Below are 144,179 nucleotides of genomic sequence, written 5' to 3' on the forward strand. Positions count from 1 at the left end.
AATACATGTAAAAGGATATTTCTGATATCTCTCTCTTTTTGGGGGGGCTATCTGTTGTTCAATGCGTTTCTATGGTCTAATATCAGTAAGGCCATAACATTTTTCATCAAATCTTTTTTGTTATCTTATTTTTTTTATGCATCAAGGGGTCTTACAATTCTCAATCAAACAGCAAAATGTTCCTTGGTTTGACCTTCTTAAAACAATTAAAATTTCTGTTGATTATGTCTACATTAACTGATGCTCCTTACTGACAAATGTGCCTTTTTTGAAGCCTGATAAGTCGAGTCACCTGAAATGGGGCTGACACTGTCCGGTGAAAAACCCACATGGTCATGAGCCAGTTATGTTAAAAGAAAATAGGTGGATAATATCTGATTGCCGGTTGTAGTAAAAAATTTAAAAAGTTACGCTCCCTATACAATTATCTGAAAAAGTTGGGTAAACGGTGTTTACTTCTGTTTACTCACCACTAGGCCTACACCACTGCTGGTAGCCTACCCGCTCAGCCGAGGCAATTTTACACACATGAACACAAGCAGAACCGGTAGCCTACATTCAATATAATACAAGTTGATTCAAAACATGTTTTACACCCTAGTTCATGAGCTGTCCAAAATTCATGAGTTAATATTAGCATGGAGTCTTCACAGGTCATGTGACATAAAACACAACCTTTCCTTCCGAACATTAACGACATTTATGACAGTGTTATTTGTCATTAAGCATTTAACAATTGAATTAGAACATAACTTAAACCCTGTACGAATCATGAATCTTGGAGATCTTGGAAAATGCACTGTAGGCCTAAGTGTAACTAAATCAAATCAAATTTGATTGGTCCGAAACACATATTCAGCAGATGTTATTGCGGGTGTAGCGAAATGTGCAGTAATATCTAACAACACACAACAATCTAAAAAGTGAAATAATGTAATTAAGAAATATAGAAATATTAGGACGAGCAATGTCGAAGTCCGGAGTATAAATATACAGTATATATATATATATACTACACGACCAAAAGTATGTGTTTTTGTATGTCTAGGGTTGCTGTAGGTCTAGGGTTCTTTGTATTTCTATATTGGCCTGACATGGTTCTCAATCAGAGACAGCTGTTTATCGTTGTCTCTGATTGGGGATCATATTTAGGTAGCCATTTTCCCTTTGGTGTTTGTGGGATCTTGTCTATGTGTAGTTGCCTGTCAGCACTCATTTGTATAGCGTTTGTTCAGTGTTCATTCTTTAAATAAATAAGAATGTACGCATACCACGCTGCGCCTTGGTCCGATCCTTATAACGAACGTGTCAATAACAGCCTCCACTCTTCTGGGAAGACTTTCCACTAGATGTTGGAACATTGCTGCGAGGACTTGCTTCCATTCAGCCACAAGAATATTAGTGAGGTTGGGCACTGATGTTGGGCGATTAGGCCTGGCTCGCAGTAGGCGTTCCAATTCATCTGTCCATCTCATTTCTGTATGGACCTCCAGATGGTGAAACATGATTCATCACTCCAGAGAACGCTTGGCATTACGCATGGTGATGTTATGCCATGGTGATGCTCGACCATGGAAACCCATTTCATGCAGCTCCCAACGAACAGTTATTGTGCTGACATTGCTTCCAGAGGCAGTTTGGAACTCGGTAGTGAGTGTTGCAACCGAGGACAGATTATTTTTATGAGCTACGTGCTTCAGCAGGCGTTCATCACAGTGGTCCCGTTCTGTGAGCTTATGTGGCCTACCACTTCGCAGCTGAGCTGTTGTTCCACCTAGACATTTGCACTTCACAATAACAACACTTGCAGGGCAGAAATTTGACTGACTTGTTGGGTATCCTATGATGGTGCCATGTTGAAAGTCACTGAGCTCTTCAGTAAGGCCATTCTACTGCCAATGTTTGGCTATGGAGATTGCATGGCTGTGTGCTCAATTTTATACTCCTGTCAGCAACGGATTTGGCTGAAATAGCCGAATCCACTAATTTGAAGGGGTGCCAGGACCTGCCAATCAGAATGAGTTTTTCCCCACAAAAGGGCTTTATTACAGACAGAAATACTCAATTTCATCAACTGTCAGGGTGGCTGGTCTCAGACGATCCCGAAGCTGAAGAAGCTGGATGTGGAGGTCCTGGGATGGCGTGGTTACATGTTGTCTGGGGTATGTCCCCCCCTGTCCCCAGTGAATGTTGCGCCCCTGTCTGAGGTTGTGAGACGTACTACCAAATTCTCTAAAATGACATTGGAGGCGGCTTATGGTAGAGAAATTAACAGTCAATTCTCTAACAGCTCTGGTGGACATTCCTGCAGTCAACATGCCAATTGCATGCTGCCTCAAACTTAAGACATCTGTGGCATTGTGTTGTGACATAACTACACATTTAGAGTGGCTTTTTATTGTCCCAGGCACAAGGTGCACCTTTGTAATGATCATGCTGTTTAATCAGATTCTTGATATGCCACACCTCTGAGGTGGATGAATTTTCTTGGCAAAGGAGAAATGCTCACTAACAGGTGTGCACAACATTTGGGAGAAAAGCTTTTTGTGTGTATGGAACATTTCTGGAATGTTTTATTTCAGCTCATGAAACATGGGACCAACATTTTACATGTTGCGTTTATATTTTTGTTCTATATGACTGATCTCATTGAATCCTATAAGTATCATTGACAGCTTCAGGCGAGTCTACAGCCACCTCCAGTTCAGTGAATCCATGTGATATGTTTGTAGCGCTCATAGACATGTCATCCTCTTCCCTTGGGGTGAATTCCTGCCATTCCTCTTCCCCCATGACGGACCTGCCTACACCACACACTCTAGGACAGTGGATCCAAACCTTTTTTGGTTACTGTACCACTAACTGAATTTTGTTCTGCCCGGAAGTACCCCTGAGGTACCCCGTCATGTGCCTTTTACCATTAGGCCTATGGTCTCCTGAGTCTTCTCAAGTACACACTAGGCCCCCTGGTACCCCTGGTTAGTTGAGAACCACTGCTCTAGGAGGCATGTCAGAGCAAGCCTGACACAACAAAGCATGTCAGCTTCACTGTGAAATAGCATCACCTCGAGCACCGGTGATGGTGGAGTAGCCTAGCTGCCTAACCACTATAGCCCGTACTGTATTTGTGCAAATAGAGTCCTTTTCACACGAGTGTACACGTGAGATTTGGTTTTGGGTGCCAATATTACTTTGTGGACAAGCCTGAAACAAAGGGACAAACCTGATGAGCACATCCCGACAATATTAATTATCTTACCATGATAAAGATGGCTAAAATCCTATGAATATTAGTTCATCTTGCCAGCATTCCATAATTGCTACATTCCACTGATGTAGATTTACCATTGAGAAATGAGATCTACATCTAAAAAAAACCTACATTCAGCTACAGTGCTTGAAGCATTAAATTGGATGAACACAGGATAGCCTTTTCTCAATTGGATTTGCTCAACTCTTGCTTCCTGTCTCCTCCATCCTCTCTCACCTCCTTTTGAAAAAGGTCAAAAGTAATCGAGAAGAAGCAGCGAGGAGAGGGAACGTGGACGAAATTGCGCTTGAATGAAATTAGGCTCTCCTTCTCCTCCGCATGTCATCAGGCAAATTACGTTTACAGCGGTGGATCCCAAAATAAATGTATAAAGTGATATAAAAAATAATAAGTTAGTTGTGCAAGACATTTTTATCGTATGTACAGTAGCATGTTGTTTTTAAACGCATGCATGCTTTTCTCCTCCGACAAAGCAAAAGCTGATTCAAAAAAGGCTGTGTGCCAAATTTCTAAACTCTTCCAGGAAGGACTCAGGTAGGATACACAAGGTGGCTATCGTGGAGGGGAGGACACTCTTCCCATTCATCAACTAACAAATTGACATCTTCTCTACCACTTATCGGTTTACGGGTCAAGGAGGAGAGAGGACGGAAGAGAAAGAGTGGAGGACTGACTTTTCCCAAATGAGAAAAGGCCAGTCTTTATTCCAGGGGTAACGCTGTTCAGTAACCTCCAGTCCAAACAAAGAATGGCCCAAGGTTTACATCACAGCTACTCTTATTATCCTTAATATCTCTAGTTTATTAGACTAATGGTTATTTTTTAAACATCAATGTGAAATATTTATATCAGTAATCATAAAAGACATTCATAAATTCGACATCACTAATAATCGTTTTACTTAGCCAGCTCCAGGCAGTAGGTTGTTAAGATCTGCACTGACCAGTTTTTCATGGGCTTGCTCTTCAACAATACCTGGAACAATTGCGAATCGGACTGCATACTCTCCAAGTGAAACTCTCGCGACAATAGCTACAAATAATGTAAACATAATTATGATGAACTGTCATTTGAAAACAAAAGTTATTTCTGTAGTCATATCCTGTGAACACCAAAGGGTGGGTTAATCAACAACTACTTGTTTTCCATGATGATACTGAGAAAGCAACAGGCAGAGACAATAAACTAGCCTACACTAACTTCAGCGGTGTTATACTTAGCTGGTATATAGCAGCACACGGTTGTAATTTTTAATAGACTACCCATAATATTCTAGGCCGCACGACAATTTTCTTATAGCATAAATTCAGCTATTTGCTGCGCAAATTAGTGTGCAAGGAGACTGTCCAGTTCCACGTGCACTCCACTAGATGGTAGTGTAAGGCAAGAGGAAGTCCAGGAATATTCATTTCTTTCTACCTGTCTGTCATCTCTGTATACTGAAAACAGATATTTATTTTACCCTTAATTAACTAGGCAAGTGTAAAGAGCAACTTCTTATTTACAATGACGGCCTACGCCGGGCGATTGTGCGCCTCCAATCATGGCCGGTTGTGATACTGCCTGGAGCGACCCCTCTAGACCGCTGCACCACTCGGGAGCCCAGATATGATGAATGCCCTGGGGGGAAAACGTGCATGGGGATATTTGAAGATATCTTAATATTTTAGTTTTATTGTATTTAAAAGTGTGTTTTAATGATAAGCACTTAATCTCTAAATATGATCCGTTTTTGTAAAAAAAAAAAAATATCAGCCACAAAATTGCACTATTCACATATTATGATATATTATGTCACATTGCCTGGTCTAATATGTTGCTCATCATTCATTTCACTTTCATTCATATAAACATTATAAAAAGTGTCAGGTATAAATTCAGGTAAACATAGGGTGCTGATATTATGGCTTTATCTCAAAATAGGATCATAAATCAACATTGGAGTATTTGCAAACCATAATGCATGAATGCAGCACATAGAACCTGAAACAGGAGGTACAGAGAGACACATATTGGAGAAATAAAGGAAACTGCCAAACGAAAAAACCCTCTGCAATATCCCCACATTACACCTCATCATTTTAAATGGGGGATGGGCTGACAAAGCTGAAGGAGAGACTAATGGTGGTGTAATTCAGTATGACCTGGAAAATGAAGAATGAAGGCTGGTGGCTGTATCAGTACAATACCATTGTACAGTCAACCTGTTTTGACTGCTCTGCTGAGTGAGATGGGATGTCTATAGCCCATATAGACACTAGCCCATATGGATTCAACACCCACAATTATTATTGTGTCCTTTGTTTGATATTAGGGATTGTACACAAGTTCACAACACAAAAAAACAGTTGTGGTTTGCAAAGTTAATGAGAGGTGATGTCTGAGCATCAAATACCATATTACCAGTTAACCAATGTCAAGTCTAATGGTAGTGGCAGTCAGAGATAAACTGGCCCGAGGCCTGTAAAAGGAGACAGATTCTTGGAGATGCATGGTGACATGGTGCACACTGACAATGGCCCCAGCAGGGAGATGGGCACAGTGTGTCAATCAGCTCAAGGTCTCTCCGGTCCTGAAGGTTACCCCTCCTTTCCATGTTAACATCTGCTTCATGAGGAACACTGATGGGACATAATCCCTTCTATTCAATATTCATGGTGTGAACCTCCCCTGCCTAAAACAAGAATTACTCCACTTTATCAACATGGTATTTTGAGGTAGACTATTTAAACATTACTTACCGTACATACCATTCATCCAAATGTATTATTTTTTGTATTATTAAACATAATTCTCAAAATCAGTAATTACTTACAATTTTCTTAAAAGATCTGTACATTTCCTCATGGACCTATTCTGAACTACAATAGAACAGTGGCCTATAAATAAATACTTATGTGATGCATTTGGTTGTTCACACCTGAACAAAAACTGTCTTAATCCTCAAACAATATGCAATATGAATTTTAAGGATGTTTGACTATGTAGCCAATACCTTCTTTCTCATATTTAATTAATATTTTTGAGAAGAAAATTGCCATGCCATCTAGATTTATTTTTAATGTATCATTGAAAATGACAGATAAAGGAAGTGTCTGTGGCTGCATTTAGACAGGCAGCCCAATTCTGATCTTTTTCATGAATTGGACTTTTGACCAATCAGATCATCTGTCAAAAAAAAGATCTGATTTGAAAAGATCTGATGGGTTTGCTCAAAATACCAATTAGTTGAAAAAGATCAGAAATGGTCTGCCTGTCTACACAGCCAAAGTGACAAGGCCTTCTGTGGTAATCTCCATGGGACCTGAAGCCAGGCAGAGATTTGGGGGTAGAGATTCTTAGGGCACACATGGCACTGGGGTGAGCCTAATCACTCGCTACCAGAAATCCCCACAAATGGGGGATGGGGGTGGGGCAGTCCCATGGGTGACTCATTTCGGATTTGAAGGAAGCATTTTGCCTCCGTACACACTAGTCAGTTGCCTAGACACAAAGGATAATAATTGGTTTCAAATAATTGGTATGCAAGGGTGAGATTGCTAATGGGTACCACCCACCTTTGGTTTGCATGTTAACGCTTTGACCTGGTTGAGCTACACTATATTTACAAAAGTATGTAGAAACCCCTTCAAATTAGTGGATTTGTCAGTAGAATGGCCTTACTGAAAAGCTCAGTGACTTTCAACGTGGCACCATCATAGGATGCCACCTTTCCAACAAGTCAATTCCTCAAATTTCTATCCTGCTAGAGCTGCCTCAACGAACTGTAAGTGCTGTTATTGTGAAGTAGAAATGTCTAGGAGCAACATTCGCTCAGATGTGAAATGATAGGCCACAAAATCTCACCGTACAGGATCGCCAAGTGTTTAAACGCGTAGTGTGTAAAAAATCTTTTGTCCTCAGTTGCAACATTCACTACTGAGTTCCAAACTGCTTCTGGAAGCAAAGTCAACACAATAACTGTTTGGCGGGGGCTTCATGAAATGGGTTTCCATGGCCGAGATCGGTGTGGTAGAACTTGACTGGCCTGCACAGAGCCCTGACCTCAACCCTATCGAACAACTTCGAGATTAATTGGAACGCCGACTGCGAAACAGGTCTAATCGCCCAGCATCAGTGCCCGACCTCACTAATGCTCTTGTGGCTGAATGGAAGCAAGTCGCCGCAGCAATGTATGTATATTCGTGGAACGCCTTCCCACAAGAGTGGAGGATGTGTAGCAGCAAAGGGGGGGACCAACTCTATATTAATACTCATTATTTTGGAATGAGATGTTCGACAACTAGGTGTCCATATACTTTTAGTCATGTAGTGTACCTTACAGTAAACCTAGTCAGTTTTTTTTTATCCTTTCCATTTCCTAGTCCTGCAGTTTTTGTGGATTTCAGAGATTTTCCATTGTTCACACTCCACAATGATCTGGCACTTCCTTCCTTCCCCTTATAACTTGTTTCACAATTCTGTCAGTTGAAAGATACCCATTTTGCACATTCACATAAATTCTACTGACCAAGTACTCAGTCAATATCTATTTTAGTAATGGGCTTGTTAAAAGCTACTAATTCATAATTTTAAATTCTACCAGCTTACTTTTTCACCTAATAGATAAATCATTGTTCACTGTATGAGAAAAACAATCTCTCTTGGTCTATCTGTGCCCATAAAAGTGGGACATTCTGCAGACAAATTCCAGAAAACTCATTACCCCATTGGTTAGACTATCACTGAGATCAAGATGAATGTATGTGAGAGAGCAGCAGCATCATCTCCACATAACCAGCCATGTGTGAAATCACAGGTCGGGACAGGACTGATATCTTGTCATTATATTCCCCTGAAACCAAAATCCAAATTTATGTGATCTGCAAAGAAAATCTTCTCTTCGATACAAGTGAAAAGGCAGTGTAATTGAATGATGTGCACCTGCAAATATCTTGACATGTAAATGTAGGTTTCACAGGAAAGGACACATTCAGCTCTCTACCATCAACACTTTAAAACGATGGGATAAAACATGTTTCATCAGGTGGGCTTAGTTCTTTTCTGATAACTGATGGATGCAACGTTTGTTCAACGTGTACTAATGTGAATGACCAGCATGATTAATAGATCATTCAATATTTCAACCACTGTAGCTAGCTATAGTGTGTTACATGCAATGCAGAGCAGAGCAGACCAGAGCAGCTTGCAGAGCTTTGTTGATACGGGTGGTTCAGCAGGTGCCACATCGCTTGTGCGTGGAGCGTGCGTTTACGCAATGGAGAGCGCGTTTCTGGCACAGCTAGTGGGAAGTTCGTCTGTTCTGTGAATTGGCTGAAGGTAGGAGGGGAGGAGGCGGGGTGTGGATGGGTGGAACTGTGCGCGATAAGGATATGCACCGGCAGCTTTGCTTCCTGGCTCCAACAGATCAGTTGTCTATAGAGAAAGATCAGCGGTTAATTGTACCTTTATGAGTTTTACTTGGTTACAGCAGAAGAGAAACCCGGTGGAATAATTTGTTTTTATCCGTGCTGGTAAAAACCTTATGTTCATACAAAGAGTCCTGGAGCTCAATTCGATCATAACGGCGACAATAAAGACAAGGTAAGGAACTGCCCAGTTATTGATAATTTAAGCAACGTTTATCGATATCAATACTGATGAGGCTAGCAAACATCGGTAATTTGTGCCAAGCCCAACTTATTTGTGGTATAAGTTATAGTTTCACCTGTTTGTGTAGGCTACACGCGGAGATTTTGTTTTTCTTCAGCAATAAACCAACCTAAGCTGGTACTTGCTCTGTGTTTTCTCCCTCAGTTCTATTCCATTATCCTGTTGCGTTGTGCATTACTTGGCACATGTTATATACTTAAATATTTTAAACAAGCTAGGAACCTACAATATGAATACTTAATAATAATAATAATAATAATAATAATAATAATAATATTACTACTTAGACGTTGTACAAAAATGTCATGTATTGACCCAGCTCATTATCTACCAATTTGAGAAGAGAACATACACATCAGGTGATGACCAAGCCTGGTCTCAGACTCACCACGCTTGCTATGGTTACCTAAGACAGAGAAGGATACTTAAGTTAAAAAATAGAAGAAAAAAAGTAGGGTGGGCGTATAACGCGAACGTCTAACAACTCAAAGGTTGCGAGTTCGAATCTCATCAGGGACAACTTAAGCTAATTAGCAACTTTTCAACTACTTTGTACTTTTTAGCTACTTTGCATGTTAGCTAACCCTTCTCCCAACCTGAACCCTTTTAGCTAACACTTTTTCTAACCCTTTAAACTAATTCATTAACGTAACCCTAGCACCTAGTCCCTAGTCTAGCTAACTTTAGCCAGCTAGCTAACGTTAACCACCTAGCTAGAATTCGTAACATATCATATGTTTAGCAAATTCGTAACAGATAATACAAATTGTAATTTGTCACATTCGAAATGGGTGACAGATATCCACAAATTAATACAAACCATACGAAACGTAACATAATACTAAAATACATTTACGTACAGAATAACACAAAATGCTCCGAGACCAGGTTGCATGACAGACTGATGTACCACACCAAAACATGCTTGTTTTCTTGTAAATATGTTGTAAACATGCACACATGCTGCTTTTCGACTGTAACACCAGTTTTACACTAGTGTATACACCCTAATGTTATACTAGGGAAATCGTGTTTCCATATCTAGGGCTGACAGTGACGACTTGTGAAGAGCAGAATCAATTACATGATCAAAGCAGTTGCTTTGTGAGAAGGTGTTAAAGTTCACAGTTAACCATTGTTATGTAAATTTTATCTGAAAAGTACCAGTGGCCTGACTTTGGCCCCAAGAGAGCAGGTCCACCGAAGCCATGGCCCAGTGAGACACGGGTGCCGGCCTTTTGGGTAAAACACGGGGGTAAATCCTATATGGAAATGCACCAACAAGGTGTTATTTATGAGCACAGCACGAGTCCAGGGGGACAATAAAGACATAACAGACAACGCTCACAGACATGGACAGACACAAACAAACATCCAGCCACAGACTTACAACTTCTGCCTGAGTTTCCTGTTTCCTGGGAAAGACCAACAATGGGAGAGAGAGCATGTGATATCCTGTACGAGTCTTGTGTCACTCTGGACTCAAGTACCAAAATAAGGCCATAACACACATTTGATTGTAATGAAATAAAGTGCAATTGTAGGCTACGCATAGGCTACTCAAAGTAGGAACTTTATAGTACAGTAAAGCCACAACTAACTGTAAACAGCAGTACAAAGTTTGATTCGCAAACCTCAGTTTACCTCAGTAGCTCAGTTCACTCGCTTACCTCAGTTCACTGGTGTCATGCAATGGTCGTTGAAATAGCTATACATGTTAAGCTATACAGTGCTAATGTGCCTGTCGCTACAGTGATATTGAAAAAAAAGCATGAGGTTGGTTTGTAAAGGGGTCAATATTGAATTTGCAGTTCATAAAGTAAGTGTTACACAGGCCCGCAGAGACAGACGCAGAGCTTTGTCTTATTAAACTTGTGAGGACTTTTTGGCAACCAACAATTGATTCCCATTCAAAATCCTATTTTCCGTAACCTTCATTTGAAATCTAACCCTGAACCTAACCCGAAGCCTTTTTACAAGTGAGGTCTGGCAAAATGTCCTCACTTCTCAGAATTGTTGTTGGTTTGCTATTCTTGTAAGGACTTCTGGTACTCACAATTACAGTAAAACGTGTACACACACACATTACAGTAATTACAGTAGAGTACAAAAGCAGGACAGCATTGTGTTAACTTTAGTCTAGGATGTTCAGTTGCTTTTAATGGGCTCAGCGCTTCCAATTCAATAAAGCTATTAACTGTCACAGAAGATTCCATCCATCCAACACATGTAGAAACCTGGTCCTGGGAATAGTGTGATTCCTCACCTTTAGACCAATCCTTTCTTTTGTCTTAAGATTTGGTCGCTAGCATTTTCTGTTTTTCCCACGCACCTATCATTTGAATGTTTTTCATGCACATTGAACAGGAAGATTGGTAGTTATTCGATACTGTGGTCATGCAGGTTTGTACAAATCATGTAATCTGACAGAGTGAGCAGGTCCTGTTGAATAGATTTTCCGAACAGGGCATTCTAGTCTACAGGCAATACTCTGAACCCTTTACTGACTACAGATTACGACAAAAATACAAAATAGGGGAAAAAAGACTAATGCAATAAGTTAATGACCTCTCTCTTCTCAAAGTTATGAACTTTGGAGAATTTCAAATATTTTCTCCAGTTCAGTATGATTGATTTAATGAATAGGCCTACTAGTGTGGCTACTCAACTTGATTATGGTAGTGCCTAATGTAAGTTCATGCCCCAAAGCAGTGCTGGTCAATGCCTGTTTGTGGGTCAACTGTAATCTTTAGGCTTAGCAGTGGAAATCAATTCAAAGCCCCTCCCACTGTAGATGGCAGGGTTGTCCAGAAAGGAAAGCTGAGTTAAGAGTTGCAGTAAATAATTAGAGTTCCAATTGGGAGTTTGGCAGGGTTCATTGTTTGTTTTTATGCCAGAGATCATGCAAGAGACAAGGGGGTGAAATTACTGTGAAATATACATACAATGCAAACAGAAAAACATCAAATGATTTGCACTTAATGCCCTCTGTGCTCCCAGTCTCTCAAGGAAGGGAACTGTCACAAACATGGTTAACACTGTCAACAGGACTCTCTTGTTGGCTCTTATACTGCCTGTGTGGTTGGTTATCTCTGGACCTTTTCCTTGTTTTACGTCTGCTTTTGTCCTTTCACAGGACATCCTGTGTATAACAAATAGTCTAACTTATTTTCATGTACTAAACCATGGACATTCTGAAATGTCCCTTTTAGAGGTCGACCGATTAATCGGAATGGCCGATTAATTAGGGCAGATTTCAAGTTTTCATAACAATCGGTATTTTTGGAGACCGATTTGGCCGATTAAAAAAAAAATATATATATATATTTGACACCTTTTTATTTAATCTTTATTTAACTAGGCAAGTCGGTTAAGAACACTTCTTATTTTCAATGACGGCCTAGGAACGGTGGGTTAACTGCCTCGTTCAGGGGCAGAACGACAGATTTTTACCTTGTCAGCTCGGGGGATTCAATCTTGCAACCGTACAGTTAACTAGTCCAATGCTCTAACCACCTGATTACATTGCACTCCACGAGGAGACTGCCTGTTACGTGAATGCAGTGAGCCAAGGTAAGTTGCTAGCTAGCATTAAACATATCTTATAAAAAAATCAATCAATCAATCATAATCACTAGTTAAACTAGTAATATCATCAACCATGTGTAGTTATCTAGCGTGTCCTGCGTTGCATATAATCGATGCGGTGCAGATCGTTGCTCCAATGTGTACCTAACAATAAACATCAATGCCTTTCTTAAAATCAATACACAGAAGTATATATTTTTAAACCAGCACATTTATCTAAAAGAAATCCAGGTTAGCATGCAATATTAACCAGGTGAAATTGTGTCACTTCTCTTGCATTGCACACAGAGTCAGTGTATATGCAACAGTTTGGGTCACCTAATTTGCCAGAAATGTACGTAGTTATAACATAACATTGAAGGTTGTGCAATGTAACAGCAATATTTAAACTTATGGATGCCACTGGTTAGATAAAATATGGAACGGTTCCGTATTTCACTGAAAGAATAAACGTCTTGTTTTCGAGATAATAGTTTCAGGATTCGACCATATTAATGACCTAAGGCTCGTATTTCTGTGTGTTATCATGTTATAACTAAGTCTGATTTGATAGAGCAGTCTGACTGAGCGATGGTAGGCAGCAGCAGGCTTGTAAGCATTCATTCAAACAGCACTTTCGTGCGTTTGCCAGCAGCTGTTTATGACTTCAAGCCTATCAACTCCCGAGATTAGGCTGGTGTAACTGATGTGAAATGGCTAGCTAGTTAGCGGGGTGCACGCTAATAGCGTTTCAAACATCACTCGCTCTGAGACTTGGAGTGGTTGTTTCCCTTGCTCTGCATGGGTAACGCTGCTTCGAGGGTGGCTGTTGTGTTCCTGGTTCGAGCCCAGGTAGGAGCGAGGAGAGGGACGGAAGCTATACTGTTGCACTGGCAATACTAAAGTGCCTATAAGAACATCCAATAGTCAAAGGTTAATGAAATACAAATGGTAGAGAGAGAAATAGTCCTATAATTCCTATAATAACTACAACCTAAAACTTCTTACCTGTGAATATTGAAGACTCAAGTTAAAAGGAACCACCAGCTTTCATATGCTCTCATGTTCTGAGCAAGGAACTTAAACGTTAGCTTTCTTACATGGCACATATTGCACTTTTACTTTCTTCTCCAACACTTTGATTTTGCATTATTTATTTAAGGGTAAATTGATTTTGTTGATGTATTAAGTTAAAATAAGTGTTCATTCAGTATTGTTGTAATTGTCATTATTACAAATAAAAAAAATATTTTAAAAAATGTCTGATTAATCGGTATTGGCTTTTTTTTGGCCCTCCAATAATCGGTATTGGCGTTGAAAAATCATAATCGGTCGACCTCTAGGCCCTTTGTCAATTTAGGCACAGTCTTTTGAAACACATAAATAAACAGAATGCTTTTGTTTGATTTAGCAGACATTTAGGAAGCAAAATGTGCTTATTTGTCCTGTTCGATTTTTTTCTGTTATGATTTGAGTGACTGTACTCATCCTCTTACGTGAGTGGAAGGTTTGAATCCCCTACTGTGACACATTTCATGCTTTGGTGTTCAGTGCGATGCAGAGTAGAAAGCACAGGGATTCGGCCTGAAAGGGGCTCCTCAGCTGGCATGGAAGTCCTTTGGGAGGCAGGGCCCATATCATTTAGATGAAAGAGAATGCATTAAGCCAACAGGCAATCTATTTAAGGAGGAGAGAGGATTGCCAGTTTGTGGACAAATTCCACCCAAAATTCCCAGAGCACATGCATTTCCTTATACATAATTTAGAGGATGGATATAAGGATGGATTTATAGATTACCCATTTGTGTCAGTGGACATTGACTGAGGCACTTCACATTAAGTGCCCCTGTCTCATGGGAATAATGTGGGTAATGTCACAATTCCAAGCATCCAGATTCCAGACACTCCGTCTTTGGGTATGGCCCCATTCGTACACAAAATGGAAAATAGCTTGTTATTGACCTATCTTTTATATGCCTATTTATAGGGAGCTCTAAGAATGAACTTTGTTGCTTTGAGAAACTATGCTGCGTGTACATTTGGTCACCTTCCACCTCTCAGTGGGTATTGTGTTGTATAGGTAGGCTTTTAACAGGAGTAAGATGGAGCCTGAGCTATAGACCAACCTCTTCCCCAGGGGTACCACTGGCAATGGCTGTGCACTGAGGAAGGCCAGAGGCTATAGGGTAATAATTCCCTTGAGAAGAGCCAACATTAGCCGCACCACAGTGTAGAAAGCACCATCCTTTTGTTATTGTTTGTCTCATTCTCAGTGTTGCAGACCAGCACTCAATTACACTGAGGCTTGGGAACTGAGAATACCAACAAAGCAGACCCCATCCCTGGCCCTTGCTCTGTGTCTGTCTGCGGATGCTTTAGTATCCTGCTGCTTTGCCTGCAAACTGGGGGGAGCTGTCGATGATCCTTCCTGTAATTACCGTGTCTCTGTGTGTGTCTCCCTTTTTTATTACTCTCACTATCTCTCTCTCACACACACACACACGAGAGAGAGAGAGATGAGCTGGAGTGCTCATTTAGGAGGTTTTTGAGGGCCTGAATGATAATGACCACTGAGAGAACTCTGTGCTGATTGGGGGGATGGATATGGATGGAGAGACCCGAGCAGCCATTATTCTCTCACTGTAGCAGCAATAGAGATGTTCACGGAGGCAGATGTGTTCAGGGAGCAGACATACCCCAAAGCCTTGAAACCAGAGTGATCAATACTGCTCAGTGGTTAAATCCCCATGTGAGTGTTTCGCATGGTTACTGCTGGAGGGGTTTGCTTGGTAAAGACATGGCTAGCGAGCTACAGAGCCCTCTGAACCTGTGATATATTGAGTTTTCCTCAATAGCTTGTCTAATGCCTGAAGTGTACTCTTTATTCTTATTGTTTTGTGTTTGAGAGATTGCCTCTCCTTGGACAAGCGTATACTCTGTTTGCTCATATTGGAAGACTGTACTGATCATGAAATGTGTATATGTTGTTGATTTTAGGAGTAATATCTGTGCTGTTTGGCAGATGGAAGACAATGTGTATATCCCACGCTTGGATGAGCCCTGCCTCATTAATGTTGTGTTCTGTGAGACCCCCTCCCTCCCTCAGTAGAGGCCACCTGTCCTTTCCCCCTCCACACTGCTGTCCCTCCCCACTTCTTCACATTCACAGAAGCAAGCTACTAAGCAGGTAGCCAGTAGCAAGCAGTCAGCCACCCTCACTGCTGCAGAGAGGACAGGGGAATACCTGCCCCATGGACCAGCACCCTGCTGATCCATTCAATACAATGAGAGTCCTGATCACTGCTACAGGAAGACAGCTATATGGGAATACGGGCCTGTTACAAAGGGAACACTGAGATTGATATAAAGACACACGAATACATTGTGATAGACAATATAGAGAGTTCTTCAATGGTATACTGTCTTTTGATACTGTTATGGGTGGCTCCACACTGTAGTGTAGGGTTCAAACAGGCTTGGTCACTTCCTAGACAATTCAATGCTACAGACAATGGTGTAAAGTACTTAAGTAAAAATACTTTACTATTTGACAACATTTACTTCACTACATTCCTAAATAGCTTGTCTAATGCCTGAAGTACTAATTTAAAAATGTACTTTTTACTCCATACATTTTCCCTGACACCCAAAAGTACTTGTTACATTTTGAATTCCCAGCAGGACAGAAAATGGTCCAATTTGCACACTTATCAAGAGAACATCCCCTGGTCATCCCTACTGCCTCTGATCTGGAGGACTCACTAAACACAAATACTTTGTTTGTAAATGATGTCTGAGTGTTGTGTGACCCTGGCTATCTGTAAATAAAAAATTAAATTGTGCTGTCTGGTTTACTTAATATAAGGAATTTAATTATTTGTACTTTTGCTTTTTATACTTAAGTATATTTTAGCAACTACATTTACTTTTGATACTTAAGCATATTTAAAACCAAAAACAGCAGCGGTTCAAACTGCAGTACCCAGTTCCTACATTTGAATATAAACATTCATTTTATCAAACAAAACTATGCTACATTTTATCTCTGGGACCCTCAGGATGACAAATCAGAGCAAGATTACTGAATATAAGCACATGATTTACCTTCAAAGGTGAATGTATCAAACCAGTTGCCTTGATAAAAGTTGTTGTTGTGCACTCTCCTCAAACAATAGCATGGTATTCCTTCATGGTAATAGATACTGTAAATTGGACCGTACAGTTAGATTAACAAGAATTTAAGCTTTCTGCACATATAAGACATGCATGCATATGTCCTGGAAAGTTGGCTGTTACGTCATTCTAGTCACATTAGCAAAAACTGTCCCTGTATAGAGACACAGATCCCCTAGAGGTTAACTGACTTGCTTCGTTAAATAAATAATATACAAATAGTAGAAAAGTTGACCTATTCTATTGGTCAGTGTTACTAATCCATTTGGCCCGGCAGTCTAGGGGGGGGGGTAACATAACTCATGCAAGGTGTAATAGTGACAAAGTAACGGTGAGAACGAATATCACAGACAACTAAGTTACCGTCAAACGCTCAGGGTTTATTTCTAAACACACAGTAAAGGGGGGCAGGAAAAGGGGCTGAGCTGGACCCAAGGAAAGAAACAAATGTCCGAAAACACCCCTAAATTAGACTAGCCTACTTCAATAGAGCTAACTAACCAAAAATACAGTGGGTGGTCCGCCCAGTTCTAACTAGTGTTTTAAACAAAGTTTACCTACGGGTAGTGTATGCCCATGGGCGACTTGTCTTAGTACCCCCTTTTCCCACCATCAAACACCATAACAAAAACAATACTCACAGGTGGGGACAAAGTGACATGTAGTAGCGAAAACAAAACCAGAGAACTACGGAGAGATTGACAGAGAGATGGAGCTCCAGAGGAAACAACTGAATGGGTTTTTAAACCAAGGGAAAGGGGATGTGATTGGGGAATGATGATTGCCACCTGTGAGGAGGGGAGAAGGAGAGAAAAGAAATACACACACAGGATACACACAGAATATTTGGATCCTTAACAGTCAGCTTGTGTCGAAATAATTCCAAACAGACTCAGGGACAGTTGTGGGATGATAGATCCCAAATTCATACAACAAGTAGACCTTGCCTACTTGTTGTGAATGTAAACAGATCAGAAAGTTGAGCTTAAAATATTGATAAATTATTAGGCTATTTATTCACATTATAAGCGCAGCAATGCGCACAAGGCAGTATCGGCTACGGGAAAATGTTCGTTCCATAAAGCAATTAGCGGGAAAACACCGTTGCCAAAAGCACACAGCACATGTGAGCTGTTTCATGTGTAAGAGATTAAAATATCTAATACGCAGCAATTTGCATGGTTTGCTAATATGACTAGGATTGTGCTTTTGGTCACTGGACAATGAAAGAAAGTTTATATAAAATAATTACCTCCACGGATGTGGTCTGATTTTGGCTAGGCTACTTTAAACCAAGGTACACATTCAGGTTTCAAACAATTTAAGTACATGTTTTGAAAATGCATAGCCTACTGCCTACAGTTCATTGCAAAGTGGTGTGTGACTCGCTGATGAAGCCTGCCTTCTGTTGTCTATGCATCTGCTGTTTGAGATGCTGTTTGAGATTTCCCGCTCAAAGTCTATCTGTATGCTGTACGCGTGTGATACATAAGATGCATAACTAACATACTGTACACAATCGCAAATTGAATTCCACAAAATGATGCAAATTACCTATAGACCGACAAGCATGGCCAGTCTAATGTATTTCCATCATATGGTATTCCATCAATGAATAGGTTAAAATGCATTATTTTGCAATGGGATTTTTCCTTCTTCTCCCAGACAATTGGCCTGCCTGACTTAGCAGCAGGCGGAAGAGCAATATCCGCCGTTGTAGTAAGGATAAAGCCTGACCTGGAATGTGATGCTAACAGAAGCTGGCTAGCTTTATAAAAGCCTAAGCAGATCTAGCTTGTATACCTTGACTGGACATTGAGAAAACCTGATGCAGTGGGCTTGGCTCTGAAGCTGGATGCGTCGGAATCATGCAGTAGAGACAATCTCACCACCCTCCCATAAGAGGGTGGCAACCAGTGGCATCCACACAATGGTTAAGTAACATTCACCCCTGAGGGAGAATTCAGAGACAGGGGAGGGAGGTTGTGTATAAGGGTGCAGGGTGGTGACCTTGTTTATGTTTGAAAGATATGCTACCCTTCAGGGATAAGTTTGTCAAGATCATTGTTGTAGCCTGCTGTAACAAAGTCAAAACAGACAGGTTTACCCGTTGGCACTTTTGACACTACAAACCACCTATGCTTAACTGTAAGCAGTATGGAATCAAATGTCTTGCTGTATATGTTGTGCTTGTGTGTACATATGAGACGGTGAGTTATAAATCCTTTCCAGGGATTGTAGAGTATCATAAGTAGTCTGCTACTACGCTCAGCACTTATGAACCCCCACACCATAGCACCCTTCCATGCCAAACCGCGATTCTCCAAAAGCTCAGTTCCCCGCCGAAGTGGACTAGACAGACCCTGGGATAAGTGTTCACACTGTGACAGATTGAGAGGTCCTCTGTCACATTGGTGGTTTGCTGCAATGGACCAATGGTGACTAATCCAAATTGACTGCTGTGTATCCGCTAGCATTTTTTCCCATAATACCTCAGGGACTGTTTTGTCTATGAAATCCACACTCTGAGGTTTTCATTGTCACTCTGTCTGTATTCCCAATGCATGTTTTGCTTCCCTATGCATGTTTTGCTGCCCTGATAAAGCTGTGTAATTGATCTGATTATTTAGTTAGAGGATTGTTTGATAGTCTCATTACAATATCTAATAGTTATAGTAGTTATCACCTGGCAAACACTCTCTAATCGATGATATCTTTGTACAAGGACAAGAAAGAGCAGTGTATCAAATAAGTCAGTAAGTGATATGATGGGGTTGAGTTTAACTGGAGAGATGTACGTATTACGTGTGATGGTTATTTAGTTCTTTGAAGCATTGATTTTTAGCATTGACAATACTATATTTCTACTGTGTGTGTCTGCGTACTTGACAGTTGGTTTAGCATAGGGCTGTTACCGTATTACCGCCACACCGGTAGTCACGAGTCATGACCACAGTCAAATTCCATGTGACCGTTTAGTCACGGTAACTAGGCTTCTTCAAGCTCTGATGCTGCTGATGGTCATTAGTAGCCTACCAAACTTGCTAACTACCTGGTATTCAGCACTCTCTTGTCCCTCTAATCACTCTGACATCAATGCAAATGTAATCGAAAATCAAACATTTCATGAGTCCACAAGCTTATGTTGTGCAACATTTCTATAGGCTATACAATTGCGTGAGAAAACAAAGTTTGATGGCCTCTATTAAAAAGAGGAGTATCCCATCAGCTTTCTATAGGCTAGGCCTACTATATTTATTTCTCAACATTCCTAATGTTAAACACATTGCTTCGCTTTACAACAGGAGTATAGCGTACCTGGCTGGCATGAAAATGAACCATGGGAAAAGCGTCCTCCATTCGCTATTTAAGTGCGCAACATGTTCTGAGACACGTTCATGAAAATGGTCCATTCTAAATCAAAAAAAATTCACACACATATCATATGTAAAGACAATATTAAACCAAGAATAGTCTGATGGGTGACAATATTAGCCTTTCACTTGTGAATGATGCCCAGCTTTTATGTAGTAAGGCAAGAAACAGCGCATGCCTTTTTGCGACTTTTTCAGATCATAGTCCCTCAACTGATGTAGCTTAGCCCATAGGCCTATATGTTTTGATAAGGTTTTTATCACAACTAAAGTGGCCAAACAACTTCTTAAAATTAAGCATGTTAATCTGCTTTACAACCGGTGTAGAGCCTAACTGGCATACATAATTGGCAAGTGAGTTTCAAGTTTGGGGAAGATAATTTTCACCATTAAAATGTACCTTTATAATAAAGCATTACATGCATAGTGGAATTTGTGGTCACTTTTGAGAATGGCGTTTTCCTGCTAATTAATTTCATTTTAGAACATTTGCGCATAGCCTACTACCGTGTGTGCATTGCTGCGCTCATAATGTGAAGAAATAGCCTAATAGTTGATCAACATTTTTAAGATAAATGTTCTGATCTGTTGCATCAGCCTCATTGCTTTTAAAACGTTTTAGGATGTGAGTGGTTGCATTAATTTGGGATCTATCACATTCCACAACTGTCCCAGACCTATGTTTGGAATATTGATTTCTCGCAATAGAATACGTTAACTTTTGTATTGTGGTGGATAGTAGATTGACATAGGCTAGTGGTTTTGCTGTTCGTTAAGCCTACTCATCTTGTTGGCTGACGAAAAGTAAATATGGACCGTTCTAACATCTTAAATACGCGCCTTGGAATTCGATAAGAGGATGCGCGCAGTTGCATCCTTGATGGGTCTGTCTTTTACTTCTAGCCTACTTCAAGAGCTGAGATAGATGCCTGTGAGGAGAACCTGATCACGTGTCGGAATTGGCTAATAACAATTACGATATCTGAGAGAGCTATGCGAGTGATAGGTACTTCGGGAACATGCAGCTGGGAGAAGGGAATTATAATTATTATATCAACAACGGCCGCTGTCCACAAAATGTATAGATTTTTTTATGGGGCATTACGGCCACACTAGGGGGATGCCACCGGGAAATTCAAGGCATTATCAAGTGCTTGTCAAATTGTGAATGAGAGACTGATGAAGTGTGTGCAGCCTGTGCAAGAAACAAAGCAGAGCTCATGGCTTTCAACATTCATCATGCAGCCTTAGATTGTATAAAACATCTAAACATATAGCCCAACATTTGTATCACAATTAAATTTGCATAAATAACTAGAAATTGAGAATATGTTTCTTTGTTAACTGCTCAACACAGAATGCGCGCACTCCCTCAGAAATTGTTCTGAGAAAACATCCTATTTTATTCAGCTATGTTAAATTGTATTCTTCATACTATACAATAATGCCACAGACTTCTAAGCAAATCTTGTCTGCTAAATTAACTAGTGCAGCCCACAGCCATATGGCATAGCCAGATCGGGGCCTAACATAAGAACAAGAGTATGCTATTCTGTTCTTCTGAAATATACTACATTTTCTTCATATCATGTTTAAAATAAATTATGAATGTATTGTGTAGGGTATATTAAGTGGATTTATTATACTTGTTAAAATGTAGATGTTCCAAAGGTCTGCATCAGTGGCTTGTAGGCTATGCGTGAAAACCAGGAGATGCTAAATGTGTTTATGTTAATTAATGGTCAATTACCGAGAGACCGGCAGTCATTTGCTTGACAATCACCGGCGGACAAAGCTTCATGACCGCCACAGCCCTAGTTTAGCATTCAGAATAACCTTTTCACTGGGTCCCTACAGACCTTCCTCTGGACACCATTCACATTACTGTGGAAATTGGATGCATGATGGTGGTAATTCATCTATATTTACAGAACAAGGACGATGTCATTGCTGAACATGGCTATAAATAAAAACAGGCATTTTGCTATTGTGTTGAATAAAACGAGACAAGAAAAGCGTATTTTACAACATGACTGAACAGGGATGTTTTGTTGACCAGAAATAGCATGACACTCATGTCATTTTTATAGAATAAAGTTACTTCCTAAACAAATACAGTATGTCAGAGGAGTTAGACAATCAAGTATGAGATGTCAGCATACATGTTATATGAACCATTATCTGTCTTTCTGTCTCTCTCTCTCTCTGTCTCCTCTCTCTCTCTCGCTTCTTTACTCTCTCCCTGTCTTTGTCTGTCTCTTAGGACCCCCACAGAGATCAGCCATTCATGACCTCCATCTCTTGCATATCATATTAAAACCCTGCAACTCCAGTTCATTTTTCCTCTCTCTAACAGCCTCTGCCTTTGCAAATCTCAGCAGCACCCACAATCCCTTGGGGCCGGGGGCTTATTTGATGAGGGCAGACAGTGTGCGGCTGACACCATGGCCTGCGTCCCACCCCCTCAGCCCCCTCAGCTCAGAGGCATCTGGGTTATGCACACAGGGTTTGTCACAGGCCTCCAGTAGGCCTCAGAGCAGTGTCCTGGAAAGCAGAGAACCAGGTCCCAAATCCCTGGTCATAACAGACATCTCAATGGGGCGGTGTTGGCAGTACTGACCCCCTGACCCCTCTCCCTTTCCTCCACCCCTTGCCAGGCTGCACAAAGCAGGGCTTGACTGTACCGCCCCACCACACACAAAAAGCTTTTCTCTCTCTCTCTCATTCACCAACTGGAGCTTAATCACATGACTTTAATGGGGTATTATTGAGTCTTGTGTGTGTATTAAACATATGCACAGAGAACTTTCCTTAAACACATAATGGGGACCTCTCAGTCACAGACATACTGGGAAAGAAAATACAAATCCTTCTCAGAATCTATAGTTTCATCCCTGGTTGATTGAATGCAGAATGTGTGCTTAATAGCAACCATTCTGAATAGAGAGAGCTTATTGGAGCACAGGGGGAGAGTAAGTTATTAGACTTTATTTAATTTGGTAAACACTACAACGTACGAGACATGTAGCATAGTAATCAAGCGATCACTTATGCATAACTGCTAGACTTGATTATTTGAAGTGCTTTAATCCTCTCATATTTGATTTATGACTACAAAATGTTCCCATCGGGATATCATGGTCTGGAACAGATTAGACACCTGCTCTGCTTCTGAACAGAGGCAGCAGTCAGGATACTTTCCATGTATAGCCATGGCACTGTCCCTGTCACTCTGAAGGCATGGCATGGGCGTCATCTCTGAGAGGAAAGGGAATGCCAACGCTGTCCACCATGCTGCCCTTGCCTCAACCGTACTGTACTGTACGTGTTCGTGTCCTAGCCTGCCTGCCTGTCAGCTGTAGCTCTGTATGTGGAATGGGGCTGTGGCCCGTCAGCTGTAGCTGTGTGTCAGCAGCTGTTGCCCTGTGCTGAAGTTGTATGTCTGCTGCTGTGGGAGGCCATCCTCTTTTAGACAATTAACGGAGCGCTTACAGTACGTGGTAATTGCCATCCTAATGAAATTAGCTAGGGGACACAGATGCTTGATGATCACGGCAGCAATGTCATGCCCTCATTGTGTTCCCTATAGACCCAAGCCTATTAATACTGATGAGTTATGGAATTGGACTGAGAGGTATCTAAATTGAAACAGACACCCGCTGCCGCAGTACCAGAGCCAGAGCACGCCTGAGGTGTGTAATCGTCTCCTCAAAGCACTCGCTAGTCAGATGACAACGCTATGTGAATAATTGTCAGGTAACACTCAAGACTATTATGTACTCCTTAAAAGGGAAAAATCATCCACTGATTTGGCCTCGTTTTTTTTGGCTTGCTCCTCCTGAAATGCTGGCGGCCATGACAGAAGCCAAATGTGAGTTGGCTTGGGGGTGTGGTTTGATAAGGGGTGTCAGAACCTTGCCCGCAGCTGTTTCGCCACACTCAATTACAACAAACAAACCTATTGCAGGCTTTGTTCAATAACTACAGGCAGATGCATGGTGAGATGCCAGAGGACGCTTTGAATAGGTTAGTAGCCTCCAGAGTAATATGAGAATGCAATTGCTGAGTTTATGTAGATATTTTAAACTAAGTGTTTTTGATAACTTTAAAATGTAGTACATTTTTTAAATGAACCTTTATTTAACTAGGCAAGTCAGTTACTGCGCCTATTGGCATTTTGTCTGGTGGTAATGGCAAACATTAGCAAACATGTCAGTGGTCATACCTTCCTTTGTGGTGTCCTGTATACAACAGGAGTTCCCTGATCCTAGTGCAGAATACACAGGGTTTCTCCCTCCACATATTGACTGATAGCATTCAATTCAATAATTTAAAAAAGACTCCATCACATCTTGCAGGTCTCCAAGTGCTGGCTCCATAGATGCATTTGTGAACATCAATTACCAATGGCAGTTAGGATAGATGATATCTGACAAGGTCTTAGTGAGGTCTTTGCAAGAGCCCCATTGATGGTCATCGCAGTGTAGATCAGTGAAATAGAATGGTCAACACAGCGATCAGGCTGGTTCCACCAGGCTAGGTTATGAAGGTGAATTGGGAAAAAACTCTAAATGGTTTTGACCTTTGACCAGGTCAAATGTCACCAACCTGATTCAAGTGTCCTCCCTGTTCCTTTTATAGAAATCCTCACAGCTGGTCTTCTCTATGTTGCATGTTCAGCTGCAAACTGGACATCTCTCAAACAACTGCAGCAGGGAGACCTCATAAACAATATACTTCCTCAACTTATGAGGTGGTGTTGACTAGTAGGGCCTGTGACAGGGTGATACAATAGACAGCCAAGTGGTGAATTGCATTTTGTTATCAAGAAAGAACAAAGCTTTTTGATAATGCACTTCACAACCAAAAGGATTCTACTACTTGTATCTGCTTGGCTGGTTAATTAATCTACTAGTTCATCAAACCGGGTAACTTTCAAACAACTTTTCACATAACACACCATTGTTAATGAAGCACTCATAGGTACACTTCAACAAAAATCCAGGAAATCATATTGTATGATTTTTAAGTAATTAAGTATTTGATACATCAGAAAAGCAGAACTTAATATTTGGTACAGAAACCTTTGTTTTCAATTACAGAGATCATACGTTTCCTGTAGTTCTTGACCAGGTTTGCACACACTGCAGCAGGGATTTTGGCCCACTCCTCCATACAGACCTTCTCCAGATCCTTCAGGTTTTGGGGCTGTCGCTGGGCAATAAGGACTTTCAGCTCCCTCCAAAGATTTTCTATTGGGTTCAGGTCTGGAGACTGGCTAGGCCACTCCAGGACCTTGAGATGATTCTTACGGAGCCACTCCTTAGTTGCCCTGGCTGTGTGTTTTGGGTTGTTGTCATGCTGGAAGACCCAGCCACGACCCATCTCCAATGCTCTTACTGAGGGAAGGAGGTTGTTGGCCAAGATCTCGCGATTCTTGGGGTTGTACTCATCTTTCTACTTCCTCCAAACACGGCGAGTGGAGTTTAGACCAAAAAGCCCTATTTTTGTCTCATCAGACCACATGACCTTCTCCCATTCCTCCTCTGGATCATCCAGATGGTCATTGGCAAACTTCAGACGGGCCTGGACATGCGCTGGCTTGAGCAGGGGAACCTTGCGTGTGCTGCAGGATTTTAATCCATGACGGCGTAGTGTGTTACTAATGGTTTTCTTTGAGACTGAGACCCAGCTCTCTTCAGGGCATTGACCAGGTCCTGCCGTGTAGTTCTGGGCTGATCCCTCACCTTCCTCATGATCATTGATGCCCCACAAGGTGAGATCTTGCATGGAGCCCCAGACCGAGGGTGATTGACCGTCATCTTGAACTTCTTCCATTTTCGAATAATTGCGCCAACAGTTGTTGCCTTCTTACCAAGCTGCTTGCCTATTGTCCTGTAGCCCATCCCATTCTTGTGCAGGTCTACAATTTTATCCCTGATGTCCTTACACAGCTCTCTCGTCTTGTCCATTGTGGAGAGGTTGGAGTCTGTTTGATTGTGTGTGTGGACAGGTGTCTTTTATACAGGTAACGAGCTCAAACAGGTGCAGTTAATACAGGTAATGAGTGGAGAACAGGAGGGCTTCTTAAAGAAAAACTAACAGGTCTGTGAGAGACGGAATTCTTACTGGTTGTCACCTCCCTGACCAAGGCCCTTCTCTCCCGATTGCTCAGTTTGGCTGGGCGGCCAGCTCTAGGAAGAGTCTTGGTGGTTCCAAACTTCTTCCATTTAAGAATGATGGAGGCCACTGTGTTCTTGGGGACCTTCAATGCTTCAGAAATGTTTTGGTACCCTTCCCCAGATCTGTGCATCAACACAATCCTGTCTTGGAGCTCTACAGACAATTCCTTCGACCCCATGGCTTGGTTTTTGCCCTGACATGCACTGTTAACTGTGGGAACTTATATATAGACAGGTGTGTGCCTTCACAAATCATGTCCAATCAACTGAATTTACAACCGGTGGACTCCAATCAAGTTGTAGAAACAGCTCAAGGATGATCAATGGAAACATGATGCATCTGAGCTCAATTTAGAGTCTCATAGCAAAGGGTCTGAATACTTACAGTACCAGTCCAAAGTTTGTACACCTACTCATTCAAAAGTTTTTCTTTATTTTTCAATATTTTCTACATTGTAGAATAATAGTGAAGACATTTCAACTATGAAATAACACATATGGAATCATGCAGTAACCAAGAAAGTGTTAAACAAATAAATTATATATTCATCATAGAGCTTGGTGGTTCTTGCGACTGCACTTGAAGACAATTTCAAAGTTCTTGAAATGTCCCGAGTTGACTGACCTTCGTGTCTTAAAGTAATGATGGCCTGTCATTTCACTTTGCTTATTTGAGCTGTTCTTGCCATAATATGGACTTGGTCTTTTACCAAATAGGGCTATCTTCTGTATACCACCCCTACCTTGTCACAACACAACTGATTGGCTCAAACTTATTAACAAGGAAAGAAAAGGAACTGAAATGCATTCCAGGTCATTCCACCTCATGAAGCTGGTTGAGAGAATGCCAAGAGTGTGCTAAGCTATCATCAAGGCAAAGGGTGGCTACTTTGAAGGATCTAAAATCTAAAGTATATTTTCATTGAACACTTTTTTTGGTTACTACATGATTCCATGTGTTTTTTTCATAGTGTTGATGTCTTCTCTGTTATTCTACAATGTATACAATAGTAAAAATAAAGAAAAACCCTTGAATGAGTAGGTGTGTCCAAACTTTTGACTGGTACTGTATGTAAATAAGTTTTTTTAGTTTTTAATACATTTGCAAACATTTCAAAAATCCTGTTTTTGCTTTGTCATTATGGGGGGGGGGGTATTGTGTGTAGATTGCTGATGAAATGGTTTTATTTAATCAATTTTATAACAATATGGAAAAAGTAAAGGGGTCTGAATACTTTCCGAAGGCTGTATGTGTGTGTATATATATTTGTTTCATTGGAAAGCTGTTTTGTTGTCTGCATTGTTTTAATGGAATATTGGCAGTGAATTTGAAAAATGTATAAAATCATTCCTCTAAAACTGTCTGGCTAGCTAGCTAACAAACATATGGTGCAGATAAATTGTTCAAATGTAATTTTTTTACACTATCTTATCCAGTGGTGGTCGGTGCCGTTTAAGAAAAAGAAATGTATGAGCCTTATTTCTATTACAGCATATCGGATGACTGTCATTCATATTCCATTCACCCAGCTCAATGTAACATCCATAGGTTTAGGCTCCTACATTATGCTCCAATTTTCACTGTACCCATCATGAGCTTGCTACAACCTAGCTTTTTAATTAAAGTTTACAATGTAGGTGCAAAGGTCGAGAGAAAAATGAGTAATCAAGGTGACAGTGACACATTCAGTAATGCCTTGCACACTCTTGCCTGCATCTAGCTGATCTAGGGTGTAATCATTAGTCCAACCGTTGCAAACAAGAGATTCTATTGGACAAATTCATGTATGTTTATTCCCGTTTCGTTCTGTTTGCTTCCGTTTTAAGAAACGTTGTTCAACACAATCAGCAGAATATATACGTCCCTGATCACACGCAAACACGATTCACTTTCATAGCAGCCACATACAAGCAGCATCATCCCTTTGCTCATTATATAATTCCTTCTCACATCTACATGCTCCCTTCCTCTAACATTTTCCCTTCGCTTGTGCACTGCAGTGCACAACACATCAGCTGTCTGTGACCAGGCGAAAAAAACATTCAGAGCCAAACATTCATATCACAACTGCTACACACAGCCTAAATCGTTGTTACCATATTAGCTAATGTCATAGTCAACATAGCTACTAGAACTAACACATTAGTTAACCTGCTACAATCATGCAGTACAGTTTAAAGTCAGCAAGCTGTTTAGCAGTTACACTGGCAGGCCCCGGTGGCAATAAATGAATAAAATCAAGAGCCTGAGGCCTGCTGTCATGTTAAGTATGTTACTGTATAGCTACGGTATTCCAATTTAGGCATTTATCGGTGCTGTTTTCAACCCGTAACAGGTATGGGTGTAAAAGGCTACACTAGATCAGGGATCTCCAACGCCTGTTCTGGAGCGCAACAGGATGTGCAGGCTTTTGTTTCAGCCCAGCACTAACACTGTGGGCTAGAACAAAAGGACAAATGTAGACAACTGCCTTACACTTATTCAGTAGTGGAGTCTAGTCTAGTAGTGTGATATTACTCCGTCTACTGGTGATTTCTGGAAACTGCAGTATGTTCAACAAGGCAGCAGTTCCCTGATTCTCCACACAACAATAGATTGTATTCTGGTTGTTAGAAGAGAAAAAACACAATTGGTGGTAAAGCACACTCTTGAAGTCATGAGGACAATAATTAGCACTGAAATAAATTGATTCCTCTGTGGAGCATTTATGACTTGGAGGGGGCTTGTCAGTGATGTGTTTATGAGAGTGACCTCAGAGTGAAGAGCGGGCCAGAGTGTGAGGTCATGCTGCAGTCAGTGGTACCAGCCTCTCCAGTGGGTCTGTCATTATGGAGACATATGGGTGAATGAGCGTGAGAGGGACAGCTGGAGCTGTCCACTCACAGTGCGAGAGGAAAAGATAGATCCATACTTTCTTTCATCAGGGACTATAGGGAAATATGTAAGGTTTCCCAGATCAGTGTGGCAGATAACACGGCTCCTCTGCGTTGTATCAACACCACCATTCTTCAAAAGGCCCAGATGAACTGAAAATGTGGATTTTGTGTGGGGGGTAGTCTCATTCCCTTACAGTGCACTATAAGATTGGCAAAGCGAGTCTAGTGTGAGGGGGAAATGTCAAACTGGACTGAGGCATCCATTTATAGAGCTGAAAAGAATCTCCTCTTAAGACATGGGCATGGATGATTTTAGGAATAGATAGAGAGTGGTTACTCCCAATGAGAGGTATACGGTTCTTACTTTCCTCTGAATTCACAGACAGTTTCTTGTTTTGGTCTCACCCCTACCTCTACCGCAAAGCTGCCGACTGGATAAAAATCACACATGGACATCAGCTGTGAATAGCAGGCACCTGCAGGCATTGTGCATGTGTGTGTTTCTGTGTGTGTGTGTGTTTTGGCCTCTGGCTTGGCTGTTATTTTGTCTCTCTATGGAAGACAGCCCCTGCACAGCCATATGTTTTCTAGGAGCAAACAGACCTTTCCCCTCTCACTGTGGAGGGAATCATCTGGATACTGCCTGGTCCAAGTCTCTGGATAGTATGGGATAGTAGATACAGTTAGACGGAATGACACTTTACTCTGTTTAAAGTAGTATGTCATCTATAGGTCCTGCACTGGTTTTACATTGTATGTTCTTGCTTTATCTAGCGAACACAGGCCACTCTTTTTTATCAAACCCATGTTTTGAATATACAATTTGAAATATTAACCAGAAAGTTTTTTTGTTGTAATTTTGTCGTCGAGATGGAATAATTAAATTCCTCCTGAAGGTATTTTCATAATGGAGCTAGATGTTAAAGCTACACTGCAGTGCCATACACTGTGCTTTTATCTGTAGCAGATGCATTATTACAAAATGGTTAATGTTTTTGCGTATGTGATTGTTTAGTTCAATAAGTATTTGTCTTTACCGCACTAGAAAACTATACTATAACTATAAGAGTAGTCGAAAAGATTTAAAGAATCATCCATGTCCTTCCAGTCAACAATGGGCAGATGGCACAGATGAGATTTTCGATAGATGACCGTTTACACTTCTGAAACTGCGACGTCATCATGCTAGTCACAATCCTTCAGCTGCTAATGTTCTGTGGACAGTGCTGCTTGGGAACATTTGATTAGCCCATTTTTATGATGTAGCCAATGGTTTAGCATTGATTTTTTTTACCCCAACAGTAATCAGGACTGTTATGAGTATTCACTCAACTTTGTTTCGGATGATCACTCGGATGTTGTTCAGAGGGCTTTTGCAACATGTTCTGTTGTACGTTTTGACTGCAGAATCGTTTGTGTTCTAGGAGACTCGGATCACTCAAATAAACAGCAGGATATTGTTTCCAGATGAGACACATCGTCCGACTGAACTATAGACGTATATAATTGGGACTCTATAGCCGAGAGCACATTTTTCTCTCTTTTCACTTGTGTTCTTCAGTTTCTGTCAGAATGGTGTGTGGTTCTTTGGGAAAATATGAAGATCCTTCTTTGCTAAAAGGAATGTAAAAATGCTTATTTTAAATAAATCAAATAATTTTTTATTTTTTTTTTCCCCACTGTATGTCAATTGTCAATGTTTGAAATGAAAAGCAAATCTATGGAAACCACTTTTCCTAAGCTATAGCCATTACATTCGGTTTATTGTCAATTTCCAACATTTGACATTTTTAAAAGGAAGACAGTTTTAGTAATAGTGTTTCTGCTGTACTGCCTCTGCTGGTCCAAATCACACAGGTTATTTTGAGTCTTCCTGTGGAATATGATGGGCGGAGACAGCTGCTCTCTTTAGGAAACTGCACCCGGAGTACTTTACAGAGAAAATGAACGACCTCCAGAAACCATCCTGAATCACTCAAATCTATAACAATATCTAATGTGATGTGAGATATTAATTTAATGTCCCTGATAATAAGTGAACAATTACAGTACACTGTGTGCCTAAAGACTGGGCATCAGAGATTCCCAATCTAAGTTAACGACACAGTAGGAAACCTCAAGAAAAAAAAAACGATCCTGCTAGTCAAAGAAAATAGAATGTTTATGAGGCAGAGATGGAGGGATTGAGCTGTCCGTCAGTCTGTGTGTGTGTGTGTGTGTGCAGTATGTGTGTGTAAAGTGTGTTTATGTGGTAAGCAGACCAAGCTTCTTTAGGCTGGTTCTCTGTGGCTTTGTCCTGCCCTCCCTCTCCTCTTCGTCCTGTGAGTGTGAGGCTATGTCTTGGACCAGGACCCATAGCGGGAGGCTGGGACACTCCACTCCAGCTCTACAACTCCAGCCTCTCTAGCCCAGAGCTGTGACTCACACAGATTACATCAGCAGGGAGACATAGTAAAGCGTGTGTGTAATAGTAGACTACCACTGACGTTCCTCCAGGGTATTGACATTCACAACAGCATCCAGACACCGAGTGAAGTCGGTGTTCAACGCAGCAGCGTACATTCTCTTGGGCCAGGGATCTCTCAAGCATCACAGACGTTCTACAAACTAGGATCAGTAGAGAAAGGCTGTGCTGGGCACCGGGAACCTTGATCTCTAGGAGTGAGTGAGCGGTGACGGGGCAGCTATGGCTGTGAGCTTCGTGTCTAGAGTGGAGGAGCTGCTGGCCTCAAGCAGCCAGGTTGTTTGGAACTTGGCGGAGCAGACCCTCAGAAGGTGGTCCTCTCAGGGGCTCATGCCAGCCCGCCGCTTCCTACAGACATGGTGGCAGCTCGGGGACTTCTATCAGGTATGCTGAAACTGCATTACTAATCAATCCCTTTACTCCAGGGGAAAGGTTGTACTGTACATGCTGCTCAAATCAATGTGGCTTTTATTGACTGCTCTGTTGACAGTTACGGTGCCAGCTGCTAACTGGGAGGTACTGGTGCCTGGAGCGAGATCATGTCTGATCTATTCTAATTTGACTTGTCTTGTTGATATATTGCTTTCTGTAAATGGGCATATCTGTCAGGAGTTGTCTGGGGTCTATAGAATAACCATCACGTTGTGGCGATAACGGAGTATGTCCAAAGGGGAACTACATTTCAATTTCACTTTCAGAATGAAATAATGTTTTTGATAGATTGCCTTGGACTGGTTAGTGTCCAGTTCATGGTGTCTATTGGGTGAAAGTTTGCAGTTTGTACCTGTGAGGACTGAGTCCCAGAGACGGGTTTACAGGGGTCTCATGGCACATGTGGAAGTCATCAGGAAGCAGCATGGCCAGTCTTTTGATCTCCCAGATAGAAGCGAAGCACTTTGAAATGCTGTTTTTTTGCTGGAGCACCTGAATGGGATCTTGCGTGTGCACAAATGACACATCCTCAATAACTCTACGTACATGTCTGTCAAATCTTGAAAATGTTCAAAAATGTCAATAATTCAGATCTGTCAAATTAGGAAAGGTTGGCCTTCATGAAGTATTACTAAACCAAATGGCATGATTCATATTTGTAGATCATTATCAGTGAAGATGGATGGTGACAGGAGATGGAAATGAGTGAGAATATGTGGGGCTTAATGCAGTGAATTACAGGCGGGGGCTAACGCTGCAGGGCTGGAGCTAAGCCCATGTAGGTCAGTGTCTGGAGGTCGTGTGAAGAGGCCATGGCTGGAACGTCCCACCCCAATGACAGGCTGTCAAGGGGATGACCTCTGTGTCATGGCTATTACACATCACATGACCTTCCTTTAATCCTGCGGGTCAACCTCTCTAAAGCCATGGCCTCTAGCCTTCTGCAAGCGTGGGGAGGGGGGGGGGGGGGGGGGGGGGGGGGGCGGTCCATCCTTAGTGATTCTTACAACTTAGTTACTTAAAGTAAAAAAATTGTTAGGATAGATAGTCACCAACAATTCTTATTTTACTGCCATGCTACTAGGAAAAAATAAATGAGTGAAAAAAACATTGTCGATCCACAGCACATTGTACATCTTTATGGTCTAAGGGTATTTTAGGCGTCTGTTTAAATGTTTTATGAGTCTCTCTGTCTTTCTGAAATTGGTTGTGCAGTGAGCTGTAGCGTAATTCTTTGGAGATAGGGTTCAGACTGAGCAGTAGCTCATTAGTTGCTAAGGCAAATTTAAAATAGGTGGTAGTGTGAGGGTAGGTAGACGGGGCTTTAGGGGGCAAGAGAAGGGCACAAGCGAGGAGCAGAAAATCAGGGGGCGTAATTAAATGAGTACTACTGTTATTATACTTTATCCCGTTAAACAATGTTAGAAGACTAACACATTTTAGACCATGAAGATACTGGCCTCTTTGTTTTTATGTTTTGATGTCATTTGTCCGTAACAATGCAACATTGATAAATATAATGTGGTGTGGATCATGCACTGGACAACCACATAATCCCTTAAAGGGTTACTATAGTGACTAATCCCTGCACAGACAATGGAGCTTGTGTAATTAACAGCTACAATAATTCTCTATATTAAGATGGATTACACAGAAAGCACACAATGTTCTATGCAAACCGGCCCTATAGTTTCTTCTGTGTTACAAAAACTCTAAGAATTTGATCGTCATCCAGTAATCCATGATTGTGTTTTTGTTCTTTGCTGTATAGGTGGGCTATTGAACCAATCGGAAAGGGCTTGAATTCTCAAGGGAGATAATGATTCAACTTTGTTTTTGAAATGCCTAAAAACTACACTTTGAGTTTAGAAAAAGGGGAGTTTACATAATTTAGTGTTTGCGTGACAGTAATTAAAACGCTTGGTCCAGACATGTTCACAAGTGAGTACATTTCAATGAGGTTTTATGTATTCAAAAACAAAGTAAAAACGTAGCCTGTATAACAGTTTAAAATCAGCTCTGTTGTGGTGAAGGGAACAATATGTTCTGGTAGACTGTAGTTAACATCAGCCCAGAACGTCTATTCCCACCCTGTGGTCACTGGTCCCTAACGTGACAGTCACTTTCCACCACAGAGGCCAGGCCAGCCAAGCCAGTTGGGAGCCACATGTTTTTCACTCCAACGGGTCACAGAAATAAATGTTGTCGTCTTTGCCACATTCCTGAGTGTCAGGCAGCCTTGAGAGTCAACATTGACACGAATCCTGTGCAGTATCTTTCCCTGGTTTCCCTGCAACTTTCGCAGACCTCTTACATGGCCATTCTTTGTTTGTTTCTCAGGTTTACCTGACCATTCAGTGTTTCTTGTTTCTTACAACTGTGTTGGAAACAAATGTCCTTAATCCTCTACACACTCTCAGAAATAACAGAATAAGGAAAGCACATTATGGGTCTTAAAATATCACCAACAATATCACCAACCGTAGTTTGACTGCCCACTACGTGCCGTTCACGCCAAACACCGCCACACACTCATCTCACCCAAGGACATGGAATAATATACGGCAAGCACACACACACACCTGTAAAATGTGCCGACAGCACCCGAACACTAACATCCATTTGGACAATGGAAAAGGAATCCATTCATCTATTCAACAGCTATACCGTAGATTATTCATTTTCTTGTCTTACATGGGAGGAAAGGCTTGGATCATTAGATTTGGTTCATGTTAATGAGAGTGGTGCAGAGGAAGGTCATGGATGTAGGGTGTACAGCTGCCGTGCCGCTGGTTGGGTCTCAGCAGTGCATGGAGACACCAGGAATTAGATGGTGGTGCTAGAGTGAGGGTGTAGTAGCCGCTGTGCTGGGTGTCGTGAAAGTGTCGCCATGCTGTCTGGGGATCTCATCATGTCTGTTCCCTTCCCACAGATGACGGAGGGCCGGCTATGCCAGGTGCACCTCCTGGACGACAGGAAGCTGGAGCTGCTGGTCCAGGTAGGTACGCACCCTCTACACAAACTCAACCTCTGTGCTTTGAATTGTCGTTATTCTCTAGTGTGGAAACTTCATGCACTTGTGTTCATTTGTACTCTACCTGGTTTCATTTTCCTAGCCAAAGCTCTTGTCCCGGGATTTGTTAGATTTGGTGTCCTCACACTTTAACCTGAAGGAGAAGGAGTATTTTGGACTATTCTTCATCGATGACACGTATGTACAATTCCTAGCTACATTCTAGTTCACTGACATATGTCCAATATGTGGGTGTCAGATATAAAATACTGTACATGGGTGCAAACCAGTCTAGCTCTTTTTCCATGCTGCTGATTGCATCTCCATGACACAAGTTGAAATGATGCAACTTAAGAGAGAACTTTGTATTAGTCTATCAGTTGACAGCACAGTTAAATAGATTGCATCTCTTGTAAGTAACATGAGTTCTAACAGAGTAGTCGTGTTGATGATCACGTATTCTGCCTATAACCCTATAAATCTGCTTGTATCCTTCCCAAGTGGTCAGAGTAACTGGCTCCAGCTGGATCGCAGGGTCCTGGATCATGACTTCACTAAAAAGACTGGTCCAATGGAGCTCAAATTCCTGGTCAGGTGAGGGATCTCTCTCTCTCGCTCGCTTTCTCTCTCTCTCAGCTGGTAGCCTACAGTATGGACCGCCGTACTGTACCAGCCAGCTACCCTATAGTGTACCACATCTATCATCAGGCTTAGGCTTTGACAGTGTGTCTTACATGCTCTTAAATCCATTGACTTACCCTTCCTCTTTGCAAATTAGGCTATATGTGGTTTATTTGAAAATCCATTGAGGAAGAAAAAGTAGGTATCTATAAATGTTGGCCAGGCTCAAAGAGCTGGGCGTCATTGTTCATTCCCCCAGTGTTGATAGGAGGTACTTGTAACCCTGACCACATGTAGCTAGTCATGTCCAGTAGATGGTGCTAATGTAATATTCTGCAATATGAACGACTTCTGAAATTGGGGTGTGCAACCAGGAGCATTACCCTTACACCTAATTCAAGCACTTCATTTAATTACATCATGTCTATTTGTGTTTTGCAGGTTTTATATTGAGAAGATAACATTCTTGAAAGAGAATACAACAGTAGAGCTGTTTTTCCTAAATGCCAAATCGTCAGTCTTTAATGTAAGTGGATGTAGCTACTTTTCTTACATTTGTTACTCAATATGATTTTATTGAGCTTACCACGAGTCAGCCCTCCATAGCCTGTCCTTCAATTTCCATGCCAATGCACATATTGTGCTTACCCTGTTCCACTGCATGCTCAGACATAAACCAATTGGATGACCTGTGATCATTTGAGAAGTGAAAATATAATCCCACAAATGTAATTACAAGCCAAAGGTTCCTGTTGTGGAATTCTAGTTGATAGGATGACTGGCTGCTGGAACTGAAAGTTGGCTCCAGACATCAATATCTTAAAACAACAAGCATGTGGGCCAGAAACACAGTAGGTGGCCAGAGAATTCTTATGTCTACACATTATTTTCAGAAGACAGTAAGGACTAGCTGTTTGACTGGACACTCTCCACTCTCATTACTATCAATTATTTTAAGCTCGTTCAAAAACAGTCTTTATAGCAGTTCTTCTACAGAGTTACTTGAGTTCTTCACTTGACTTGCTGACTTCACAGAGACTTCCCAGCTTTTGTTTTATGTAGGCTACTCTAATGCAACATTCTTCAACACAATGATGGCTTTCAGGCTTTCTCCAAGAGTACCAAATAGTTCCCTAATCCTTCAAAATATCATTTGACTTAGGGCTTTCTATTTGGAAACACTGCACTGTACAAACATGAAAAAGAACAATATCCTGATTCACTGCCTCTTCTCTCTGAGGCCTGTGCATATTTCCCATGCCACACACAGCTCAGCCAGACTAGAAGAAATCAATTTCTGAGCTGTGTTGCTGTAAAACTATTAGATAACCAAGAGGAGGAAATCATTGGATAATGCAGCTGGAGGAACAGGTCTAACATTTCATAATGTACACATACAGACACACATACATCACATGGTCACACACACATGTGAGAATTGTAAAATAAAGTAGTGTTATCTACCAGTGATTGTAAAGGGTTGAGTGCTGCACCCACTGTTGACTTCCCTTATTAGTCTGACATTGGAAAGCTGACCTTTGACCATCAATTGCTTTTTTTTTTTATTATTGCAATTTGATTTTGGCAGATGCATTCGTACTGCCTATTGCATTATCTCCTCCTCCTGTATTATACATATGCTAAAATGTATTACTCAATTCTACTGCCATTTACTTTATGTTCGTATTCGTATCTTTTGTTTTCTTATTGTTGTTGCATTGTCGAAGGTAAGCATTTCGTTGGACGATGTATACCCTGCGTATCCCGTACATACGACTAATACAACTTGAACCTTAACAGAATTACACTGAATGAAAATATAAAAGCAACAATTTCACTGAGTTATATTTCATGTAAGGAAATCAGTAAATTGAAATAAATTCATTAAGCCCCAATCTATTGATTTCACATGACTGGGCAGGGGTGCAGCCTTGGGGTGGCCTGGGAAAGGCAAAGGCACACACACTCGGGAGCCAGGCCTACCCACTGGGGAGCCAGGCCCAGCCAATCAGAATTAGTTCTTCCCCACAAAAAGGGCTTTATTAAAAATATGTTGGAGGTGGCTGAAGGTAGAGAAATTAACATTCAATTATTTGTCAACAGCTAAACATTCCTGCAGTCAGCATGCCAAATGCACGCTCCCTCAACCTGAGACATGTGCAGCATCGTGCTGTGTGACAAAACTGCACATTTTAGAGTGGCCTTTTATTGTTCCCATCACAAGGTGCACTTGAGTAATGATCCTGCTGTTTAATCAGACAATTGATATGCCACACCTGTCAGGTGGATTATCTTGGCAAAGGAGAAATGATCATTAACATGGATGTAAACAAATTTGTGCATTTGAGAGAAATGAGCTTTTTGTGTGTATGGAACATTGCTGGGATCTTTTATTTCAGCTCATGAAACATGGGACACTTTACATGTTGCATTTATATTTTTGTTCAGTGTGTGTGTCTGTGTGTGAATGTGTGTGTATATATATATATATATATATATATGTATCAGTATGTATGAGTAGCCAACAGCCATTTGCATTTGTTTATCACCTACAGTTGCCGAATTACTTAAGAGGAAACGATGGATCCCATTCCCAATAGTTCAGATGTGATAGGGGGTACATGTTTTGCTATCTGGGAGGCTACCCATGTATTTACGCGCCCTTGATCATCTCCACGCCACGGAGATAGTCTTACATCTTGAGCAGCCTGTCTGCCTTTCTACTTTAGAGGGTACTAGCAAGCTAACAACAGCCCCACCGTGTCCTCCATCGAGTGACCTAAAAACTTCACGCACACTGCCAATTCATAACCCTGTATTGAACTTAACATAAATCCATTTGATATCATACACACTATACATACGTTATGGGATACGTGCATTTTGTGGATAGTGATCCAACGTTGCCAGGAGTAACTTTTTTTCCCCTGGTCACTGGAGGAACGTGAACCTGCTCTCAGAATGTACCATTTTGATAAGGGGGTTGAAATGATAAAGAACTGCGATTTATACTGGCTTTTTGTAACTATTGTATGCACGTTCGTTCTATGTTATGATAAACGTAACAATAATTCGTTTCGAGCATGGATGAAGAATATGAAAAACTCTTCTAATATTCCGACTCAACCTTAAACACGCGCACCCATTTTTCAGTGACAATGGTTCAGTCGGTAACTGTGGAGCAGAGGTACGGCTGGTAATGAGATTTGCCTCAAGTCAAGTGCTACTGTTCGAATGTGGTACACTTGTTTTTCCACCCTATAATATTGCACAATTTCCTTTTTTTTCCCCCCACGGCAGGAGATCATCGAAGTGGAGAGTGAAAACGTTTTCAAATTAGCTGCTTACGCCTTGCAGGTAAATTTATTTTTGTAGTTTGTGGAGTTGTCATTCATCAGCGATTTGAATCTAAACTGAATCTACACTGCATGCATGCACGCTTGTTACAAAAAAGGTTAGGGTTTCGGAACTTTTATTTTGAGAGATGTGTAGTAGTTACGTTTTTACTTTAATATTGAAGTCGTTTACTATGATTTTAGTTCTTTAGCGTGCAATTATGTTTTGCTGTAATGCTATTCAACACGGAGTGAGATTAAAAAGTGTTCCCGTGGTCCCAAGGAACATTCAAGACTTGCTATGACATAGGCCTATTGATGTTGAAGTCCTCCAGGCTACTTGTTGTATCATCATTCCCACTAATAAGGGTGCTATTTTTTTCCCAGGAGGCCAAAGGAGACTACACAAAGTAAGGATTCACTCATGTCAACTCAAATCGATAAATAAATAATATTATTAGAATACAGTCAATTGTGTGTGAAATTATGATCTGCATGCGTCTTTTGTTAAAGACAATTGTAATAAAATTGCTTAAACTTGCACAGGCTATTCACTCAGTCGCATTTCCAACACCTTTTTGTGTAAGCTTCAAGTTTCTTAATTAATTAAGCAGTCTATAGTCGTATTACAGTAAGCAATCTACGCATTTGTTATTTACCCCATAATCGATGCTTCTATGTAGTTTGACCCACATGTTTGAGACCTGTGGTGTTGGGTCGAAGCTCAGTGGACAACCCAGGCAGGGAGGGTCGCAGTGGTCATTTAATGGTTAATTACGTTGGTTCAGATTTGGGGTTTTATCTTGGTGTTCCCTTAGTAACTGATGATTTCCTTGATGTTGTTCTTTTGGTGTTGAGCTGGAATTTGCTTTACCTGCAACTCTGTTTTATATGGTCCCTGTTTTATGTATTCCCTGTTGATGAAAGCATCTGTAGAACATACAGTGATGCTTCTAGATGCAGTTTTCCTGCTCAGTTCTGATTGCATGTTAAATGGGACGTGTTTTATTGTTTTCAATCTCCATTGCTCAGTAGCCAAATGCTATAGGCTCTACTCTGGAAAACCTGACCTCAATTGCTTTCTGTTGAGTTTGTGTCCTGGCTATTGCATTTCCTTTCCCCGCATCTAGTTCAGTACACTGAACTATGTCTTGGGTTAGATTGTTGTTGGCTGCACAAGATGGCAATCATTCATCTTCTCCCTCAATGTTATATAGAACTAGGACTAATATGTTTTTGTGGCAGTATTAAGCACTTTAAGGCTTGGCCAAATGATAAGGTTTGTTATTTTAGTTGTCAGTTGGAGAGGGCTGAGGTAGTCAGTAAATATTGTCCTGTCTGTCAGAGTGGACGAGCTGGTTATATTGCTGAACCTGTGGGGCGTTTTCCCCAGCTTGGGTCCCCTAGAGGCCCCTGGCCATTATCTGAACACAAGGCTTTGTGTTCTGCTCTGTGAGGAATTGTATGGTGTGAATGCACACCGTGATATTTAATGCTGAAAATGCCTGTTTGTTTCTACGTTAAAGTCCCATCTTTGTACTCTCAAAAACTCTAGGACCAATTTTTTTTTTTTCAAGCCCACCTTTCAGCAAGCTTCAGAGTTGATGGTGATTGTATTCTATTCAGACTGGCCAGTGAAGCCCTTCACAGCTTTGTATTGCAGTATGTTAGGGGTGATTTACAGATTTTCTTTAGCCCTGAGGTGTCAGGCAGCTACGTGAGTTAATGTTTCAGCCTTTGAGGGCGTGGGGATGTGCTGCACTTTGTCCTGACTGAAAGCACAATGAAACAGACCCTGTCAACAAAGTCTGTAAAATCATTGTGGATGGCAGCCTGTCCAACTATATAGCCCAGCCTACACTCTCCTGAGTTGTTCTTAGGCTAATACATTATTTTTTCTCTCTGATGGTTTTCATTTGTACCTTTTTGGAGGAGGAAGGTTGGCAAATCCCCTCATATAACATACGCTGCTTAAGACAGGCATTGCGAAGGGCCCTGCAGCTCTGAGATTAGATGTGGAGGAGTTAGGGAGACCCCCCTTTCCAATTTACAGCCTGTTCTAAGAAGGATGAGCCTTAAGAGTGCAGACCCCACTGGCCCACTGTAAACTGCCAGGCGTCAGAGGGACTAACCATTATGATGTCATCTCTCGTGGTCAAAGCCCCCCCCCCAGTCAGATGTTGTTAGTATAATACATTAGGTCTATAGGTTACAGCAGGGGTTTCCAACCTAGTGGGGCAACAACATTTTGTGGGGGTCTTTCCTTGATTTGAATATATTTTTTATATATATACAGTGGGGCAAAAAAGTATTTAGTCAGCCACCAATTGTGCAAGTTCTCTCACTTAAAAAGATGAGAGGCCTGTAATTTTGATCATAGGTACATTTCAACTATGACAGACCAAATGAGAAAAATCCAGAAAATCACATTGTAGGATTTTTAATTAATTGATTTGCAAATTATGGTGGAAAATAATTATTTGGTCACCTACAAACAAGCAAGATTTCTGGCTCTCACAAACCTGTAACTTCTTTGAGGCTCCTCTGTCCTCCACTCGTTACCTGTATTAATGGCACCTGTTTGAACTTGTTATCAGTATAAAAGACACCTGTCCACAACCTCAAACAGTCACACTCCAAACTCCACTATGGCCAAGACCAAAGAGCTGTCAAAGGACACCAGAAACAAAATTGTAAATTCCCTGCACCAGGCTGGGAAGACTGAATCTGCAATAGGTAAGCAGCTTGGTTTGAAGAAATCAACTGTGGGAGCAATTATTAGGAAATGGAAGACATACAAGACCACCATGATCAAAATTATCATAAAAACGGTGAGCAAAAATCCCAGAACCACACGGGGGGACCTAGGAAATGACCTGCAGAGAGCTGGGACCAAAGTAACACAGCCTACCATCAGTAACACACTACACCGCCAGGGACTCAAATCCTGCAGTGCCAGACGTGTCCCCCTGCTTAAGCCAGTACATGTCCAGGCCCGTCTGAAGTTTGCTAGAGAGCATTTGGATGATCCAGAAGAAGATTGGGAGAATGTCATATGGTCAGATTAAACCAAAATATAACTTTTTGGTAAAAACTCAACTCGTCGTGTTTGGAGGACAAAGAATGCTGAGTTGCATCCAAAGAACACCATACCTACTGTGAAGCATGGGGGTGGAAACATCATGCTTTGGGGCTGTTTCTCTGCAAATTGACCAGGACGACTGATCCGTGTAAAGGAAAGAATGAATGGGGCCATGTATTGTGAGATTTTGAGTGAAAACCTCCTTCCATCAGCAAGGGCATTGAAGATGAAACGTGGCTGGGTCTTTCAGCATGGCAATGATCCCAAACACACCGCCCGGGCAACGAAGGAGTGGCTTCGTAAGAAGCATTTCAAGGTCCTGGAGTGGCCTAGCCAGTCTCCAGATCTCCACCCCATAGAAAATCTTTGGAGGGAGTTGAAAGTCTGTTGCACAGCAACAGCCCCAAAGCATCACTGCTCTAGAGGAGATCTGCATGGAAGAATGGGCCAAAATACCAGCAACAGTGTGTGAAAACCTTGTGAAGACTTACAGAAAACATTTGACCTCTGTCATTGCCACCAAAAGGGTATATAACAAACTATTGAGGAACTTTTGTTATTGACCAAATACTTATTTTCCACCATAATTTGCAAATAAATTCATTAAAAACCCTACAATGTGATTTTCTGGATTTTGTTTCCTCATTTTGTCTGTCATATTTGAAGTGTACCTATGATAAAAATTACAGGCCTCTCTCATCTTTTTAAGTGGGAGAACATGCACAATTGGTGGCTGACTAAATACTTTTTTGCCCCACTGTATATACACACCACACATACACACACACACACACACACACACTGAACACAAATATAAACGCAACATGCAACAATTTTACTGAGTTACAGTTAATGAGGAAATATGTCAATTTTAAATAAATTCATTAGGACCTAATCTGTGGATTTCTCATGACTGGGAATACAGATATCCATTTGTTGATTACAGATACCTGCACCTCAGGATCTCGTCACAGTATTTTTGTGCATTCAAATTGCCATCGATTAAAATGCGATTGGGTTCGTTGTCTGTAGCTTATGCCTGCCCATACCATAACCCCACCGCCACCATGGGGCACTCTGCTCACAACGTTGACATCAGCAAACCGCTTGCCCACGCGGCGCCATACATGTGGGCTGCGGTTGTGAAGCCGGTTGGACATACTGCCAAATTCTGTAAAACAATGTTGGAGGCAACAAATGGTAGAGAAATGAACATTACATTGTCTGGCAACAGCTCTGGTGGACATTCCTGCCGTCAGTGTGCCAATTGCACACTCCCTCAACTTGACATCTGTGGCATTGTTGTGTCAGACAACTGCACATTTGAGTGGTCTTTTATTGTCCCCAGCACAAGGTGCACCTTTGTAATGACCATGCTGTTTAAGTAGCTTCTTGATATGCCACACCTGGTGGATGGATTATCTTGGCAAAGGAGAAATGCTCACTAACGGGGGTGTACATTTCTGGGATCTTTTATTTTTTTTTCAGCTCATGGGACCAACACTTAACATGTTGCATTTATTTTTGTTCAGTATTGATGCATTTATTTTTTACAATTTGCGATTGTTTATATACTGATCTAAAATTATGCATATATCCGTAATGCTTTAAGCTTGAAACAAGAGGTAAAATGCCCTAGGAAGACACGACACTGGTACACATGCAAATAAATTTGGTTGGTCTCTACGACAGTCAGAAGCAGAGTTACGACCTAAAGTCGACAAGTCAAATAAATTGGACTTTGCTTGGGAAGTAATCTTATATAATGTGTGACTCTGTTGCTATCAATTGATCTATTCACTTTCTGTAAATTTAGGGTTCATGTAAATTATCATAACATATTTGGTAATGGAATAACATTTGGGTCTAGACTTTATTTTCCTTACGTAATTTAATAATAATTCATATCTAAAATATGTTTTGTCAATCTATGTAGAATTGCAGGAAAGGAACCTCAAAACAACAATTTTCCTACGTCCCTCAAATGAAACAATATCAAGCTAGTGGCTATGTGAAAAAGGGGCCCTGCGGGGGGATTGGGAGCCCCTGAGTTACAGCACCCCTGCCTGGCACTGTCAATTCACTCACTCGAGTGTAGATTCAACCTGCTTTTACTGAGACTTTCACAGCAATGGGGACCACATCTCTTTTCACACCAGTCTCTTTCCCTGGATTTCCTTTCCAATGAACTACTCTCAGCCCACTGAAATAGCTGACATATGAGTGTTTAGCCTACACGCTGGCTGGCTGGGTGGAGGAGTTGCCCCCAGCCCACGCTGCAGGAAGATAAGACATCGTAATGAATTCCAGATTGCTGACAAGGCGATGTGGCTTCAGAGTAGATCACCCGACAACACCAGGCCCAGCGCCCTATAAAATGTATGCCATCAAACTCCGTAGCAGTGAACTGCCATAGCAGCAGAAACCAGTGAACCTTGAAGCAGCTAGCTTGGGAGCAATTATTCAAGTGAGTCTCTCTCTGTAGTGTTTCACCTTTGTGTGGAGTAAGCAGGTTCCCATAACTAGATCATTATGGCCTCTGCATGCTAGTGATTGTTTAGCTTTTTTTCATTAACTTTGAAGATGGAGAAACCTCAAGTGAGATATTTGAAAATGTAAGATCAGCTCATGCTTTTTGTTTTGTTAGTACGTACATCCGTCACTGTAAATAAGAATTTGTTCTAAACTGACTTGCCTAGTTAAATAAAGGTTACACATCCAATACGTTCAATAAAAAAGGACCAAAACATAAGTATTATAAGTTGGCCCAGTAGTTTAGAACCTGATAAAGATATGAAACACCTGCCGTTCTGAGTCCTGTCCAAGAGGCCCAGTCATATTTTTGAAAAGCTCTCCTCTTAAGTTGTACAGTACCTTTTTAACACTGCATGCCAGAACTGGTGAATGGCTTTTGTTCTGGGCTTCAATGCTCTGGCCTGCCAAGTAAATAGCACTCTTTGGCGATCAGTAATTGTAGAGCAAGTGCTCCCCCCTCGTGTGTTTTGGAGTGACTCATAGTTCACTATCACAGACCTTGATAGTGACATGCAGCACAGTTAGTAAAGAGAGATAACATGCTAATGCTGTGTTTTTAGATCACTTCCAGACTTCTACATACTAATCAGTACTCAAAAGTGAGAGGAAATAGTATTCAAAATGACAAAGTATTGTAGACCTGTGTCTCATTCTTTGCACTGGTATAATAGATTATGGAAGTCAATGCCTGTACTGCACACACCAACCTCAAGGAATGTTGACAATGTATATGTGATGGCATTAACAAACACATACTCTTGAGTAGGGTTGCAAAATTCTGGGAACTTAAAATAAATTCCCAGATGATCCCAAAATTCCAGTTGGAAGATTCCCGGAATCAGTCAGGAACTTTTACATGCTGTTTTACCCACTTCATATGTGTATATACTGTGTTATAGTCAAGGCTCATCCTATATACAGTGCATTTGGAAAGTATTCAGACCCCTTCCCCTTCTCCACATTTTATGTTACAGCCTTATTCAAACTCCTCATCAACTCTAAACACAATACCCCATAATGACAAAGCGAAAACAGGTTGAGAGTTTTTCAACTTTATAACAAATATTTACAAGTATTCAGACCCTTTGCTATGAGACTTGAAATTGAGCTCCGGTGCATCCTGTTTCCATTGATTGTCCTTGAGATGTTGCTACAACTCTCCTGGAGTCCACCTGTGGGAAATTCAATTGATTGGACATGATTTGGAAAGGCACACGCCTGTCTATATAATGTCCCACAGTTGACAGTGTATGTCAGAGCAAAAATCAAGCCTTGAGGTCAAAGGAGTTGTCTGTAGAGCTCCGAGACAGGATTATGTCGAGGCATAGATCTGGGGAAGGGTGCCAAAACATTTATGCAGCACTGAAGGGCCCCTAGAACACAGTGACCTCCATCATTCTTAAATGGAAGAAGTTTGGAACCACCAAGACTCTTCTTAGAGCTGGCCAAACTGAGCAATTGTGGGAGAAGGGCCTTGGACAGGGAGGTGACCAAGATCCCGATGGTCACTATGACAGAGCTCCAGAGTTCCTCTGTGGAGATGGGAGAACCATCCAGAAGGACTACCATCTCTGCAGCACTCCACCAATCAGGCCTTTATGGTAGAGTGGGCAGACGGAAGCCACTCCTCAGTAAAAGGCACATGACAGCCCACTTGGAGTTTGCCAAATGTCACCTAATGGACTCTCAGACCATGAGAAACAAGATGATCTGGTCTGAAACCAAGATGGGACACTTTGGCCTGAATTCCAAGCGTCACGTCTGGTAAAGCATGGTGGTGTCAGAATCATGCTGTGTGGATGTTTTTCAGCGGCAGGGACTGGGAGACTAGTCAGGATCGAGGGAAAGATGAATGGAGCAAAGTGCAGCGAGATCCTTGATGAAAACCTGCTCCAGAGCACTCAGTACCTCCGACAGGAAAACGACCATAAGCACACAGCCAAGACAGGAGTGGCTGCGGGACAAGTCTCTGAATGTCCTTGAGTGGCCCAGACTTGAACCCGATCTAACATCTCTGTGGAAATCTGGAAAAGCTGTGCAGCAACACTCCCTATCCAACCTGACAGAGCTTGAGAGGATCTGCAGAGAAGAATGGAAGAAACTCTCCAAATACAGGTGTCAAGCTTGTAGCGTCATACCCAAGAAGGCTGTAATCGGTGCCAAAGGTGCCTATGTAAATGTGATATTTTTGCTAATTTAATAAAAATACATAAATATGTAAATTATATTTGCTTTGTCATTATGGGCTATTGTGTGTAAATTGAGGTGGGGGAACAACTGAATCCATTTTAGAATAAGACTCTTTTCTCTGTATATATCAATGATGTTGCTCTTGCTGCTGGTGATTCTCTGATCCACCTCTACGCAGAGGACACCATTCTGTATACTTTTGGCCCTTCTTTGGACACTGATAACAAACCTCCAAACGATCTTCAACACCTTAGAACATTACTTCCGTGGCCTCCAACTGCTTTTAAATGCTAGTAAAACTAAGTGCATGCTCTTCAACCGATTTTTCTGTCCCCACCCGACTAGCATCACTACTCTGGACGGTTCTGACCTAAAATATGTGGACAATTACAAATACCTAGGTGTCTGGTTAGACTGTATACTCTCCTTCCAGACTCACATTAAGCCTCTCCAATCCAAAATTAAATCTAGAATCGGCTTCCTATTTAGCAACAAAGCCTCCTTCACTCATGCCGCCAAACATACTAGAGGTCGACCGATTATGATTTTTCAATACCGATTATTTGGCCGATTTTATAAATAAATAAAAATATTTAAAAAATAAAATGGCCTCCACCTGCCTGTATGACCTCCCTACAACGCCTGGGCATGCTCCTGATGAGGTGGCGGATGGTCTCCTGAGGGATCTCCTCCCAGACCTGGACTAAAGCATCCGCCAACTCCTGGACGGTCTGTGGTGCAACGTGGCATTGGTGGATGGAGCCAGACATGATGTCCCAGATGTGCTCAATTGGATTCAGGTCTGGGGAACGGGCGGGCCAGTCCATAGCATCAATGCCTTCCTCTTGCAGGAACTGCTGACACACTCGAGCCACATGAGGTCTAGTATTGTCTTGCATTAGGAGGAACCCAGGGCCAACCGCACCAGCATATGGTCTCACAAGGGGTCTGAGGATCTCATCTCGGTACCTAATGGCAGTCAGGCTACCTCTGGTGAGCACATGGAGGGCTGTGCGGCCCCCCAAAGAAATGCCACCCCACACCATGACTGACCCACCACCAAACCGGTCATGCTGGAGGATGTTGCAGGCAGCAGAAAGTTCTCCACGGCGTCTCCAGACTCTGTCACGTCTGTCACGTGCTCAGTGTGAACCTGCTTTCATCTGTGAAGAGCACAGGGCGCCAGTGGCGAATTTGCCAATCTTGGTGTTCTCTGGCAAATGCCAAACGTCCTGCACGGTGTTGGCTGTATAAGCACAACCCCCACCTGTGGACGTCGGGCCCTCATACCACCCTCATGGAGTCTGTTTCTGACCATTTGAGCAGACACATGCACATTTGTGGCCTGCTGGATGTAATTTTGCAGGGCTCTGGCAGTGCTCCTCCTTGCACAAAGGCGGAGGTAGCGGTCCTGCTGCTGGGTTGTTGCCCTCCTACGGCCTCCTCCACGTCTCCTGATGTACTGGCCTGTCTCCTGGTAGCGCCTCCATGCTCTGGACACTACGCTGACAGACACAGCAAACCTTCTTGCCACAGCTCGCATTGATGTGCCATCCTGGATGAGCTGCACTACCTGAGCCACTTGTGTGGTTTGTAGACTCCGTCTCATGCTACCACTAGAGTGAAAGCACTGCCAGCATTCAAAAGTGACCAAAACATCAGCTAGGAAGCATAGGAACTGAGAAGTGGTCTGTGATCACCACCTGCAGAACCACTCCTTTATTGGGGGTGTCTTGCTAATTGCCTATAATTTCCACCTGTTTTTTATTCCATTTGCACAACAGCATGTGAAATTTATTGTCAATCAGTGTTGCTTCCTAAGTGGACGGTTTGATTTCACAGAAGTGTGATTGACTTGGAGTTACATTGTGTTGTTTAAGTGTTCCCTTTTATTTTTTTGAGCAATGTGTGTGTGTATGTATGTATTATTTATTTATCTATTTATCTATTTATCTATTTATATATATATATATATATATATATATATATATATATATATATATATATATATATATATATATATATATATATATATATATATATATATATATATATATATATATATATATATATATATATATATATATATATATATATATATATATATATATATATATATATATAATAAAAAAAAAAAAAATTTTTATTTTTGGTGATTTAAAAAAAAATTGATAATTAAATAAAATGTATTTGTAATAATGACAATTACAACAATACTGAATTAACACTTTTATTTTAACTTAATACATCAATAAAATCAATTTAGCTTGTCCTGCTTTGCAATAAATAATAAATCATTAAACATTCAATATTCCCAGGTAAGAAGTTTTAGGTTGTAGTTTATTATAGGACTATTTCTCTCTATACCATTTGTTTTTCATATACCTTTGACTATTGGATGTTCTTATAGGCATTTTTAGTGTTGCCGGTGTAAAAGTATAGCTTCCGTCCCTCTCCTCGCCCTTACCTGGGCTCGTACCAGGAACACATTGACAATAGCCACCCGCGAAGCATTGTTACCCATCGCTCCACAAAAGCTGCGCCCTTGCAGAGCAAGGGGAACAACTACTTCAAGGTCTCCATAGCGAGTGACGTCACCGATTGAAACGCTATTAGCGCGCACCCCACTAACTAGCTAGCTATTTCACATTGGTTACACCATCCTAATCTCGGGAGTTGATAGGCTTGAAGTCATAAACAGCTCAATGCTTGAAGCACAATGCTTACGAGCCTGTTGCTGCCTACCACCGCTCAGTCTGACTGCTCTATCAAATCATGGACTTAATTATAACATAATAACACACAGAAATACGAGCCGTAGGTCATTAATGGTCAAATCCTGAAACGATCATTTCGAAAACAAAACGTTTAATCTTTCAGTGAATACGGTCTAAATATAAGTCTAAATTAGTTTGCAACGAGCCAGGCGGCCCAAACTGTTGCATATACCCTGACTCTGCGTGCAATGAACGCAAGAGAAATGACACAATTTCCCTAGTTAAAAGAAATTCACGTTAGCAGGCAATATTAACTAAGTATGCAGGTTTAAATATATATATATATATATATATATTGATTTTAAGAAAGGCATTGTTGTTTATGGTTCGGTACACATCGGTACAATGACAGTGCTTTTTTTCGCGATTGGGCTTGTTAAATCACCAGTTTGGCGAAGTAGGCTATTAATCAAAGATGATAAATTAACAGGCACCGCATCAATTATATGCAAAGCAGGACAAGCTAGATAAACAACTAGTAATATCATCAACCATGTGTAGTTAACTAGTGATTATGTTTGATTGTTTTTTATAACATATGTTTAATGCTAGTTAGCACCTTACCTTGGCTCCTTGCTGCACTCGCATAACAGGTAGTCAGCCTGCCACGCAGTCTCCTCGTGGAGTGCATTGTAATCAGCCATTATCGGTGTCAAAAAATGCCGATTACCGATTGTGATAACTTAATCGGCCCTAATTAATCGGCCATTCCGATTAATCGGTCGACCTCTAAAACATACCCTCATAAAACTGACTATCCTACCAATCCTTGACTTCGGCGATGTCATTTACAAAATATCCCCCAACAGACTACATCCAGTTTGTTGAGTAGAGCATCACGGTGCCATCCGTTTTATCACCAAAACCTGTATGCTCTCGTTGGCTGGCCCTCACTACATATCCTTCACCAAACCCACTGGCTCCAGGTCATCTATAAGTCTTTGCTAGGTAAAGCCCCGCCTTCTCAGCTCACTGGTCACCATAGCAACACCCACCTGTAGCACGCGCTCCAGCAGGTATATTGTACTTGTCATCCCCATAGCCTAACTGGTTAAATAAAGGTGAAATTAATTTTTTTAAAGGCTGTAACGTAACAATGTGGGAAATGTCCAGGGGTCTGAATACTTTCCGAATGCACTGTAACTACTGCTGTGTACACCTTTTCTGTTCATATACTGTCCACACTATATATATATATATATATATATTACACACACACACACACACACACACACAATCATTCATTTAGATTCTGGATTCTGACAATGCTCGTTCTTATGTTTATTATTTCCTTTATTTACATTTTAGGGATTTGGGTGCATTGTTTTGTATTGTTAGGTATTACTGCACTGTTGGAGCTAGGAATATAAGCAATGTGTACTCTGCCAACTAAATTAGAATTTGATTTGAATAAGCAGGAAAAACAGTATCCTCCTACCAGGATTTCTGGACAACTAGAGGATGTATTGAACGTTCCTGGAATATTGCAACCCTACTCGTGAATCATAAATACCAGCACATACAGTTGCTGCCAAAGATATTAGCGCCCTTGCACTTTTCTTAAATAATTCCCTATTTCTAGTAAAATAAGTAGAAATATAATAATAAAACAACTTTTGGTCTCCACCTTGTCATTGAATTTTCAACACAGCAAAACCAATTGTATTTTTGGCATGGACAAAATAATTGGCCCCCTGGGGCCAAGGTAACTGCCTACAAATGTTTTTTAGAGCCATCAATGAGCTTGCTGCACCTTTCTACAGGCATTCTGGCCCACTCTTCAGCAGCAAACTGCTCCAGTTCTTCAATGTTTGTGGGGTGCCCTCCACCAACTGCTGTTTTCAGCTCTCGCCATTATGTTATGGACGTGATTCAGATCTAGACTTTTCGCTGGCCACTCCAACATTTTCTTCTTGAACCATTCCAGGGTGCTTTGAACGTGCGCAAGGCATCATGTATCACAACCGCCCGTGATTGGGAGTCCAATAGGGCGGAGCACAATTGGCCCAGCGTCGTCAAGGTTTGGCCGGTGTAGGCCTTCATTGTAAATAAATTGTTATTTAACTGACTTAAAACCCCAGTCGCATGTTAAACAGCACCCAGGAATTAAAATGGTGAACTTCAAATCCATGTAAGGTGTGGTGACAAAGTTAAACTTATTTTAGAAGAAATAGGGAGGGGGAAAAAGTGCAATGGTGTTTTTGGCTGCAACTGTACATTAAAGGGGCCTTGACACGATGTAACTATTTGAATTACCTTTTAAGGTAGACCCTCTTAACTTAAAAGGGCTCTTATCTGCTTCCACTGAGGCACTTTGGCAAGACATAAGTGGATATTAAGCCTAGTCTGTTGGGAAGCATTAATAGCCTGCCTGATAAAAATATGAAAAATGTTCAGACATTGCACCTTTGCGTTTTTATGAGTTATCACTTTCATGCTGTAAGACTTGGGAATTGAACTCTTCTGTTAAACCACAAACGCATCAACCAAACTCTATACAATACTTGAATATTTATATTTCGTATGATCTGTGTTCTGGTGTCATTATTGGATATGGGGGTTTATTGAACTCGGAGATAGTCATCATAGAGAGATCGAGGTTAGTAATTAGACATTGTAATGCCAGTAATGACATATGTATAAAAACAGTGTAATAATATGTATTCTGACCAATTGGCAGTGTTGCTATTATGGAGCCTTAAAATGCCCCCTGACCTGAAAACAATCAGATAAAATTGTATTTTTCACATGCTCCGAATATAACATGTGTTGACTTTACCGTGAAATGCTTACTTACGAGCCCTTAATAACAATGAGGCTATATACAGGAGGTTCTGGCACCGGTACTGAGTCAATGTGCAGGTTAGTTGAGTTAATTTGTACATGTAGGTAGGGGTAAAGTGACTATGCATAGATAACCGAGAGTAGAAGCTGTGTAAAAGCAGGGGGGAGGTGTCAATGCAAATAGTCCAGGTGGCCATTAGATTAATTGTTCAGCAGTTTTATGGCTTGGGGGTTGAAGCTGTTAAGGATCCTTTTTGACCAAGACTTGGTGCTCTGGTACCGCTTGCCGTGCGGTAGCATAGAGAACAGTCTATGACTTGGGTGACTGGAGTCTTTGACATCTTTTTTGTACCTTCCTCTGACACCGCCTAATATCTAGGTCCTTGATGGCAGGAACCTTGGCCCCAGTGATATACTGGGCTGTATGCATTACCCTCTGTAGCACCTTACAGTCAGATGCCAAGCAGTTGCTCTCGATGGTGCAGCTGTAGAACTTTTTGAGGATCTGAAGACCCATGCCAAATCTTTTCAGTCTCCCGAGGGGGGAAAGGCATTGTTGTGCCCTCTTCACAACTTTCTTGGTGTGTTTGGACCATGATAGTTTGTTGATGTGGACACCAAAGAACTTAACTCTCAACCCGCTTCACTACAGCCCTGTCAATGTGAATTGGGGCGTGTTTGGTACTTTAGTGCATGATCAGCTCTTTTTGTCTTGCTCACGTTGAGGGAGAGGTTGTTGTCCTGGCACTGTCAGGTCTCTGACCTCCCTATAGGCTGTCTCATCGTTGTCTGTGATCAGGCCTACCACCGTTGTGTTGTCAGCTATTTAATGATGGTGTTGGAGTTGAGCTTGGCCATGCAGTCGTGGGTGAACAGCGGGTACGGGTGGGGACTAAGCACGCACCCCTGAGGGGCCATTGTGTTGAGGATCAGCGTGGCATATGCTGTTGCTAACCCTTAACACCTGGGAGTGGCCAGTCAGGAAGTCCAGGATCCAGTTGCAGAAGGTGTTTTAGCTTAGTGATGAGCTTTGTGGGTACTATGGTGTTGAACGCTGCGCTGTAGTAACAGCATTCTCACAGGTGTTCCTTTTGTCCAGGTGGGAAAGGGCAGTGTGGAGTGCGATTTGAGATTGCGTGATCTGTTGGGGCGGTATGCGAAGTGGGTCTAGGGTTTCTGGGATGTTGATGTGAGCCATGACCAGCCTTTCAAAGCACTTCATGGCTACCAACGTGAGTGCTACAGGGCGGTAGTTATTTAGGCAGGTTACCTTCGCTTTCTTGGTTACAGGGACTATGGTGATCTGCCTGAAACATGTAGGTATTACAGGTCAAGGAGAGGTTGAAAATGTCAGTGAAGACACTTGCCAGTTGGTCTGTTCATGCTCTGAGTGCACATTGTTGTAATCCGTCTGGCCCTGCGGCCTTGTTTAAAGGTCTTGCTCACATCGGCTACGGAGAGCGTGATCACACAGTCTTCCGGAACAGCTGGTGTTCTCATGCTTCAGTGTTGCTTGCCTCAAAGCAAGAATAAAAGCCATTTTAGCCCTTTTGGTAGGCTCGTGTCACTGGCAGCTCGCGATGTCGGACGATGCACTTATTGATGAAGCCGGTGATTGAATTGGTATACTCAATGCCATTGGATGAATCCCGGGAACATTTTCCAGTCTGCTAGCAAAACAGTCCTGTAGCATCCGCGTCATCTGACCACTTCCTTATTGAGGGAGTCACTGGCACTTCCTGCTTTTGTTTTTGCTTGTAAGCAGGAATCAGCAGGATTGAATAATGGTCAGATTTTTCAAATGGTTCAACCGTGTGGCTCAGCGGTCTAAGGCACTGCATCACTGTGCTAGAGGCGGCACTACAGATCCGGGTTTGATCCCGAGCTGTGTCGCAGCCGGCCCCGACAGGGAGACTCATGAGGCAGCGCACAATTGGACCAGCTTTGTCCGGGTTAGGGGAGGGTTTGGCCGGCTGTGGTATCATTGTCCCATCGCACTCTAGCCACTCCTTGTGGCGGCTAGGCGCATGCACGCTGACTTCGGTCGCCAGCTGTATGGTGTTTCTTCTGACACATTGGTGCGGCTGGCTTCCGGGTTAAGCAAGCAGTTTGTCAAGAAGCACTGCAGCTTGGTGGGGTCGTGTTTCGGAGGATGCATGGCTCTCAACCTTTGCCTTTTGCCTCTCCCGAATCTGTACGGAAGTTGCAGCGATGGAACAAGACTAACTACCAATTGGATATCACGAAATTGGGGAGGGAAAAAAAAGGGTAAAAAGTTCTCCAAAAATATAAATATATTTTCCAAATGGAGGGCAAGGAAGAGCTTTGTGCACGTCTCTGTGTGTGGAGTAAAGGTGGTCTAGAGGTTTAATTGAATGCAGTTATATAACGTAATGATATATAACTGCATTAAATTCCCCGGCCACTAGGAGTGCCACTTCTGGATGAGCATTTTTTTTCCTATTGATGATTAAATGCCCCTTTTTTTAAGTCAAAACAACTGTTACAATGATGTTCTTGTGAACGAACTCTGTTAATCATTTGTACAATCCGTGTGTTTCCAGTGTTGAAAGCTCCAGATCGGACCTGAATAAGCTACCAGTTCTACCCACCAGAGTCCTGAGAGAGCACCCCTCCCTGGCTTACTGGTAAGCAGTGCCACATTAGAAGCACTTTAACCACAAATGCACAGGGGGAATTAATCCAAGTGGATTACACACAGTCCCATAGATACCAGACCGCCGCCCTGTCGATACCACCCATCCCCCACCACATTCCCATCCCCATCAAAGGGTTTTTAATTGTAGCTAACACCTGGATGCACAAAGCAATTATTTTCCCATGCAGATGAGGGTGGATGTGCACCCAGAGTTCTGCCTGGTACCAGCAGCCTGTTTATCTCAGATGGGCTGTATTCATTAGTGCTCTGTTAATTAGACTGGCTGGCCAGTGGCTCTACTCTGAGTGCACCCTGCACAGCTAGGGAGGTGCTGACTTCATCATGTCCTCATGGGAGCTAGGCTGGAGAGGGAGGGAGGAGGAGGAGGCCAGGCACTGTTTTAGAGCTCCCGTGTCTCTGTGCCAGTGTCTTGAGTGCATGCTGCCGTGTCTTCTGCCTCAGCGGTCATCTGAGGCTGCAGCTCTGCTCACTGATGAACAGCAGCTGGAGTTAGATCAATGGGCAGATTGGAATTACAGGGTTGTGTGTGAGAGTGCGCACGCGCTGCAATCCCTCCATACTGTTAAGGAAAGGGAAACGGGATACTTAGCACAACTGAATGCATTCAACCAAAATGTGTGTTCCGCATTTAACCCAACCCCTCTGAATCAATCCATGCTGTTAAGGGGGATGATTGCAGTGGGAACGAGATGGGATGTGTGTGGGAGCTGAGAGGGAGATGAGATCCATTGGCTGGCCAGGTCCGTAGGCCAGCCAGAATTGTCTGCATGAACAGGCAGAATGTGTGTCAGGGAAGGACTGTCTCACCACATCCCTCAGTTTGGGGATGTTACAATCGGCGATGGATGAATCATTACAGCTTTTATTTATCTGTTACAGTGAAGACCGAGTGATTGAGTGCCACCAGAACCTGAAGGGCCTCAGCAGAGGGCAAGCCATTGTGCAGTAAGTAACGTAATGAATTGTCCTTTTATGTTCATCTGGGTCAAGTGCATGAAGGAAATGAGCTGCTGTGCACCTCTAGTCCAGCACGTTCATCAGGACTGCTCCCTCCGCAGCTCCCTCTGTACAGGCTACTCCTGGGTGTTGTTGTTTAAAGGGGATTGCTGTTGCGCTACCAGAATGTGTCATTTAATTAGGGAACAGCTAGCTCTTACTGTGGGCAGACAGAAGCGTGTGGCAGTGGTCTGCTTTGTTTTACCTGGGAGAGATTAGCCTAGCGAGGTCATCCACAACCCGGGGTGTATGATTTGAGTTGATCAGGGGACTGCCCCTCTCTCTGTCAAGGCCATGTACAGAAATCGATGGCTCTGCCACTGTAAATGACAGTCTGGTAAATGACTGGGGCTTAAAGCCCAATTGTAACCTCTGTGCAATGGCCGCTCACGGACATCGATGAAGTGTAACTGCCTGAATTACTGCTAACGTGTCTCCCTCTGTTTTGAAGGTATTTGGCCTTAGTTGAGTCCCTCCCTACATATGGAGTCCATTATTATCCAGTAAAGGTAAGAGCTGCACCCTGTATCAAACAGTAGAAGGCATCCGATATCTGTACTGTTGTGTTCATGTTTGCGTTCCCATCTGACTAACACTGTTTGAGATTAAGAAGTAGAGTTGTCACGATACCAGTATCGCGATACTACAATACCTGATTTTCCATGGAAAAAAGGAAAACACAAAGCAGGCTGAACTCTTTGGTCCTTTTAAGAAACCTACTGTATGGAAAATATTGTGTGCTATAGCTTTGGGGAAAAAAACATGTGATTCTGATGACAACATAAGGCTGCTTGTTTCGTTATGGCTGTTTTACTCAAGAAATTCAGTCCGCTTCATGTTTGGTTTCCTTGCCACGATACCTCTGAGTATCGCGATACTGGTGTTGTGACAACCCTATTAAGAAGTAGTTATTTCTCATCGAAATACAGCCATTTCCCCTCTGGAGGCTGATTCGGGACTTAAGCTGGGTGTTTGCTCCGGCCGCATGCTTAGTTAACTGATGACTGAGTGATCCCTCTCTCAGCACCCCTCTCTCCCAGAGCCCCAGCTCCCTCCCAACTCACTCATTAAAGCAGGGTGTCTGAGCACATCAAACGCTGGTGTTAAAATGACTCCCTCATGCTGTGGATTTTTAGGGCTGCTTCAATGTATTTGATCTTCCCTTGTGCTGCTAGCCTAATGGGGTAATTGCCACAGTAATGGCCCTTAGTTTAAAACTGTACCACTGAAGCAGCTCTTAATGAGTGGTGTGCCTTGCCTTCTCAACAGGACAAGCAGGGCCTACCGTGGTGGCTGGGAGTCAGCTATAAAGGCATCGGACAGTACGATTTACAGGACAAGTTGAAACCTCGGAAGGTAGGTTGGCCTCCCTTTGTATGTCTTGTGGCTTTTGTTCCTTTTGTCATTCCTATGCTCTAACTCAACACCCACCCCCACTCCTCTGGTTAATAAGCCACCAAACTGTAAATGACTGTAAATGAAAAGCTTGTTCTTGGCCAGTGTCATGGAAAAGTGGAAAAAGAGAGGGAGGAAAGGGAGGTGAAATTGTGTTATCAACGTGGGGGTGGCAGGTAGCGGCGGCAGTTAGTGCGTTGGGCCAGTAACCTGAAGGTTGCTAGTTCGAATCCCGAGCCGACTAGGTGAAAAATCAGGTTAGTTTTATGGAGTAACTACAATGTTTATCCATCCTCAGTTTTCTCCTATCACAGCCATTAAACTCTAACTGTTTTTAGTCACTATTGGCCTCATGGTGAAATCCCTGAGCGGTTTTCTTCCTCTCCGGCAACTGAGTTAGGATGGATGCCTGTATAGTGATTGGTTGTATTGATACACCATCCAAAGTGTAATGAATAACTTCACCATGCTCAAAAGGATATGTCTCCCTCCTTCTCTAACTGATAATGGGGTTGTAGAGGCCCAGTTTACCTTACGGCTCAGCTCCGGTGCCTACATACGCCATAGACATCATTTACCCACACGCTTTTGTTGGCTCAGACAGATTGCGTTCAGAGAGGCCCAGCTCATGAGCTCCATCAGCAGCAGGTTTTCATTTAGAATGGAAAATCAATGTGTTTATGCAACAAATGTTAGTGCCTGGAATCGTATCGCGCCGAATCGTTCCTCTAATCAAACTGATTCACACCGAATCATTTCAAACTATAACGTATCAGAGCCCATGTATGTAGATGCGTATCAAATTGTCTTGAAAGATAAGATTCCTCATTTAGGGTGTAATGTTAATAACTACGACTGATTACAAATATGAAACAAAGTTACAGTTTTGGCCTTTTTAAATATAGAAAATGCTACTTTTGGAAAAAAAGATTGTCCCCTCATTATCTCGCTAAACATCCTCTGCTCACTCGTGAGGAGGGGGGGGGGGGGGTCGATAATTACATAACGCAATATTATTTTTGCGTTAGTACCTGCAGCAAAAGTCCAGTATTTATTTTCAGCACTTTTGATTTCCATGACTGATCAAAACTTGTTTTCTCTTGTCCCTCTGTAGCAGACGTATGGTGAGCAATGTATTTGAAACATTGAATTGCAATAAAATCACAGTATCGAATCACAATCCATATAGAATCTCAGTACATATCGTATCGGCACCTAAGAATGGTGAAAATATCACATCGTCAGGTCCCTGGCCATTCCCAGCCCTACTTCTCACCCACTCTGTTTTCAGGGGACTGTTACTTTCTATGCACGTTTTGTCTTGTGAGTTTAATCGGCCAGCTTCGTGACTAGTATGTGTCTTACCTGTTCCGTGTTGGAGACCTGTTGGCACAGCTGGATGTGCTGTTGCAGCGAATGCCAAGGCATTAATGGACATGTCCCACTTATTAAACCCAGCGTATCGCAGCTCCTTTCCCAGCAGCCCTCCCAGTGGAAGGTGTAATTATGGCGCGCCATGGGGAGCAGGCAGGCAGGGCTCTGGAGCTGGCACCAAGCCAGCCTGGGCTGTCTCTGTGAGGGGCACTCTGCTCTGAGAGAGAACCATGCTCCAGCCAGACCAGACCAACCCAACCCACTGACCATAAAGGGAGGGGGCATTCATGCCAAAACTCCTCCTCAGCAGTCCCCTGGTGAAAGGGTGGACTTTTTAAAATTGTACATGCTTTTTTGTTGTTGTTAAGTACCCAACTCTAGCTGCTGTTCTAGAAGGGCCTGTCATCTAGTATAATATTGATAGTGCGTCCTGTTGAGGCTGGCGGCCTTTGTATTCAGCGCAGCCCCCCTCTGCCCTTCTCCCAGCATGCTGGGCTCATTATGCAAAGCCACCTGTCATTGTGTGTGTGTTTTGTCTCTTCGGAGAGCAAACAATTGATCAAGTAATAAAACACAATCACCTTGGCAGGGGGGCTGAGAGACGCTTGGGAGGCTGGGAGGGGCTTGTGAGGGGGAGCTGCAGGAGGAGGAGCCCACTTCTGCACTCCACTCGTCCCCTGAGAAATCGTGGGGCATCGGGATGAAAAGGCTTTTAATTGAGGTTCTCCCAGAGTTCAGTGACATGCGCTGAAAGAAATTACTGTAGCTTAACCTCTCATTATCCTCCTCCTCATGGATGTCAGTTTCATCACAACGTCATGAATGGGATGAACCACAACTCTCTATCCGTGCCTGCTGGGGTTAAAAGGACTAGTAAGGATTCTCCCAAAATGTCAATAGTAGCCAACATGTCATTCTGATAGTCTGTCTATTGAACTGCGTGTTCAAGCATACCACGACTATGGAAGAAGGGAAGTTTGCATTTGAATGGGTAGAGGACTGAAGACCATGCAGGAGAATCAAATGTATGCTAGAGCACCACGTTTTATACAAAAGCTGTACTATAAATGAAAAGGGATTTCTAAGATGGTCAGAGGAGCAAGCATCCGTGATGTAGAGCGCTTTTAGAGCCCAGCTTGATTCATACAGGCTTGAATCATTCATGAGCTCTTTTTCACTCGCTGTCTCTCTCTGTATGCGTTTCAGTCCATCTTACCCTTCTCCGCAAGTCATTTGACACTGTTCTTTTCTTTTTTTTATAAAAAAAAAATCACTTGCAGGTCCAGATACATGATCAACCAATGTAAGCACAGCTCAGTAAGGATGAAATTATTTCGGGTAATGATCATATGACAGACCATACATTTTGGTCTTGGAACAGTAAACGACTGCTCAAATATTTAAAAGGGTGTTAAAATCGAATGCCAGCTGTGGCAGTGGACCATACAAATCCATTCCATACAAGCCACTTTCACCCTTCTTTCACCCTAGTATATATTGGGTTAAAGTCATAGCCTTAATGTGTGTTTGTGGAGTCTAGTCAACTGTAGCAATCTCTCCCGTCATGCTACTGGTGGAAATGTTCCGTGTTACCAGCCAGCGTGCCATGTGACATGGCATGAGAAGGGTGTGGCCGTACGCATCCTGCATAGGGGTGCGAGTCACGGCCTTTGACACACAATCATTTTAAAAATGTTTTATCCTCAGAAATTACTCTTTCAAGTCACAAAGCCCTGGGGGGTGGTCTGGGGAGGTTGTTGTGGGTTCAGGGTTGGGTCTGGATCAGAAAGTTCTGGGACTATCTATGACCACAGGCTTTTTGGCATGGACTCGGCCTCTAATGAGAAGTGTAACAACTGAAATAAGACCGAGATGGGGGACCTACTGTTCTGTACTCCAGATGACTGAACGGTGTCTCTCCACCTCGTGTTTTAGTTTTGGTGGTGGTTTGAAGGCTGTTCGCAGCACTGTCTTGGACTGTTCTCTGTCTAGACGGTGTGGTCTTGTAATCAGAGTTTGAGGTGTCACATTTTTGACATATTTTGGCAGTCACTACCATCGGCCACACTTGAGCACCTATTAAATGTGTGTGTTGAAATTACCGAATGACCTTGTTACGTAAACATGGCTTATGTGTCTTTTCTGAATGTGCTCTACTAGTAATTGAGTAATAAGTGGCCAGGGGGTTTGTGAATTGAAGATGAGCCTGTGGGAAGTATGGAGGCTGCTGGTTCTCATTGTTCAGTAATTACCATGCTCCCAATCCACAGTGAGACTAGGAATCTAATTGATTAGGCTAGGCTTGCAGTATCATCTGGAGCAGCAATGGAGAAACTGGTTGACTTTACTACTCCGGATCTCTGGAGATGCTTCTCTTTACAGACTGTAAATCATAAACTACTGCCTCTTTGCTTTTTTTTTTGGGGGGGGGGGGGGGGGGGGGGCTAAAGTCTTGGAGTCTGAACTATTATCTTGTGAAACATTGCTACCTAAAATACTAAATGTTTGTTATTGGCTACAGCATTTGTTTTGTCAGTTGCAGTTAAATTTGTGTTAAATTTTTTCTTTGAAGACAACCTTGTGGTAGTTTGGTTTGCTGGTTTAAGTAACTGGCTTTAGAGGTGTAATGAGAGATTCTTCATTGTCAGGTAGGGCCCGGTTCGAAGAACTGACCGAGCGCTGTCCTGTAGTCACAGCGAGGTGAGGGAGGGGCCTGCTATTAATGATTAGACCAAAGTAGTAGATTCCTGACATATTTGCCTTGTGGGAGCGTTTGGAGGCTGGAGTTGATGGCACTCCAAACAACAGGGGTTGGCAAGGTATATAGAACAACATCACAGAGGGTAATGAAGGTGCTAAGGGTCAGGTATGACTAGAAGGCTAATCTAAGATCTGTGGATAAACGGAACTGAAGCAGACTGAAAAATGGTAACAGCGGTCAGTTCTCAGAAGATGAGGTAGAATACCTTTCTGTGTGCACTGTACACAACCTGTTCATCAGGTTTGACTGAAGAGGAAGTGAGTGATCGTGTGAGTAACACAGAGAGAATTTGAGAGAGAGAGAGAGGTGCAAGCTGGGTGAGGTGTCTGTGATGTCAGAGGAAGTGGGGGGAGAGGGGTGGAGCCTGCTCAGCTGAAACTCTTCCAACACCTTTCTGGCTGCCTGAGAACAGACAAGAGCGTATTGTTCAAAGAAGTCTCTAGCCCTGTGGGAAACAGCCAGAGGGTTCAACAGCACCCTGATAATTCACCAGGGATTTAGCACTAAAACCTGCTTTGGTAAGCATTCCATTTACCTGACTAGGTAGTTTAGGATATATTCAGTTATTTTGTTGTCTTTCTGTTTTTTTGGGTTACCTGTTAGTAAAACTGTATGATAACGTGCTGTGTAATCCACCATTTTAAACCAGACTGACAGTATACTGGCAACATGTAGAACCTGTTTTAAAAAAACAAAAACAATTTGGTTGCTGTTATGGTGTGATTTAAAAAATGTACTAAGAGCAGTTTTCAGATCAGAGATGAGTGAAAGAATAGCCAATATACACTGCGATGTATGCTACAAAGTACAGTGTCATGGGCTGGGCTTCTTGTGAGATGATTTCGATTTCTCGCTGAGGACTGTAGGTAGTCTATGATATATTACCCATATGCCTCTGTAGTCCAGGATAATGTGTTCTATTATTTAGAGCTCTGACTGTCTGCCTGGCTCGCCGGTACCTGGTAGAGAATGTTTATTAAGACCCTCTGCTGTAAATCTACACCCCCGGATTCTGGTGTTAGTGGTGGATTCTCTGTTTCTCACATGACATGAGAGATCCAAGTCTCTAAAGAAATCCCGTTTTTCACTGTAAGCAGATGTTTCACCCTGACTGAAGTGCACTCCTCCTTGCCCTGTTTTCAGCGCTCTCCCTTCAGGCAGAATGAAATGAGAGGCTTAGTTTTCAGCTAGGCAAGTCTTGCTCTCTGCGCCGGCTTCATTACGGAGTAGTAACTAAATTGACCTTCCACCTGACTGATTGGCTGTCCTCTGTTCACAGCTGCTGCTGTTAATGTTGCAAGTTCACTGGAATTTAACGAAGGGCCAAGAGAGAGGCTGGTGTGTCTGGGACAAAGCTAGAGTGTTTTTCCATGCTTGTGGCGTTTTCGTTGTGTTTTGATGGTACACACATTGGACGCCTCAAGCAGTTTGGAATGAATAAGGATGTAAATGTTTGTTTTCATGCAGCGATGTATCAAACCACGTCTCTTTGTAGGTCTGCACTCACTCAAACAAGGCATGGTCCCGGTATACTATGTACTAAGTTGTGTGTCCTGTTTTCTCTCTCTGTCTGCAGTTGTTTCAGTGGAAGCAGCTCGATAATTTGTATTTCCGTGAGAAGAAATTTGCAGTTGAGGTGAACGACCCTCACAGGTGAGAAAACCGATACTGGAGACATCGATCGATCCTGGGTCATGTTCTGTTGGGCCTGACATGGCAAAAAATTGTTATTGGACAGGTTGCTGAAGTGCCTCAAAACGTTTTGTGCCTATTGGACTAGACCCAGAAATCACTCCTTATATTTCCAATACTAGCCTTTCGGAAACATTACAACTGGTATCCGAAGCCTTAGTTGTCTGTCTGCTGCCTCTAGCCCTTTTCAGAGCCTAGTGTTAATGAGCTCTCTCTCCAATACAACTTGCTAGTCACAAATGAAGGCCTTCCTTCCTGTTTTAAAGGACTGCTGCAGTCTGTGTTCTCGGGACATTGCAGCACTTCTAGCCTCAGTGCTTGATCACAGGTTTAACATGGTGCTGCTAGCCAGCTTGGCTGTAATTAAACAATCACTGGTGCAAAACTGACCTAATGTTGCTCTATCTCTCCGCCATGAATGTATTGAATTACAGAACCAGTCATGAATTTGGATGTTGAGTGAGTTTATGCGAGCAATTGTTTTTGTTATCCCTGATTTGTGTATGATTCTGATACCAGCACCCATCATACCATGTTATTAAAAGTGTATCCACACGTGAGATCCAGGTATTCCCGGTCTGGATTAAAGAGATGAAATTCCTCCTAGCAGTAACATAAGTGATTTAAAAAATGTGTGTGTCTGTCTCCGTTAATCCATAGAAGGACAGTTTCCAGGCGTACATTCGGGCAGACCGGATCGGTCATCCACTCGTGGTATGCCAGCCACTCTCTGATTAAAACCATCTGGGTGATGGCCATCAGTCAGCACCGGTTCTATTTGGACAGGAAGCAGAGCAAAGTGAGTGTCTTCTCTTCACTCCCCCCTGCATCTGGAGGCTCTATGCTGTTCCTAGCCTTATCTCAAGGCCTCATCACCCTCGCCACGCTATCGGATCTATCTCCACACACCATCTCTCCACTCCACCATGCACATCTGGCTTGTCTTTACCTTTAACTCCTCCCAGTTGCTAACATGTCTCTGCCCCAGTATCTTATGTGTGTTGTACTATTGTTAGACTAGCCCAAGCTTGGCTATGGGGATTATTTAAGTAATGCTGAGTTGCTTTGTTGTTTTATTTGATGAATCAACTGAAGGGCCTTTTTGGATGTGTTTGTTTAGATTGTGCATATTTTAGTAGGTTGTTGTGCACTGCTGCTGTTTCCAAGTTGAGTGTGAGCGATGAGATTTGCTCCGAGGGGGTGAATGAGTGCGCGTGTGGCTGCAGTCAATGTTTTTTTTTTGCCTTCCAGAAGCAGATGGGACTTCTACCAGTGCTCATCCCGGAATAGTGCTGAGGCTGATTAATGACAGAGAGACCGAGCTCCGCTCCCAGCCTAAACAGAAGCATGCAAACGGGTCTCTCATCGCGCGGCACAATCATTAAGATGAAATACTGACTTTATCTTCTCTCCTTGTCTCTCTCTCTCTCTCCAGTCCAAAGTTGCCACAGCGAGAAGTTTGAATGATATCACCATGGACCTGACCGAGATCAGAGCGCCCAGGATCAGTAAGCTGTCCAGCTTAGAGAGTAAAGACCAGCTCATCATGGCCAGCAACGGATCCCTCATCTCAGCAGGTAGACAATAAGCTTAACAATCCAACTACGCTGGATGGACCTATCTGTCTTATTGGCTCCCATTTAAGACAAGTGATGGATTAGATTCGATGAAATTAGTGGTCATCGTGGTCTAAATATAATGCCTGCCTGTTGCAGGATCAGCAGACTCTGAGGTGAGCGAGGAACAGAAGAAGAAGGTTGCTGACCTGAAGAAGAAACGGCAGGATCTGCAGGACTCTCTGACTCAGAAACTGGAGGAGCTCAAGAAGATCTGCCTGCGAGAAGCTGTAAGCATCTTTAGCATTCTCAAGGTCCTGATTTCAAGTAGATTATATCCCAGCTGATTTGTTCTGTTTTTTTGTTGTTGTTTTGTTCCTCCAGGAGCTGACAGGCAGTCTGCCTAAAGAGTACCCTCTAGCCTCGGGCGAGAAGCCCCCCGTGGTCCGTCGGCGCATGGGGACAGCCTTCAAACTGGACGACCTCTTCCCCTATGACGCGGTTAGTGTGGCAGTCACAGGATGGGAGCAGCGCTGGCTGTCATAACAATGTTTGCTAATAAATCTTAGGCTTGATTGACATTGTAGTGAAATGTTGTAATCATATATTTAGACTTCGTTCTGCACGTCTGTGTTTAAAATTCAGTTTGTGCTTTGTGTTGTCCGGCAGGATCCCCACCTGAGGAACCTGGAGAGCAGGTTTGCCCTGCAGCAGAAGATCGTGGAGGCGGCGAAGAAACTGGCCAACGAGGCTGAGCTCTGTAAGACAGTGAAGAAGAAGAGGAGGAGGAACTGCCTAGACGCCATGAGGAAGCTGCATGAGATTGAGGACGAGATCAACGAATACAGGGTCAAGATGGGCAAGAAGCCCACCCAGAGAGCATCAATAATCATAGCAGGTAGCCTACACCATGCCATATCAGCCGGCAGACATCACAAACTGTCACAGTGATAACATGGTTTATATTGAGTGTAGCTTATAGAGGGGTCAAAGAGATCAGAATTCCTGCCAGAAGCACCTTGTCTGTATTAGCCGGAAAGGAACTAGACTTCAGGCGATGGATTTTTATCAGATGTGGATTTGTTTATTTAATGGCTTCTAATGAAATGCCCAAAACAAGCACGTCTAAAGCCTTAGTCTCTCCCCTTTTCTCAGATGATGTGAACCCCGCCGAACTCAGCTCCCTGTCCGACAGCCTTACTCTGGACGATGGTGAGTGCTGCGGAGGTTATATCATTCATTCATTCATTCATGCATACATGCATGCATACATTAGCTAAACCTCTGTATCATCCCCCATAGCTCTTAGCAGACCATGACAATGACAGTTCCTTCCCCTGTGTGTTTAAGACGAGGATCTGGGAGACCAGAGGCAACGGTCCCGCTCGGTGCAGTACTCTCCCCGGCCCCACCACTCAGACACCCTCAGTCTCCACTACCAGTCTGATCGACGGGCCTCAGCTCACAACCAGCTCCAGGACCTCGGCATCAACAGCCGGTAGGCACACTTGGCACGGGCCTGGCTAGTGGCTTCAGCTCTACTGGCTCTGGGCTGTTTTGTTATTCAGTCTCAGTGTTTCAGTTATTCTTGGGGCCCGGAGAACCATAGCAGCAGCCAGTATAAACCTGTACAGGAGAACTAGGGAGGGCCGCCTGCATTCCTACCAGCCGCCACCGCCGCCTCTCCTACTGCCCACCACAATCTCCTCTTATCAGCCCAAACGTGCTCCACTTTTAAAAATAGACGGCAGTAAGCATGTCTGCCTGCTAAGGAACAGACCACAATCCCAAGGAGGGGGGGAACAAGCAGTCCGGGACCGGAAACGTTCAGAATTTGAATGTATTCGCTCACTGTGTGAACATTTACCAAATTACATGGATGATGTGCTGTTGGGAGAGGAGAGCAGAATTCAGTGGTTCATGTAGGTTTCATACAGCTACCATTTTTGTAATGTTATTTGTTTACTGTTCCATGAAGAGAAAGATCAATGAGCTCTGAAATGACTGTCACCCAGGGGAAGGTTTTGACTGAAACCGCGGCACGTTTTTCTGTTTTGAGTAGAGACGCAGAGGTTGTGTCACCACGATAAAAGCTTCACCCTGAGGACGTCAAGTCTGTGAAAAAGCATTGTTCTTGTGTGCTTCAGATTACATGATGGTGAAGTCCGGGAACCGTTCCACTACAATCACGCGGACGCCTTATCGAGCCACATCAGCCCTTACAAGCCTGCCTCCAGACAGCCACGTGACGCACGCAGCATGCCTCCGACTCCACTCCTCACCCGCAATGCCTACAGCAGTACCCAGATCAGGTAGGCCAGGCGTCCATGTCCCATTACACGCCTCGCATACACAGCTGCCTCCTGATGTTCACCACAACATCTGTCTTGGCACCAGCCATGAGCCCCAATTAGACTAACCTCCTGTCTAGTGTTGTTCTCTGTACAATGTATTGTTACCCGATGTAACATAGTTTTCCATATTTATTTGATATGAAAAGGACCGAGGATCCTATTCTAATGGTGTTTATTCCCAGGTCGGAGGACGGCCCTCAGCATTTCCGCCAGCGGAGTGGCAGTCTGGAGTCCCAGTCTCAGTTCCTGGTCGAGACCGTGCCCCCGGCGTCCGCGTCCGTCTTGGCACGCCGCAGCAACAGCACAGAGTTCCTGGACGACGGCTCATCCTACACCAGCCAGTCCAGCGTGGAGTACTCGGCGCCCGGGAACCATACCCACCGCCCCAGGGACCGACGGCGGGGCAGGAAGAGCAATGTCTATGCCAACTCGGGCAGCATGCCCAACCTGGCACAGACTGACGCCCGCTACAACACATACCAGCCCCCCCGGGCACCGCGACCCACCACCACGGCCTACTACGTGACGGGCTACCCCAGCTACCCAGAGCCAGACCCCTACTCTAACGGCGTCTACATGTACCACAACGAGTTGGAGGGTCATTACAACATCCACCCCTCCTACAACGCCGCGCCGGCCTACCACAGACATGATGCGTACAGCAGTCGCTATGGTGACGACGAGACGGACAGTATGGCCCAGAACCCCTACGCCACGCTGAGGCCGCCCAGGAACCGCCATGCTCCGCCCAGGACGGAACACGTGACCAGGAACATCCAGAAGGCACTGGTGGAGGAGCACCTGAGAGGCTGGTATCACCGCAACGCAAGCCACAAGCAGCCACAGGCCTATGACTACAATCAGAGGGGTTCCCAGCAGAGCCTTGGCTACCAGACCATGCCCTACTCCTCAGGTACAGACAGCATGCCAAAGTCTCTCCTCTCACATCACTCGCATCCAGTCTGTTAGTCAAAGGCAATTATTTGGTTTCACTTGTATGAGCGGCGCAAAACGCCCAACTCTGCGTTCGAGCATGTCGACAAACGCTAACATTCAGTCACTCGTTGGCGCTCTATATCTCAGAGCCCTGTCATCCTGTTCTAACGCTACTTTCTTCCCCTTTCTGCTCCAGTCTCGTCTCATCAGTCCTCTACAGCAGGAGGCCGGCCCGGTCACCTGCGTGGCGGTATGGTAGAGTACGACGTACCCCTGCCGGTGCAGCAGCATTACCCCTCCTATGGCACAGCACATTACGGCACAGCTCACCACCCCGCCTACAGCAGGTGAGCTCCTGGCCCCATTTCAGCTTCTTACCTAATTAGATACTTAACCCATGGCCCTGAGAATCAATACTGTATCATTATGTTGAATTGATGCTTGCTGGAAAAAAATTAAGCTTCTATTTGGTTTATCAGTCACACACCATTGTGGCCGACATTAGGCTCCCTTACTTGACCACGATATGTCCCAGACATTTACAAATACCCTTTGATAGTTGGTGCTCCCTCAGTCACAAGCCAATTAGCATGACTACTTGGATTGGATTATAGCATATAGCGTCTGTCTGTGCAGCCAATAGTCAGCTCTTCCTCTTACTGGGATTACGAATGGTGGTTCCTCTCCTGCTTTAACTGTCCACTGGTCTCTTCATGTCCACCGCTCTCTTCATAGATACGGCTCCTCTTCCTCCTCCTCCCAGCACTCTAAGCGTTCCTGGTACAGCCCTGATGGCCAGAGATGCTGTGGCTTTGTCCCTGCCAGCTCTTCCTCTGCTTCCTCCCTCCTCGCCTCCCCCTTCTCTTCCTCTTCCCCTCGCTGTGGGCTCCGGCTGAGCACAGGGCTGGTAGGCCAGGGCTCTAGTCCCCATGCAGCAGCCCCACAGCTCCAGAAGCCAGATACTTAAAGTCTCCTTTGCTAAGTGTAGCCCATGATAGTAGTAAGTAACCAGCTACCAGGCCTGTCTGTGGTTTTGCTTATTAGTCTGTCCTCAGTGTGACCTCATTGTTTGCTTGTTTTTATTTTTTAAGTGAGCTAAAAACGTCCTGGTCTGTACCTTGGACTTCTCTTTTTCAAGTATCAAAGCTGTTTGAGCTGTCTCTCTTGTTCTTTCTCTCTCTCTCTCTCTCTCTGTCTCTCTCGCTCTTTGGTAACTGCATGGCTTTTAGGATTGTTGTCTACGCCTGCCATCTCTTTCAGCTGCCATACTAGTTCCAATTGTCATCCAGCGGTCACATTTCTCTTATGGGGTGTGCAAAGGCACACATACACCACTTAAGCTGCCTCCTCCCTCTCTGTTATTGCTATCACTTACCCTTGACCCTCTCGTGCACAGATGTCCCCCAGCAGAGTATGAGTGGAGGTGCTGTGGTAGACTGGAGCCGGGGCCAGCATGGGCTCCGGGGTCATTAGAGATGTATGACGCTGGTGCCTATCATGGTACTGAGTTTTGACCAGCGAAATGAAACCGCCTAATCAAAGGCACCGTACTAAAGAAAGGGTGAGAGAGAACAAACTACCCACAAAGATGCTATGGTGTTGGTGGGGACTCATTTTGTACGTGGCAGTTCTTCTACTCTTTACTCGTGGTGATGTCCACTGTTGGTGGTGGTGGTGGTGGTGGTGGTGCAGCTCTGGAAGTGGTGGTATATGTGGAAGAAAATGTGACCCTGCCTGTCGGATATCTGAATGCTCTGTGTTTCATGCGTGTTGTTCTGTGCATCTGCTTTGTTTTTAGGTGTGAGAAAAGTTTAATCCTGGGTCAAACACACACACATTTTGGCATTTTCAAACCCGGCATAGAATTGTCAATTTTTCATTTCTCTAGCACTGTATCCCAACCAATCAATATCCCAGGGTTAAATTATTCAAATAACTTTCCACCAGTGAGAAATGTCTGTTTGCTTGGATTGTGTTACCAGCTTTGTTTATTTTTAGCCTAACCTGTTTGTATCCTGTATGTGTTGCAGATCCTATGTAGATGTGAACCAAACCGATCCATTCATCGACAGCCAAACCGATCCATTCATCGGCAGCCAAACCGATCCATTCATCGGCAGCCAAACCGATCCATTCATCGGCAGCCAAACCGATCCATTCATTGGCAGCCAAACCGATCCATTCATCGGCAGCCAAACCGATACATTCACCGGCAGCCAAACCGATCCATTCACCGGCAGCCAAACCGATCCATTCACCGGCATCCAAACCGATCCATTCACCGGCAGCCAAACCGATCCATTCACCGGCAGCCAAACCGATCCATTCACCGGCAGCCAAACCGATCCATTCACCGGCAGCCAAACCGATCCATTCACCGGCAGCCATACAAACTGCAGCTTGGATCCAGACGACCAGCGACTTTACTGGCACGAGGGCTCCTCCAAACCTGGAACTATAGTCTAGCGGTCAGACCCATCATGAATGGTCTCAACTTCCACTTTGTGACACTTTCATGTGCCTTGGACTGCACTTAACTGTTTTTCTGGATGGAAGAAGGGACCCAAAGAATCAAATAACAACCCTATGGAATTCACACTGGGAAGGACCTAAAGTCGATGTACAGCTGATTTGAGTTCTCCTACACGGAATTGCCAAAGTGGGTCTATCTGCATACAGTCATAGTTTCTGAAAGCAGAATTACAACACGGTCACCTGATCTGAATGTTCTGTATTGCTAGATTCTGTGTGTGTGTGTTGCGCATGGAGTTGCACTTGGTGCTGTGGCTGGTTGGATTAGTTTGAGGGTCTGGGATGACAGTAGGAGGATGGAGGACAATGAACATGACTTGTCCTGCGTGACCAATATATGGGGAAGCTGTATGCTCACCATTACAATGAAGGATCTTTCGAACAATGACATGTTGAAATTTAAGGATGGAAATTGGATTTTGAGTGTAAGGATGCCAACGAATGGCAACCTGCTGAAACATTCTCCAGTCTACCAGTTTCCAGAGCCCATTTTATGGTAGCGTTGTTTGTAGCTATGTACAGCACTTGGCTATTCATTGTTGGTCAGTATTCTTGCACCAGCCATTTACAAGCATTTGGACCTCGCTCATTCTCAGCAATTTGATCATCTTGACTTCCAAACGCTTCAGTCTAACGCGTCGGCTTTTATACCGTCAAAGACCATGTTAACACTTTATCAATGACTGTGATGTTAATCCTAAGTCTATTACAGGGCTTCATTTTGTCGATACAAAAATCTTTTTTATTTTTTATTTTATTTTTTATGCTTACTGCATCCCATGCTGGACTGGACTGGTGCTCTCCATTCCTCAAGAAGGAATTTGTATGTACCTGTTGATAATGTAAATACATTGTACGGTTCTGTCTGTTTTCAGAGCATTTTCTTTTGGTATTTTAAGAAGCATGTAATATATAGTAAACAATCAAATATTAAGCTGGTTCTTAGTTATTTGTATAATTGAAATGAATTTGAATTAAAACATACATTTTGAACTATATCCTCAGTTCATTTGTGTTTTACTCTCTAAAATGGTTGCTATTAATGTGTCATGAGAAACACTGTTAAAATAATAAATCTCCAGTAACTGATTCAGTAAAGGAGGATTTAAATCCAGATCCATTTAATCAAGCACTTAAATTAGATTGTCTACGTTCAGCCAGGGTAATTAGTTCATTGGGTTTTACTGTAAAGAAAGTACAATGCTTTTTTTTTTAAACTTAAAATGATGAATTTAGAGCTCAGGACAATAACATAATGACTTTTTTTAAAGTTCCAATGCAGCTGTTTTATATCAAATAATTTCTGGGTAACAATTAAGTACCTTACTGTGATTGTGTTTAATTAAAATGGTCAAAAAGAAACAAATAACTTTATCAAAGAGCAATTTCTCATGTAAGAAATTTGCTCGGACTGCCTGGGAGTGGTCTGAGTGGGGAGTGGAAAACCAAAAACTGTTATTGGCCGAGAGGTTTGGAACTCTTTCTTATTGGCCTTGTAACTAATGTACTGCCTGCTGAGGTCACCAGGCAGGCCATAACGCCATCCCACCAAAACAGACGGAAATCTCAGGCAGTCTTTTCAAACGGCTCTTACACTTATGTCACAGTATTATACACCCTCTGAATGGCACACGTACTCCATGTCTCAATTGTCACAAGGCTTAAAAATCTTTAAACTGTCTCCTCCCCTTCATCTACACTGATTTTGAAGCTGATTTAACAAGTCACATCAATAAGGGATCATAGCTTTCATCTGGATTCACCTGGTCCGTCTGTCACGGAAAGAGCAGGTGTCCTTAATGTTTTGTACACTCGGTGTATATCTATCCCCCTGCACTTGCTAGTGGCAACTTATTGGGGTGAAATGTGACGAGTATAACCTGTCATAGCTGTAAACAACTGTTGCTAGCCTCAGAATGTAAGACTCAATTAGGGTGCTCGGGCTCCATTTTCTGACCACTGTGTAGTCAAGCTGGTTATGGGTCTGCAGAAGTTGTAAACCAGACAAACCAGTTTGTTTAAAGGCTGACACCCACTGCCCTTCCCATAAATTACAAGCTAGAGTAAACTGCTCTAAACCTGGGCCTGTTCAGAAGGGTACAACATTGAAGAACATTCAAAAAGAAATGCAGTACAGATATAATGGTCATGCTGAATAGGGAAAGGAGTCCGCTCTATTCATTAGATTTCTATCTACATTTTGCAACGTTTCACTTCACTTACTAGTCAAAACTCTGTCCATGTAGTGTGAGTGTGTTTCCGGAACATGGCGCCTCAACTCATCCATGGAGCAGAATGTGACCCTTCACCTCTTTCCTCCCTCCCCAGCCAGCCGGCACACATTTCTCAGTACTTCAAGTATATCCTACTACCATTCCACCACTGTTGACCCTACTATTGAGGCTACAGTTCACCAGCTTGCATTGTGTATCCCTCCTTGGAGTGTTATGGCTCTTAAAGCCACTGAACTCTGGGGAGGGTTCCAGGTCCTTGAGTTTACCCGAGGCAGAGCGTGAGAGAGACATACTTCTGCAGCTGTCTTCCCCAGTCTCTCTCCTCCACCTCCCTGGACAACAGCTGTCTTCCCCAGTCTCTCTCCTCCACCTCCCTGGACAACAGCTGTCTTCCCCAGTGTCTCTCCACCTCCTCCCTGGACAACAGCTGTCTTCCCCAGTGTCTCTCCACCTCCTCCCTGGACAACAGCTGTCTTCCCCAGTGTCTCTCCACCTCCTCCCTGGACGATGGCGGTTCCAGCTGACACAAGACTACATAAACAATGGGCAATGTGTGTGTCGATAGACCACAAAGACACTCCCCTGATGTCAAGTGCAGACATGTGGCTAGCTAGACCCTGCCTGCTGCTTACCCTGCTCAGGGTAAAGCAGCTGTCAATCCGGATGATAATTGGTCATCACGCCTCAGGGCAGCAGGTCTTACTTCTGCTCAGGGAGCAATATTCCTGACCTGTAGTTGAGGGGTTAGCTGGATCAGTGTTCTGCACCTAAACTGGGGGGGGGGGGGTTATTGTTTGTGAGATCATGAAGAAACAGTAATAATGGGTAGATGTCTCATAGCACTGCAGATTAAAGTGGTCTCATGCGGGATATGACCGACTGATACAGGGTTCTGATGGCATGATGGATTAAGGCACAGCCAGCTGACGGTGTTGACCTGACTTCATGAATGTTGCATTATGCTGAATTACTCCATTTCATGCCCAGTGACTGACTTGTTGCAACAAAAACAACAAGAGACAGATGTTGTCATCCCCAAACCCATAACAGCACATGAGAACACAACAGCCCCCAAAAATGCTAAATACAAAACTACATGTGCTGTGTCAGCAAACTGTGGTCAAATGCATTCACACAGCAAAGTTAAAAAGCCTGATAGGGAGGGTTACACGGGTCATGGTCTGCCAGTAATGGCTAGTTAGGAAACACTTTTTTGAATCCCTGTTCAAAATATTCCAAACACACTACAGCAAAGATGCGTGTGTTTTGGGGAGAGTCTCGGCAGCACAAAGGATGTTTCCTCACCGGGCTCCTTGCCAGAGTAACACGTATGTTCTTAAAGCCTCACACTAAACATCTGTTCAGATCAGGAGGCAATACACCAAACACATGCCTGTTGGGCGAGCTGCTTCGCACAACAGACATGTTTGTGTAAATCAGCACAAAAGCTGGAGGGGAGAGAGAGAACAAGGGCCTCACCGTGTTCTCTGCTCTGAGACTTGAGTTTACTGCCGCTTGGGCTTGTGCGTTCGTGTGCTCCCAGGTTGCTCAATGTCGTCCGCATGAAGGAAAAGTGGCGCAGGAGGAGACATAAATCACACTTGTGCAGTTCTCCGAGAGGACCGATAAGGCCTTGCAGCTGAACTCTCTCTACCGCTCACACTTAAAACACTGCACCCGAGTACACCCAGGCCATCAGTTCCTGCTGTCTATCTTTCTCTCTCTCTCCATCTCTCTCACGCACACACCCTTAAAAAAGACACTGTTATGTAAATCACAAAACTTTCTCTCCGAGGCTTGAAAGTGCAATAGAATGATCACTTTGTGATTTGAAATGAATTTCCAATGTGCGCCTATGAGAGGTCGAAGTAGCTGACAACAGCAATCCAGAGAAAGTTTGGCGTTGAGTGACTGCAGATGAATCCACTCTGTCACTGACTGTGCAGTATTCCGCTCTTCACTATAATCTACTGCAGCCTATTGATTAGCATTGGGACAAGTGGAGAGAAGGTAAAAGTTAGGCCATCCATCACCCTGGAGGTACTGTGGAGATAAAACAGGGTGAGGCGCTGAGTGAATGCTGATGGGACATAGGTTAGGATCCCACATTCCTTTGAAGTTCTAAATCAAACGCTTGTTCAAAGGTCATTTGATTATGAAATGCACAATATTGAATATCTCTCATATAGTTTATTAGGACACAATTGGCTTGGTTCTTTTGTTTGGTCCTTTTATTAGCGTAGAATGTCAGGTTACTTTCTGTCCCATGTTGTTATTAAATAAACCTTTGAATTCATTGAGAAAAAAACACCCTAAGCATTTAATGGCTACAGATGTGAGTGCTATGGGGCGATTTGGACAGGTTACCTTGGCGTTCTTGGGCACAGGAACTATGGTTTTCGGCTTGAAACATATTCATTACCAGTCAAAAGTTTGGACTCACCTACTCATTCAAGGGTTTCTTTATTTGTACTATTTTGTACATTGTAGAATAATAGTGAAGACATCAAAACTATAAAATAACACACATGGAATCATGTAGTAACCAAAAAAGTGTTAAACAAATCAAAATATATTTTACATTTGAGATTCTTCAAAGTAGCCACCCTTTGCCTTGATGACAGCGTCACACACTCTTGGCATTCTGTCAACCAGCTTCGAGGTAGTCACCTGGAATGCGTTTCAATCAACAGGTGTGCCTTGTTAAAAGTTAATTTGTGGAATTGTATTTTCTTCCAATGCGTTTAAGCCAATCAGTTGTGTTGTGACAAGGTAGGGGTGGTATACAGAAGATAGCCCTATTTGGTAAAAGACCAAGTCCATATTATGGCAAGAACAGCTCAAATAAGCAAAGACAAATGACAGTCCACCATTACTTTAAAACATGAAGGTCAGTCAATCCAGAAAAGAGGATAAGTTCATTAGAGTTACCAGCCTCAGATTGCAGCCTAAATAAATTCTTCACAGAGTTCAAGTAACAGACATTTCTCAACATCAACTGTTCAGAGGAGACTACGTGAATCAGGGCTTCATGGTTGAATTGCTGCAAAGAAGCCAAAACTAAAAGACACCAATAAGAAGAAGAGACTTGCTTGGGCCAAGAAACCCAAGCAATGGACATTAGACCGGTGGAAATCTGTCCTTTGGTCTGATGAGTCCAAATTTGAGATTTTTGATTCCAACCGCCGTGTCTTTGTGAGACGTAGTGTAGGTGAACGGATGATCTCCGCATGTGTGATTCCCACCGTAAAGCATGGAGGTGGTGGTGTGATGGTGCTTTGCTGGTGACACTGGCGTGATTTATTTAGGATTCAAGGCACACTTAACCAGCAAGGCAACCACTGCATTCTGCAGCGATACGCCATCCCATCTGATTTGCACTTAGTGGGACTATCATTTGTTTTTCAACAGGACAATGACACAAAACACACCTCCAGGCTGTGTAAGGGCTATTTGACCAAGGAGAATGATGGAGTGCTGCATCAGATGACCTGGCCTCCACAATCACCCGACCTCAACCCAAATGAGATGGTTTGGGATGAGTTGGACCGCAGAGTGAAGGAAAAGCAGCCAACAAGTGCTCAGCATATGTTGGAACTCCTTCAAGACTGTTGGAAAAGCATTCCAGGTGTAGCTGGTTGAGAGAATGCGAAGAATGTGCAAATCCGTCAGCAGGGCAAAGGGTGGCTACTTTGAAAAATCTAAACTATTTTTTGATTTAACACTTTTTTGGTTACTACATGATTGTGTTATTTCATAGTTTTGATGTCTTCACTATTATTCTACAATGTAGAAAATAGAAAACCCCCAGAAAAACCCTTGAATGAGTAGGTGTGTCCAAACGTGACTGGTACTGTATTTATTTAACACTTGTTGAAAACAAAAATTCACAACTAATAATTTACAGTGATTTCACAATTTCTCCTTCATAGCCAAGCCGGTCAGTTGTTTCTCTTAATTGAAAATAATTAAACAGATTAAATACCTCCAGATCTTCTGAGGAAAGAGAGCAATAAGAAAGGTAGTACAGCTTAGTAGCAAAGTAAAGGTCTACTCTCCACAAATCAGCATTTTCACATTGCAATGTTTGCATCAATAAAAGGGAGAATGCACAGCACTTTAAAAAGCTAATTCCCTACTGCTTAATTTGCGAGATAAATTGTGAATTCATCTATGGAACAATAAACCTAGTTCTGTTTATTTTTCAAACCAAGTGACCTCAATCAGTCCGGTCACAGTTTTGCTTTTAACGCCACAATACTTTCACTCCTTATATTTACAAAAGTCACAAAATATAAATAAGTTGTATAAATATTGCATACAGGATTTGGAAACACTTGCCCAACTACACACACAAATCCATTTAACGGGGAAGACTCACATGTCAACTATTGAGATGCAGACATCACTACTTAAAAAAAAAAAAAAGAAGTGCTCTGACAAATTTTGGGTGGGAGTAACAAATACCCTGAGGTTAAACTAACGCTTGTGTTTTCAACACATGTTCTCTAGTCTAAACACACATACACTTGCATGTGCAATAGGCAATACGGTTTCTAGCTGAAGTCTTCAAACAAGCTGAGATGTATTACAATCATTCCCATTCAACATTGACTGCATGCAATGAGACTGCACGTTAAAAGGGGGTGTGGAAAGGAATCCTTTCCCATCCGGTCAGAGGCCAGGGAGGCTGATAGGGGACCTACGACAACACAGGGACTGTGGCGTCTGTGTGGAGTTCTCATCCTTCCTTTAGTTTTCCTTCCAAGAATTCTTGGATCTTTTGCAGACTCTCTTCCTGCTGGCCCAGTGCATCCAGTAGAATACCTATTGGTGACTTCTTTAGCCCCGCCCCCTCCATTTTATTCTCCAGTTTATTCTTCATGTTGCGAAGGCGAAATGAGGCATGTGCAAAGATCACTGAAATCCAAAGAAATAGATGCAGATTAATATTCTTAAATGTGCATGACACCTCTCTGCCTAGAACTAATGTGATGTCGTAATGAAGTGTAGGCTAAAATAAACAATTAATACAAACAAAAAAAAACGTACAGAGAAGAGGAAACGTGATCCCAAATATGAAGACCATGACGCCATCGAAGAGAGACATGAGGAAGTAGCTGGCAAGCATCACTGCCATGACAAACAATGTGGGGTTCTGCCTCTTAAAGTCCTTGATCATGGCCTTATTCTCTCCAGCCCACACTGAGCCCAGGAAGACCAAGGACACCACCGCCATGCCCATGAACATCTCCATAGGGTTCAGGAACCTGCAGGGAAGCACAACATACTGAACGGGTAGGATCATACACTGGCTGGAACAGTGGGGAAGTGTGTGGAACAGTTGATCTTTCATACATTGTAGTCAGTGATACCATCTAGTGGTGAAAGACTGTCAATACATCAACATGACTTCCAATTTTTCTAATGAAAATGTGTATTTCTACAAAACATTATTAACTCATAATCACAATAAGAGCAATTTCAAAGATTATGGTGACGTGTTACTGAGGTGAATCTACATCATCAAGAGATTACAAAGCAGTGACATTTACTATAACTGGCAAAAGAAATGGCCTGATGAAGGATGAGAGGAACTTTTAAACAGCAAGTAGTTTTGACATTGCTTCACAGGCTATGTTAAGGATGTTAGAATTTCCAATCGTTTGTCTCAGACTTTATTCTAGAGTGTTGTTTTAGATCATACGACGCTCTGATGTTACATCTTCAGACTCCAATGGTGAGCTTTCCCCAACCCACAGTTATTTTTATTTATTTGATTAAGGACAGCTTACTCTCTGTGCTCTATTCATCTCATATTCCTGTTATCTAGAACAGCAGCTGATGAGTGAGCAGGGATTAGGGGCCTAGTAGCTGACCACCATAGCAACAGTGTGTCATCATAATCAGGTAGGTCTAGCCAAAAGATGACTATTTTTAGAAACCCTAACTCCACATTTCTTAAGTGGAAACTCTTCCTCTTAAGTCATTTTTTGTGATCAAGTGTTAGTAATGCACTGTCATGTTCCACCATTTGTGAAATGACAATGGCATAAATCTGAGCAACTTTAGAAACAAATGAAGAAATGAGACACTTGCAAGGCTTTTATATTAATTTTCTAAAATTATTGTGAAATTAAATGTGAACATCATAAGAGAAAAGCTTAACTACATTTGCAATAAGACGTTGCAAGTCGAGTTTCAGGGGGATGCAAGACTCTCTCAACCTGTGAAGCGTGCCCACATCCTCTATGCCCAAAATAGGTCTGGAGACTTTGTTTTGCCAATCATGCACTCAGTCTCCCTTGGCATTAGCCGTATCATGCTGCCAATCCTTCAGACATGGCAATAGAAGGAGAAAGCTCATTCAGATGAATTGTAAGAAATTACAAAATGTCAACATATGCGTTGGTAGCAATTAACATGGCAGGAAGCTCCTATGATTAGACGTTAAAGTGAGTCTCTCTGCCCCCAAAATTCGCAAATGATACCCAACACTTTAATTTCCGGCTGGCATCAGTTAAAAGTACAATCTTGGATATGGGAATATGTTCATTGGTCATAGGCTACCCATTGAAAATGATTCTTTAAGAATGTATGCCTCAGCTTTTAGCGCAACTGTTTTACCCTATCATAACCCAACATGTACTTCATTGTTCACAACAAAAAAAACAAGCACCACCAATAATGTAGGCCTCTATACCAAAACAAGTGGCGGGGCTGTCATTTTGCTCAAAAACGAATCCCAGATTGCAGCTTTTATAGACGTCAACACAACAGTAATGGTGATGGCCAGAGTTAACATAGATTAATAGACTAGGCAATGGTGGCCTACACTAAAGCAGATTTCCAGATATTTTATGTTGTCGATACAAATTGTGGAAAGCGTCTCATGCTACTTACCCCACAATAAGGAAAACCATGACAGCCATCGCCAAATAGTTCGTCTGATAGTAAAGCAAGTTGTTGACAACCCTGTTGTTCCATTTAGGTAGATCTCTCACGTCTGGTTTAGCAAATCGGTCAGAACCTGGGAAGAAATCGTCCCAGGGTCTCAGCGGTGTGAGTTCTACCTTAGCCATTTTGCTACTGTTTGAAGACTATGAAATATAATGAATACGCTTGTTGTAGGCTGCAGAACGTATGTCTGGCTACAACAAAAGGAAGATTACGCTCAAATATCATTAAAAAAAATACCCTTCCATTTCTCGCGATAGCTTTCAAACCAACCAGTCAACCAATGATGTATATAAACCAATTATTTATATACACACTAGATGACATTCAAGGCACTATTTTGAAGCCAACTCGCCTCCATCTTGGCACTACCCCACCGGCGTAAACAAATATTTTGGAAGGTATAGGAATGCATTTATTAATGTCTAAATGTGTTTTTTCCCCACGTGTATTCCATAAGACACCTTAATGCATATGCTTAAATTATATTATGTGAGTTAAACATATATATTAATGTTTTATTTTTATTTTTTAAATATCCTCGATTTGACTTTGTTTTTTAAACTACATAACAACATAATGGTAATCATTTATTTGAATGGTATATCTCTAGTACATTGATAAACTGGGAAAATAAAGACGTAGCCTAGGCCTATTCATAATACAGTTTAATTCATATTTAATAGGAGTGTGTGCATGCATTGATTTATTGAGCTTGTTTTGGCTGATTTCATCTGAATATAATCTATTTCCCTTCCATTTGGGATTTATTATACTATTCAACATCATTTGTATAGAAGTAGCACGTTGTTTTGAACGAGGCATCAGTGGAGCAGGTATGGTGCTCTCACACTATAAGGGGGGCATTTGCTGCACTGATAGACATGCCACTTTCAAAACCACTGGGAACTCAGAAATCTCTAAATTCCGACTTCACTACGTTCAAGACAACTGTAAACTCGGGGAAAAAAACAAACTCCAACTGGGAAAAATCGTTTTGAACGGTCATCCAACTCGGAATTCCAACTCGGGACTATCTGACCTGAAGATCACTGACATCACGACCTCATATTTTTCAGAGTTTCAAGTAATCTTGAACGCACCAACATACTTGATCCTCTCCCAATCAGTAGATGACGTGGACACATTTGACAGAAGTAACGAAAGTACACAAACTATAGTACCGAACCGTGTTTCATGTTCTAGTACTGTAAAAGTTTCGGCATACTGCGCAACACTTATCTCTCTGATGAAGTTTGATATATTTCAGAGTGATCTAATGAATCAATGTAAGCGTCATCAACCATATATTTCCAGTCTCTGTTAATCTGTGTATAGCGCAGTCAAAATTAGCTGACAAGTGGAATTATGACATTAAGTATTTAGTTTGGGGGAAATGTTAGGCTTAGGTAGAGACTGCCCAAAAGTCGTAACAAAGTAACAGACCGAGAACAAAAGTGTACAACAAAGTAACAGTTCATGCAAATGTTTGCTTGACATCTCACGTTGTTCTACTTTACCCCGGCCTTTTTTACGACGAAACGCACTCTCATTGGTCAGCGAGCTCTTGTTGTGAAAGCACACTTCCTGCTGTTGAATAAGCATGGTATGGGAATGTTTCTAAGACTCCCAAAGTAGTGAAATTCTTCATATTTTGTTGGTCAGTTCACATTCAATTTATACCCAACTGCATGACGATATAAGTATACTTTACCAGATTTACTTGTTATTTATTTTATATATATATATATATATATTTCGCTCACATGAGCCAATATGCTTGCTTCAGTTAGTAGCTAGCGGAACCTGGTTATATGAAAAACATGGAATCCATGTCTGGAGGCTAGCTACTAGCTGTAATGAAATGTCTAAGGTAGTTGCTTGGTCACTAGGGTTATCTAACATTAGCAGAATGTGTGTTGCAACCACCACTACCGTTAGTTCATTCATTGCCACTGCACATCACAGCTAGCTAACCACAGCAAGCTATAGCTAACAGTCCCTCTGCTCAACATCATCTAGATGTGGGGGAGAATCCTGAATCCTGTGGTGATTAGCAGAGTTCGTCTCACTTCGAGTTTCAGAAGTCTCCTTACCATGCAGCTGAAGACTACAGAGGTACAGTCCTTATTCAGTGATGGACTGAATGGAATAGCAGGTGAGAGCAGAAGCCAGGTCTACTCTATCACATTCTCATCAACTTTTACATAGCTAGCTACCAACCAATTTATCTGGACCAAAGTCTAGATATTCATAACTGCCTTTCAAGGTCTGTGGCATGCAAATTCATTCGTAGCACTGTTCAGAAGTTGATCCTCTCAAGTATTTTTTTTAATTCTCTAATTAGTGATGAGGCCAGGACTTGAGAAGCAGGTTTGGATCCGAATGTATTAATCAGTGTCTACTTTTTTGTAATTATAATTGGGTGATGCAGGGGCCAATGCATGTCAACAGTATAGATCTTATCAACTTATGTATTTAGGCATGTCTGTCTTTCTCCATAGAGCTCTTTGAGAAGTACAAGTTTGAGCTGAGGATAGCAGGGGGTGCAGTGCGGGACATTGTCTGGGAAACGGCCAGAGGATGTGGACTTGTGACCATGGCAACACCAGAGGATATGAAGAGCATGTTCCAGACTGCAGGGATCAGGAGGATCAACAATAAATGGGAGAAGCATGGGACCATCACTGCCCGAGTAAGCGTATCTCAAGATTACTATGACGTTTGACCAGCTATACACAAGTATTCCCTGCTTTTACAATCCAATTAAAGATACAGGATGTAAGACTGCTGTTGTAGAAGAAAGTGATGTTGCCTTTCACTAGCGACCTTTCTTTTTACACTATGATTTTGCTATAATGGGAATAATTACTTTCACACTACAGTCATTGTAGTGCAAATTATGCTGTATGTATGCCTTTAAAACACATTTGTCTTTTCATCTCTAGCTTCACAATGAGAACTTTGAGGTGACCACACTGCAGGTGGATGTTCACTTAGACTGGCAGAAAGACGTAGAGACCTCGCCATAGAGACCTCTCCATGTTTTTAGGTGTGTTTATAGTATATATATTCACCTCTTCTGGCGTTAATGTCAAACTTGACATTAGAAAATCAAAAAACATGTCTGGTTTGATTTCTGTCCAAACGGGGTTAGATTGGATTCTATATAAGCGTTTCTGAAAGTTTGGTTTGCGGACTTGTTAATGGAGGGTCGCGAAGTTAATGTATAATATTTCATTAATTACTGGAATTGATTTGGCCAAGTGCAACTGCGCTCTCGGTTCAGTGCGCGCTCTGCTTAGCAGCGGTCTCTGCTCAGTTTGACAGCTGCGCGAGTGGGAGAGGTAAAGGGGAAGATGACTGTGTGCTTTGCAGTTTACCGGATCTTTTTTCTGCAGTTTTCTTGAAGTTCACTCCGCAACCCACATGCTGCTCTTTCATACAAACTTTGAGAAATAACGAGGAGCACCCACAATGTGTTTTGTGTGGGTAAGTGCTTAGTAATGAGTCTCTCAAAACAAACAAATTAATAAAATGACAAGTCCTGACCAAACATCCAGGCACAACATGATGGTAAACACAGGGAGTTCTTTCAGAACAGGGCAGAATGCTTCAGGAAACAGTGCTTCGACAGTGGAAAGTAAGTCAGCCAACAAGGCATTGTTGTCATTTTATAACAGGTGATGATGATACTGTAAGCAGAAATAAGGGAGTACTATCTCTCATCGTAGTAGATGTGAGATCCTCTTTCAAACAATCCCCTGGCCTTGTGACGTTACACAGCTAATAACTAACATTAGCCAAAGCAACCTAGCTAGCTACTGATAGTGCAACCCTAAGAAACAGTACAGCTGAAGATGAAAAATTCAGGCCTACTGTACATGTCGCTGTAGAAATTATTGTTGAAAACAAGTCTAGGTTGGAACTATTGCTGTTAAAATACAGTTAATTTTTATTCTGAACTAGAGTAAACTGATTGAAGCAAGATGCTTTTTGAGGCAAACACACTGACATAGTTCTGGGTTTTTAATCTACAGCAGGAGGCGGTCTCCTGCCTGGCTGAGAAAGCAGTAGATGTTCTGATCCAGTTTGGCACCACATACAGTTGAAGTCTGAAGTTTTCATACACTTATGTTGGAGTCGTTAAAACTTGTTTTTCAACCACTCTACATTTTTTTTGTTAACAAACAATAGTTTTGGCAAGTCGGTTAGGACATCTACTTTGTGCATGACACAAGTAATTTTTCCAACAATTGTTTACAGACAGATTATTTCACTTAATTCACTGTATCACATATTCAGTGGGTTAGAAGTTTACATACACTAAGTTGACTGTGCCTTTAAAAAGTTTGGAAAATTCCAGAAAATGATGTCATGGCTTTAGAAGCTTCTGATGGGCTAATTGACATAATTTGAGTCAATAAGAAGTGTACCTGTGGATGTATTTCAAGGCCTATCTTCAAACGCAGTGCCTCTTTGCTTGACATCATGGAAAAATCATAAGATATCAGCCAAGACCTCAGAAAAAAATTGGAGACCTCCACATGTCTGGTTCATCCTTAGGAGCAATTTCCAAATGCCTGAAGGTACCACGTTCATCTGTACAAACAACAGTACTCAAGTATAAACACCATGGGACCACGCAGCCGTCATACCGCTCAGGAAGGAGACGCGTTCTGTCTCCTAGAGATGAACGTACTTAAAACCACCATAAAAAAAGCCAGACTACAGTTTGCAAATGCACATGGAGACAAAGATTGTACTTTTTGGAGAAATGTCCTCTGCTCTGATGACACAAAAATAGAACTGTTTGGCCATAATGACCATCGTTATGTTTGGAGGAAAAAGGGGGAGGCTTGCAAGCCGAAGAATACCATCCCAACCGTGAAGCACGGGGGTGGCAAAATCATGTTGTGGGGGGTGCTTTGCTTGCAGGAGGGACTGGTGCACAAAATAGATGGCATCATGAGGCAGGAAAATGATGTGGATATATTGAGGCAACACATCAAGACATCAGCCAGGAAGTTAAAGCTTGGTCTCAAATGGGTCTTCCAAATGGACAATGACACCAAAAATACTTTCAAAAAGTTGTTGCAAAATAGCTTAAGGACAACAAAGTCAAGGTATTGGAGTGGCCATCACAAAGCCATGACCTCAATTCTATAGAAAATTTGTGGACAGAACTGAAAAAGTGTGTGCGAGCATGGAAGCCTACAAACCTGACTCAGTTACACCAGCTCTGTCAGGAGGAATGGGCCAAAAATTCACCCAACTTATTGTGGGAAGCTTGTGGAAGGGCTACCCGAAACGTTTGACCTAAGTTTAACAATTTAAAGGCAGTGCTAGCAAGTATTAATTGAGTGTATGTAAACTTCTGACCCACTGGGAATGTGATGAAAGAAATAAAAGCTGAAATATAAAATACAAAATAAAGTGGTGATCCTAACTGACCTAAAATAGGGCATTTTTACTAGGGATTAAATGTCAGGAGTTGTGAAAAACTAAGTTTAAATGTATTTGGCTAAGGTGTATGTAAACTTCTGACTTCAGCTATACAGTGCCTTGCGAAAGTATTCGGCCCCCTTGAACTTTGCGACCTTTTGCCACATTTCAGGCTTCAAACAAAGATATAAAACTGTATTTTTTTGTGAAGAATCAACAACAAGTGGGACACAATCATGAAGTGGAACGACATTTATTGGATATTTCAAACTTTTTTAACAAATCAAAAACTGAAAAATTGGGCGTGCAAAATTATTCAGCCCCCTTAAGTTAATACTTTGTAGCGCCACCTTTTGCTGCGATTACAGCTGTAAGTCGCTTGGGGTATGTCTCTATCAGTTTTGCACATCGAGAGACTGACATTTTTTCCCATTCCTCCTTGCAAAACAGCTCGAGCTCAGTGAGGTTGGATGGAGAGCATTTGTGAACAGCAGTTTTCAGTTCTTTCCACAGATTCTCGATTGGATTCAGGTCTGGACTTTGACTTGGCCATTCTTCATTGTGAGGAATCACCCAAAACCATTACAGTAGTGCTGAGTAATTAGTGCCTTTTGAGGTCGTTTCGGTTAGATTATTTATTTTCGATTTCGGTAACTTAAAATAATATATATATATATATATATATATATATATATTAAATGCATTATGACTTTTTTTAATAGAAATTCCAAAGTCAAAAATAGTGAATTTTCAATTACCAAAACATTGAAAATATTCCATGGTCTGTCAGGTCCACATTGGGTAGATATCAATATAAAATGGGAAACTACTATGAAATAATACAATATTTCAGTTGTGTATATAACCTAGTCTTTTTGTGACATCTTATCTCTGCTCAGGCAGTAGCAGCCAGACAATGTTCTCGTGCTCCACATACTGTACTGTCTTTAGTCATCCAATTTAGCTAGGCTAGCCTTCCTATGCATGCTGCAGAGCTGTTTTACAAACCATTTTACTAGTTCTTCAAAGTAGATAAGGCATACTTTCATAAACTGTGTCTATCCCTTGCTCGTATCATTGTGTTGTGTACATTCCTCTCTCATGTGGTCTGTGTGTATCTTACAAGGCAGGCGTAAAATTGTATCCATCTTTGTCGAAACTGGAAACAGGTGCAATGGATTATGGTAATTTTCGTTCATTACCACGTTTCTGCGCTGAACTAGGTTGAATATTTGCTTAATGACATCTCCCTTCAGCCCAGCACCCCACAACGGTGGACTTGATTTCTCGTGAAAGATTTAATTTCTCTAGAGAGTTTACAAAAAAAAAAAAATAACTAAATGCAATTCAAGTAATTGAACCGACTTCGGTCAATTAGTTGTTTAATAACCAAAACCTCCCTTTTAAATGTTGGTTATTCGCTCAGCATTATTAAATAGCCTAAATGTTCAATCGGAGAAAACACGCGACACAAGCTGCTTTCAACCTAAAGCCATTTGATGTGTCATTCTCAAAACAAAATAGAAAATATCTGGATTAACTTTTTTTTCCTCCCCATACATTGGTGTGGGGAGACCACCTTTCTCCCCATACATTGGTGTGAGGAGACCACCTTTCTCCCCATACATTGGTGTGGGGAGACCACCTTTCTCCCCATACATTGGTGTGGGGAGACCACCTTTCTCCCCATACATTGGTCAAAGAAGACCACCTTTCTGAGATATGATTATGGAACAGTTAAACCAATCCCACATTAATCATTAGCCTTTCATTGCTCTAATCTCACCAAGCACCATTGAGAATTGGCAAACTATCCAGTTTACAATGAGTCTTACTGACTAAATCCAAACTAAACCCTAAAGTATGCATGTAGGAGTCATGCAACCAATTACGTAAAGCAAACCTCAAAGCACTGTGTTTAGGTCCTCATGCTGACAGATCACTAGAAATGTTCTCAGCTAGAGCATAGTTTTTTTTTTTTTTTAGATAGTCCCATAATTATAGTTGTGTAAGAGTTATGCTTTTATTCCCAGGTTTACCTGCAGAGGGCGACGTGGAGGAGATGTAGCGGGTCTGGCAGCACGTGAAGGACCATTCTCCCAAGCCCATGACTTCCTGGTCAAACACAGACGAGACCTCCATAAATCGCAGGAAGATCCAGACAGCATGAAGCCCTACACTGACTATATCATAGATGTAAGCACAGCCATTGCATAACAAAATGAGTTGATGTAATGATACTAACTATATTTAGAATTTTATGACTGTCAAGATGGTGTCCTTTTGGAAATGAGTTTGCCATGGATGGCCTAACCTGACAGCAGCACATGGTTGAGAGGTTGATGCTCAAAGTAAAGTGTGTCAGCTGCTTAACTACTAGGGCGAGGACAAGTTACTGGCAGAGATGAGCAGATGGTCCACTCCTCGCTTCCCCGCGAGTAGGCACGACTTGAGGAAGATGGGCATCACCTCTGGCAAGGAGATTGGCACTATCCTACAGAACCTACGAGACATGTGGAAAAAAAGAGATGAACAAAGCCGAGCTGCTTAGTCATGTCAAAAAGACATGATCCCAGCGTGTGCAGGGCTGGAAGGGGCTGAGTGTGTGTGTGCACGGCCCTTCTGCTGACCGAAATCTGTTGATTGCACTGGTTCACAGAACTGTAAACGTCTGCAACCATCAGGCGTTACCCCCACACACATCTTTGAGTGTTGGATATGAGAATGAGAGAGAAACCCTACTTTTTTTTTTTTTACAGCGTTGAAATGAACTAATTTATCCCAGTGCAGCACATAGAGTTTGGATATTGTGCTCTCAGCTAAACAGCTGTCTATGACATTTTTTTTTTGTTTGTAATCAACCAGAGCCACTGCAATCTCTCAGCATCTGTGGCAGTATAGATACCGGGACCATTTGTATATTGCCTGCCCTGAAATGCCTTTGAGATTGGGCAATCTGGTGTTTAGTTTTGGATTCAGTCAATAAGAGTAACTGAAAACTGGATAGTTTGCCAATTCTCAAAATGGTGCTTGGTGAGATTAGAGCAACAAAAGTCTAATGAGTAATGTGGGATTGGTTTAAATGGCCCATAATCATATCTCAGCAAGGCGGTCTTTGTGGGGCGAAAAAAAACAACGTTAATCCAGGAATTTTCCATTTTGTTTTGAGAATGACTCATCAAATGGCTTGAGGGTGAAAGCAGCTTGTGTATAGTGTGGTTTCTCCGGTGAAATATTTAGGCTATTTAATGAAGGTTTTGGGTGATTCCTCATGAAACCAGGACAAAAAAACACCATGATTTAGGAAGAATTGTTGACATATATTTGACATTTGTATCTAAAAGCAAAAATGAGAAATAATGAATCAAAGTTGGCATAAATTTTGCATTTTGGCTTTACCGTTATGGAATTACAAAGTTCCAGAGTGAGATCTCTGATACTGTTAGAGTTATGATAAATTATATACAGAGAAAATGGCATAGTAGGCAATGTAACCAAACTACCAGCAAACGCAACCATTTAGAATCCATTTTAACATTCACTCTGCTTTTAATGCTTACAAACGGGATTATAACTCTAGAAGTAGCAGAGATCCCACTCTGGAACTTTGAATTGCCTGCAGAGTATATTATGGTCTACAATATATACAGTGAGGAGAACAAGTATTTGATACACTGCCGATTTTGCAGATTTTCCTACTTACAAAGCATGTAGACGTCTGTAATTTTTTATCATAGGTACACTTCAACTGTGAGAGACGGAATCTATAACAAAAATACAGAAAATCACATTGTATGATTTTTAAGTAATTTATTTGCATTTTATTGCATGACATAAGTATTTGATACATCAGAAAAGCAGAACTTAATATTTGGTACAGAAACCTTTGTTTGCAATTACAGAGATCATACGTTTCCTGTAGTTCTTGACCAGGTTTACACACACTGCAGCAGGGATTTTGGCCCACTCCTCCATACAGACCTTCTCCAGATCCTTCAGGTTTTGGGGCTGTCGCTGGGCAATAAGGACTTTCAGCTCCCTCCAAAGATTATCTAATGGGTTCAGGTCTGGAGACTGGCTAGTCCACTCCGGGACCTTGAGATGCTTCTTACGGAGCCACTCCTTAGTTGCCCTGGCTGTGTGTGTCGGGTCGTTGTCATGCTGGAAGACCCAGCCACAACCCATCTTCAATGCTCTTACTGAGGGAAGGAGGTTGTTGGCCAAGATCTCGCGATATATGGCCCCATCCATCCTCCCCTCAATACGGTGCAGTCGTCCTGTCCCCTGTGCAGAAAAGCATCCCCAAGAATGATGTTTCCACCTCCATGCTTCACGGTTGGGATGGTGTTCTTGGGGTTGTACTCATCCTTCTTCCTCCAAACACGGCGAGTGGAGTTTCGACCAAAAAGCTCTATTTTTGTCTCATCAGACCACATGACCTTCTCCCTTTCCTCCTCTGGATCATCCAGATGGTCATTGGCAAACTTCAGACGGGCCTGGACATGCGCTGGCTTGAGCAGGGGGACCTTGCATGCGCTGCAGGATTTTAATCCATGACGGCGTAGTGTGTTACTAATGGTTTTCTTTGAGACTATGGTCCCAGCTCTCTTCAGGTCATTGACCAGGTCCTGCCGTGTAGTTCTGGGCTGATCCCTCACCTTCCTCATGATCATTGATGCCCCACGAGGTGAGATCTTGCATGGAGCCCCAGACTGAGGGTGATTGACCATCATCTTGAACTTCTTCCATTTTCTAATAACAATATTTGTTGCCTTCTCACCAAGCTGCTTGCCTATTGTCCTGTAGCCCATCCCAGCCTTGTGCAGGTCTACAATTTTATCTCTGATATCCTTACACAGCTCTCTGGTCTTGGCCATTGTGGAGAGGTTGGAGTCTGTTTGATTGAGTATGTGGACAGGTGTTTTTTATACAGGTAACGAGTTCAAACAGGTGCAGTTAATACAGGTAATGAGTGGAGAACAGGAGGGCTTCTTAAAGAAAAACTAACAGGTCTATGAGAGACGGAATTCTTACTGGTTGGTAGGTGATCAAATACTTATGTCATGCAATAAAATGCAAATTAATTACTTAAAAACCATGCAATGTGATTTTCTGGATTTTTGTTTAGATTCTGTCTCTCACAGTTGAAGTGTACCTATGATAAAAAATTACAGACCTCTACATGCTTTGCAAGTTGGAAAACCTGCAAAATCGGCAGTGTATCAAATACTTGTTCTCCCCACTGCATATAAAAAAATTGTCAAATAAAAAACAAAGGTATATTTTCAATATGCATGTTAATATTTTTCTATATTCATGAATGAATGTGTTAATGAAATCAAAATGCTACTGATATTACAGAGCAAGCGGTGAAGTTTCAGATGACGCAAATGTTTGCTTTGTAGCACCTACAGACAGTGCTTAATTTGTCAAATCGGGAGGTCCCGGAACACAGTGAGCTTGAGAAGAGGGGGGTTATCCTGGGGTCTCTGAGGTACCACAATGAGAAATACATTTTGTCAAACAACGTAGCAGCGTGGCAGACAGAGTAAACAGCCAAGTAGGCTATCCATGGTGGGGAAACAGACAGCACTCTACAAGGTGCTGATTTAATTCAAAGCATTTTAGACGTTACTGCAGTATGCACACATACTTTAGTGTATGGGTATGTATATATGTCCAAATTTCTTAGTCTAATTTTCTAGACATGAATGTACAGCAACATTTTTAGACGACACTGGGGGAAAAAATGCCATATGCATATACACACATACTCAGCTGTGGGGCTTACAAGACACACATTTCATATAATTGTAAGAACTCAATGTAGCAGTAGAACAAATCACAATATAACTTCAAATAAAATAAATCAATGTCGGCTGCAGCAGAACACACACGAGAATATATAGGCATCCTGCCTACGTGATAATATGAAGCACATATTCAAATTACCTTCACAGTACAGAACAAGTTTGTAAAGAAAAAAATCGTACCTTAGTTTCCAAAACCTCCCACATTGACTCTCACCATGTCAAGTCCATTTAACTCATGAGAGTCAATTTCTTACACAAAGCCATGAGCGGGCCTGTGGCTGTGATGTCTAGCCTCCTAAGGCTGTCTGGAAGACTGGCTGTAGAGTATATTTTTTCATTTGGAGTGTTAACTATAACCTGGGTGTCCTCTTTTACCTTGTCTAAAAGGCTTGCTGCCACCAAATGTGCCTTGGTTCGGGCATGTTTAAAAAAACGTTTTTTCTGAGGGCTTTTTGTTGTTTGTTTACGCCTATGGCATGTGATGTTAAATTACCGTACATTCCACCCACTCTTTTGCTACTTTAATCTCTCCAGTCGTTTCTAGACCCAAACTCCCTACCTTTTTGCATGTTGTACAACCCAACTCTGAATTCTGCTTGACAAGCCAGGGGTTCTACCTTTGTTTGTTGTTGAACTGCAAGTTGCACCTGCTCAGAGCACTTTGTCGGTGAATGCACTGCCCCCCAGCTTCCCGTCTCCCTCCGAGTCTGACTCGCTAGTAGGCTTACTAGTTAGTGGAGGTGCCAGTGGTGATACACTGCCGGGATCAGTATCGCTGCTAGCTAAAGCATCGCCATCAGGAACAGTTTGCCCCGTACTCCTCTCCTCTGGCACTGACAGTTTTCTGTCTCGTTCCGAGTTTGATTCACCATCTTTCTCTAGGTTTTTGGACTTGAAAATTGTCATCGAAATCGATTGCCTTTTCTTATCCATTTAAAAAACTAAATATTTTTTACTTTCCCACGATTAAAATTCAGTAGGGAAATGACTAGCCTAAGTGACGTGATTACATAGGGACCTCTTCACTAGCTGACCACCACTCCCCATAACCTCCTATGTACAAATAAGAGAGAAGGTCTGGAATTAGTGTAACAGTATAGGATGATTACACTTTCATCCACCACGCTTTTACACAATGGTCTTTCTGGGGGCAAATCTGATAGGTGCCGGATCCTATCCTCAAATTAAGCACTGCCTACAGATGAAACATTATGGCATCTTAAATGAGGCCTTGATAAGGCCAGTGTCAATCGGTCATTCAGGGATTTCCGGTTTTGCATGTTATTTCGGCATTAATACATGTCACATTCGTTTGCAAACAAAAAAATATATATAATTGTGTTAATAAAGCCGCATACAAACATGGTCTCTTTTTTTATTTTTTTAGTAAGGTAGCTCCAAAATGCAGGTGTTTCAGCCTAACTCAGTGCTTTCTGTGGTGGTGGAGCAAGCCAGCAGAAAAGACAGTGCGTTGCGCTGTGATTGGCTCAGTGTTTTGTCACTCATGGGAACAGTACCTCTCCGCCAAGTTTAAGGGTAGAGCTATAAAATTCAAGCCCCTTGGGTGCTGCCATAGAGTTATATTAGAAGTGGCCATCCAAGAAGGCTCAAGGTCATTGGCCACAGATAAAATGACGTCAAATCACATATCTACAGTAGCTTTGATTGGACATGTCAACATCATACTTTCAAAATCTTAGCTAGCAGTCATCATGAATCAAGTTGACAATCTACTGGCAAATCCTTTTTAATCCTTGTCATACAGTTGAAATTGGAAGTTTACATACACATAGGTGGGAGTCATTAAAACTCGTTTTTCAACCACTCCACACATTTCTTGTTATAGTTTTGGCAAGTCAGTTAGGACATCTACTATGTGCATGACAAGTCATTTTCCAACGATTGTTTACTGACAGATTATTTCACTGTATCACAATTCCAGTGGGTCAGAAGTTAACATACACTAAGTTGACTGTGCCAATACACAGCTTGGAATATTATGTCATGGCATTAGAAGCTTCTGATAGGCTAATTGACATAATTTGAGTCAATAGGAGGTGGATGTATTTCAAGGCCTACCTTCAAACGCAGTGCCTCTTTGCTTGACATCATGGGAAATCAAAAGAAATCAGCCAAGACCTCAGAAAAAAATGGTATACCTACACAAGTCTGGTTCATCCTTGGGAGCAATTTCCAAATGCCTGAAGGTACCACGTTCATCTTTGCAAACAATAGTATGCAAGTATAAACACCATGGGACGACGCAGCCGCCATACCGCTCAGGAAGGAGATGTGTTCTGTCTCCTAGAGATGAACGTACTTTGGTGCAAAAAGTGCAAATCAATCCCAGAACAACAGCAAAGGACGTTGTGAAGATGCTGGAGGAAACAGGTACAAAAGTATCTATATCCACAGTAAAACGAGTCCTATATCGACATAACCTGAAAAGGCCGCTCAGCAAGTAAGAAGCCCCTGCTTCAAAACTGCAATAAAAAAGCCAGACTACGGTTTGGGGACAAAGATTGTACTTTTTGGAGAAATGTCCTTTGGTCTGATGACACAAAAATAGAACTGTTTGGCCATAATGACCATCATTATGTTTGGAGGAAAAAGGGGGAGGCTTGCAAGCCAAAGAACACCATCCCAACCGTGAAGCACAGGGGTAGCAGTGTCATGTTGTGGTGGTGCTTTGCTGCAGGAGGGACTGATGCACTTCACAAAATAGATAGCATCATGAGGAAGAAAAATTATGTGGATATATTGAAGCAACATCTCAAGACATCAGTCAAGCAGTTAAAGCTTGGTCGCAAATAGGTCTTCCAAATGGACGATGACCCCAAGCATACTTCCAAAGATGTGGCAAAATGGCTTAAGGACAACAAAGTCAAGGTATTGGAGTGGCCATCACAAAGCCCTGACCACAATCTCGTAGAAGGTTTGTGGGCAGAAATGAACAAGCGTGTGAGAACATGGAGGTCTAGAATCCTGACTCAGTTACACCAGCTCTGTCAGGAGGAATGGGAAGGTTACCTGAAATGTTTGACCCAAGTCAAACAATTTAAAGGCAATGCTACCAAATAGTAATTGAGTGTATGTAAACTTCTGACCCACTAGGAATGTGATGAAAGAAATCAAATCTGAAATCAATTATTCTCTCTACTATTATTATGACATTTCACATTCTTAAAATAAAGTGGTGATCCTAACTGACCTAAGACTGGGAATTTTTACTACGATTAAATGTCAGGAATTGTGAAAAACTGAGTTTAAATGTATTTGGCTATGGTGTGTAAACTTCCGACTTCAACTGTATGAAGCGATATAATGAAGAGAAATTATAGATAAAACAAATCGGTGCTCATCGGCTATTGGACATAAACATTACACAACAAGATAGAAATCACAAATTCAACAATGAGTGGTTTGGAAGGAATCAGTGGCAAACTGCAAGCATTGCAAAGCAATCATTAGCCTGCTATTCAGTTGAGTAGCTGTGGTCCTAAGTCTAATATTAAGGGTCTCTTTTCCTAGTTTAAAATGATATACATTCAACATTGACAGCATGGCCAATGAAGCATGATTTGTGCCGCGCTCAAAACAACAACTCGGAACTGTGAAATCAGACTTTAGTGAGTTCAAGACAACTGGGACCTCGGTAAAAATGAGCTACGACTGGGAAAAATACATTTTGAACTTTCATCCAACTAGGAATTGTAAATTCGGAACTCGGGCATCTTTCTAGAGCAGGCCTAGGCAATTCCAGTCCTTGGGGGCATGATTGGTGTCATGCTTTTCCCCATCCCTAGCAAACACACCTGATTTAAACTAATTGCATTTTGTAATGAAGATCATGTTTAGTTCATTATTGGAGTTGGGTGTGTTAGCTGGATCTGGGGTAAAAGTGTGACACCAATCAGGTCCCCGAGGACTGGAGTTGCCCAGGCCTGTCTAGAGCTACCACCTAAAGATCACTGATGTCATCATGGTTATGCCCCCCCGCCCCCCGAGTTTCCAGTTGTCTTGAAAGCACCATCAATCCAGAGAATACCAGACATTGATGACAACATTTTCCCACGAAGGACCTTCTCTTCACCACCTTCCTGTTCAAGTGAGCACAGCACAACAAGGTGAGTCCAAAATTGTCTCGTATGTTGCTGCATAAATTATTAATATGCCAGGGAGATGTATACTGTAACTAAGACAGTAATACCAAGTGTATGTTGTGTAGTAAGCTGTTAGTTGCCCATGTGCCTCACCCTAATGATTGTCCATTTTCACCTCTTAATTTCACCGACTGTTCTGACTTGGTGGTGCACATGTAGCCTTTAAACTGTTTTTTTTAGAAATGTAATCATTGAATATTATAAAAGCTTTCATTGTCTGCTTATAATGCCCCCTTTTATTTATCCTACTGTTCTGACTTGGTGTACAGGGAGAACACCCTAAGAACAGCCCATGTTCTGAATTATGTTGCTGTACATTTCAAAAGTGCTGAACAAATAGTTATATTGACTACGTCCGTCCTACCTTGCTCATTGATGTCTTAATCGAAATTACGGATTGCCTCTTATCCACTTGTTGTCCCCTTATGCAATAGTTTGTACTGTACATCTCAATTGTCAGTAGAAACCACATTTGTTTAAGCAAGTCAGCCATATCAACTATGTTTTTAAAAGTCAGTAAATGAGGCTGAATGAACTGTTTCGCTGCCAGACAAGGCTCCGCTGATAGCCAAGGCTCCGCTGATAGACAGGTGTAGCAGTGGCTGTGTTGGGACTCTGATGTTGGGACAGCTTTATGTAGGCCCTAACAGTTTGTGGACACTTTTGTCACCGTTATAGTGCAAATCTTTTTTTGTGTGTTTATTTTACCCCACAAAGATTTACATGCTAAAATCGCCACTGGGTAATGCCAAATCAAATGTCATACATATGAAAACTTTTAATTATTTATAAATGATGCTTTTAGCTACAAAAGTCAAATATGTGTGTGTGTTTTAAATTTTTTGAAATTTATAACAAAAAAACGATCACATTTACGTAAGTATTCAGACCCTTTACTCAGTACTTTGTTGAAGCACCTTTAGCAGTGATTACAACCTCAAGTATTCTTGGGTATGATGCTACAAGCTTGGCACACCTGTATTTGGAGAGTTTTTCCCATTTCTTGTCTGCAGATCCTCAATCTCTGTCAGGTTGGATGGGGAGTGTCGATGCACAGCTATTTTCAGGTCTCAGAGTTGTTTGATCTGGTTCATGTCTGGGCTCTGGCTGGGCCACTCAAAGACATTCAGAGACTTGCTCTGAAGCCGCTCATGTGTTGTCTTGGCTGTGTGCTTAGGGTGGTTGTCGTCTTTGAAGGTGAACCTTCACCCCAGTCTGAGGTCCTGAGAGCTTTGGAGCAGGTTTTCATCAAGGATCTCTCTGTACTTTGCTCTGTTCATCTTTCCCTCGATCCTGACTAGTCTCCCAGTCCTTGCTGCTGAAAAACATCCCCACAGAATGATGATGCCACCACAATGCTTCCCCGTAGGAATGGTGCCAGGTTTCCTCCTTGGCATTCAGGCCAAAGAGTTCAGTCTTGGATTCATCAGACCAGAGAATCTTGTTTCTCATGGTCTGAGAGTCCATTAGGTGCCTTTTGGCAAACTCCAAGCGGGTTGTCATTTGCCTTTTACTGAGGAATGACTTCCGTATGGCCACTCTACCATAAAGGCCTGATTGATGGAGTGCTGTAGAGGTGGTTGTTCTTCTGGAAAGTTCTCCCATCTCCGCAGAGGAACTCTGGAGTTCAGTCAGAGTGATCATCGGGTTGTTGGCCACCTCTGACCAAGGCCCTTCTCCCCTGATTTCTCAGTTTGGCCGGGCAGACAGCTTAAGGAAGAGTCTTGGTGGTTCCAAACTTCTTCCATTTAAGAATGATGGAGGCCACTGTGTTCTTGGGGACCTTCAATCCTGCAGAAATGTTTTGGTACCCTTCCCCAGATCTGTGCCTCGACACAATCCTGTCTCTACGGACAATTCCTTCGACCTCATGGCTTGGTTTTGGCTCTGACATGCACTGTCAAATGTGGGACCAGTGTGTGCCTTTCCCAATCATGTCCAATCAGTTGAATTTACCACAGGTGAAACATCAAGGATGATCAATGGAAATAGGATGCATCTGAGCTCAATTTCCAGTCTCATAGCGAAGGGTAAATAAGGTATTTCTGTTTTTTATTTTTAAATACATTTGCAAACATTTCTAAAAACCTGTTTTCGCTTTGTCATTATGGGGTATTGTGTGGAGATTGAGGAAAAACATGAATTTAATCCATTTTAGAGTAAAGCTCTAACGTAACAAAATGTGGGGAAACTAAAGGGTTCTGCATACAAATCCCCAACATAATGACACTTCTTTGTCCTGGTTTCGCGAGGAATCACTCTTTTTTTATGGATAAAGCAGGTGTATAAAAAGTTACAAGCTAAAGGATGTTACTTTAGTGACAATAATAAATCCCAAGTTTGACTAGAACAAATATTATTCTTAAATTCTTAGTTTACCTCCCTATGCAATTTCCTGTGTAGCCTACACAAGTAAATGAGTCATCATAATAATTTTTGAACACTAATGCATGCCTTTTTCTGCATGTTTGCAGTGAATCCTTAGTGCTGGTAGCCTATATTATTTTCAGATGTATTGCATTATATATTTTTGTATGGCTGAGTTGGTAGAGCATGGCGCTTGCAACGCCAGGGTGTGAGTTTGATTCCCACGGGGGACCAGTACGGAAAAAAAAGGTATGTAAATCTATGCACTTACTTCTGTTAGTCGTTCTGCATAAGAGCGTCTGCTAAATGACTCAAATGTGAATGTATTTATGGCGTCATTTGGTTATTGTAAAGGTGCAGAAGGGTAGCCCCTCCCTCCTGGGGTGCATCCGTAGATATAAATGCTTTGCCACCGCCACGGCTCCTCTTCATTCGCAGTGGTGGTGCTATCCGTCTCCCAAGTTTTCCCGCGTCTACGTTTTCTACTCTACACTTTCAACAATTGCACATTTACATAAACGTGTATTTCAGTTGTATACATTTAGGCAGATTTTGGTTCATGTTTACTGTACTAGCCAATGTTTTACCTGTGGACGTACGTGCCAAATTGTTTTCGTTTTTATCTGTAAAACTGTGACATTTTGCTTCAAAGTATGACTTTCTTTAGTCCAAATATTAGTAATAGAAGTTTGGAAACGGAATTGGCCGAGAATTTGTCCCGGGATGAACGCTTGGCTCGAGTTGAAATAGCCCTTTTAAGCATAATATTTTTCAGTGGAGCAATCTTAAATTTTGGACTGCTATTTGTGCTGTGGAAGAGGAGGAAGCAGCTGTCGAGGATGCGCGTCTTTGTTTTTCACCTTTGCCTGGCAGACCTTGTTGTCACATTTTTCCAAGTTTGTCCGCAGCTGATGTGGGATGTAACGGACAGATTCTTCGGTCCTGACGTGTTGTGCCGCCTGGTGAAATACCTGCAGGTCGTTGGCATGTTTGCCTCCACTTACATGATTGTAGTGATGACCATTGATCGCTATCAAGCAATCTGTAATCCAATGGTTACTTTCCAGAGGCGGAGAGCGCGCTGGAACGTGCCTGTGTGCGTTGCTTGGTCTGTATCCCTCATCGGGAGTCTCCCTCAAGTGTTCATCTTCTCCCGAGTTCAAATCGCGCCTGGTGTCTATGACTGCTGGGCTGACTTCATCAAACCGTGGGGGCTAAAAGCTTACGTGACCTGGACCACTCTGGTGATATTTGTCTTGCCCATTTTAACTGTTATCGTGTGCCAGGTGCGTATTTGCCGAGCTGTTCAAATCAACTTTCACATGAAAACTCAACAAGTATCGACATTTCTCGCCAAACCGCTGCCCTCCAGGGCAAGTAGCGTTGCTGGGGTGTCCAAAGCCAGGATCAAGACCGTGAAGATGACTTTGGTCATTGTTCTTGCCTACATTATCTGTTGGACTCCTTTCTTCACTGTCCAGCTGTGGTCCGTCTGGGATGTCCAAGCACCCACTGAGAGTAAGAGCTGTTCAATCTGTATATCTAAGAAATCCCTCCTTTTGTCACACGTTTTAATACCTGGATTACAACTTTACTTGCAATGTATGTTTACTATAGTTTATGTACTTGGCATTTTGGCGCCACCTCCTATATGTATTAAGGAATATAAATACATTAGGATGCTTTAGATAATATTTAGTGTTTTACATCTTTTGATATATATTTCAGCTGCAACTTTCACCATCCTGATGCTCCTGGCGAGTCTGAACAGCTGTGCAAACCCCTGCATCTACCTGCTCTTCAGTGGGAAGCGCCCCAAGATACGTGTGGCTTTAGTGTGTGTTAGCCAGTCGGACATGAATGACTCCATACAAGAGGACGCCACTGTGGTTAGCTCGCGGTACAGTTCCAAGAGCCTTTCTAACTCCAGATGAAACAAGTTGACAGGAGCTCAGTCTGGCTCAGGGGTGGGCAACTCCAGTCCTCGGGGGCCTGATTGGTGTCGCACTTTTTCTCCATCCCTAGCAAACACAGATTAATGCTGATAGAGCTTGGTGTATATATATGTAAAGAGCATATATTAAATATTCAGCTCACTAAGCATAGCTGTGGGAAGTAGTGGTGCTGCAGCACCCCCTGAAAAATCAGAAAACCTTTTGAATAATTTTTGAGAATAATAAATTCACCCACACTGGGCCTTTTACGAGTCCTGTATTAGCTGACCAATATAGCCATCTGTAGCATAGCCACATTGTATTTTTTTCTCCACAAAAGTAGTGCACTTGGCCTTTCATAATCCTGTATTAAAGGCCCAAAATAGCTGTCTGTAGTGCAGGCATTTAAAAAATATATGTTAAACTAATACAGGCCTTCATGAGGCCTGTATTAGGGGACCGATATAAACTCAGCAAAAAAAGAAACGTCCTCTCAATGTCAACTGCGGTTATTTTTAGCAAACTTAACATGTGTAAATATTTATATGAACATAAGATTCAACAACTGAGACATGTGACTAACATAAATTGATTAATGTGTCCCTGAACAAAGGGGGGTCAAAATCAAAAGTAACAGTCAGTATCTGATGTGGCCACCAGCTGCATTAAGTACTGCGTGCATTTCCTCCTCATGGACTGCACCAGATTTGCCGGTTCTTGCTATAGTAAGATGTTACCCCACTCTTCCACCAAGGCACCTGCAAGTTCCTGGACATTTCAGTGGGGAATGGACCTAAGCCCTCACCTTCTGATCCAACGGGTCCCAGACGTGCTCAATGAGATTGAGATCCGGGCTCTCCTCTGGCCATGGCAGAACACTGACATTCCTGTCTTGCAGGAAATCACGCACATAACGAGCAGTATTGTCATGTCAGGATGAGCCTGCAGGAAAGGTACCACATGAGGGAGGAGGATGTCTTCCCTGTAACGCACAGCGTTGAGATTGCCTGCAATGACAACAAGCTCAGTCCGATGATGCTGTGACACACCGCCCCAGACGATGACGGACCGTCCACCTCCAAATCGATCTCGCTCCAGAGTACAGGCATCGGTGTAACGCTCATTCTCTCGACGATAAACGCGAATCCGACCATCAGCCCTGGTGAGACAAAACCACGACTCGTCAGTGAAGAGCACTTTTTGCCAGTCCTGTCTGTCCAGCGACGGTGGATTTGTGCCCGTAGGCGACGTTGTTGCCGGTGATGTCTGGTGAGGACCTGCCTTACAACAGGCCTACAAGGCTTCAGTCCAGCCTCTCTCAGCCTATTGCGGACATTCTGAGCACTGATGGAGGAATTGGGCATTCCTAGTGTAACTCAGGCAGTTGTTGCCATCCTGTACCTGTGGGATTTCCGGATGTACCGATCGTGTGCAGGTGTTGTTACACGTGGTCCGCCACTGCGAGGACAATCAGCTGTCCGTCCTATCTCCCTGTAGCGCTGTCTTAGGCGTCTGACAGTACAGACATTACAATTTATTGCCCTGGCCACATCTGCAGTCTTCATGCCTCCTTGCAGCATGCCTAAGGCACATTCACACAGATGAGCAGGGACCCTGGGCATATTTCTTTTGGTGTCTTTCAGAAACAGTAGAAAGGCCTCTTTAGTGTCCTAAGTTTTCACAATTGTGACCTTAATTGCCTGTAAGCTGTTAGTGTCTTAACGACTGTTCCACAGGTGCATGTTTATTAATTGTTTATGGTTCACTCGACAAGCATGGGAAGATCTGTTAAGTTATTTGGATTTTTATGAATTATCTTTGAAAGACAGGGTCCTGAAAAAGGGACACTTCTTTTATTGCTGAGTTTAGCAGTCTATAGCGCAGGCAAAATAAAAAAATCGCAGCACCCCCACCCTCAAACATCTTCCTGCTGCTATAACTCTAAGATCTAGCTACATCTGCAAATTGTTACAGCACATGTATGTTTATACGTTTTTCAGGCACTGAAAATGAAAATAGACAGGGAGCTGTGTACACAGATGTAAATACTGACACTGACAGTGTTATAAAGAAACCTCATTGCATATGTTTTGAACACAGATAATCATTGTGATTCAGGAATGTTCTCATGGCATGAATTTGAACATTCAAGCATCGAGCTGGTTAAGGTGACATATACGCAGTGAAATTAACTTATGTAAAAAAAAAGGGCCTATGCCCAACATACTGTCAGTGTTTGAATTCATATTTATTGCAATTTAGTTATTGTAACTGTTAGCCTCAGTGTTTTGCACATCTGATTTATGAAATTATGTCAGCATTAAAATGCTGGGTGGAAAATATATTGATTTCAGATATGCATTTTATTAATATATAAATTATAAAATATGAACTATGTGCAGAAAGTAAGCTACTTTATGATGTAGGCTACAATACATCTAGGATGCCAGTAAATGTAGACTATATCCATTTTCCTCATTTGATCCAGGAGAGTGGGTCGGGTATATTCACAGCAGAGGTAGGTTACTTCAAGAAGTGTCAGAGGGCACTGTGTCCCACGGCCAAGGGAGGTGATGGGTAGACACAGGAGGTAAGATGAATTCCAATAAAATAGCCTAATGATGTCCTCAAGACAAAATAAAACATATATTTACAAGGAAGGACACTTTGGCTCTTAGTTACTTTGTACTTAAGTTAGTTGTGACAAAATAAGTAAGAAATAAGAGTTGGCTCCTATTTTAGTACACCATGGTCCATTTATATGAGACATTTTGGAAAGTATCCTGCACAGGCCATAATAAAAAATAATAAAAAATGAGGATCTTATCATGGCTCTTCATCCTGAATCAATGACACTTAAGAAATTTCAAGAAACTCTTTTCCACTCCCACAAAATCCCGTTGGAAGTCTGGTGGACTAAAAGCCTTAGGATAGTGGGATCAACACTCACACAATACTGCTAAGACCTGTTATCTTCCCCAGTGTGGCAGCTGTCTCGGTTTGGACCTTTTATGATAAAGGGCTCCCACCATTCATCGGCCAGATTTCTGACAATCAGACGAGTCTGTAAGTCCGTTCATTCAGGAAGACAGCCTGGCGAGTGGACTCAAACTCATTAGGAATCAAACCACACATAGGCCTACTGCACACATGTATTTACTTGTTTCTCTCTCACACACAAACAAAAAACACACTAACATCTGACAATAATTGCTTCAAAGTAAGTGTGTAAAAGGTGATGACGCACATTATGGTTGAAAGGTATTTCATTAAAACTACCATAGCCTATGTCACAGAATAGATTTGATTAGAAATACAAATGAAACAAACAGTCACCCTCAATGGCTCAAATGCATTCGTAATTTGGTAAACACCTGTGTTTGCATTCGCACAAAGGTTATTGTAGAAGGTTCAATTAACCCCAAACAAATCTAACAGTCAACATAGAAAAGCAAAATGGGCTAGCTCTAAGTGCATTTAACGCAGTGTTTGAGCTTGACTTTGCATGTAGGATCCACCAATGTAGCTCACTGCGATTCCAAAGAGGTGGATTTTCATACTGTGATAACGACCACTGACATCGATCCACGAGTACCGCATGAAAACAAAACCAGTGGATAAGTGAGAGCATGGGGAGAACTATTCTGGTGAAAGCATTCGGTCTCCTTTTGTATGGTTTTGTTAAGAGTATTGTGAACATCAAATGAAAGCGAAAATGACTAAACATGGTTCAACATTTTCATAATATTTTGTAAGATTAAATCTCACACCATTGTATATAAAATATATTGTCTTAAATATCTCTTACTAAATAACTGATCTCGACATCTCCAAAATATCTTATCTGTTTTCATGGCAAACTTGCTTTACCAAGTATATGCGGACAGAGGTTTGTGGTAGATAAATAACATCGCTTTGGGCAATGCACGTTTCAATGTCCGGTGAGGATGTACATGTTTAATCTTTAAGTACAAAGCTAAATAAATGAAGTGGACACAACTAAACCCAATACATTAGCTGACTGTTCCATAGACTGGGCTGGTTCCATGCACTGTTGAGGTGATGGTTTGTATGATGCATCGAGATCAGCTATACATGTCAGATCCCCATGCAAGATAGGACAGCTCAAAGTGATGTATTTTGTGAAACACAATACACGAAGCCATGAAACATCATGATCGATTCCATGCTTGGGCTGACACTGACAAAGCAGACGATGTCTGTTTCCAAAATGGCAGGGAATATCGATCATGTCTTGTTGTATGACGTAGGCTACAGTGTGAATCAGATTGGTTCATCATTGTTGAAAAGTCATCTGCTGGGGTTTTAATGTTGCCTTCTGTCAGTTTTGACGCTAGTTTTGACGCAATTTTATGCGGACTGTCTCGCTCTCTGATCCTTGAAGAGAAGTGTTCCTAATATTCGGGTTTGTATATAACAATCGTGTCTTCTCCGGCAACTGAATGATAAAATGACCTGCCTTGTGTTTACAAAATCACCATGGGGAAGACTTTGGGGGGGGGACTCCAAAGAGACGGCGTTAGGGAAGCATGTATCACTCAATAAGATTGATTCAGGGGTGTAAACGTTAATTTGTTGCACATTCCTGATCCTAGGCTACAAAATTACCACTACTACTACTGCAATAACAAATACATATACAGGCTACAAAATTACCACTACTACTACTGCAATAACAAATACATATACAGGCTACAAAATTACCACTACTACTACTGCAATAACAAATACATATACAGGCTACAAAATTACCACTACTACTGCAATAACAAATACATATACAGGCTACAAAATTACCACTACTACTGCAATAACAAATACAGGCTACAAAATTACCACTACTACTGCAATAAGAAATACATATACAGGCTACAAAATTACCACTACTACTGCAATAACAAATACATATACAGGCTACAAAATTACCACTACAATAACAAATACATATACAGGCCACAAAATTACCACTACTACTGCAATAACAAATACATATACAGGCTACAAAATTACCACTACTACTGCAATAACAAATACATATACAGGCTACAAAATTACCACTACTACTGCAATAACAAATACATATACAGGCCACAAAATTACCACTACAACAAACCTCAAAACAAGCCCCACACACAGATTGCAAATTACCAAATTGCAGCACAATACCTCAAAATCCGTCCATATATCAAACCTACGTTGACAGGACAACAGCTTTCCCAGCGCAGGTACTGTACTATACACAGTGCCATTCCCTAAAGTTTAAAACACTGCACACTAAAATGACACTTCACAAAATGTGAAAGTGCAAGGTGTATAAATATATATATAAATAAAAGGCAAGGAGCATACGTTTTGGGCATTACAACATGTGCAAGCAGATACGTGATTAGACTGGCGAATAGGGAATCAATGCATATTAAGCCCTTGGGGATGTAGAGTTTTTAAGTCCAAGATCTATCGGGCATCGCGCTGGAGAAGGCGCTCATCCAAATTGCGGCATCTGTGGCTTAAGAAAACAGTCAATGGCACAGAATGTATGATCAGTCACAGCATGATTAGCCTCATGAAAATGTCTGGCCACTGGTGATTTTAGGTCATTTCTTCGGATGGCACTGCGATGCTCGTTGATGCGTAACCGTAGTTGTCTGCGCGTAAACCAGTGTTGCAAGCCGCATGGAGAAGATCATACATTGTTAGATCCACAGTTAATTAATCTATTGATGGTGTATTATTTATTTATCAAGAAAGAACTGAATTTGTTGGACTTTTTAGATGTTAAAATGTTCCCCCGCTGCTCTCTGATCTTTTTTTTTTTAGCCTACTCGAGTAGTTCATATCTATTGCTTCTGATATTGTTATATAGCCAGACGGTTGTCTCTTTCCAATTATTTGTGACATTTAATTGTCTTTTTTTTAAAATCCTATATATTCCTTGTTAATGAGGACCTGGATCTTGCATGTTTCTTGTAGTGTTGCCTACACGCACCAGTTTTGAGTAATAATTCCAGTTTTGATTTGATAGAGGGCATGTAGTCCGTCTAGAGGGCATGTGGTCAAAGTTTTAACGAGTCTGTTATACCCTATTAGAAGGGGTCTGGCATACAATTCTGCATCTTCAGTCATATTAAATTAGATTACAGGTTAAAAAAAAAACACTACGGGATGAAGGGGTCAGGCCTGACTAACAAAGAAGACAGGTGGATGGATCAAGAGGACCAAGACAACCAAGAGGATTAACATGGACATTCCACAGTGGAGATAAGGAAAACTAAGAGTGAACCATAACATACACTAACCGTTCAAAAGTTTTGGGTCACTTAGACATGTCCTTGTTTTTGAAAGAAAAGCAAATGTTTTGTCCATTAAAATAACATCAAATTGATCAGAAATACAGTATAGACATTGTTAATGTTGTAAATGACTATTGTAGATGGAAAAGGCAGATTTTGTTAAATGGAATATCTACATTTTTTTTTTAAACCTTTATTTAACTAGGCAAGTCAGTTAAGAACAAATTCTTATTTTCAATGACGGCCTAGGAACAGTGGGTTTAACTGCCTGTTCAGGGGCAGAACGACAGATTTGTACCTTGTCAGCTCGGGGGTTTGAACTTGCAACCTTCCGGTTACTAGTCCAATGCTCTAACCACACCTTACATAGGCATACCGAGACACATTATCAGCAACCATCACTCCTATGTTCAAGTGGCACATTGTGTTAGCTAATCCAAGTTTATCATTTTTAAAAGTCTAATTGATCATTAGAAAACCCTTTTGTAATTATGTTAGCACAGCAGAAAACTGTTGTGCTGATTTAAAGAAGCAATACAACTGGCCTTCTTTAGACAAGTTGAGTATCTGGAGCATCAGCATTTGTGGGTTCGATTACAGGCTCAACATGACCAGAAACAAATAACTTTCTTCTGAAACTCGTCCGTCTATTATTGTTCTAAGAAATTAAGGCAATTCCATGTGTTAAATTGCCAAGAAACTGAAGATCTCGTACAACGCTGTGTACTACTCCCTTCACAGAACAGCGCAAACTGTCCCTAACCAGAATAGAAAGAGGAGTGGGAGGCCCTGGTGCACAACTGAGCAAGAGGACAAGTACATTTGAGTGTCTAGTTTAAGAAACGGGCGCCTCTCAAGTCCTCAACTGGCAGCTTCATTAAATAATACCCGCAAAACACCAGTCTCAATGTCAACAGGAGGCGACTCCAGGATGCTGGCCTTCTAGGCGGAATTGCGAAGAAAAAGCCATATAAATCCAATCTAGTTTGATGATTCTATCGTAATCAGTGAAAACGTTATTGATTTATACCGCTTTAAATGGCATTTGATAGATGTTATGTATTTCCATCAAATCAGAACTGGAATGTTTACTCAAAACAAAGATTGTAAAAGTATGCTAGACATTTATAGAATAAATAATATATAGTTTGATGATTCTGTGACAAACGGTGAATTAGGTATTGATTTTTACATTTGTAAATATATTTTGGCGAATATCTGTTGAATGTCCGAATGTAAAACCAACTTTACCTCGGTACCCTGCCGCTCTGAGCTTTTTAGCCTACTAGAGTATTACATATATTTGCTTCTGATATTGTTATGTAGCCCAGACAGTTGTCTCCTTCCAATTATTTGATAGTCTATATTATTCCTTGTTAATATGCATTGACTCCCTATTCGCCAGTCTCTAATCAACTATCTGCTTGCATCTGTTATGCACAGCAGGTGTCTTAAGTAGGTGTCTTATTCATTTGTTTGTACAGCACTTGTGTTCTTTCAAGCATGGATTCAATTATACTATTTTTGCATCTCGGCCTCCTTGCGTTATTCCTATCTGAAATGCAGCCATATAGCACACAACAAAAGTACACGAAAGTACACGATGTTGAAGAGAAGCTCCACAAAGATTGGCAGCCCAAGATGCACTCATTAAAACAGCACACACCGTAACCATCGATTCAGGGACATGGATAGAAGGCTACCGCCAGTCAGCGCAACGAAAGGATGCACTGCCAATTTCAGCACCACCGAAGTGGACAGCCAGGACAACAGGAGCATTGTGCCAGGGCTCGCCTCTGAGCACAACCAATAGGCTACATCGGTCATTGTCCCTAAACACATAAAATAACACAAAGCTGTATATCTATCAATAGCAATTAGACCCGCAAAAGCAAGCAATGACATTAAGAATCATAGATAAATCTAAAATGCATTGAAGTAAAAAGGAAAGGCCTAAAGTAACTACATATTACATTTTTAAAAATCTGCCAGGCTTACATGAGTGGAAAACCAATTCATTAATCATTCTGGCATGGCCATAAAGGTTGTAGCTTACCGTTTAGAAGAGCTGCAGCCTGCTTGATGATGTGTTGAACCTCATGATACATTTGATTACATTATCCTTCCTGGCGAAATTTACTTGCCAGGTCCCTCCTAAATGCCAGCTGGGCTTTCCTTGATGTAACATGCTGTGTTCACTGAATATGTTATTCAGGGTGGAGATGCCCCAAATCAATGGTTCAGTGCCAACAGCATAGTCGGCATTGCTGACAAAGGCCCGTCATATCCTTGAAGAACACTGAGAAGGGTTCCATTTGTTGTTGCTGGTTGTGGTTGCGATTTCACTTTGCAAGAATATGCGACCCGCAATAAACTCCATTTCCACTGGTTCAGTTTTGGTTAGATCCAACAATGGCTTGACCTTGTTCACATCCAAAAAGTTTGGGCTCTCGGCATCCATGGCACACAGAGCTTGAAGGAAATGTCAAGGTAACAGAGCTTCAGCTAAACTCACAAAGCAGAGATGTCACAGAGTGCATTGTGAATGCCTATCTCTAAGTACCACACATTGAACAGTTGACAACTTTGTGACACTAAGAAGAGCAGAGACATCCTCATGCCTCCTCTGCCTTCCAATCATTCTTAATACGTGGCAAACAATTGGAGACAAGCCCCCAAAACTCAGGTGCAGACATGAGATTGTTTGGGAGAGAGTTGTCAAATGACAGTACTTCTTTCAGCGAGCAGGTACACTGAACAAAAATCTGAACACAACATGCAACAATTTCAAAGAGTTTACGAAGGTACAGTTATTATAAAGAAATCTGTCAATTGAAATAAATTAATTATTGTAATGCTCCGGGTGTCGTGGGTGTGGAGTCAAACGCAGGAGACAGAGAGTGCAATAATGTGCTTCTTTAATAGCACCAACGCACCACAGGGTGCTCACAATAGTAACGGCCCCAAACACAGGGAATGAAAATGTACAACTGAACATGCACGACCAGGCACTAACACGTACCTCTACAACAGAGCCGAAGGTTACAATGAATAATCCTGCACAACAACCAGGCGGGCCGGCTGTCTAATAAAGACAAACTAATCATTCATAAACAGGTGCTACCAATAAACATACAAGGAGGGGGAGGAAACACAATCAGTGGCAGCTAATAGGCCGGTGACGACGACCGCCGAGCGCCACCCGCCCGGGAAGGGAAACCACCCTCGGTCGGACTCGTGACAATTATGGATTTCACATGACTGGTGTTTCATCCTAAAATGCTGGGTTCTCTTACTGAAGCCTCCGAAGCGGGTTTATAATAAATGGAACAGATTTATTTTATGTTCTCCTTAACACATTACAGTTGACCACTCTCTACAGTGTCTTCAGCCCAACTCTCCCATACATCATTGAACTCTAACCACCCTTGCGTCTCGTAATCCAAGCACTTCAATGCAAGAACGGAAACCCCATGGTCATTTGTTAATTCAAATAACTCAACCCCTGCAAACAAATCCCATTGGCTATTTGCACCATTTTAAATCTAAACTCATTAACACATTTCTCAATACACCACAACCGGGAATCTGGTGGTTTACAGATACCTTTTTTTAAGGTAAGGGCTTTTATATTCTGATCATGGAATGATCCAAACCTGTCATACGTCTATATTTACATTTAAATGTGCCCTCCATGTCCACATTGTGTCAGTAGGGAAAATATGATAACGCAACAACAGCTGATGGCTGCTGTAGCTAACCAGCAAGCTAGCAGATGAAGCAACGTAAATGGATTGCAAACGAGTTAGCATAACTTTAGCCATATTTTCTTCGAAATATTAGCCAGATGGCTAGCATTTATTAGGCCAGCAAACACGTTCCCCCATGCAAGGAACGTATTTCCTCCAACGTATTTCCTGCTCGGTCTGAAAACACACGTTCTCTGGAGACTTGTGGGAGGAGTGCTGATGATGTCGCCCACTGTATGCGTTTTCGGTAGCCTGATTGCATCCAGACTGTGGAGAAATCCACACAAAATGCATCCCTGACCACCTGAAGTGGGTAGACACATCTGAACACAGTCAGACCACAAAGTGACTTTGGTGCGTCTAGACCCGTCTTTTCAATGCGAAATTCGTATTCTGATAGCAGAAGTTGCATGTAAGTGTCAAGTGTAGACACAACTCTGTGCATTCAAATTGCAATCTATAAAATGCAATTGTGTTCATTGTCGTAGCTTATACCTGCACATGCCATAACCCCACCATCACCATAGGGCACTATGTTCACAACGTTGACATCAGCAAACTGCTCTCCCACACGACACCATACAAGCTGTTTGCCATCTGCCCGGTATAGTTGAAGTCAGTATTCATCCATAAGGAGCACACTTCTCCAACATGCCATCGAAGGTGAGCATTTGCCCACTGGAGTCGGTTACGATGCCGAACTGCAGTCAGGTCAAGACCCTTGTGAGAACTACGAGCACGCAGATGAGCTGCCTGAGACTGAGTTTTTTTTACAGTTTGTGCAAAAATTATTAGGTTGTACAAACCCACAGTTTCATCAGCTATCCGGGTGGCTGGTCTCAGATGATCCCATAGGTGAAGAAGCTGGATGTGGAGGTCCTGGGCTGGCGTGGTTACACGTGATCTGCGGTCGTGAGGCCGGTTGTACGTACTGCCAAATTCTCTAAAACAACGTTGGAGGTGGCTTACGGTAGAGAAATTAACATTCAATCCTTTGGCAACAGCTCTGTTGGACTTTCCTGCAGTCAGTAAGCCAATTGTACGTTCCCTCAAAACTTATGACATCTGTGGCATTGTATTGTGTGACAAAACTGCACAATTTAGAGTTGCCTTTTATTGTCCCCAGCGCAAGGTGCACCTGTGTAATGATCATGCTGTTTAATCAGCTTCTTGATATGCCACACCTGTCAGGTGGATGGATTATATTGGGAAAATATACATGCTCACTAACAGAAATATAAACAAATGTGTGCACCAAATTTGAGAGAAATAAGCTTTTTGTGCATATTTCAGCTCATGAAACATAGGACCAACACTTTACATGTTGCTTTTATATTTTTGTTCAGTGTAGATAGCTAGGGCTTCTCTGATCATTGAAGCCATCAGTGTCTTCAATGTTAAAGTGAGCTAGAGGGGAGCCGAGGGAGCCCACTGGGCAAAAACTGGTTGAATCAACGTTGTTTTCATCCATGTCATTTCAATCCAAAAAATAAATGTGATGACATTGAATCAACATGGAAAACTGATTGGATTAGCAAAAAGTCATCAACATAAGGGAATTCTGTCTTCTTTTTTTTTACCCAAATCCAATGACTTGGTGAAATGGGAACGTTTTTTGTTGATTTCACATTGAATTCATATTAGTTGACAACTCAACCAAATGTAAATCAAAGCTAGACATTGAACAAAACTAGATGTTGAACTGATGTCTGTGCCCAGTGGGAAGGGAGGTGAGCGGAGGTAAAGATTGACAGGAAGGTCATTGATTACTTAATAGTATGCTAAGCTATGGAAACTCTGGAGCCTATTGAGAAAAACAAGTATTGTAGATGATTTGCTTTGTTATGTGTCTCTCGGGGCTTATATAAGGTTGGTCTATTAAATTGTACAGTATGCTGTATTTTGAGGCTATTTAGGCTACTCTGTTTTTACCTCAGTCATATCTGATATAAATTCTGGGAAGTATCACTTTGATTCATTGTTGATACTTCAGATCTGACAGTAGCTAGGTAGGCTAATATTATAAAATATGCATAAAGAAAATATCTTCCCACTAGTGGTGTGATTCTATCAAACTAACTTGTTGTAGATAAAAAGCTGTGTGTAGTGCACAAGGCCGTTTTTTGCATACGCTTTCATGTACTGAATAAAAATCAAAAGTTTGATGTGTTTATTTCACATTTTCAACTCTAACAATGGTTGTCGTCACAAAAACTGTTGGGATAAATGGCAAACTTGCCTAAACTCGTCTTGGCGCATGCTCTAGACAACTGTTGATTATAAAGTGGAGTGGCAGCCCACTGGGAACACCACATCATCTCAACATGGAAATTTGGGTAATATTTGTTTGACACGTTGATCAATGAGATTTCAACCACAATTCATCCACTCAAAAAGCCAGCTAGAAGTTTGGGAATTCAACAATGTGTTATTACTAGGCTTTCAACCATCTAAAAAGCACAACCAAATTCCAATGGAAAAACAATGTCTGTGTTTTGTGTTTATACATCAACGCAATGTGTTATCACTGCTCTTTCAACCATTTAAAAAGCACAACAAAGTTCAAATGGGGATACAATGTCAGATATTTTGTATTTATTTAACTACTCAATGTGTTATTACTGTGCTTCATCTAATAGCACAACCAAATGACCTGGATTTCAGTTGCGATTACATTAAAAGTGCAAATTATCAATGCTGTTCAAGGTTCTGCACAGATTATTAAAGCAATTGTGAAGGTCTCCACAGAACTGCAACCTTTGCATGCCACTTTTAACATGCATGCTTTCTATGATTACACAAGACATTTATAGTTACAGTAGGCTAACCTCAAGATGTGACCATGGGATCTATTACTCATTGTAAGGTTGAATAAATACTCTTACATTTGTTTGTAAGAGCCTTAACTTTAGGCTGTTTACTGTATTACAAAAATATTGAATTCATTTCAATCAGTGTAGATGAAGGGGAGGAAACAGGTTAAAGAAGGTTTTTTTTTTGTCTAAAGGGTACGACCGCTCTTGGAAGATGGCAGACAAGACAAAAAAAATGAGCAAAGTGGAACATATTATGAATAAATATAGAGTGGGGGATCTGTTGAAGGAGAAGATGATGGACAAGAAAAAAAATAGAAAATTGGAATATGTTTTGAGTGAATATGGAATGGATGATTACACAGCCCTTTTGGAAGAGCTAGAGAAGGAAATTGAACGTGACGAGAGTGAGGATTAATTCAATGCTCTGCCAGGTGGAGTGATGACCGACGAGAAGGAGCTAAGTGTAGAGGGAAGCGGTGTGGTGAGGAAGTTTGGCGTCAAGTGCAAAAATAGGGATACGTGCTCCAGTAGTTCAGAGATGGAACCTGACAAGGGAAGTTGAAGTACCTGCGGTGAAGACCGCTGATTTCGAGCCTCGTCCCGATGATGACAAGGATGATTTTGGCACAGTGGGAGTAAGTGTTGTGTAGAGAATGAGTCCTTGTATTCTGGCTGATCCATATGTGGTGTCAGGTTGGGTGGAGAAGAAGTTGGCGACTGTTGTCTGTAAAAGTAACATGAAGTGGACTCATTGTGTTTCTCCTGTCCAGAAGGAGCGGGCGCTCTGGAGTTTTTCAATGTTATAGTGGAGCATGTGCTTAATATTAGCAGCTGAGACATAAATACAGTAGCAGCTGGGATCCTTCTCTTTTTATTGGCAACCATCAACTATCAAACGGGATTGTATATAGAAATGTCTGGGCTTTTAAGAACACATATTTCATTCCACGCATCAACCTGTTTGAGGAGCATGCAGCCTCTTGCTGCGTGACAGGTGGTATTCTGCCAAAACTCTGTATGCCTTGGGCTCTCGAACCCTGTTCCTGCAGCTACCCAGTGCTCAATTTAAGAAACCAAGTGATATCTGTTCAGGAACATTGATCGTAGCATGTTTTTACAACAAAACATATTTAATTGAACTGTTGACTGTTGCCCCTCTCTCTACGTGCTCGAGAAAGGAATGAAGGAGAGCGGTGAGGAGAGGTCAGAGTGGTTAGAGGGATAATAGAGCAGAGTACAAGGCCATTAGCTACCTGGCGGTTGTTAGCAAATTGGGTACCCCTTAACGTATCAGCTGAGGCTGCTGAGGGGAGGATGGCTCATAATAATAGCTGGAAAGGAGCGAATGGCTTCTGGAACCCATGTGTTTGATACCATTTCACTCACTCATTCCAGCCATTACCACGAGCCATCCTCCCCAATTAAAGGTGCAACCAACCTCCTGTAGAACGCATGTAAAAAAATAAATAATAATATTTGAAAAACTAAGTAGATTGCCGTGACTCAACAGCCACGTGGAATTTGACTGCAGTCATGACTCAAGCACTCATTAAGACCAGGTGTGGCCAATTAAGAGGCATTAGCTAACACCCGGAATACACTTAACAAGATAGAGGATAGAGCAAGTTTTGTTGATGCTGAGCATAGAATATATGTTTTTCAATAACATTCTCAGTGTTCTTTGAACATACCCCATAATGAACAGCTTTTTATGATTAAAGAAAAAAATATGGTCTCTTAGCTCCATCCAGGCGCAGTGGACTAATTTACATGGATAGAGAACAGAAGATCGTAGGCCACAATAAAGAATAAATGTGTTTGCATGATTAATGTTTATCCTGCTTATCCTATGTCCTATATGTGCTTGGAGTTCCAAACAGCTAACCAAAACTAAGCTAGCAATGTTATTAAAAGTCTTATTGAAACATTCAGAGAAAGTTTTATGGAAGTTATTCAAAAACGGATAATTTCCCTTCTCCGAACGTTAATAAATTCTCCTCTGAAAACTTAAGGCAACCATAGTAAAACATTCTCAGAACCTCCCTGCAACCTAACTGTACATTCCTAGAACAAGCAAAATGTTCACTTCCGTTCTAAGAATGTTTTAAAAAACGGATGGCTTTGTTCCCAGAACCAATGGGAGACCAAAAACTTACATTCCCACAATTTCCAAGGAAATAAATGTGCTACCTGGGTTGTCACTGTGTCATCTTGTGAACCCCAATCATTGCTGCTTGCAGTTATTTTTGTTTTGTTTGTGAAAGGAGGAGAGGAGAATCCAGAATCTTGGCAAAAAAATCTGCTGTACTATTGCACGTGCAATAATGTCAGAGGGAAAAAACTGTTGTTGGAAGTAAATGGACGTGGCAGTTTCAGCGCAGCGGTCTAAGGCACTGCATCTCAGTGCTAGAGGCATCACTACAGAAACTGGTTAGATTCCAGGCTGTATCACAACCGGCCCGTCCCATAGGGAGGCGCACAATTGGCCCAGCATCATCTGGGTTTGGCCAGGGTAGGCCGTCATTGTAAATAAGAATTTGTTCTTAACTGACTTGCCCAGTTAAATAAATGTTAAATAAAAAAAATACATTTAGGGAATGTATCAAACAAAAACTTATTACAACAAAGAATAAAAATGGCAAGTTACTGTAGTAGAAGATTGTATTAAATGATCTGGACATTCAGGACCTCTTTAGTGTTAGCACATGCATATCTTTGATATCAAATAGATAAAAGTAATTTTGGACCCAAACTACTTGGATAGAGTTTTCATTATTGCATCGCCTTAGTATTTTACAGCGGTAAAGAAAGAGGCATGTCTTTAGAGCGCAGTGGAAACAAAGAAGCTGCAAAAACATGTCTAGGAAACGAGTAATCTCTAAAGTAAACTACAGCCATCAATGATCCAACTATGGCTGAATCAGAGACGGAAGAGGATACCCTTTTTTTCTGGTTCATTAACAGTCAATGAATTAAGCAAACCAGACCCAGCTGCTAATGCATTGGTGCCTATAGGAGAGCCACCCCTTAAGCAGATCACAACTGTGACAATATTTTTCAATGTTAAACGGCCTGAGTGGTACATCTTCATTTATCGACCATCTTCGGCTGAATCTCCAGTGCTTCAGAGGTAGAAGTTAGGCATTATTGTGAAAGTAAATTGCCCCTGATGATGGGGATGAAAAGAGGGGATCCATAGTGGAACACATTGATTGCATCCCAAGCTGTGTCCTCAGAGTATGTGCAGACCAGCTGGCTGGACTGTTTACGGACATATTCAATCTCTCCATATCCCAGTCTGATGTCCCCACTTGCTTCAAGATGTCCACCATTGTTCAAATCAAATCAAATAGTATTTGTCACATGCTTTGTAAACAGCAGGTGTAGGCTAACAGTGAAATGCTTACTTACGGGCCCTTCCCAACAATGCAGAGAAAGAAAATAGAGAAATAATAGACAAGTAAAAAAAGTTAGTGTAAAAAGGGTCAATGCAGATAGCCCGGGTAGCTACTTGGTTATTTACAGTGCCTTGCGAAAGTATTCGGCCCCGTTGAACTTTGCGACCTTTTGCCACATTTCAGGCTTCAAACATAAAGATATAAAACTGTATTTTTTTGTGAAGAATCAACAACAAGTGGGACACAATCATGAAGTGGAACGACATTTATTGGATATTTCAAACTTTTTTAACAAAGCAAAAACTGAAAAATTGGGCGTGCAAAATTATTCAGCCCCTTAAGTTAATACTTTGTAGCGCCACCTTTTGCTGCGATTACAGCTGTAAGTCGCTTGGGGTATGTCTCTCTCAGTTTTGCACATCGAGAGACTGAAATTTCTTCCCATTCCTCCTTGCAAAACAGCTTGAGCTCAGTGAGGTTGGATGGAGAGCATTTGTGAACAGCAGTTTTCAGTTCTTTCCACAGATTCTCGATTGGATTCAGGTCTGGACTTTGACTTGGCCATTCTAACACCTGGATATGTTTATTTTTGAACCATTCCATTGTAGATTTTGCTTTATGTTTTGGATCATTGTCTTGTTGGAAGACAAATCTCCGTCCCAGTCTCAGGTCTTTTGCAGACTCCATCAGGTTTTCTTCCAGAATGGTCCTGTATTTGGCTCCATCCATCTTCCCATCAATTTTAACCATCTTCCCTGTCCCTGCTGAAGAAAAGCAGGCCCAAACCATGATGCTGCCACCACCATGTTTGACAGTGGGGATGGTGTGTTCAGGGTGTTGCTTTTACGCCAAACATAACGTTTTGCATTGTTGCCAAAAAAGTTCAATTTTGGTTTCATCTGACCAGAGCACCTTCTTCCACATGTTTGGTGTGTCTCCCAGGTGGCTTGTGGCAAACTTTAACCAACACATTTTGTGGATATCTTTAAGAAATGGCTTTCTTCTTGCCACTCTTCCATAAAGGCCAGATTTGTGCAATATACGACTGATTGTTGTCCTATGGACAGAGTCTCCCACCACAGCTGTAGATCTCTGCAGTTCATCCAGAGTGATCATGGGCCTCTTGGCTGCATCTCTGATCAGTCTTCTCCTTGTATGAGCTGAAAGTTTAGAGGGACGGCCAGGTCTTGGTAGATTTGCAGTGGTCTGATACTCCTTCCATTTCAATATTATCGCTTGCACAGTGCTCCTTGGGATGTTTAAAGCTTGGGAAATCTTTTTGTATCCAAATCCGGCTTTAAACTTCTTCACAACAGTATCTCGGACCTGCCTGGTGTGTTCCTTGTTCTTCATGATGCTCTCTGCGCTTTTAACGGACCTCTGAGACTATCACAGTGCAGGTGCATTTATACGGAGACTTGATTACACACAGGTGGATTGTATTTATCATCATTAGTCATTTAGGTCAACATTGGATCATTCAGAGATCCTCACTGAACTTCTGGAGAGAGTTTGCTGCACTGAAAGTAAAGGGGCTGAATAATTTTGCACGCCCAATTTTTCAGTTTTTGATTTGTTAAAAAAGTTTGAAATATCCAATAAATGTCGTTCCACTTCATGATTGTGTCCCACTTGTTGTTGATTCTTAACAAAAAAATACATCTTTATTTATATCTTTATGTTTGAAGCCTGAAATGTGGCAAAAGGTCGCAAAGTTCAAGGGGGCCGAATACTTTCGCAAGGCACTGTAACTAAGTATTTAGCAGTCATGTCTTGGGGGTAGAAGCTATTCAGGGTCCTGTTGGTTCCAGACTTGGTGCATCGGTACTGCTTGCCATGCGTTAGATAGAATAGTCTATGACTTGGATGGCTGGAGTCAATTTTTAGGGACTTCCTCTGACTCTGCCTGGTATGGAGGTCCTGGATGGCAGGGAGCTCGGCCCCAGTGATGTACTGGGCTGTACATACTACAATCTGTAGCGCCTTGTGGTCAGATGCCAAGCAGTTACCATACACTCTTAGAAGAACGTGTTCTGCGGCTGTCCCCATAGGAGAACACTTTTTGGTTCCAGATAAACCCTTTTTGGTTCCAGGTAGAACACTTGTGTGTTCCATGTAGAACCTAGATAGCACCTTTTTTTCTAAGAATGTACCAAGAGGTGATGCAGCCAGTCAAGATGCTCTCAATGGTGCAGTTGTAGAACTTTTTGTGGATCTGAGGGCCCATGCCAAAATTTTCAGCCACCTGAGGGGGAAGAGGCATTTTAGTGCCCTGTTCATGACTGTGTTAGTGTGTGTAGAACGTAATATATCGTTAGTGATTTGGACACAAAGGAACTTGAAGCTCTCGACCCATTCCACTACAGCCCTGTCGATTTGAATGGGGGTGTGCTCGACCCTCTGTTTCCTGTGGTCAATGATCAGCTCCTTTGTCTTGCTGACAGCGAGGGAGCACCCCTGAGGGGCCCGTGTTGAGGGTCAGCATGGCGGATGTGTTGTTACAGCTAAATTAAAGCTACATTAAAGTAAACCAACGTTTTTGAAATACATAACCACATGTAACCAGTTATAAAATAATGGTATTAACGTTATCTTAGCCAGCAAACTAGTCAGCCAGTTAACGTTAGCCATTTTAGCCAGCTAGCGTTGCAACAATGAAGACCAGCGAACACAGGCAGTAACCCACATAACATAACTAAAACAAAACCCTTCAGCAGGTAATAAAAGCAGATAATAAAAGCACAAATATTGACAGCTGGGGCCCATCATGGTAAGGACTGTAGGCTGAGTTAGCTAACAACCAAAGCCAGGGCCAGGGAGTCACTTCCGATGTGAGAAGCCTAGCTAGCTATTTTAGCCAGCTAACTAGCCTTGCCAGGTATGAAATGATATGAAATGTCAAAACGCCAGTCAAAAGCAGCAACTCTGAGCAAAGCAGGAACTCTGTTTCCCCTGGACCTTTTTGGAGAATATGATGAAGACAAGGTTCTGGTAACGTTAGCACAGGCAGCTGAGGCTGGGATCACTTTCCCATTTGGATTTGACCCCGAAGTAAGGCCGTAGAGAGCGCGCCGGTAGTGCAGGACGTGTGGGGGATGTTGATTGATAATTATGGCTAGTTAGTTCCCTACTGAGAATATATCCTATAACGTCAATTCCTTCGTTACTACGTCTGAACCATGGAAAAATTACTTGTCGTACCAGGTGTATTCCCATGCAGACAGCCATGGAGTCTGTGTCGTGTCAGGAATACCGGCGACACTGTCCACGATGACAGAGGTCTGCCTGGATGTCAATGTGCTGCTCACGGCCTACAATATTTACCGGCAGACTACGCCCAGGATGCTGACAGAGTCCCTAGTCAACACGAGTTAGTTAATCTATAAATAGAATCCTCACTAATCGAATGCAATAATAAAATCGAATAATCTTACACCACCCCCCCGACCAATAGTATTACATTTTTCCCTTTCTTTTTAGAAAGTTCAGACACTTTGCCTACAGGCAGTTCAGTTCATCATCTGGAATCTTGGGCGGTACAACCATCCGCCAATTCCAACATGTACAGTCAATAGGATAAGAAATACTGTAGTTCCCAAATGAGGATAATATGCCCTAAACGGGCTTCAAGTTACCATACAAATAATTCAAACACATTTGTACCTTTTTATTAACAGTTATACAAATATATGTTATAACAATATTTGTACACCACTCTGAAAGCTTGGTGGCAGCGGCAAAGACGTGCAGTGCTTGGTGTGAGGAGTGTCAAGGAGCCCAATGTCCGATGAACATAGACCGCAGGCGGGTGTGTAGGTGTGGAGTTTGGCTTGTTACCGGCTCAAGGTGCTGCTTAAATTTATCCAATGATCTCAGCTCAGTAAATGGGAAATAAACAAAGGCAAAGGGTACAAGGGAACAACACTGTGTAACAAAACCCTAATTACAATTATAGCTCTACCCTAGCAGACAGACAGGAATACCTAGGGCTGAATACAGGTGTGTTAATGGCAGTGTGACTTAAGAAGGCTGATCAAATCAAATGTTATTAGTCACATTCATCGAATACAACAGATTTAGACCTTACAGTGAAATGCTTACTTACATGCCCTTAACCAACAATGCAGTACCTAAAAAAAAAGTAAAATATAAGATTAACAAATCTTTAAAGAGCAGTAAATAACAATAGCTATATACAGGGGCCACTGGTACAGAGTCAATGTGCAGGGGCACCGGTGTCGAGGTAATTGAGGTAATATGTACATGTAGGTAGAGTTATTAAAGTGACTATGCCTAGATAATAACAGAGAGTAGCAGCAGCATAGAAGAGGGAGGGGGCAGGGGCAATGCAAATAGTCTGTGTAGCCATTTAATTAGCTGTTCAGGAGTCTTATGGCTTGGGGGTAGAAGCTGTTTAGAAGCCTCTTGGACCTAGACTTGGCACTCCTGTACCGATTATCGTGCAGTAACAGAGAACAGTCTATGAATAGGGCTGCTGGAGTCTGAGAATTTTTAGGGTTTTCCTCTGACACCGCCTGGTATAGAGGTCCTGGGTGGCAGGAAGCTTGGCCTCGGTGATGTACTGGGCCGTATGGACTACCCTCTGTAGTGCCTTGCGGTTGGAGGTCGAGCAGTTGCCATACCAGGCAGTGATGCAACCCGTTCCGATGCGCTCGATGGTGCAGATGTAAAACCTTTTGAGGATCTGAGGACCCATGCAAAATCTTTTGAGACTCCTGAGGGGGAATAGGTTTCGTCTTGCCCTCTCCACGACTGTCTTAGTGTGCTTGGACCATGTTAGTTTGTTGGTGATGTGGACGCCTAGGAACTTGATGCTCTCAACCTGCTCCACTACAGAATGTGGGCGTGCTCAGTCCTCCTTTTCCTGTAGTCCACAATCATCTCCTTTGTCTTGATCATGTTGAGGGAGAGGTTGTTGTCCATGCACCACACGTTCAGGTCTCTGATGTTGGACTGAGGTGGTACTCAGGTTTATAGAGGAAGAGGGAGAAAGAAAAATAAATTAGGATGTTACTCAAGTTCTCACATATTGTAAAACATTTAGATCATATTATTACTATCTCAAGCTGTTCCAGAGTAGGCCGGAGAAGCTGAGGCATAAGGAAAGCCGCCTGCATTTAAAAAAGACCTACACTTTACGTGATCTACTCCCTCACTGTCTGGTCCTTTGAGGGACTTTTGGTATGCAATGATATTGACCAAATTTGGCAGCCAATTTTTGGCGTCCAACGTTTGGTATGCAATGACATTGACAAACAAGATCATCGGCAAAAATAACTTTTACGGACGTTAGCTAGCTAGGCAAGTTGTGGCTGGCTGGCCCCCATGTCACAATCCCAGCAATGCGTTGACATGTGTCTTTGGTGCACAGTCACAAGGACAATCTGGATAAGCTTGCTAGCTAACAGAGAAGAGGCTATGACACATTAGCTAAGTTGTCTGGTCAAAAACACTGCAGGCAGTGTAGCCTTACTAGTAACGTTACTAGTACATTATAATAAATGTGAAACGTTAGTTAGATGATGGATAGATACAGTGGGGAGAACAAGTATTTGATTCACAGCCGATTTTGCAGGTTTTCCTACTTACAAAGCATGTAGAGGTCTAATTTTTTATCATAGGTACACTTCAACTGTGAGAGACGGAATCTAAAACAAAAATGCACAAAATCACATTGTAAGTAATTCATTTGCATTGCATGACATAAGTATGACATTTGCATTGCATGACATAAGTATTTGATACATCAGAAAAGCAGAACTTAATATTTGGTACAGAAACCTTTGTTTGCAATTACAGAGATCATACGTTTCCTGTAGTTCTTGACCAGGTTTGCACACACTGCAGTAGGGATTTTGGCCCACTCCTCCATACAGACCTTCTCCAGATCCTCCAGGTTTCGGGGCTGTCGCTGGGCAATACGGACTTTCAGCTCCCCCCAAAGATTATCTATTGGGTTCAGGTCTGGAGACTGGCTAGGCCACTCCAGCATCTTGAGATGCTTCTTACGGAGCCACTCCTCAGTTTCCCTGGCTATGTGTTTTGGGTCATTGTCATGTTGGAAGACCCAGCCACGACCCATCTTCAATGCTCTTACTGAGGAAAAGGAGGTTGTTGGCCAAGATCTCGTGATACATGGCCCCATCCATCCTCCCCTCAATACGGTGCAGTCGTCCTGTCCCCTGTGCAGAAAAGCATCCCCAAAGAATGATGTTTCCACCTCAATGCTTCACGGTTGGGATGGTGTTGTTGGGGTTGTACTCATCCTTCTTCTTCCTCCAAACATGGCGAGTGGAGTTTAGACCAAAAAGCTCTATTTTTGTCTCATCAGACCACATGACCTTCTCCCATTCCTCCTCTGGATCATCCAGATGGTCATTGGCAAACTTCAGACGGGCCTGGACATGCGCTGGCTTGAGCAGGGGGACCTTGTGTGCGCTGTAGGATGTTAATCCATGACAGCGTAGTGTGTTACTAGTGGTTTTCTTTGAGACTGTGGTCCCAGCTCTCTTCAGGTCATTGACCAGGTCCTGCTGTGTAGTTCTGGGCTGATCCCTTACCTTCCTCATGATCATTGATGCCCCACAAGGTGAGATCTTGGATGGAGCCCCAGATCGAGGGTGATTGACCGTCCTCTTCTTCCATGTTCTAATAATTGTGCCAACAGTTGTTGCCTTCTCACCAAGCTGCTTGCCTTTTGTCCTGTAGCCCATCCCAGTCTTGTGCAGGTCTACAAATGTATTCCTGATGTCCTTACAGAGCTGTCTAGTCTTCGCCATTGTGGAGAGGTTGGAGTCTGTTTAATTGAGTGTGTGGACAGGTGTCTTTTATATAGGTAACGAGTTCAAACAGGTGCAGTTAATACAGGTAATGAGTGGAGAACAGAAGGTTTTCTTTGAGACTATGGTCCCAGCTCTCTTGAGGTCATTGACCAGGTCCTGCCGTGTAGTTCTGGGCTGATCCCTCACCTTCCTCATGATCATTGATGCCCCACGAGGTGAGATCTTGCATGGAGCCCCAGACTGAGGGTGATTGACCATCATCTTGAACTTCTTCCATTTTCTAATAACAATATTTGTTGCCTTCTCACCAAGCTGCTTGCCTATTGTCCTGTAGCCCATCCCAGCCTTGTGCAGGTCTACAATTTTATCTCTGATATCCTTACACAGCTCTCTGGTCTTGGCCATTGTGGAGAGGTTGGAGTCTGTTTGATTGAGTATGTGGACAGGTGTCTTTTATACAGGTAACGAGTTCAAACAGGTGCAGTTAATACAGGTAATGAGTGGAGAACAGGAGGGCTTCTTAAAGAAAAACTAACAGGTCTGAGAGCCGGAATTCTTACTGGTTGGTAGGTGATCAAATACTTATGTCATGCAATAAAATGCAAATTAATTACTTAAAAAATCATACAATGTGATTTTCTGGATCTTTGTTTTAGATTCCGTCTCTCACAGTTGAATTGTACCTATGATAAAAATGACAGACTTTGTACATGCTTTGTAAGTAGGAAAACCTGCAAAATCGGCAGTGCATCAATTACTTGTTCTCCCCACTGTATAATTTATACAAAATACATAGTCAATTAGCCATAAAGTGTAGCTATATTAGAGGATTAATGTTACCACATTGAACTTACCCTGTTAATCTTCATCACTGCTAACACTCACTATGTAGGTCGGTAGGAAACAAAGGTTGCAGGCTTCACATTCAAACTTGGCACAGCACCTGTTTTTGGTCGGAGCCTCATTACCAATCCTGCCTTCACAGGTTATAGCCATCGAAGTCCTCTGGGGTGAAATGAACACTGCATACAGTATACGTGCCCACGGTTCCCTTAACTGTACTCTAATCCGCTCGCTTCAACTGGACAAATCGGTCCCACTTCAAAGCTGGCTTCTCGCTTTTGGGCCATAATCCTGTCCATTTGGGTAGTACTGCACCCAGTCACTACCACTACCAAACGCCCAGGAGAAGAGCAAATTCAGTTTTTCGCATGAATTTAGCTATATGGTCTCTTCTTCGTGGATGTACATGTACATATTAGCTCAACAAAAGAAAACACTTGGTTTGGAATGTACACCGAACAAAAATGTAAACGCAACATGTAAAGCATTGGTCTTATGTTTCATGAGCTGAAATAAAATATCCCAGCAATTTTCCATATGCACAAAAATCGTATTTTTCTCAAACCTTGTGCACAAATTTGTTTACATCCATGTGAGTGAGCGTTTCTCCTTTGCCAAGATAATCCATCCATGTGACAGGTGTGGCATTACAAGAAACTGATTAAACAGCATGATCCTTACACAGGTGCACCTTGTGCTGGGGAAAATAAAAGGCAACTTTAAAATGTGCCGTTTTGTCACACAACACAATTCCACAGATGTCTCAAGTTGGCAGGGAGCATGCAATCGGCATGCTGACTGCAGGAATGTCCACCAGAGCTGTTGCCAGAGGATTGAATGTTCATTTCTTTACCATAAGCTGCCTCCAAAGTAATTTTAGAGAATTTTGCAGTACGTCCAACCGGCCTCATAACCACAGACCACGTATATGGCGTTGTGTGGGTGAACGGTTTGCTGGTGTCAATATTGTGAACAGAGTTCCCCTTGGTGGCAGTGGGGTTATAGTATGGGCAGGCATAAGCTATGCACAACGAACACAATAGCATTTTATCGATGGCAATTTGAATGCAGAGAGATACCGTGACGAGATCCTGAGGCCCACTGTCATGTCATTCATCCGCCGCCATCACCTCATGTTTTAGCATGATAATGCAAGGCCACATGTTGCAAGGATCTGTACACTATTCCTGGAAGCTGAAAATGTCCCAGTTCTTCCATGGCCTGCATACACACCAGACATGTCACCCATTCAGTTTGGGATGCTCTGGATCGACATGTAAGGCAGTGTGTTTCAGTTCCCACCAATATCCAGCAACTTCATACAGCCCTTGAAGAGGAGTGGGAAAACATTCCACAGGCTACAATCAACTCTATGTGAAGGAGGTGTGTAGCGCTGCATGAGGCAAATGTGGTCACACCAGATACTAACTGGTTTTCTGATCCACACCTATACCTTTTTTAAAGGTATCTCTGACTAACAGATGCATTCCCAGTCATGTAAAATTACTGTAAAATCCATAGATTAGGGCCTAATGAAATTATTTCAATTGGCTGATTTCCTTATATGAACTGTAACTCAGTAGAATTGTTGAAATTGTTGCATGTTGCGTTTATATTTTTGTTCAGTATAATTTCATACTAACATGGCTATTACATAATGTTGTCCAGCTGGAACTAGCTAGGTATGACCAGTAGCAACCTGTCATTCAGGGCAGCTCCACTTGTTTTGAGGCCCCCATTTTTAGCAAAACAATTTATATCATTGAGTTAATATAGCCGCACACAAACATTATCTCTTTTTTGTTTTCTTGAGTAAGGCAGCTCCAAAATGCAGGTGTTTCAGCCTAGCTCAGTGCTTTCTGTGGTGGTGGGACAAGCCAGCAGAAAATACGAAGCGTTGTGTTGTGATTGGCTTAGTGGTCTATCACTCATGGGGAAACTACGTCACCGCGAAGTTTAAGGGGAGACCTCGAAAATTCTAGCCGTTTGGCTGCTGACATTAGAAGTGCTCATCCAAGAAGGCTCAAGATCTTTGGCCACAGATAAAATTATCAAATCACATGATACAGTTGAAGTTGGAAGTAGTTTACATACTGTACACCTTAGCCAAATACTTTTAAACTACGTTTTTCACAATTCCTGACATTTAATTCTCGTAAAAATTCCCTGTCTTAGGTCAGTTAGGATCACCACTTTATTTTAAGAATGTGAAATGTCAGAATAATAGTAGAGAGAATAAAGAGAGAATAATTTATTTCAGCTTTATTTTCTTTCATCACATTCCCAGTGGGTCAGAAGTTTACATACACTCAATTAGTATTTGGTAGCATTGCCTTTAAATTGTTTCACTTGGGTCAAACGTTTCGGGTAGCCTTCCACAAGCGTCTCACAATAAGTTGGGTGAATATTAGCCCATTCCTCCTGACAGAGCTGGTGTAACTGAATCAGGTTTGTAGGCCTCCATGCTCGCACACGCTTTTTCAGTTCTGCCCCCAAATTTTATATAGGATTGAGGTCAGGGCTTTGTGATGGCCACTCCAATACCTTGACTTTGTTGTCCTTAAGCCATTTTGCCACAACTTGGGAAGCATACTTGGGGTCATTGTCCATTTGGAGGACCCATTTGCGACAAAGCTTGAGATGTTGCTTCAATATATCCAGATAATTTTCTGTCCTCATGATGCCATCAATTTTGTGAAGTGCACCAGCCCCTCCTGCAGCAAAGCACACCCACAACATGAGGCTGCCACCCCCATGCTTCACGGTTGGGATGGTGTTCTTCAGCTTGCAAGCATCCCCCTTTTTCCTCCAAACATAATGATGGTCATTATGGCCAAACAGTTACAGTGGGGCAAAAAAGTATTTAGTCAGCCACCAATTGTACAAGTTCTCCCACTTAAAAAGATGAGAGAGGCCTGAAATGTTCCTCATAGGTACACTTCAACTATAACAGACAAAATGAGAAAAATAAATCAAGAAAATCACATTGTAGGATTTTTAATGAATTTATTTGCAAATTATGGTGGAAAATAAGTATTTGGTCACCTACAAACAAGCAAGATTTCTGGCTCTCACAGACCTGTAACTTCTTCTTTAAAAGGCTCCTCTGTCCTCCACTCGTTACCTGTATTAATGGCACCTGTTTTAACTTGTTATCAGTATAAAAGACACCTCTTATCCGCTCGTCATTCCCTTATGCCATAAGTTTGTACATCTCAGTTAGTGGAAACCACATTTGTTTTAAGCAAGCCAGCCATATCAGCTATGTTTTTTAAAAAGTCAGTAAATGAGGCTGTATTTACTTTTGCTGTCAGACAAGGCTCCGCTGATAGCCAGGTGTAGCAGTGGTAAGGTGTGGGGACAGCTTTATGTAGGCCCTAACAGTTTGGTCACCGTCATAGTGCAATTCATATATTGTTTAATATTGTGTTGTGTAGTGGCTTTGCTGGCATGCACCAAGATTTACATGCTAAAATCGCCACTGTATATGATGTTGAGAAATATTGCATTGTGGGTAGTTCCGAAGATCTCCGGAAATACATTTATAAATATGTAAAAACACAAAAACATAACTGTTTGTAGTTATAGGTAACCAGATCGTGACCACAACTACGTTACTAAGTATTTGACCACCCTATGTTGTTACATTGCTTCCTACCCTCTGTGGTTACCTCGTACATTATTGTGGGAATCCATTCTCAGGCTGAATTGTAAAGCTGAGAAATAAACTGTTGATGTGTTTCTCTTGAGCTTGAAAAGCTCTGCTCACCATATACATTCACATGGCCACCTGCTTTGTGAGTGGCGTCTGGAGAGCCTCTCATGTGGAGCAGTTATTCGTCCCTTTAAGGCGGCCCAAGTCCTTAGTGTCTGATTAGGGACTACTTCCATGTCTCATCACAGGACCAGGGGAGAGTGGCACGTGTCATGACTACTGGTCAAATCAAATTGTATTTGTCACATGGGCCGGATACAACAGCTGTAGACTTGACCGTGAAATGCTTACTTAAAAACCCTTAACCAACAATGCAGTTAAAGAAAAATTAAAAGTAACATAAAATAGCGATAACAGGGCTATAAACAGGGGGTACGGGTATTGAGTCAATGTGCGGAGGTACAGGTTAGTCGTGGTAATTTGTACATGTAGCTGGGGGTAAAGTGACTATGCATAGATATTAAACAGCGAGTAGCAGCAGTGTAAAAAGAAAGGGGGGGTGTCAATGTAAATAGTCTGGGTGGCCATTTGATTCATTGTTCAGCAGTCTTACGGCTTGGGGTTAGAAGCTGTTAAGGAGCCTTTTGGATCTAGACTTGGCGGTGCGGTACTGCTTGCTGTGCGGTAGCAGAGAGAACAGCATGACTTGGGTGACTGGAGTCTTTGACAATTTCATGGCCCTTCCTTTGTCACTGCATAGTATATAGGTTCTGGATGGCAGGAAGCTTTGCCCCAGTGACGTACTGGGCTGTATGCACTACCCACGGTAGCGGTTTTGTTTGGCTGTTATGCAAATTGCAGTGAGTCTAAGGTTTCCAGATGATGGTGTTGATCTACTTGGTGCTCTGAACACTTTGGTGCTTTGCAGGTGCCAGGAATGTGCGCACACTGCTGTTGATGTCCCAACATTAATATCACACTGTATGTTTCTTTGTTCATTCAGATAAAATGTACAAATACCTACACAGCCTATTTAGCTTTCACCACACTTGTGCTCACTGAAAGTAATGGCATTCTTGGCTGGAAAGAAAACCACCTATCTTAGGTATTGTCAGGACATGCCTGTGAATGAACGTATTATGCAAAAATAAAGTGCTACACCTGTTTTTTTTGTGGCATTTATCATATGATTTCCTTCTCGGAACAAACTGTCAAAGCACCTGTAGTAATGTGTGATTTTTTTGTTGTTGATCCATTTGTCTGTATTTGTACTGGGCCAATGCTTGTTGCAGTGTCAATGCTTCACCTCATACAACATAAACCTATAGCTCTAGATGAGACTGCCAAATCCCGAGGGAATACACTGACACAAGTAAACCAGCTTTGCCAAGAAAATGCCAGGAGTAGGTCCAAGTTCCAATAACCCATAATGAGTCTGAGGGGTAGAGTCACTGCAGACAGGCTGGCAGGAGGCCAGGTGGGACGTATCTGAGAACGTGTGAATGCAGCCATCGCATCTTATCAGTAGTCCCTTAGGTCTGTCGGTGGGTGGCTTCAGTATGAATGGGAGAGAGAACCAGCCACTGAGGCCATACCATAACATACTATTCTCGGAACAGGGCCGTTCTCACAAAGAACATGCGAGAGACTTTAATGTCAGAATTAACAGTGATGGATGTGGCATTTATCATTGGAAGGCTTCTTAGGGCCTATTAGGTTTATTCTGGCTTGAACCCTGAGGTGAAGCTACAGCTCCAATAGAGATTTCGAGCAGTTACCACATAAAAATCAGTCACTAATTATACACTCTATTACAGATGTAAAATGTAACGTTTTTATATCTATGAGCAGCCACATTAATGTTTGACAAGAACAACCCCAGAAGCAAACTCCATTTCATCATCTGCAGTAGAGCAGAGACACCTCTGACCTTTTGATACTTTTCTTTCCCTTGTCTATTTCCTCTTATTACTTACATCTACTCACACCCATCACTGTTCACGTTCCCTGCACTTATTTGTAATTGCACTGTCAGTGAGATTTGACGCTTTCTCCCTCAAGTCGTTCTCATGCTTTTGCTCTGAGTGGAGAAATAGCCTCTACACCAGAAATCGACTGTACTTTTTTTCTCCTGCAATTTACCATAAGTTAGGTTCTTTTTGTATGGTGTTTTTATGGAAGATTGCTGGTACTCGTTCTTTGTCCCCTTTTCAGTTTCATCAACAACAAAAAAACTGAGTGCAAAAAGAAAGCAATGTTCGTCAGACCATTTCATCAAATTCCACCAAGGCATTTGCCACTTACCTCTAAATCACTTCCATTCAATCTTCCTTGAGTGGTGACTCATTCAAAAAGTGGAAGATTCAAGCTGAATTTAACTAGACATAGTTTCAACTTTTTACTTTTCCCTACAGCCTTTGCCCATTTAAAGTAATCGCATGGGGGTTGTAAAGTAGACTACCTGGTTGAAAGTGAAGGATGTGAAGATGGAGGAAATACACTACATGACCAAAAGTATGTGGACAGCTGCTCGTCGAACATAACATTCCAAAATCAGTGGCGTTAACATGGAGTTGGTCCCCCATTTGCTGCTATAACAGCCTCTAGTCTTTCAGAAAGCCTTTCCACTAGATGTTGGAAAATTGCTGTGGGGACTGGCTTCCATTCAGCCACGAGCATTAGTGAGGTCGGGCACTGATGTTGGGGCAATTAGGCCTGGCTCGCAGTCAGCGTTCTAATTCATCCCAAAGGTGTTTGATTGAGTTTAGGTCAGGGCTCTGTGTAGGCCAGTCAAGTTCTTCCACACCGATCTTGACAAACAATTTCTGTATGGACCTCACTTTGTGCACGGGGGCATTGTCATGCTGAAACAGGAAAGAGCCTACCCCAAACTGTTGCCACAAAATTGTAAGCACAGAATCGTCTACAATGTCATTTTATGCTGTAGCGTTAAGATTTCCCTTCACTGGAACGAAGGGGCCTAGCACGAACCATGAAAAACAGCCCCATACCATTATTCCTCCTCCACCAAATTTTACAGTTGGCACTATGCATTGGGGCAGGTAGCGTTCTCCTGGCATCCGCCAAACCCAGATTCGTCTGTCGGAAGCGTGATTCATCACTCCAGAGAACGCGTTTCCACTGCTCCAGAATACAATGGCTTCAAGCTTTACACCACTCCAGCCAACACTTGGCATTGCACATGGTGATCTTAGGCTTGTGTGCGGTGGCTCAGCCATGGAAACTAATTTCATGAAGCTCCTGACGAACAGTTCTTGTGCTGATGTTGCGTCCAGAGGCAGTTTGGAACTCTGTAGTGAGTGTTGCAACCGAGGACAGACAATTGTTACGAGCTTCTCGTTTCAGCACTCGGCGGTCCTGTTCTGTGAGCTTGTGTGGCCTACCACATTGTGGCTGAGCCGTTATTGCTCCTAGACATTTCCACTTCACAAAAACAGCACTTACAGTTGACCAGGGCAGCTCTAGCAGGGCAGCTCTAGCAGGGCAGAAATTTCACGAACTGCCTTGTTGGAAAGGTGGCGTCCTATAATGTTGCCACGTCGAAAGTCACTGAGCTCTTCAGTAAGGCCATTCTACTGCCAATGTTTGTCTATGGAGATCGCATGGCTGTGTGCTCAATTTTTTACACCTGTCAGTAAGGGGTTGGCTGAAATAGCCAAATCCACAACTTTGAAGGGGTATCCACATACTTTTGTGTATATAGTGTAGTCTGTGTTTTTACCCTTTCAGCTACATTACACTTACAGCACCTCTGGTAAAGGTTAATTGAAGTGAAGGAGGATATGGTCACATTGTGCCTGGTAAAGGTCAATTGTATTATTAAGAGCTATTCCGCAGGCAGTTTCACCTGACTGTTGACCTCTCCCTCACTTCTCCTGTGTTATTGAAAATAGATTTCACAGTTCTTTATGGCACAATGATTCTCTACACTATACATGGCTTGTTTTGTCAAATAAACTTAAATTAGGCAAACTATCAGAATTTTAGCAACCAGGAAATGGCAGTTATTTTTGCATATAGCACCTTTAATACGCAAATATCATGATATTATCATAAGGTGCCAGTTTACATTTAAAACAAGTATTTTTATGCATATCTAAGCATACATGTAGAGCGTTTTTTTTAAAGAAACTAAATATGCTTCTCTGTGAGTCTTATTCAGTATATTTAGTAATTGCTTGCTTTTCTAAAGTCTAGCAACCTTGCCAGCAGGCATGCCAGCTAGGATAGACAAGCTACTCTAACTTTATTGATAGCCTGAAATGGCTTGGTAGCTAGTTATGAGGTTGGGAGATTGGGAACCTATCTAGCTGGCTAGTATTACAGAGTATTACGCTGTATTTATTCATCAAGAAGGAATCAATAGGCTACATAGCTTGATCAAATTCCTTTACAAACATACCCCCTGTGTGTCCTGCCCATCACCAGCAGCTAAAATAAAATCAAACGCTACGTGCGTCACACTACACCCTCTTTCCTCCTCCACTGAAGATACTGTCTCCACGCACTAAAGTATCTAGCATCCTGCCCAGCATATCTTTGCTCTGTGGTGCACCTTGTAAAGAACCACTTACTAGGGAGAATAGGTTGGGAGGGTGGGTACTCGTTGCCTGGGCCAGTCAGTGTGCCCCCCCCAAAATAAATACTGCTGACAGATCTTTAAAAAACACACAAAAAAGATAAAAATGTGGGCTTAAAAATCAAGTTTAGTAATGAATTGAATATCTGAAAAATCTGAGGAGGCACGTACCCTTGCGCCCCCTATGGGCATGACGCCTCTAACTGTGGCCAAACCTGCAGTTACATTCTTCTGAGAAAATCAATCTGCCAGCCAACCTCCCTGTCTGGACTGATTGCATTCAAGCCTGCAATCTTATACTGGAACGATGCCACAGAAACTCAATAGAAACACAGTGGCGATAGGCAAGGGGTTGCTCTGTGTTGGGGTCTCGGTGAGAAGTAAGGTTACATAAAATGACAGTATGCCTGTGTTTATCTCCAACACCCACCACCGCCCAGGACATCTAGCGTGCACCTCTCTACATAGCCATGAAAGGACATGCCAGACATGACAAGGACCAGGGCTTTTACCTCTGTAGCTACCTGGGTTTGATCCATGTCTGGGTTTTTTATTGCATAATACTTGTGTGATCACTCTTATCTGGACAGAACATGGACACTTCACTGAGCCTCAGTCTTCAGATGTTTGACTTTGTGTAATGATGTTTGTTCTTATTTGCTGGTACATACCCTACCTACACTATTCATGTGTATCAGCGTCTGCACACACTATTGCGTAACTATATAGTTGTCTATTACAAAACTGTTTGACATCAGGGATGTGTCAGTCACTGACACAAACAGAAACACACACACCATCTTGCTCGCCCACACAAACACAGACATACACAATTTGCTGCAGTAGTGCGGTGCCACGTCACCACTAAGAAAAGAAGGGGGAGATATTGAACATCACACCATTTAACATGGCCCAGCAATACACAGTGAGAGAGAGACACGCACATAAATTAGGCTTTTGATATGGTTGGTTTGCGTTAAAGAATATTAATTTTAAACGCTTATTCATTGGATAAGCGTTGATGAAATCTGAATGCCTTATAAAGATTACAGTGTGTATTGCTGTAATCTTTAGGTACAGTTGAAATCGGATGTTTACATACACTTAGGTTGGAGTCATTGAAACTAGTTTTTCAACCACTCCACAAATTTCTTGTTAACGAACTATAGTTTTGGCAAGTCGGTTAGGACATCTACTTTGTGCATGATACAAGTAATTTTTCCAACAATTGTTTACAGACAGATTATTCCACTTATAATTCACCGTATCACAATTTCAGTGGGTCAGCAGTTTACATACACTAAGTTGACTGTGCCTTTAAACAGCTTGGAAAATTCCAGAAAATGATGTCATGGCTTTAGAAGCTTCTGATAGGCTAATTGATATCATTTCAGTCAATTGGAGGTGTACCTGTGGATGTATTTCAAGGCCTACCTTTAAACTCAGGGCCTCTTTACTTGACATCATGGTAAAATCAAAAGAAATCAGCCAAGACCCCAGAAAAAAAATTGTAGACCTCCACAAGTCTGGTTCATCCTTGGGAGCAATTTCCAAACGCCTGAAGGTACCACATTCATCTGTACAAACAATAGTACGCAAGTATAAATACCATGGGACCACGCAGCCGTCATACCGCTCAGAAAGGAGATATGTTCTGTCTCCTAGAGATGAACGTACTTCGGTGCGAAAAGTGCAAATCAATCCAAGAACAATAGCTAAGGACCTTGTGAAGATGCTGGAGAAAACAGGTACAAAAGTATCTATATCCACAGTAAAACGATTTCTATATTGACATAACCTGAAATGCCGCTCAGCAAGTAAGAAGCCACTGCTCCAAAACCGCCATAAAATAAACAGACTACGGTTTGCAACTGCACATGGGGACAAAGATTGTACTTTTCGGAGAAATGTCCTCTGGTCTGATGAAACAAAAATAACTGTTTGGTCATTATGACCACCGTTATGTTTGGTGGAAAAAGGGGAGGCTTGCAAGCCCAAGAACACCATCCCAACTGTGAAGCACGGGGGTGACAGCATCATGTTGTGGGGGGCTTTGCTGAAGGAGGGACTGGTGCACTTCACAAAATAGATGGCATCATGAGGACAGAAAATGATGTGGATATTTTGAAGCAACATCTCAAGAAATCAGTCAGGAAGTTAAAGCTTGGTCGCAAATGGGTCTTCCAAATGGACAACGACCCCAAGCATGCTTCCAAAGTTGTGGCAAAATGGCTTAAGGACTACAAAGTCAAGGTGTTGGAGTGGCCATCACAAAGCCTTGACCGCAATCTCGTAGAAGGTTTGTGGGCAGAACTGAACAAGTGTGTGAGAGCATGGAGGCCTACAAACCTGACTTAGTTACACCAGCTCTGTCAGGAGGAATGGGCCAAAATTCACCCAACTCATTGTGGGAAGCTTGTGGAAGGCTACCCGAAATGTTTGACCCAAGTGAAACAATTTAAAGGAAATGCTACCAAATACGAATTGAGTGTATGTAATCTTCTGACCCACTGGGAATGTGATGAAATAAATAAAAGTGGAAATAAATAATTCTCTCTGCAATTATTCTGACATTTCACATTCTTAAAATAAAGTGGTGAAAGTGAATTTTTACTAGGATTAAATGTCAGGAATTGTGAAAAACTGAGTTTAATTGTATTTATGCTAAGGTTTATGACATCAACTGTTAATGAGCCCTCCCTTCCATTTGAAGTCCACCCTCCCACTCTGTGAGTTGACGAAAAGTAGCATAGGTGGCTAGGCTCATACCATTAGTGGTGTAGACACTCAGGACATGGCTGAAACAGGACTAGAACCTGCCTTCATTAGAGTTCAGATAGGCTTTGCGTGAAACTAAATTACTCTGAAGTGTGGTCTGTTTTCCTTATCATCCTCAGATAACAGCAGTGCACTACATTCAGATGATACGGTATGATTGATATGAGTTCCCACTGATGAGAGTGATCATACAGAACAATTGAAAAGGGATGAGCTGTTGTTACCTAATTATCATAACTATACCACTAATTTGAATGTCATAGATGCCGATATCAGTCAGATTAGTGACTAAGAATACCCTCCGTTAGATGTTGTTTCAACTAAGGTGATTGATCTTTTCATGATACATTTTAAAGAATAATAACAAATTATTTGAACAAAAATGGGAAATATCAGTCTATTCCGATTTAAAATAAATCACAGATTATTTGATTATGATGGAGAAATTACCCCACCATGTGGTCTTGAGTGATAGTACATGTAAAGGTCGATTCATTTCAGCCATAGGAAATCCGAGATCCTGCAACGTGTTTATGTTGTCCATTACATGTGACTGACTGACGTGTGACTCAGGTTTGCAGTTAATATTACTGCTGTATGGATATTGTAATACCATTCTAGAGTTAGGGTCAGGTTCAGGGTTACGGTAGCTGTTATCATTACAGCTGTAGGGACATTGTGATACCATTTTAGGGTTAGACCTTTGTTATGTGTTTTATAAATGTATTGTCAAACCTCAGAATATTATAGGGCCCTAGTCATTCCTGAGGCTTTAGGTTCCTTCGGATAATGGCGACAATAGAAACGCAGAGTCAGACTTCAGTGTGATCAGCATGTATTGCACTGCAGTTTTGGTTTGGCTTTTGCATTGAATGACAGATTTATACATGGAAAAACAGTCAAAGAATAAATCAAAAGGTCACTTGTTGTCCTTTGGATGGTGGACCATTCTTGATACGCATTGCATGGGAAACTGTTGAGCGTGAAACCCAGTAGCGTTACAGTTCATAACACACTCAAACCGGTGCGCTTCGCACCCTGTTCAAAGGCGCTTAAATCTTTTGTCTCGCCCATTCACCCTCTGAATGGCACACATACACAATCCATGTCTCAAGGCTTAAAAATCCTTCTTTAACCTCTCTACTCTCCCCTTCATCGACAGTGGTTGAAGTGGATTTAATAAGTGACATCAATAAGGGATCATAGCTTTCACCTGGTCAGTCTATGTCATGGAAAGAGCCGGTGTTCCTAATGTTTTGTATACTTCCATAAATATTTTAACTGGTACCAGACTAGCTTCAGACTAGTTTTGTGAGGCTTGTGGGCTTCCTAAAGCAAAGCAACCGACATGTATGTACGTGTTCGTGAGTCTCACCTTTCCATATTAGTGTGTAGCCCAAACTGTTCGGACACTATTTGCAGAAGTTAGCAGATCGGCGGTATCGACGTCAGACATTGGCAGATCGGTGGTACCGACTCCGTGACGATTGTGGTGGTCTCTAGCTTAAACATTCGGATTTTTGATGTGGATTGTTTTACTATGCTAATGAGACTTATGCAGGGGTGCAGACATTGACTCTAGGGGTTTATTGGCAAATCGGCACACAGAGCAGTTGAAATGTAGGCGAAAAATAAAGGATGATCTCTTGTGGTGATACGTGTTCAGTTCCTGTTCTAGTCTCATGTGACAGTCTTGTGGAAAGAGAGATGATTACATCAAACATTGAATACTCAATATTGATTAATATCTTGATGAAATCTGCTGCTTAATTTTACAATCAATCAGTCTTTGATTGGGTTGATGATGGTGAACTGGTGGGATTTCATATTATTTTTTGTCTTTTTTATATTTTTTTTAAGTATATATGTTTGTTTTTTTGGGGGGGGGGTTTGAATTTGTTTTTGTTTTTCTATACTGCAAGATTGATGAGTAAATGTATACTTTCTACGTCTCATGTGACAGTCTTGTGGAAAGAGAGATGATTTGAATTTGTTTTTGTTTTTCTATACTGCAAGATTGATGAGTAAATGTATACTTTCTACGTATATTCATTTTCTCATGAGCTCTTCTTGTGTCTGACACTTAGTCCAGAAGATGTCACTAGTGTTCTTTTGTAACAGCATGACGAATTCCGACTGAGGTTTTGCTACATTTAGGCTTGGGCGGTGGACTGGGTTGCAACTTGCAACAGTATAGTATGCCCAGATCAACACTGTGTTTTAACTCTAAAACAACTATAATAATCTGAAGGTACTTCCAGTATTATAGAGTTGCCTAACTGCATAAAGTGTAAAAACACTTGACTCAGAGCAGCCAACTCTCACGCATTGGACGTGAGACACGAATTTGACCCACTTCTAATGCTCTCACGGCACCCCTATTATATCTCACAAATTGAAAAGTGCTGATTTTGATTTTTCAAATTAGTCACCACGTTAACATTTCAACCTGTGCTCCAAATTGTTTTGAAATCGGAGCATCTACGCCTGCAATTTAATCATGAGCTCAACCTCTATAATTGTGCTGTCTTGCTGCACTGCACATTGAAGTATATGATTGGTCTTGTTATGTAAGGGATCAAGGGGATTGGATGCAGGTTTTAAAGAAACACCCCTTAAGATTAGATTGGAGCTGAATGGCAAGAGAGAACGTTCTCTGCAGAGTTTTTAAAACTCTAAAAAGAGTAGTTAGGTAGGGCTGTTTTATGTACAATGTTGACTAAGAACACATTCAAAGCAATGACCTGGGGAATAGTTAGAGGAGGGGGGATGAATGAGCCAATTGGAAGCTGGGTATGATTAGGTGGCCATGATGGAATGAGGTCTAGATTGGGAATTTTGCCAGGACACCAGGGTTAACCCCCCTACTCTTACGATAAGTGCCATGGGCGCTTTAGTGACCACAGAGAGTCAGGACACACGCAACTTGCAGAGGGCAATGTCCCCAATCACAGCCTTGGGGCATTGGGAAATACAGTGCATTTGGAAAGTATTTGGCAGCGATTACAGCCTTGAGTCTTCTTTGGTATGATGCTGCAAGCATGGGACACCTGTATTTGGGGAGTTTCTCCCATTCTTCTCTGCAGATCCTCTCAAGCTCTGTCAGGTTTGATGGGGAGCGTCGCTACACAGCTATTTTCAGGTCTCTTAGATCGTATTCAAGTCTGGCCTCTGACTGGGCCACTCAAGGACATCCAAAGACTTGTTCTGAAGCCACTCCTGTATTGTCTTGGTTGTGTGCTTAGGGTGATTGTCCTGTTGGAAGATGAACTTTTGGCTCAGTCTGAGGTCCTGAGCCCTCTGGATCAGGTTTTCATCAAGGATCTCTCTGTACTTTGCTCCGTTCATCTTTCCCCCGATCATGTCTAGTCTCCCAGTCCTTGTTGCCGAAAAACATCCACACAGCATGATGCTGCAACAACCATGCTTCTCCGTAGGATTGGTGCCAGGTTTCCTCCAGACGTTAGGCTTGGCATTCAGGCCAAAGAGTTCAATGTTGGTTTCATCAGACCAGATCATTTTTTTTTTCATGGTCTGAGAGTCCTTTAGGTGCCTTTTGCAAACTCCAAGCGGGATGACATGTGCATTTTACTGAGGAGTGGCTTCCTTCTGGCCACTCTACCATAAAGGACTGATTATTGGAGTGCTTCAGAGATGGTTGTCCTTCTGGAAGGTTGTCCCATCTCCACAGACCATTGGGTTCTTGGTCACCTCCCTCACCAAATGTCCTTCTCCCCCGATTGCTCACTTTGGCTGTATGGCCAGCTCTAGGAAGAGTCTTGGTGGTTCCAAACTTCTTCCATTTAAGAATGATGGAGGCCACTGTGTTCTTGGGGACCTTCAATGCAGCAAAAAAAAAATGGTACCCTTCCCCAGATCTGTGCCTCGACACAATCCTGTTTCGGAGCTCTACGGTCAATTCCTTTGACCTCACGGCTTGGTTTTTGCTATGACATACACTGTCAACTGTGGAACCTTTATATAGACAGGTGTGTGCCTTTTTCAAATAATTTCCAATCAATTGAATTTACCCCAGGTGCACTCCAATCAGGCTGTAGAAACATCTCAAGGATGATCAATAGAAACAGGATGCACCTGAGCTCAATTTCAAAGGGTCTGAATACTTATGTAAATAAGGTGTTGCTGTTTTTGTCTAAAAATGTCTAAAAACCTGTTTTGCTTTGTCATTATGGGGTATTGTGTGTAGATTTAATCAATTTTAGAAGAAGGTTGTAACCTAACAAAATGTTCAAAAAGTCAAGGGGTCTGAATACTTTCCAAATACACTGTATATATATTTTTTAGACCAGAGGAAAGAGTGTCCTACTGGTTCTCCAACACCACTTCCAGCAGCATTTGGTCTCCCATCCTGGGACCGACCACGACCAACCCTGCATTGCTTCAAAGGCAAGCCGGCAGTGGTATGTTGCAGTTCTTATGTACAGTGCCTTGCGAAAGTATTCGGCCCCCTTGAACTTTGCGACCTTTTGCCACATTTCAGGCTTCAAACATAAAGATATAAAACTGTATTTTTGTGTGAAGAATCAACAACAAGTGGGACACAATCATGAAGTGGAACGACATTTATTGGATATTTCAAACTTTTTTAACAAATCAAAAACTGAAAAATTGGGCTGCAAAATTATTCAGCCCCTTTACTTTCAGTGCAGCAAACTCTCTCCAGAAGTTCAGTGAGGGTCTCTGAATGATCCAATGTTGACCTAAATGACTAATGATGATAAATACAATCCACCTGTGTGTAATCAAGTCTCCGTATAAATGCACCTGCACTGTGATAGTCTCAGAGGTCCGTTAAAAGCGCAGAGAGCATCATGAAGAACAAGGAACACACCAGGCAGGTCCGAGATACTGTTGTGAAGAAGTTTATAGCCGGATTTGGATACAAAAAGATTTCCCAAGCTTTAAACATCCCAAGGAGCACTGTGCAAGCGATACAATTGAAATGGAAGGAGTATCAGACCACTGCAAATCTACCAAGACCTGGCCGTCCCTCTAAACTTTCAGCTCATACAAGGAGGAGACTGATCAGAGATGCAGCCAAGAGGCCCATGATCACTCTGGATGAACTGCAGAGATCTACAGCTGTGGTGGGAGACTCTGTCCATAGGACAACAATCAGTCGTATATTGCACAAATCTGGCCTTTATGGAAGAGTGGCAAGAAGAAAGACATTTCTTTAAGATATCCATAAAAAAGTGTTGTTTAAAGTTTGCCACAAGCCACCTGGGAGACACACCAAACATGTGGAAGCAGGTACTCTGGTCAGATGAAACCAAAATTGAACTTTTTGGCAACAATGCAAGACGTTATGTTTGGCGTAAAAGCAACACAGCTCAACACCCTGAACACACCATCCCCACTGTCAAACATGGTGGTGGCAGCATCATGGTTTGGGCCTGCTTTTCTTCAGCAGGGACAGGGAAGATGGTTAAAATTGATGGGAAGATGGATGGAGCCAAATACAGGACCATTCTGGAAGAAAACCTGATGGAGTCTGCAAAAGACCTGAGACTGGGACGGAGATTTGTCTTCCAACAAGACAATGATCCAAAACATAAAGCAAAATCTACAATGGAATGGTTCAAAAATAAACATATCCAGGTGTTAGAATGGCCAAGTCAAAGTCCAGACCTGAATCCAATCGAGAATCTGTGGAAAGAACTGAAAACTGCTGTTCACAAATGCTCTCCATCCAACCTCACTGAGCTCGAGCTGTTTTGCAAGGAGGAATGGGAAAAAATGTCAGTCTCTCGATGTGCAAAACTGATAGAGACATACCCCAAGCGACTTACAGCTGTAATCGCAGCAAAAGGTGGCGCTACAAAGTATTAACTTAAGGGGGCTGAATAATTTTACATGCCCAATTTTTCAGTTTTTGATTTGTTAAAAAAGTTTGAAATATCCAATAAATGTCGTTCCACTTCACGATTGTGTCCCACTTGTTGTTGATTCTTCACAAAAAAATACAGTTTTATATATTTATGTTTGAAGCCTGAAATGTGGCAAAAGGTCGCAAAGTTCAAGGGGGCCGAATACTTTCGCAAGGCACTGTACATATTGTTGTTTTATTCCTTTTCCTTACTTTCTTAATAACTGTAAGATGTAAATATTGTGTCGTTCCTGGAGGCTGTTGCCATTGTGATACCCAAAATATACTGTACCTTTGTTGTGATTATTGATTATTGGTTGGAAAACTTTCCAAACCAAGTTTTTGCTTGTCACTGCTTATTTCACTTATCGGAACATATTTATTGGTTGCTGTTACTTCAGTCCCTATTGCAGAATGCAGCCTTTTGACAGCACATACTAAAGTCGATTTAATCGACACTTGCATCTGTCCCCTCGTTTGATGATTGGCGTTTAGGCTGTGACAACGAAAAGGCAGGGTGACCAGATTTATAATAATTTGTGTAGGGTGTAGGGGCAAATTTATGTCATCTTGTCTTCAGGAGATTTTTATTTTATTTTTTACTTTATTTAGTCTGATCAGTAGAACAATTATCATTCTTAACAATGGGCTATAATATAGCCTAATTAGTGTGTTTGTCAGCAAGAACACTACTGTTATTTCCCAAACATATTTCTTCATTCCATTTCATCTTCAACTAGTAGGCATAAACCACCTGAATTTTGATATTCTTTCAATTTTTCTTGAATGTCTGGTGATTTTGAGAAATGTATTATTATAACAAGAACATCCTCAAACACCCAGCACTTGGCCAGCCCTCCTGGAGAGCAAGCAGGATTTTCATCCAGACCAATTTTAAGGAGATAGTTCACCCAAATTACTAAATATTTGTGTCCTTACCTTGAAAGCAGTTTATGGACAAGGAGAATGCAATCTATGATTTGGTTACTCACTGCCATCGACCAATACAATAATAATGGTATCTTAAATTTCTTCTCCCCAAAATCTCAATGTAACAAAGTTGTAAAATGGAGTGTTCATTTAATGTACAAAGCATCCTGAATACACCTGACCTGTGTTTAAAGAAATATATATATTTCCACCCTGGTCATATGCCTAAACCATGTCAAAATATGTGGAATTATAAGAAATTAGCTTTATTAACATGGTAACATTTTCACTCTAAGGGTTGTGCCAGGGGGCAATGAAATTCACTTAGCAAATCTCACTCCAAGATTTCTTCAAAAGTTGGCAGCACTGCTTGACTACAATGTGGTAACAAAACTCCATAACTCCATGGTATTCGCTAACCTGATGTAAAGTGAGATGACTGTAAATTCATTGTAGAAGTCTTCCCCACTTTAGGGATCAGTCAGGGCTTGGGAAGACTCTCAGGGATTGATTGCCATGTCTTTGTTGTGCTTGGCATTTATCTGCTATCCTCTCAAGGACAGAGACAGTCTGTCAATAGGTCCATTGAAAGCATGATTCAGCAGTTTGTATACCAACACATCCATTGCCACAATCTGTGTATCAGATGTAAGGTGACCTACATATATTATATGTTGCTTTCGAACAAGGTGTCTCTACAGAGACACAATGCTTGACTTTAAAAAACATTGTGAAGTACACACACACACACAAACACACACACTGAAAGTGTTTGTTTTTAAACATTATGATTAAATCAATGTTCTCATGGTATTTCACAGTAAACTTTGGATCAATGGTGGTGTGGTGAAAGACGTCTCCAAACAAAATGAATGGACAATAAAGGTTTTTTAATATAAGACTTTCTGCATTACAAGGGTTACCAGTTTGGAGTTTTTAAAATTCACAACATACTTTTGAAAATAGCACCAAAGCGATTGGAAAAAAACTGTAACTACTTTTACTGGAAACCTCTCTCGCTTTCTCTGTCCCCCACTGTTCTGCACTTGTTTTGAGGTCTTTGACTGATGTAATATTTACACTAATATAGCAAACATTTGCAAGCTAACAAACCAACAACTGTAAGGATCAATGTTCCCTCAATTATTTTTCGGCACTGAGCAAATGTCAGGTCTGCTGAACATTGTGAAAATTCTGTGCAACTTCCAGTGGACGTTTACTGTGAAAACGGAGGCTGTAGCCGCTTAAAGTTACAGTTTTAACAGTGGCCAAGTACGCTACTGTGGCTATTTGATCATAATGTAGGCCTACCAAAATGGCCTACCATCAAAAACAATGGAAAAAATGCATCCCACAACATTTGTACATGGAAACAACTGTTCTATTATTTAGCCTACAGAGCAGCCAATGTGTGGTGTTCAACGTACATTCCAAGATAATTTTGAAAAAAAAACATGTTTATCTACTTGTCCTTCAGATAAGGAGGTGACTGAAAATGTTGTGGTGTTGTTGGATGCAAGAAACCACTTTACGAAATAAAATAAAATACCCGACTCGCTTTTCAAAGATGTCTAAAAATGTACACATTTTGTGTTCTTGTGGGAAGCAATCACTCCCCTATTGCTGACTACAAATGATCTATAACTGGGCAAATAACTCACTAACTAGCAAAGGATATGAACAACATGTGCACACGTGGCTACATGCAGCTTTTGCTTTGATATCAAAACAAGCACTTCTACTCATGACCACAGCTGTAAACACAGTCCAGTTCAAAGTAAATTGAACAGATCCATATTAGGCAATGGTCTATTTGCATATACAGTGCATTCGGAAAGTATTCAGACCTGTTGAATTCTTTCACATTTTGTTACATTACAGCCTTATTTTAAAATTGATTAAATATTTTTTCCCCCCTCTTCAATCTACACACAATACCCCATAATGACAAAGCAAAAACTGATTTATAGAAATTGTGGCACATTTATTAAACATAAAACGAAAATATCACATTTATATAAGTATTCAGACCCTTTATTCAGTACCTTGTTGAAACATTTTTGGCAGCGATTACAGCCTAGAGTCTTCTTGGGTATGATGCTACAAGCTTGGCACACCTGTATTAAGGGAGTTTCCCCCATTCTTCTCTGCAGATCCTCACAAGCTCTACCAGGTTGGATGGGGAGCGTTGCTGCACAGCTATTTTCACGTCTCTCCAGAGATGTTCGATTGGGTTCAAGTCCAGGCTCTGGCTGGGCCACTCAAGGACAATCAAAGACTTGTCCCGAAGCCACTCCTGCGTTGTCTTGGCTGTGTGCTTAGGGTTGTTGTCCTGTTAGAAGGTGAACCTTCTCCCCAGTCTGAGGTCCTGAGCTCTCTGGAGCAGGTTTTCATCAAGGATCTCTCTGTACTTTGCTTCATTCATCTTTCCCTAGATCCTGACTAGTCTCCCAGTCCCTGCCGCTGAAAAACATCCCCATCAGACCTGAGAGTCCTTTAGGTGCCTTTTGGCAAACTCCAAGCAGGTTGTCATTTTACTGAGGAGTGGCTTCTGTCTGGCCACTCTACCATAAAGGACTGATTGGTGGAGTGCTTCAGAGATGGTTGTTTTTCTAGAAGGTTGTCCCATCTCCACAGACCATCGGATTCTTGGTCACCTCCCTCACCAAAGCCCTTCTCCCCCGATTGCTCACTTTAGCTGTATGACCAACTCTAGGAAGAGTCTTGGTGGTTCCAAAGTTCTTCAATTTAAGAATGATGGAGGCCACTGTGTTCTTGGGGACCTTCAATGCTGCAGAAATGTTTTGGTACCGTTCCCCAGATTTGTGCCTCAACACAATCCTGTCTTGGAGCTCTACGGACAATTCCTTCAACCTCATGGCTTGGTT

The 144,179-nt window shown here is 42.1% G+C and overlaps 3 protein-coding genes and 1 pseudogene across 7 annotated transcripts; 3 read left to right on the forward strand and 1 right to left on the reverse strand.

Moving 5' to 3' along the window:
- Positions 1–8,627: 8,627 nt before the first annotated feature.
- Positions 8,628–71,604, forward strand: LOC110527879 (FERM domain-containing protein 4B). Of its 5 annotated transcripts, none has more exons than XM_021609464.2 (24): positions 31,528–31,944; positions 34,925–34,990; positions 35,109–35,203; positions 35,507–35,599; positions 36,068–36,152; positions 38,927–38,983; positions 39,349–39,371; positions 54,894–54,977; positions 55,889–55,954; positions 56,457–56,514; positions 57,275–57,361; positions 63,112–63,188; positions 63,888–64,026; positions 64,663–64,804; positions 64,943–65,073; positions 65,168–65,284; positions 65,453–65,681; positions 65,939–65,995; positions 66,134–66,281; positions 66,931–67,095; positions 67,320–68,050; positions 68,270–68,420; positions 68,809–69,073; positions 70,104–70,242. In XM_021609464.2, exons 1-23 carry the CDS (start codon positions 31,783–31,785, stop codon positions 69,038–69,040), a joined length of 3,195 nt encoding a protein of 1,064 aa, XP_021465139.2. In that variant the 5' UTR covers positions 31,528–31,782; the 3' UTR covers positions 69,041–69,073; positions 70,104–70,242. The 5 variants fall into 5 exon arrangements, with proteins under 5 accessions (XP_036839262.1, XP_021465139.2, XP_021465141.2 ...); XM_021609466.2 differs by lacking the exon at positions 68,809–69,073 and adding an exon at positions 69,470–69,634 and having other exon boundaries at positions 31,530–31,944; positions 70,104–70,270; XM_036983367.1 differs by lacking the exons at positions 31,528–31,944; positions 68,809–69,073 and adding an exon at positions 8,628–8,854 and having other exon boundaries at positions 70,104–71,604.
- A 5,080-nt stretch (positions 71,605–76,684) lies between these two features.
- praf3 (PRA1 family protein 3) lies at positions 76,685–79,994 on the reverse strand. Its single transcript, NM_001165143.1, is given in 3 exon segments — positions 76,685–77,759; positions 77,892–78,109; positions 79,743–79,994. Coding segments are annotated over 3 exon segments (576 nt in total). The 5' UTR covers positions 79,922–79,994; the 3' UTR covers positions 76,685–77,580.
- A 1,385-nt stretch (positions 79,995–81,379) lies between these two features.
- Positions 81,380–87,757, forward strand: LOC110527880 (annotated as a pseudogene).
- Positions 87,758–98,013: 10,256 nt separating this feature from the next.
- LOC110527881 (arg8-vasotocin receptor) lies at positions 98,014–99,624 on the forward strand. The gene has a single exon (XM_036984486.1). The coding sequence runs from the start codon at positions 98,238–98,240 to the stop codon at positions 99,270–99,272; it is 1,035 nt and encodes a 344-aa protein (XP_036840381.1). The 5' UTR covers positions 98,014–98,237; the 3' UTR covers positions 99,273–99,624.
- The last annotated feature ends 44,555 nt before the right edge of the window (positions 99,625–144,179 follow it).

The sequence above is a fragment of the Oncorhynchus mykiss genome, chromosome 7 (assembly GCF_013265735.2).
Source record: "Oncorhynchus mykiss isolate Arlee chromosome 7, USDA_OmykA_1.1, whole genome shotgun sequence".
Classification (NCBI taxonomy): domain Eukaryota; kingdom Metazoa; phylum Chordata; class Actinopteri; order Salmoniformes; family Salmonidae; genus Oncorhynchus; species Oncorhynchus mykiss.

What these genes read in the sequence shown, in the direction of transcription:
- LOC110527879 (XM_036983365.1), top strand. Translation starts at nt 31,783, where the DNA reads ATGGCTGTGAGCTTCGTGTCTAGAGTGGAGGAGCTGCTGGCCTCAAGC. An exon ending in AGCATCAATAATCATAGCAG is followed by an intron (nt 65,682 to 65,938) that starts GTAGCCTACACC and finishes CCCTTTTCTCAG; the next exon opens with ATGATGTGAACCCCGCCGAA. An exon ending in GACCATGCCCTACTCCTCAG is followed by an intron (nt 68,051 to 68,269) that starts GTACAGACAGCA and finishes TTTCTGCTCCAG; the next exon opens with TCTCGTCTCATCAGTCCTCT.
- LOC110527881 (XM_036984486.1), top strand. Translation starts at nt 98,238, where the DNA reads ATGACTTTCTTTAGTCCAAATATTAGTAATAGAAGTTTGGAAACGGAA.